Below are 140,550 nucleotides of genomic sequence, written 5' to 3' on the forward strand. Positions count from 1 at the left end.
GAGGTTCCGAGTTGGGATCTAATAAAGATATGTTCAAGAAAACATTTTCTGAGAAGTGCTGCAATTGTGACGGTCCAGATCACAAGGCTTCTGAATGCAAAAGGCTGGATAAAAAATCATGAGGTTAATATTGTAGAGGACATATCTAAGGATCTTTCAAATATGAACATATGCATTGCTATTTCTAAAGTGAATTTGGTAGGGTCGAATCCAAGGGAGCTGTGTATCTATACTGGTACCACCCATCACATTTTCTCCGATACGAGCATATTTGCATCTCTTGATGAATGAGAGAATAATGAAAAAAATTTAATGGGAAATTTTCATACTTTAGATATCAAGGGACAAGAGAAAGTAATCTTGAAGATGACGTAGATAAAAAACTGACTCTCAACAATATGATGTATGTGCCGGAGGTTCGAAAGAATTTAGTGTCTGGTTCGCTTTTAAACAAGTATGAATTTTGCATTGTCTTCAGATAAGGTTTTTTTTGTCTAAGTATGGAATATTCGTCGGTAAAAATTATGTAATCAATGGTCTGTTCAAACTCAATGTAATGACTATTAAATCAGTTATTAATGAAATTAATTTATCTTCTTACTAGCTTGATCTTTCAATTTGTGACATGGTAGATGTAAGGTCCAAAATACGATGACGTAATCCAACTGCATGCAAATCTAGGAAAAAAGAAAAATGACTAATTGAATTGTTTTAATTGCATTTATTGAATGTGATAGGCATGTTTACATGTTTAAAATATGGTTTTATATTAGAATGCGTAAAACTATGTTTTAAAGATATTCGAGACACGATCGAGAAACGAAGACCGGAGACCATAAAGGAAGAATATTTTTATTAAATGTTATTTTTAATTATTTAATATATAGTATATTCTATAGGTTATTTTCGAAAATGGTGCTTTTTTGATATGTTTTTACGCATCGAGTCGTATTTTAAAACGATAATCGATTTTTGAAGAAAACATGGACTTTTTAAATGCTCAGTTAATATTTTCGAAAATTTTTTTAAACAAAATATTTTATCTACACTGTAATGGACCTAATGAGCATATTATATTAATGTTATTGAGGCTAAATTCGTAACTAATTATTTATATCAAATTAGATGTTTTGAATAATACTGATTATTTATGGGCAATATTATTTTTAATTGATTTGTAATATACACCGGGTAAAATGAGAATTTAAATATAATTGAGATAAATTATTTTTTAAAACAATTATTATGCAAGCTAATATAAATCATTTGTTAATATAATAAATTAAATAACTTTTAGTTATGCTACCGACATTTATTTATTTTTTTAAAAAGGCGAAGCCCACTAGGTAACGCAACTCAAAATACATATTATCATTTCCCGTAAATTAACGAGATGCGAATGTATTGTTTGGATTAAAATATGTTGAATTTATGTTTAATTTTTTTTAATACGATAATCATCGTTAGATTTATTAAAATTTAAAATCCAATTATAATATTAAATATATGTCTCGGTGTTAAAAAGAATCATTATTAATAATATTATTATTTATATATTAATGAAGGAATTCCAGTAAAAAAAAGAAAAACAAAGTGAATGAAAGAATTGACCAAAAAGGACATAAATATTATGTCAGGCGTGACGTAAATCTACCTTGGGAGCCGCAATCACGTGATTATTTTTTATTCGCAATAATTAATTATGATGTAATGTATTTTTTATGGTCCACACGCTAACAAAACTATCTCTTTATTTATTTTTTATATTGTATTAACAAAAAAAGAAGAAGCCTTTAATTGCATTTGATTTGATTTTAGGGTAATTATATATTTACAATATATATATATATATATATATTTGCAAATTATGCTCCTAAGTTTTAAATTTTTGTTTACCAATAAATAAATCGGCTAAATAGTATCTTTGATTTATTTGTTGTGAATAATATATATCGAGTGGAAAAGGCAACGCATGCGTTCCGTTTCCTGTTCTAGTTCAGTTCGAGACACAGAATCGGGATTTTCTTGATTTCAAAATCGCTATGGTGGTGGCTTGTGATTTTTGCAGCGACCGGGTCGCCATACTCTACTGCCGAGCTGACTCCGCCAAGCTCTGCTTGCCTTGCGACCACCAAGTTCACTCCGCCAACGCTCTGTCCAAGAAGCATCTCCGCTCCCAGATCTGCGACAACTGCGCTGCCGAACCATCCGCCGTCCGATGCGCCACCGACAACCTCGTGCTCTGCCAGGACTGCGATTGGGACGCTCATGCTGCATGCGCTGTCTCCGCCTCCCACCAGCGGGCTCCTGTCGAGGGCTTCTCGGGGTGCCCCTCGGTTTTTGATTTGGCGGCCGGTTGGGGTCTGGAGCTTCAGGACAAAAGAACGGTGTCATTTGGGTGGGGCGGTTTACTGGAGGAGCTCATGGTGCCTAACGCTAGTTATACGGTTTCTGCGTCGAAGAGGAAAACTCCTAGCTGTGGAAAGCAGAAGCAGGTGATTTTGACACAGTTATTGACGATGTTGGAAGACGGCGGCGACGTAGACGAGGTAGCACCGAGTACTCCGAGTGGAGGCGCGTGGGGCCACGAGCAATATTACGAGGAGCAGCCACAAGGTAGTAATAAGCAGCAAAATGCGGATGCGAGGGTGGAAGGGAACATGATGTGGAACACCGGCACACAGGTTTTTATTTAGTACAATTGCTTCCCTCCGCATTAAATAATGAACATATGAAACATGGAATTTAGAAGACACTGTCTTAAAATTGAGACTTGGACTATTTGAACCCAAAAGTTATCTCATTGAGAAAATCATCTAAATTTATGTATACAAATCTCAAATATTTAATCCGGTCAGTGTGAGTCATAACAACCATCTTCATGCTCGTGAATGAACAATTGGAACGTGATATTTACTTTGTCGGGATGTCTATAGGCACATGACCGTAGAGCTAGGCTCAGATATCATGTTAAGATTGAAATTATGACATAACCTTAGGTTTGATTAAGATTGAGACTTGGATGAAATTCATCCTCAAAACTAGCTCAAAGAAGTCTATATACAATTTTCAATAAGATATCTAACATAAACAAATGTTCATTAAAAGGAACAAGTTTTCCTTGGTTATTTTATTCTTAGTATTCCATCATAACCGTGAGATGATCACTTATATTTCTTCTTTTTGAATGTGTGTGTTGTATATTTTGCTTATGCTTCTTATTAGGGATGTAAACAAGTTGATCTGACCCGAACAATATCATGTTCTGTTCGAGCTCGACTTGTTCATGGTATATATAGGTTTGAGCTCGGTTCGATCTCGATTTGAGATTTTATCATGAGGCTCAAGTCGTTTTAAAATCATTAAGTTTGCGAATAGCTCGAGTTCGATTCGTTAATAGCTTGTTTATCATGTTTAACTAGTTTGGATCGAGTTTGGCTCGTTAAGTGGGCTCGTTCTCGTTAAACAAGATCATTTTCGACCTATTTAAACAAGCTCGTTTTTTATCTCGTCGAACATTTTTAGTCAGGAGATCTGCTAAGATATGAGCTCGAGCTCAGCTCGATAAAATTATTGAGCTCGGAATCGAGCTTGATAAGCTTAACGAATGATCTAGGAAGAGTTTTTTATCTAGTCGAACTACGAGTAATTTGCGAGCAGTTTGGTTCGTTTACATAATGAAGTACTCCGTCTTATTGCTTCTTTTGTGGATCTAAACAACAAACCATCTCATTAAGTGATGATATGCTTGTTCCTTCTCGAGAAACTTGTGTAGTTAAGTTGCATTTGATTTTACAGATATGGGACTTCAATCTGGGGCAGCTGAGGGGCCATGAGGATCAGGCAAATGCACTAGAATTAGAAGCTGGTGGAAGTGAAATGCTCTACACCGTTAAATGTTACGGTGAACTACTGAAAGGGGCCCCGAAAAGAGGCGTGGAGCAATCTGGAGTTGACTGCTTCATTGCACACGATGATATGATTCCACTTAGCGTAAGACAACTTCATGATTGGATGTTTCTTGAACTTGCAGCATAATTTATCACCCACTCTCTATTTTCATATCACTGTAAAATTGCGTTGAAACATAGATCTCTTCGAGAAATCCTACATCTAGCCGAGGGCCTGCAACATCCGAGAGCAACTTACCATTCTCGAAGCATACGTCTGGCTCATGTTTAAATAAACCCAAATGTTTTAGTGGTTCGAAAGATATACAGTTCACGGATCAATCTATTTTGATTAAGTGCGAAAGTGTGACTCCTGCAATAACCAAGGCCGATTTGGAGCTCCTGGTGAAGAACAGAGGCAATGCTATGCAACGATACAAGGAAAAGAAGAAAAATAGGAGGTAAGTTATCTCATCTCTTTTTTTTTCAACCCGAGATTCCAGTCCGATGTTTCTTATTATTTCATATGTTAATAGATTTGATAAGCATATCCGGTATGAATCAAGAAAAGCTAGAGCCGATACTAGGAAACGAGTCAAGGGTCGTTTTGTCAAGGCATTTGAAGCTTCGATGGGAGGGGTGAATGGTAATGATTACGGTTGAATATCGGATTTTATACTGCTTGTACATATTTGTTTCATCACTTGATATGCATAATTTCGTGAGCCACCTCGCTTACTTTAAAACAACTGCGTAATAATTTGTTCACGAATTCGAGGATGTTCCTGTGACACTAAATGTACGCATGATGTGAGGAATGAATGGTGGGATGTATCTGAGTTATATCGGCATAGTGAGGTCTATTCTTCAACCAGTTAGTGTTCCATTTGCCTCTGAAGCTGTTTCATTTCGAGAGCCAAAATAAGAAAGATCTGGTCAGTAAAAGTGGGGCTTTAAAATTAATTTTTTTTTTTAAAAAAAATGACCCCAGCAAACGATCAATGTTCAAAGAATGCAGATATATGAAGGGAAGACCGTTGATCACGAGGAAGGTGGTAGGCCTGGTCAAATTTTAATTGACTCAATAAATAAAAAATATTAATATTGCAAACCTCATATTGGATGAGTTTGTTTATGCCGCAGCCTCTTGTCTGGATTAGAAGGAGAATAAGTACACATGTGCATATTAATTATCGTTGGAGCGGCCAAATGAGACGGGGTGGCTAGCAAGTTCAAGCTGTCGCCGCTATTTCATTTCATGTGTGCTTAGGGATGTAAACAAACCAAACCGTTTGTGAGCTATTCGAAACTCGATTCGATAAAAGTTCGTTTGAGCTCGTTTAACGAGGCTCGTTAAGATAAACAAACCAAATTCAAGCTTTACAGTATTCGGCTCGTTAGCTCGTGAACATGTTCGTTGGTAAGTTCATTAGTAATCTTTTAGATGCAAAAAATAATAGTTTTGATATTTGATTTATTGATTTTGTATATTATTTATGAAATATATATAAAAATTTATTAAATTTATTTATTATAATAAATTTACAAATTTTAATAAGAATAATATATTTTTCTTCAAATATATAATTTAATTTTTAATTAATTTAATAAAAATTTAAATATATAATTCATATTTATTAAGTTTGTTTAGGTTCGATAAGGACTTGAATAAGCTCGTGAGCCATGCATATATTTGTTAAATAAAGCTCGAGCTTGGCTCGATTACAAACGAACCAAGCTCAAACATTCAAGAGTTCGGCTCGACTCGACTCGATGTGTGCTTATAAACAAAACGAAAACCACAGTGAACATAAAATGATAAAAATTATATTTTACCACGGCGAGTTCAAATAATTCTAAGTAGACAAAAATCAAAAAATAAAAGGGCTGGAAATTTTAAAAAATAAAAATTCAAAATGTCAAATAATGAAATTTTAATATTAAAATAAATTATTTATTTTTTTTAAAAAAGGAAAAGATCACGTTCCTCCCACTTCACACAGCCACCTGATCGCGAGCTCCCACTGTGGAAGTCCTCATGGTGGCATTAAAGGTCCATATAATGCAGGAGGGTAACGATCCCGATGAGGTAATGGGACTGCTGGCAGAAAGTTTTGGGTCGTTAATACTCGGTGTTGTTTGTTGACATGTGGACCGGTCTGTTTGAGCGAGGGAACTTCTAAGAATGGATGGGAAACCTACTGGTGGTTGTTGATATCTTTCAGCGCTGATTGTGCATAATTTCTCAGTCACCATGTTTTTGTTCTTACGAAGAGACGGATGTGACGAGTTCTGTGTCATTCTGTCTTGTTTGAGAAATTTCATCGTCTGTCTCGTCCGGAGTGGAAGTGAAATTGAGGGAACAATAATAACATGGAATATAAGCAGGCTAACAGCGAGACCTTGAGAATCACAAAAACAATTCAAGAAAACTACCATTTCAATTACAGGTTGATCATTATAAATAATAATAATAATATGCATATAAGAACATAAACAAAGGTTTCGTTTGTGTGAGCATTTTGCTAATGTTAGAACTGAATCTCTGTTGTGTTTTTTTCAAAAAGAATCTTCTATACTTCGGAATTTGATTCATCCATCGTTCTTCTGTTTACAAAAGAATATACGAAGATTGAAAATATCACAACATTGCATATATCCATCCATTCCTTGCAACTACTTGTGTCCATCGAAATTTCCCTGACCATTCTGTCGTCTCCAGTTTTCACCCCACATCTTAGCCTCAGCAACAGCTCGTTCCCTCTCCAAATCTCGGTTCAACATTTTTGTGTTCTCTCTCGGAGAATCTTCCCTCCCGAATCCTTCCAAGTTCCATTTGCGTCCTGATCCAGATCCCCCCTCTTCGTTTCTCACCAATGTCCCCCCTCTCTCGTCTTTGCCTCTGTTATCATCCTTCTCCGCTGCACTTCTGCTGCTAGGACCAAATGCTATGCTTGCATCATACGGCTGATTCGCCAAATACGAGAGGGCGGTGACCACATCCCGAATCAACGGACGACCAGCAGCCTGTTCTTGAATGCACATGGATGCCACTGCTAGCGCTTGGTAAAGCCCACGAATTGGAAACTTACCTTCAAGCCTTGGATCCGCCAGTTTAGTGAATCTTCTGCGGTCGTTGAACAGTGGCCGTGCCTGTATTACACCAAAAATGCAGACCAAAGTTGACCTACGCACATATTTTATATTCCCAAATATTGTTATTAAAAAAAAAACTAAGTTTCTACCCATGACACGAGATTCTGTTCCCCTGGTGGGCGGTTGCTATCGATGGCTTTGCGTCCGCTGATGAGTTCTAGAAAGACAACTCCAAAACTGTAAACGTCGGATTTCACTGTCAACTGTCCAGTCATGGCATACTCAGGAGCACAATATCCATAAGTTCCCATAACTCGTGTGGACACATGGGATTTGTCTCCTGTGGGACCTAATTTTGCCAGTCCAAAGTCGGATAGTTTCGGAAAATATCCCTCGTCAAGTAAAATGTTGGATGATTTGAAATCACGATAGATCACTGCTGGATTCGCCTTATCGTGGAGATACTCCAACCCTTTGGCAGCACCAGCTGCTATTTTCATCCTAGTGTTCCAATCCAATGGCTCTTTATCAAGAGGAAGATCTGGGAAAGATTCATTCAAGTCTAATCGATAGTTTGAATGGGCATACTAAAACCGAGAATGATGGTAACAAGGGCAAGAAATATGCCCAAAATTTTTGTGGAAAAAGACAAACTTAAGCACAATTCTGTAAACCAAAAGTTACCAAAGAGGTGATCTTCTAACGATCCCAAGGGCATAAATTCGTAGACAAGAAGCCTCTGCTCTCCTTCGGCACAGTAACCAATCAAATTCACTAAGTTAGGATCATGTAAAAGGCTAAGAATGAGAACTTCAACCAGAAATTCTCTATTGCCCTGAAGCCCATTCCTATCCAGCTGTTTGACAGCAACAACCTACACGAGCAATGAAAAAATGTTTTAGATTAGTGTGAGTTATCACTATTTCTCTGAAGCCCGTTCTCCATGTTATGCTTGCAATATAATTAACTAAACCTCCAAACTTTGCAAAGTCATAAAATCACTTCATATAACAATGTTGTGGAACCGTGATAAGGCTTCTGTGCCTATAATATCTTAAAGTACTAGTTACCTGAGAATTAAACCTTTTGGACAAAAAAAGCAAAATTCATAGCATTTCAACATCCATATCCATTCATTAGCATAAGTTGAAAACAATTTACCCGACCATTTGAAAGCCTCCCTTTGTACACACGTCCAAATCCTCCTTCCCCTAAGAAACATTCTGGCCTAAAGCTATTCGTAGCTGTCGCTAACTCGCGGAAAGTAAAAATCTGTGCAGCAATCTGGGCATCAGGAAAGTCCTTTGGCACCGATGGCTCGCTCCTGACCCCAATGTTACTCCTAGTTTTTAGTCTATCAGCACCTGCAAGTTGCAACCAAACCAAAGATAGATCCTTCAAGCACACTTTCTCCTCTCGCTGTGTTTTAAGTGCTAGTAAAAGCTAGCTAGACACCAGGATTTTCGGAAAAATATACTCATCGGGGATTTCTTACTGTCAAAACATAGGCCACTGAAATCTGAATTATCTACAGAACCAAAGTTTGTACTTTATTTTAAAAAGAGCATAATTATCAACAAATTCTCTATAGTCGTTTGTCAGGGCATATAAAATTCACGAGTTACCACACCACCAATTACATTGTTTGCTGGAGAGAGAGCAACGACAACAAAAAAAAAAGAGATAATAATCCAAAAACGAGAGGATCTCATATTGAGAGGGCCGATCGAACTTTGCGTCTAACATCATGGGATCTATACATCAAACTCAACACAGATAAATTTGGTGGACAAAAATCAAGCAAAAACCATACAGTTCATAGATGAAAACAGAGAAAAGCGCAAAAATTAAAACGACGGCGCTGACCAGACGATAATTTGGATAGATTTGAAGGGATCTTGGGAAAGATATCTTTGCGATCATCACTCTCCTCATGGGGATTGAGCTTTTCCTCTTCCTTCGAATCAAAGCAAGGAAAGCAACCCATTACCTCCCTGAAATATCAAATCTTGAAAAAATCTAAGTTGTTGGATTGGAAATTTGTCCAACAGGTAAGATTTCATATGTGTAAGAAAAACAAGAAGAATATTCAGGACGTCGTACAAGTTAAGGAGCTACAAACAGAAACAAAAACTGGAAAAAGGTTCGATTTTTGGTAGATTGGAGTATCCATAGACACGACAGACAGGAAGACACGGTTTTAGCCGGCTTTTCATAGTTTCGTTTGAAAAGAAAGTTGGAGTTAAATATAAATCAATGGAAAGTTCTGAGGAGGAAGAGATAATAATGTCATAAAACTCGAGGAGCTCATTTGATGTTAATGTCGTGTTTAGATTTTATTTGATAAAATTAAATTACACTTTTTTAGTGAGTGAGTGAGTTGATTCAAATTGTTCAGCTTCATGTATTATAGTATATAACAAACAAAATCATATATTGGAATTTTTATAAGTCAATCAAATTTGGGTTTGGTTTGGTTTGGTTTGGTTTGGTCTGATCTGAAATCTGAATGACTAGTTTCAACTTTAAATATTTTAATTTTCAAGTTTGGTTTTGCCCTGGTGGTGTTAATAAATGTTATTTACCCTAGATGAAATAAAACTTATTTCAAGCAACTCGCCAGGTCCACCAGTCTGGCCCAACAACAAAATTTGGGTTGGGCCTCTCCAAACATGGGTAGGCCCTGAGACAATAATATTATATATATATAATCATCATAAATGTTTGGTACAATTCAATTTCGAGTCGTCCTCGTTTTTATTTTCTGTAAAAAAAAAAAATTAATAAAAATATAAATTCATGTATTATTATTATTAGTTACCAAACATATGACGACCGATGCAAGGTTGGTGGTATAATTAAAGCAATATGATATCCCCGCTTCGATAATAAATATTATAGATAAATTATTAAAAAATTTAATATAAGAACTAAATTAGTTTCGAGCTAGCTAGATTCAAAAGTCATTAATACGCTCCTTTTCGTGAACGCAATTACAGATATGCGCACATAAGAAACTAATTTATTTTAATAAAATAATGGATGTACTTTGTTTCCTCATGTTGAGGGACTCAACTCAAACATAATAAATAGTAGTCAATTATGTGATGATGATTTACATATTAAATTTGACAAAAATATTTAAAAAGTCTTTGATAAAGCTACTGCTTGTGTTATGATAGGTATATGATCTGCTCATAACTGCTGTCAACTGGGAGAGGAACATGTTTGCAGTTGGGCCATGCAAAATTCACGACACTCAAGAATTTAGGAAAATACGATGTCGTGCGAGGTATGCCTAATCTAACCTCTGAAATACCATATGCGTGTAGAGCATTCATAAAGGTAAGCAAACTCGGGTACTGCACCAAGGGTTGCAACATTTTGGCCCAATACGCTATCTTTGAATTGTTGCATATGGTTCTTATAGGTCCAATGGAAGTGAAAAACCAAAGTGGTAAAAAGTATTCTTTTGTTTATATTGATAATTTTTCATGTTTTAAATGTGTAAGCTTTCTTAGAAAAAAAATATGATAATTTTGATGCATTTAAGAATTACTTGCTAGGAGAACCAATTTGAACAATTTAAGCATTGGTAAGATCAAAACTTATCATGGTAAATAATTTGAGAGCTCACATTTTACATCTTTGTGCGACGAAAAATGTATAAGACATGAGCTCTCCGCACAAAAGGCCCCTCAATAAAACAGCCGAACGAAGGAACCAAACTTTGCAAGAGATTGCCCGGGTCATGTTGAGTTCCAAAAATATTTCAAAACACTTTTGGGCTGAGACCTTAAACATAACATGTCATATTTCTAATCGTGTATATTTAAAGAGTGGTTTAACAATGATATCCTATGAGATCATCATGAGAAAGATGTCAAACTTAAAATGTTTTCATGTTTTTGGTTGTGTATGTTATGTGTTAAATGACCAAGATCACTTAGCAAAATTCGAATATAAGAGCGATAAATATTTGTTCCTTTGATATTCAACTAATAATCGTGCATATCTAATGTTTAATTTAAGAAATATGATGAATATGAAATCAATTAATGTTGTGTTTGATGATCTTGCAGATTTGGCAGGAAAGACTATCGAGGATGATGTAGATAGTTTGCTGGAAATATCTGAGTCACTGGTCAACACGGATGTTGTGCTCAATGTTGACACATGCGACAACGCCTCCACTAAGACTGACAGAATCCAAGATGATGTACAAAGCAACGAAACACTAGATAATGATGAGGTGTTAACAATGTTGTGAAAGATATTCCTAGCAAAATTCAGAAAGATCGCCCTCATCACAAATCACGAGTTATACATGTAGACATGCAAACTCGACGGAAGGAGAAAGTTGATTACCAAAAGATGATTGAGTTAGTATGCATGACTTCTGTATATTGTCATGTAAGACACTCATATTTCTCTCACACATTGACCCAAATAACATTAATTAAGCATTAAAGGATGAATTTTAGATAAATTATATGCATGATGAACTTGAACAATTTTTCCGAAATGATGTGTGAGATCTAATTCCAAGACCTAAACATTGTAATGTGATTGAAACTAAATGGATTTTTAAGAATAAAACGTATGAGTCAAGAAATTTGTTAGAAATAAAGTTTGGTTGGTTGCTCAAGGGTATACGTGGGTTGAGGAGGTTGATTTTGATGAATATTTCGCTCATGTAGCTCGCGTTGAGTCAATCCGACTGTTGGTTTTCGCTGCACGTCATATGATGATTAAAATTTATCGAATTGATGTGAAAAGTGAAATTTCAAACGGCATTTTGAATGAGGAATTTTATGTAAGTAAACCAAAATGATTTGAATATCCACGCCACGTGGACCATGTCTACAAGATATAGAAGACATTGTATGGATTGAAGCAGGCTCCACGTGTATGGTGTTGTAGGCTGACTGAATATTTGCTTAACATAGTAGGCTTCAAACGAGGTGAAGTTGATAAAACTGTTTTTATTCAAAGGTTGAAGGATTAGACACTCACATATCAAATTTATGTGAATGATATAATCTTTGGTAATTTTATCATAATCAATGAGTTATCAGACTTGAACTTGTGATATTTGAATGAAATCCTAATTTTCTTGATATGCAAAATGAAAAATTGGTTAGGAAATGAGCGGTTTTTTACTGGGTTAAATTTTGTTACCGTTGGACATGATATAAAAGTTTTGATTAGTGGATTATCTGATTTTGGAATTATTATCGTTGGATACAAGTGTATTTATTTTATCATTTTTCTATTCATTTTCTATTTGTGATCATTAATCTAACTTTTTCTCTTAAATATGTCTTTGCGCTCATCATCAGCATCGTAAATTTTATCTGAATATTTTGCGTTTATCCCATAAATTACAGGCTGTCAATATGATCCGCATGACATAAAAAGTTAAATGGATGCAAGCACTGTTGTTCCACCATGTGTGGCAACACCGTCTAATGATCCTCAATTTGGAGAACAGGTCAACCCCCTGCCGATGGTTGCAGTCACAGAAGAACAAGTACCTCTAGCATCAATTTCTTTTGGCCAGTTGGGAAATGAAATCAATGTCGAGAACTTGCCTGATTTTGAAGCACTCAATAGAGTTTTTCTTGCTCTGTCTCAATTGCACAGATCAAAGGGTACCGCCCTAATTTGGTTCCATAAAAAAGATTCAGACACAAAGGTGAATCTTCATCTACTCCCTCTCTACTCGACCTGGACTTAATCTCTGGTGATGATTCGGATGAAAAAGATTTTGAGTTGGTCGCTCGACTAAATAGCACTATAGGTCCGAAGGACATTGGTCTGAATGAGGATGGAAGATAGCTCTGACTCAGAGGAAGATGTTTCTATCGAGGGACCGAGCAGTGTTTCTGATGAAAAAGAGTCACTTGCCCAGTTTCTTCTCAATTTGAGAGAGGAGAAAGCTATAAAGAAAGTACATACTGAAATTGAATAACCTGATGTAGAGATGCAACAAGAATTTGATGACAATAGGCCAGGGAAGTCTGATACCTCTGGCTCTGACTCTTCGGAACATAATGCAGAAAATGATGATGAGTTAAGTGAAGACTTGGAGGATGCTGATGATGATATATATATGACATTGAGGATGACGACGACATCACCTCAGATAACATCAACACTTAAGAGTATGACTTGAGTAAGTCATTCTCTCAAAAATTTTACTCAAAATTTTCAGTTTCTATGTAGCCTATCTATGTCAATCGTGGGATTATTGGCGAGAAAAATGTGGATGTTGACGTCTATGGAAGGAAAAACTTTATTTTGTTTCTCAAGAATCAGGGGCTTCTGTCAATAGTTACTATCGTGTCTCCATACTGCCGGAAACCTATTCTAGAATTCTTTGTGAAACTCTCATCCATTGTGGGGGATGAAATGTCTGTTAATTATGGACGAGTGTATGTACGCAATCGTGTGTACCGATTTAATCCTACTGTGATTAATAAGTTCTATAACACTTCGACTGGTGAAGAAGAAGGTTTGCTCCCTGACATTCATGAAATAATTGATGTTCTCACTGGAGGATTGATTCGAAGCTTTCCTGATCATCCCAAGAGATTGTATGTGGCAAAGTTGGCTCTTTTTAATTTCGTGCTTCACAAAACAGTCATTCACAACTGGACACCATCAACCAATTCCGCTGTGATCACCAAGCCACAAGCTTTTGTACTGTGTCACTGGCCTTGCATCACTTTTAACTCTGGGAAGATGATTTTTAATATCGTACTACAGTTTGCTTATGGACGATTCAAGTCAACAAAGTTGTTTATTATATCTTTAGTCTATGGTATTCTGGAATCTAAAGCTTTAATAAGAGATATTGATGAAGATCTCTATGATGTTGGTGAAATGCTAAAGATTACCTCAACTTACTATAAAGGAAATAAAAAGTTGGACTTTCCCTGCTCTGTTCCTGGTGTTGCCCCGATGTTTGCTACACTGCCTCTTCATCTACCTTGAACCTTGCTGGTTTTATTTTGTTGTCCTCTCTATTCTACAAGCTCAAATTGAGTTTGGCTCCACTAGCACTGATTTTTTAAACTAACAAGTTTTTCTAGTGAATCTTTTGTCCCGATCGAGGCAACACACAAGTATGAATATTTGTGCATGATTAATTATGTCTTATTTTATTCATCAAAATTTAATTATGTGATAAATTATATTATTTCGGTGCATATTATGTTAAGATTTACAACACTACACACATCATTTATATTTTATTCACGCAATCTCCATCTATTTAGTACTTTTATGTCAAACAACTCTTTCAAACTTGTTATTAAGCATTAATGTGAATACTTATTAATCATTTAATTAGCTTCACCAATATAGATAGATAGATATAATGAAGTATCTGGCATTCACATATAGCAGTTGGGACTGGGAGATGGAGCAATAAGTGACATGGAGCGTTGGAAGCATTATACTAGCTAGCAAACAAGGAAATTAAATTAAATTCAATGCATATGCATATTTATTTATCGGTAATTTGGAGAAAAATACCTCTGTCAATGATTTAATTAAGATTCAGTAGCCAACAGTTTTTTTTTGTAATTTAATACCTGACAAAAGACCAACTTAGTTTTTACTACATGTTTTATGCATTTTTACATTTTTACCCTTTTTAATTAATAAAAAATTATATAAATCTCTAATTTTTGTTGGTCATCTTCTCTTTCCACTCATCATTCCCGATGTATTTTGATGACATGTACATTGAATTAAAATATTTTTTATTTAAAAAAATACAAATTCATAACTAAGCATTGAACTTTTTGAAATACTTAGTTTTACTTGCGAATACCTAATTTCAGTTTTAAAATACTTAAATTGGTAAATTAGATACTCAGAATGAGTATTAAAATACTAAATATTTGAATATGCAACGTAAGTTCACCAAGTGCTCGTATTTCCATCTAATATCCATTTGGATGACATGTTCATTTCATTTAATTATTTTTTTTTATTTTTTAAAAAAACAAATTCACAACTAAATATTGAACTTTTTCAAGTATTTAGTTTTACTTGCGAAATATCTAATTTCAGTTTTAAAATAATTGATTTGGTAAATGAGATACTCTGAATGAGTATTAAAATACTGGATATTCTAATATGCAACGCAAGTTCACCAAGTGCTCTTGGATGACTTGTTCATTTCATTTAATTTTTTTTATTTAAAAAAAAAAATTCACAACTAAGCATTGAACTTTTTCAAGTACTTAGTTTTACTTGTGAAATATCTAATTTTAGTTTTAAAAAACTTGATTTGGTAAATGAGATACTCAGAATGAGTATTAAAATACTGGATATTCGAATATGCAACGCAAGTTCACCAAGTGCTCGTATTTCCTATCCAAGATCCATTTGGATGACTTGTTCATTTCATTTAATTATTTTTTTATTTAAAAAAAAACAAATTCGCAACTAAGCATTGAACTTTTTCAATTACTTAGTTTTACTTGCGAAATACCTAATTTCAGTTTTAAAATACTTGATTTGATAATTGAGATACTCATAAAAGTTAATAAAATACTGGATATCCTAGTAGGCAATGTAAGTTCACTAAGTGCTCGCATTTCCATTCAAGATGCATTTGGATGACATGTACATTTCATTTAAATATTTTTTTTATTTTTAAAAGAAAAACAAATTCAAAACTAAACATTGAATTTTTTGAAGTACTTAGTTTTACTTGCGAAATACCTAATTTCAATTTTAAAATACTTGATTTGGTAAATAAAATACTCAGAATGAGTATTAAAATATTGGATATTAGAATATACAACGTAAGTTCACCAAATGCTCGTATTTCCATCTAAGATGCATTTGGATGATATATTCATTTCATTTAATTATTTTTTTTATTGTTAAAAAAAACAAATTCGTAACTAAGCATTGAACATTTTCAAGTACTTAGTTTTACTTGCGAAACACCTAATTTAAAGTACTTGATTTGGTAAATGAGATACTCATAATGGGTATTAAAATACTGGATATTCGAATATGCAACGTAAGTTCACCAAGTGTTGGTCTTTCTTTGGAAGATGCATTTGGACGACATATTCTTCTCATGTGATATCTATTTTGTAAAAAAAAAAATTCAAATTCTCAACTAAGCATGAAACTTTTAAAGTACTTAGTTTATTTGATAAGTACCTAATTTCAGTTTCAAAATACTTGATTTCATAAATGAGATACTCAGAATAGGTAATAAAATACTGAATATTTCTAATATGCATTATGATGCAATTTCAATGCAATTGAAATTTTAACAAATACATTGTTCATCACTCTCTATGAAATAAAAATAACAATTTATTTCGGTATACAAAGAAAGAACTTACTTTTACTCCGTGACAAGTATGCTACTATATTTTTGTTAAAAGTAAGTGCTTATTTTGATCTACAAACAACTTACTCTTACTTCACGATCAGTAATGAACTGTGTTCATTTCTATAAATGACATGAATAAGTATTCTAATGAATCTTAGTTGGAAAAACCAACCATGACTGAATTTACGTTGCATATTCGAATATCCAGTATTCTATCACATATTATGAGTATCTCATTTACCAAATCAAGTATTTTAAATTAAAATTAGGTATTTCGCAAGTAAAAGTAAGTACTTCAAAATGTTTCATGCTTAGTGATCGAGCAAAACCTTCATTGTAAAATTCTTAGTAAAAATAAATAATATTCAAGCTCGAAATAATCGCAAGTGCACGATGTCAAGTAATAATATAGTGTACAAGAGTACGAGTATCGTTCCTCTAAGGACTGTATTTCTCCATTATTATTCTCAGTTATTCAATTTTTAACAGTGATACTTCAGATGATTGTTTACTACTACGATTATTAAATAAAAACTCAATGAAATGGTTCAAGGATTAAATGATGAAATAAATAAAGCTAGAATGATTGATTAAAGTTCAATGAGAAATGAATTTGTTGAGAATCTCGGTTCACCTACCCCTCGCTAATCTTCTTAATTCGTTCGACAATGATCTATGCTTTCGACGAGATTTCCTATCAAGGGTGAATTGCATGTTGTTTTATTAAATCCCCTAGCTTTCGACCTACTGGACTATGACTATCGACATGTATCCGACTTCATATTTATATGTAAATTGTAAATCCATGAATTATGCTACTCGTTCCTATCACGGGCTATTATCTCGAAGAACATTGTCCGAAATTCTTCAAATCTTCGCTCCAAGCCTTTTTTCTCTTTCAAAGCCTTGTGGCTGTTAAAAAGTCCTTGAACATGTTATCCAAATGCATCTTGGATGGAAATGCAAGCAGTTGGTGAACTTACGTTGCATATTCGAATATCCAGTATTTTAATACTCATTACGAGTATCTCATTTACCAAATAAACTATTTTAAAACTGAAATTAGATATTTTGCAAGTAAAACTAAGAACTTGAAAAAGTTCAATGCTCAGTTGCGAATTTGTTTTTTTAACAATAAAAAAGTAATTAAGTGAAATGAACATGTCATCCAAATGTACCTTGAATAGAAATGCGAGCACTTGATGAACTTACGTTGCATATTCGAATATCCAGTATTTTAATACACATTCTGAGTATCTCATTTACCAAATCAAGTATTTTAAAATTGAAATTAGGTATTTCGCAAATAAAAGTAAGTACTTCAAAATGTTCTATGCTTGGTTGCGAATTTGTTTTTTTTAAATAAAGAAAATAATTAAATAAAATGAACATGTCATCCAAATGCATCTCGGATGGAAATGAGAGCACTTGGTGAACTTACGTTGCATATTCGAATATTCAGTATTTTAATAATCATTCTGAGTATTTCATTTACCAAATCAATTATTTTAAAATTGAAATTAGATATTTCGCAAATAAAACTAAGTACTTGAAAAAGTTCAATGCTTAGTTATGAATTTGTTTTTTTTTTAAAATAAAAAAATAATTAAATGAAATGATCAAGTCATCCAAATGGATCTTTGATGGAAATACGAGCACTTGGTGAACTTACGTTGCATATTCGAATATCCAATATTTTAATACCCATTCTGAGTATCTCATTTACCAAATCAAGTATTTTAAAATTGAAATTAGGTATTTCGCAATAAAAGTAAGTACTTCAAAATGTTCTATGCTTAGTTGCGAATTTATTTTTTTTTAAATAAAAAATAATTAAATGAAATGAACAAGTCATCCAAATGCATTTTGGATGGACATGCGAGCACTTGGTGAACTTACGTTGCATATTCGAATATCCAGTATTTTAATACCCATTCTGAGTATTTCATTACCAAGTCAAGTATTTTAAAATTGAAATTAGGTACTTCGCAAATAAAACTAATTACTTGAAAAACGTTCAATGCTTAGTTACAAATTTGTTTTTTTAACAATAAAAAAATAATTAAATGAAATGAACATGTCATCCAAATGCATCTTGGATGGAAATGCGAGCATTTGGTGAACTTACGTTGCCTATTCTTTTTTTTTTGAAAAGTACGTTGCATATTCTAATATCCTGTATTTTAATATTTATTCTGAGTATCTCATTTACCAAATCAAGTATTTTAAAACTGAAATTAGGTATTTCGCAAGTAAAACTAAGTACTTGAAAAAGTTCAATGCTTAGTTGCAAATTTGTTTTTTTTAAAAATAAAAAAAATTAAATGAAATGAACAAGTCTTCCAAATGGATCTTGGATGGAAATACGAGCACTTGGTGAATTTGCGTTGCATATTCGAATATCCAGTATTTTAATTCTCATTCTGAGTATCTCATTTACCAAATCAAGTATTTTAAAATTGAAATTAGGTATTTCGCAAGTAAAACTAATTACTTGAAAAGTTCAATGCTTAGTTGCGAATGTGTTTTTTTAAAAACAAAAAAATAATTAAATGAAATGAACATGTCATCCAAATGGATCTTGGATGGAAATACGAACACTTGGTGAAATTTCGTTACATATTCGAATATCCAGTGTTTTAATACATATTTTGAGTATGTTATTTACTGAATCAAGTATTTTAAAATTGAAATTAAGTATTTCGCAAGTAAAACTAAGTATTTCAAAGAGTTCAATGCTTAGTTGTGAATTTTTTTTAAATAAAAAATATTTAATTCAATGTACATGTCATCCAAATGCATCGAAAATGATGAGTGGAAAGAGAATAGACCAACAAAAATAGAGATTTATGTACTTTTTTATTTATTAAAAAGGGTAAAAAAGTAAAAATGCTTGAAACATGTAGTAAAAACTAAGTTGGTCACTTGTCAGGTATTAAAATACAAAAAAAAAATTGATAGGTACTGAATCTTAAAAAAATGATTGACAGATGTATTTTTCTACAAATTACCCTTTATTTATTGCATGAGGATATTAAATAAATATTAGTAAAAACTACCTAAGTAGACTTTTTAATTGCTAACACGTGTTGAGACAACATGAGACGAATTAAAGCTGGCGCCCCCCACACCATATACATAATCACATATCCTCGGACAAAAACTTTTACTACTCTGTACCTTTAATTCTTTGATTATCTGTTCTGATCACAAGCAATATAGTATTGTACGTAATAATGCTATATTACCACCATTCCAAGTCACCCAAGAAGATGGAGGGAAGACCTCCAAAAAAGTTGGTGTTAATAACACCGGGCCAAATCTCATTACCATGACCCCGGAAGAATTGAAAAAGATGATATCCGATGTAGTGAAGCAAGCTATGGCCAGGAAAGAAGTTTCTCAGCATGTTACACCGCTCGAAAATAGACAAGAGCGTGAGCAGGAGCAAGAGCAGGAGTTGAGGGAGGAGGAGGAGAGACATGATGCTGAGGAGTCCAGTGCCGGGTCCAAATCTCCAACCGTGGCGGAAGAGTTGCTGGAGCTGAGGCAGAAGATGAAGGTCCTGGAAGGACAATTGGAGAACCGGAGCACTTCCAGGACAATCACTAGAGGATGCCCATTTGCTGACATTATTGTCCGGGAACCCCTGCCTGGAAATTTCAAGTCTGCCAAAGTAAAAGACTATGATGGAAACGCAGACTCTGAGGAACACTTGGCCAGATTTGAGAACATGGCCATGCTGCACTGTTACACTGATAGAATAAAGTGTAAAGTGTTCCTAACAACATTGGTAGATTCGGCTCAGAGATGGTTTGAGGGTTTGGCCCCCCAGAGTATTAGTTCTTTCAACGATTTCCAGAAGTTGTTCTCGCACCATTTCAGCAGCAGCAAAAAGTACAAGAAGACTGCTTTCAGTCTTTTCGAAGTCAATCAGAGCCCAGAGGAAAGTTTAAGGGCTTATATTCGAAGATTCAACCGAGTGGCTCTGGATGTCCCCACTTGTGCCACTGAGACAAAGACTACCGCATTTACCCAGGGCTTAAGGGAAGGTGAGTTTTTCAAATCACTGACCAAGAAGGTGCCCGGCGATTTCGAGGACTTATTATCCCGGGCAGATAAGTACATCAATACGGAAGAGGCTCAGAAGCAGAAGAGGGAGGCTGTAAAAAAGGAGAGAGGAGACCGGGTATCTAAGCCCGAGGAGAGGGGGCAAAAGAGATGTAATCCAGGGCACTTTTCTCAGCACGTGCCTCTGGAGATGGCCCGGGAAAGGGAAGTACAAGAATGCAGTAGGGACCTGGCCCCGGACCATCAATTATCCTTGCCAGAGAAAAGAGGATTTTGCACTTTCCACAAAGTGTGTTATCATAACACCGAAGATTGCAAAACATTGAAGGAAAATTATGCCTTACCGTCCATCCCGGGACCCAGTCACAATAACCAGAGGCCTAGATTGCCACCTTGGACATCTCGGCAACCAGGATCCAGTGCCCGAGGAGGAGGTATGAGGAATAACCCGAGGAGTGAACCCGGGAGAAGAAGGGATCCAGAGCCCGAGAGGAAAAATAATTCGACCCCTACGACGGGGTTGATTAAAATGATATCAGGAGGCTCTACTGATGGAGACTCCAACCGGGCGAGAAAGTCGAGAAGTAGGAGAGAGTGTATGGAGGTAGAGGGAGCAAGGAGGAACGAGGCGGTCATCAGTTTTGGCCCAGAAGATTTGATAGGGGTGAATCTGCCCCACAATGATGCCCTGGTTATCCAAGCCCGTGTGGCAAATTATGACATTTTGAGGGTCTTTGTTGATTCAGGCAGTTCTGTAAATGTGATTTTTAAAGATGCCTTTGCGCAGATGGATTTGCAGGGTTTTCACTTGGAAGCTGTGGAAACTGCCCTCTTTGGCTTTGATGGCCACGTGGTCTACCCGGAAGGGGAGATTGTCCTACCACTAACCCTAGGCTCTCAGGATCTCAAGAAGACAGTGATGACCTCTTTCACTGTAGTGGACTCCCCATCTTCATACAATATCATTTTGGGGAGGCCGGGTATGAATGAATTAAGGGCTGTGGCATCCACTTACCATCAAAAGATAAAGTTTCCCGTGGGAGCCCGGGTAGGAGAAGTTAGGGGAGATCAACCTTCTTCCCGAAAAATGTTATGTGGAGGCAGTCCGGGTTGATCAGAGCAAAACCAAGAGAGAAGGGAAGAAGGCAAGGATGGATGAAGTTGGAGGAGGAGTGGTGGAGAAAGGGGAAGTACATTTTGTAGCAGAGGAGGAGCAGGAGATGATAGAAATCGGACCAGGCCAGCAAATCCGAGTGGCTCGGGACCTCAATGCATCCACCCGGGTTAGTTTGATTAACTGTTTAAAAGCTAATATTAATGTATTTGCCTGGTCTCAGCAGGAGTTGACAGGGATTTCTCCCCTGATATCGGAGCACCAACTGAACATTCTCCCGAGATCTCACCCGGTGAAGCAGAAAAAGAGACACTTTGGTCCTGAAAAGGACAAAGTTATTGATGAGCAAGTGAAAAAGCTGCTGAAGGCCGGCCACATTCGAGAAATTCAATTCCCCAAATGGCTTTCGAATGTGGTGCTGGTACCTAAATCCACCGGGAAGTGGCGAATGTGTGTAGATTTCCGCGATCTCAACAAGGCTTTCCCTAAAGACCATTACCCCTTGCCCAGGATTGACCAGCTGGTGGACTCCATCTCGGGTTTTGAACTATTGAGCTTCATGGACGCATACCAGGGATATCATCAAATTCCCCTGGCCAAGAGTGACCAAGATAAAGCCAGCTCATCACCTCGGGAGGTACATTTTGTTATATTGTAATGCCTTTCGGGTTGAAGAATGCAGGGGCTACTTACCAGCGTCTAATGAACAAAGTCTTTGAGAAGCAGCTGGGACGAAATATGGAAGTCTATGTGGATGATATTCTGGGCAAGTCCAAGGAGGTTGCAAATTTCATCATTGATCTGGAAGAAATATTTGCCACTCTAATGCATTACGGGATCAAGCTTAACCCTGCCAAATGCATTTTTGGTTTCAAGAGTGGCAAATTCTTGGGATTCATAGTGACAGATCGAGGGATCGAGGTGAATCAAGAAAAAGTCAAGTCCGTGTTGTGTATGCCATCCCCCCGATCTGTCAAAGAAGTACAGAAGCTGACCGAGAGGATTGCTTCCCTGTCTCGATTTATATCCCGGTCAGCACACAGGAGTTATCCTTTTTTTCAGGTTCTAAGGAAGGCCCAGCAATTCGGGTGGGATGAAAAATGTGAGCAGGCCTTCCAGGACTTGAAGATTTACCTTGCAGAGCTCCCAGTGTTGGTAAAGCCGGAGCCCGGGGAAAAACTATTTGTTTATCTATCTACTACAGAGTATGCTGTCAGCTCAGTTCTGGTAAAAGAAGAAGGCTCTGATCAAAAGCCTGTCTACTAAGTCAGCCATGCTCTAAGTGGACCCGAGCTCCGGTACAGCGAAGTGGAGAAGATTTCTTTGGCCTTGATCATGACCGCCCGTAAGCTAAGACCCTACTTCCTGTCACATCAAATCATTTTTCTTACCAATAGTCCTCTCGGCAGGATTTTGACTCACTCTGAAGTATCCGAGCGAATGATCAAATGGACAGTAGAGTTGGGGGAGTATGACATTGAATACAAACCCCGGGTGGCCATCAAAGCACAAGCTCTATCAGATTTTTTATCCGAGATGGTCCAACCCAATGAGGAGGAAGTATGGAGAGTATTCGTGGATGGGGCGTCTAGCCTTGCTGGGTGTGGAGTAGGGGTTGTGATAATATCTCCCCTGGGAGAAAAGATTAAACTAGCGTTGAGGATTGACTCCCAGGGTAACTAACAATGAGGCCGAGTATGAGGCTGTCCTAGCTGGTGTCCAAGCTGCCCGGGAAGTCGGGGCTTCCCGGATTATTCTATATTCTGATTCGCAACTCATTACTCAGCAGATAAAGGGCGTGTATGAAGCTAAGGATGACCGGATGTTAAAGTATTTACGGCTCATCAAAACCCGAGCAGAAGTTTTTACGGATTGGGGTATTGAACAAATACCCCGGGAAGAGAATAGCGAGGCAGATACTCTGGCAAAAATGGCTGCTTCCTTGTCAGAAGTAAGCGCCCGGGAGGTCTTGCATGTTTCCCGATTGATCCTTTCTACCGAGGAAGAAATGTTACCAGAACCAGAGGACTCCTGGATGACACCTCTGATTAAGTTCATTGTAAGTAATGAACTGTCTAAGGACAAAGACCGAGCTCAGAAAACTAAAAGACAAGCTCCCAGGTTTGTTCTCTTAAACAATATTTTGTATAGGAGATCGTTCCAGGGACCTCTTTTGAAATGCTTGTCCGAGAAAGAGGTCGATTATGTCCTCCGAGAGATTCATAAAGGATGTTGTGCTGAGCACCTCGGAGGAATGTCTTTGGCCTGGAAAACAATGCTTGCCGGTTTCTGGTGGCCAACTCTCAGTCAAGATTCTGCTCGGGTGGTCCAATCTTGTGAGGGCTGTCAACATCACTCGAATTTTAAACACAGCCCGGCTACTCTCATGAAGCCTATCTGGGCATCTTGCTCCTTTGATCAATGGGGCATGGATATCGTGGGTCATTTCCCAATTGCCCGAGCTCAGAAAAAATTCTTGTTAGTAGCCGTGGATTACTTTTTCAAGTGGGTAGAAGCTGAGCCCTTGGCAAAAATTACTGAGCAGGAAGTATTGAAATTTTTGTGGAAAAACATTGTGTGCCGGTTTGGGGATGCCCAGGAGACTAATCTCAGATAATGGGAAACAATTTCAGGGCAAATGAATTACATCATGGTGCCAGGAAATGAAGATCACTCAATCTTTTACCTCTGTGGCGTATCCTCAAGCTAATGGTCAAACAGAAGTTGTCAATAGAATTATTGTGCAAGCACTGAAAACGAGACGACAAGGCAAAGGAAGGGATTGGGTGGAAGAATTACCCAGTCTCTCTGGGCTTACAGAACTACTCCCCGGGCACCTACCCAAGAAACTCCTTTCAACTTGGTATATGGTTCTGAAGCAGTCCTCCCAGTTGAAATCGGGCAAACCTCTTCCCGGGTAGAATCTTACCCGGACAACAATGATCAGTCCCGAGCTATGGAGTTGGATTTGGTGGAAGAAAAAAGAGATCGAGATTTCATTCGAATGGAAGCATATCGAAGCCGGGTTATGAAGTCATATAACAAAAGGGTCCGGATACGAGATTTCCAAGTGGGTGATCTAGTTATGAAGAAGGTCAACCAGGCTGGGGACGTTGGGAAGTTGGAAGCACGATTGGAAGTACCTTATAAAATCACCCGAAAAGTCAGCTCGGGATCCTTTTATTTAGAAGATGCTCAAGGACATCTCCTCAAAAGGCCTTGGAATGTATTTAATTTAAAGAAGTACTATGCATGACAGATGTAATTATTTGATGGAAGAAATAAACGAAAGATATATTTTCTCAAAGAATGATATGAATGTTTCTGTTATCTTATAACGGGAAGTACTAGGCCCCGGTTATTGAAGAAAAGCCCAGGGCACTACACCCTGGCTCGGGGCACCACACCTCGACCATTCCCAAGTCCCGGGACATGATCCCCGGCCCAAGGCTCCGTACCTTGGTTCTTAAAAGCCCAGGGCACTACACCCTGGCTCGGGGCACCACACCTCGACCATTCCCAAGTCCCGGGACATGATCCCCAGCCCAAGGCTCCGTACCTTGGTTCTTAAAAGCCCAGGGCACTACACCCTGGCTCGGGGCACCACACCTCGACCATTCCCAAGTTCCGGGACATGATCCCCGGCCCAAGGCTCCGTACCTTGGTTCTTAAAAGCCCAGGGCACTACACCCTGGCTCGGGGCACCACACCTCGACCATTCCCAAGTCCCGGGACATGATCCCCGGCCCAAGGTACCGTGCCTTGGTTCTTAAAAGCCCAGGGCACTACACCCAAGCTCGGGGCACCACACCTCGACCATTCCCAAGTCCCGGGCCATGATCCCCGGCCCAAGGCTCCGTACCTTGGTTCTTAAAAGCCCAGGGCACTACACCCTGGCTCGGGGCACCACACCTCAACCATTCCCAAGTCCCGGGACATGATCCCCGGCCCAAGGCTCCGTACCTTGGTTCTTAAAAGCCCAGGGCACTACACCCTGGCTCGGGGCACCACACCTCGACCATTCCCAAGTCCCGGGACATGATCCCCGGCCCAAGGTTCCGTACCTTGGTTCTTAAAAGCCCAGGGCACTACACCCTCGCTCGGGGCACCGCACCTCGACCAGTCTAAACCCCGAAATATGCTCTCTTGGCCAACTTTTCTAGTTGGTATACGTGCCGAGATTTATATCCGGGTTTTAGGTTGCTTATATCTGAGTCACTTGCGGAGTATGAGGCATTTTATGCATTACGAGGATCAAGATCCCGGGTACTTATTTGAAGTTACCGGTTAATTCGCAACACTTAGAAAATTTTCTGGTTATTTTCATGCAAGAAGTTATATCACCCTAGTTATTGAAAGACTTATCAAGATATGATTGCAGAGAGGATAAAGGGAAAATGAAATTTGCATTAATAAGAGCCCGAGGGCCAAAAAGTTACAGAACAGGAAAAGGTAAGAAAATACAAATATTAGTCTATATCTACGTGTTCAGGCTCGGGCTGCTCTTCTTGGGCCGCCTCCTTCTCCTCCTCACCATCCTTGGGAAGGGATGCAATGGCCAGACCAAAATCAAGAAAATTTTCCTTATCTTGGGGCAAGAGTCTAGCTTTCTCAAATTGTTCCCGGCATTTTTCAAAACCGGTCTGAAAAAGAGGGTAGGCCTTGTCCACCACGACCTTCTTGAACTCAGGAGATTGGAGGAAGGAAGCCTGCCACTTGTCCTTATCGTATTCAGCCCGGGCCAGGGCACTCTCAGCTCTCTCAGCCCGATGCAACTGCAACTCTGCCTGTTCGGAAACGGCACGGAGACTCGATTCCGAGACAGATAGAGAGCCCTGCAGACGTTCCTCTCGGATAAGGCCTTCAGTAATATCCTCTTGAGCCTTGTTCAGAGCTGAGCGCAGCTTAGCCACTTCTTCCTCATAGGTGGCTCGAGCCCTGGCTAGCTCTTCTTGCAGCCTCTCCTGAGCATCTTGGAAAGACTGGGCTCGCTTGCCAGAGATAGTGGCAGCCCTTCCAACCCCCTCAAAAGCCGAGATCAGCAGGTGAGCGGCCTGTCCAAAAACAAGGTCGATAAGAATCAACAGTGATCGGAGCAAGAAAAGGTTATGGGGACTAATAAAAACTTACCGACAAGAGCTTATTCGAGCCCTCAAAAATTTTAGCAGAAGCACTAGCATCCTTCAAACGAGCCTCCTCGTCAGGAGTGAGAAGATGTTTGAAAATCTTCATTCCCCGTGGCGAAGGCCCATCCTCAAGAATATTTATTCGGGGAGGCTGCTCGAGGAGAGGAGGTTGTTGAGTGGTTTGTAGCTCGAACCCGAGGAGAGGAGGCTGTTGGTTAGATCGTTGGAGGGGAGGGGTGGTTGTCCGGGTCACAGGAGAGGAGCTTTGACCCACCTCCCAGCTGTCCTCGGCCAAAGTCTGCTCCGGGCTTGTGATAGCCTTTCGCTTCCTCTGGGTCAGAGGGACGTGGTCTTCAGGGTCTTCCTGGGAGGAATCCCGGGTCACCCCTTCTTGCTGGGCCTCTGCCCGGTTCAACTCAGCTTGCCGAGCTGCCTGCTCCTCGGCCTGCTTCTTCTCGAGGGCAGCTTTCTGGGCTACCTTTTTCTTCTCTTTGGCTGCCTTTTCAGCCGCCCATTTTTTGGCGAAGGCCTCCTGCATTTTTGAGTTATCTGCACAAGAGTAAGAAGAAATTTCAGCACAAATAGTAAGCATAAAACTCTAAAAACAAGACTAGGATATCACAAATTACCGGGTTGAGCGCCCAAGACAGCAACCTCGTCAATCACCCTGTCCAAAGGGTCCTCAGCACGGGCACTCAACCCGTAGGTAATTAGGTTCTCATCTGAGATAAGAATAGAAGAGGAGTACTTTCGCCCCTCCACCAAGGTTTGACTAACAAGGAAAGGCTCCTCGAATTTGTAGGACTGGGAAAGGGTAGGTTTTTGGGGAAGGGAAGGGAGAAACCCGGTCAGGCAGGGAAGAGGACTCGGGAGTTGAATATAGAAAAATTTTCCTTTCCATCCCTTTTGAGAGGAAGGGATGTCGTCAAGGAATCGGGCATTTAGCCGGGTAGTCAGGGAAAATGCATTGTCCCCAAGCCGGCAAGAAAAGAAATAGTGGAGAATAAGGGGAGTGATGAGATAATTATTCATCTTGAAAAGGATATAGGCCGAGGCCATAATCCTGAAAGAATTATGATGGAATTGATTAACTGGTACGCCAAAGAACTTGGCAACCTCAATATAAAAAGGGTGGACGGGAAATCGGAGACCATTCTGGACTTGGTCCCGAAAGAAAGTAGTATACCCGGTAGGAGGGTTATTAGCCCTATCAGAAGGCACGGGTACTAAAATGGAGAAAGAAGAAGGAATAGACCCCAAAGATCGGAGTTCCTCGTCCGCCCCTGAGCGCAAAGTGCTGCTCATTGAGGAGAACCACGGAGCCCTCGGGATCTCAGTGGAAGGATGGTCAGAGGCCCGAGCTTTTCCCTTACCTTTGTCTTTTCCAGGAGCTCGGGAAGTGCCCGAGGATGAGGGTTTTGAAGAAGAGGGTTTGGTTGGGAGGGATTTTAAGGTAATAGAACGGCGGGAGGGGGGGGGGGGGGGGGGAAGTCAGAGCGCAGTGCGGCGGACTCATCGCTAGGAGATCCTCGCACATTAGCTCCAGAGGTAGAAGAGGTAGAATTGGACATAGCTCGAAAGAGAAACTTACAAGTTTTGAGGAAGAAAGTGGTAGAAGATCGCCGGAAGTAGGTTGTTGGCACGAAGGAGCTTCGAGGAAAAATTTTGCAAGAGCTTCGCCAAAGATTTGATTTTGAAAGTGATATTTGAAAAATAGGGCAGCCAATGCTTATAGAGGGAGGGAATCAATCTGCGCCGTTGATTTGAATCAAATCGGACGGTTGAACTAAACTTGGGAAATTGTGCGGGTATATGAAGGGACGCGCAATTATTAAAGTGTCAGACCTATTGGCTCCTCGGAATGCGAGACGTTCCTGATCGTTGGAATGAAAAGGCACGCGTAATTATGACCCCACATAATAGCCCGGGAGATTTAAGGCCCCGGCATCTTTATTTTATATCCCGAGAGATTTAAGGCCCCGGCATCTTTATTCATAGCCCGGGAGATTTAAGGCCCCGACATCTTTATTCATAGCCTGGGAGATTTAAGGCCCCGACATCTTATTTAATATCCCGGGAGATTTGAGGCCCCGGCATCTTATTTTATATCCCGGGAGATTTGAGGCCCCGACACTTTATTCAAAGCCCGGGAGACACGAGGCCCCGGCACTTCATTCTACGTTCATGATACATTAGGTCCTGGCATTTTGATTTCATTCGTTGGTTATATATTATTCAGTTTACATCGATTTATTTGCAGAAGATTAAAGGAACAGAGTATAATAATTAAGATTTTATTAAAGAAATTATCGATGTCGTATTACATCTGCCATTCTTGAGGCACACGTGGACGATCAGGATGCACCTCGTAAATTATACTAGGCAGACGAAAGGATGTGTACGGTTATCGAAGCGTCCATCTTACCCATCTCGAAATATGAAACGTTTTTCGGCGGGAATTTAATGCTGATTCGTGCATCATTATGATACCACATCATATCCCGGGAGATTTGAGGCCCCGGCATCTTTATTTTATATCCCTGGAGATTTAAGGCCCCGACATCTTATTTAAGGCCCCGACATCTTATTTAATATCCCGGGAGGTTTAAGGCCCCGGTTATTTACTTTAAGCACGGGGAATTTTAGGTCCCGATATTTCAGTTATGGTCATTTATTTTATTCAGTTCGTGATACATATATATCATATGATGGAATTAAACTCTTGCAACAAAGTAAAAACAAAAATAAATTGGATGAACATTTTATTTATAGGAATTTTTGCGGACTACATTAAAATATTCTTCCTCTACAAAAGCCCTCCACAGGGTCATCCACTTTTTTATTTCTCCAGTGGACGTCTTGATGAAGCTGTTGGAGTCGGTGATGTTTGTCAAAAGCTTCCTCTCCTTGTGAAGCATCAGCTGGAAGACGTAGTCATCTTCGAATAGATTCACTGTATCGGCAACGTACAAGCGTTCCCGATATTTCTCCAGCTTTGCTACCAGTCGAGGAGTGGTAGCTTCTCCGCACTCGTAGAGAAACTGCAGTCCTTGCAGCTCCTCCCAAAATCGAAGTACTTTATGGAAGACTTCATCCTCCAGCTCTATCTTTCGTCTTTCCAGAGTTGTTTTCATGAACTCTTCTGCCGTATTGGGAGCCTTCGAACTACTTGAACCTGCCATTGCGCTTCTCGGATAATAAATTGCTGGAGTGATGGAAAATAGGTAGGTGGGCTACTATATATAGGGGAAGAAATTAATCTCCACCGTGGATCCGAATCTAATCGGACGATCAGAAGGAGTCTTGGAAATTGTGCATGCAGGTGAAAAGACATGTACGGATATCGAGGAAGCATGCTCATTATTACCTAGGAATACGAACGATTTTCGGCGGTATCAATACTAACGCATGCGCCATTATGACACTACATTAATTTCTCGAAAATACTAAACGACACAATATCTAAAGCCCGGGAGATAGGAGGCCCCGGCATCCCAGTAAAGGCCCGGGTTGTATCAGACCCCGGTATCCCATTTCTTATATGGGATATTTAAAGCCCCCGATGCTCTTACACATACCGAGTTGTGTTTCAACAGAAGAACAAGTACGACTGATTGAGACAGCGAGTCAAGCTCTAGCCCGACTATTTTAGGGATGGGTGGTGATACCCCCATAAGGATCCGGGTCCTCGTCAACCCGGTTTGTTATTTGGATAGCCCAAAACAGAGCCAATAGCTAGTCATTTTCCTGAGGACCCGGGCAGATCTCCTCATCCCGAGCACTTCTCCTCTCCCCGGGCAGTCATCATAGCCCGGGCTCTATACCAACGAGCCGGGAACTCTACTACCCGGGTTACCTCGAGAATTGAACCACACTCGAGTATGATTGATACAGGCCGTCTAATCTGTCAGAACAACTTGGGCTTGGAGTGTCCTAGAAGCCATCAGAAGCTAGAGTATGGGCAACCGACTTGCCATACTTAGTAGCTGGCACTGGAATCGAGGTACCTACCCCATTTCCTCTACTATAAATAGTAGGTATTAATGTCATTAAAGGATCCTGAAAAATCTTTGAACTCTAAGCATTATACATATTTTCTTTAAAATATTGTTTGTGATCATCTTCAACCTGCTGACTTAAGCATCGGAGTGGCCACGCCGGACACCCCTCCTGCGCCCATTCACGAGTTACTTTCTTGTTTGCAGGTGTTAATCTCAGCCATTATCTTCAGTCAAAATTCCCAAACACTATAAATTGTTGGTTTGATCCGTCGGAGCTCCTTACCCGACTCACTCATTTCAGAGGGATCACATCAGGAGTGAATCCTACTGTTTATGAGCTCGACCAAGATCCTTGGCATAAAGAAATTGAGAAGGCTTTCACAGGCCTGCTAGGCAGTGCTCCGCTGTGCCCGTCGCTTTTGTCGGCGGAAAACTCATCGGTGTTATGGATAAGGTTATGGCTTCGCATATTAGAGGCAATTTGGTTCCACTTCTCAAGGCAGCCGGAGCATTATGGCTTTAATTCAATTCAAAAAGGAAAAAAATTGTATATACCTAATGATGAGACTTTACTTTCTTGCGTTAGAAAATTAGTTCAAATTAAGGAGACACCAAAATTAATTATGAAATCATGTAGTTTAGTGTGATTTTCGATATTTATAGTGATCTATATAAATGTTGATTTTATTGTCAATTAGTTGGAGAAGCATGCATGAAACCATGCACGAAGAAAAAACAGTAATATATTTAAGATACACTATCTATCTATTCGTTGTTGGTCCCACGTGCGGAATTTGAGATAATAAAACCCGAAAATAAAGAATAAAATGGACACCGAGATTTACGTGGAAAACCCATAAAAATCACGGGCAAGATGAAAAGAATTTCCACTATAATATTTTGTAGTGTACAACTCACTCACTGTGTTTCCAAAGAGAACACATACTCTCTTAATACAGGAGAACAAAACACCTCACAAATATTATAGAACTAAGCACTCAAATGCTTATAAGATGAGAGAAAACTCGAAGAAGGGATGATTTCAGAATGAAAGGGGAGCTCTATTTATATAGCCTCTTGACCGTGTGAATACGCGTTAAAAACGCGTATGAACATTTCTCGGCAAATTTGATTCAAATTTGCCAACTGTCCCTTTCATTCATTTAATTATGTCTCTGACTATTCTTGCCGACATTTCTCCCACTTGGAGATTTGATTGAGAATCAAACACATCTCCACACATCCTTTCAATCTTGCCAGTTCCCTGCTGCTTACGTTTCCGCTAGGCCACTTGAGGATCTACACCACTCAAACTTATTAGTGTTCACTGGATTGGTCAGAAAATCAGCTATGTTGTTGTGGGGACCCGGACGCTAATTCATATCTTAATCATTATTAATATCAAATATAACAATTAAGAAAAGTGCTGAATCCTATTCTGCTTCTGGGCCCGGATCTCCACGCTAACTAACATCTCTCATCCTCTTCCTGATCCTGATCCTGTCCCACCTATTGTCATGCACACATACAAACAAGACAACAGCCGGATAACTCCGGTGAGAATTACATTCCCAGTATAAATCATGCATACATGCATTTCATATAAACAGATATAACAGCATGAAACAGATATTCATAACATGTATCAAAATCAGAACATGAATCAATATAAACTCCGAATCACACTATGTGATTCTTAGACTCTGACTCGACTCATCCTAATCTAGGGATCCCGATCTGAATAAGAACGTAACAATCTCTCACCTACTCCCTCGGTCGTGGTGACGGTACGTTCTTATTACGGACTTTGGTCCTAGCTATACCGAATATCGGAAATAGAAGTCGCTCTTCTTCTAAGTCACATCAATATGACCAAACGTCCGGTGTCTTAGCGGTTCTGTCCAAGACTAGGCACATCCGCCCTGGCATATCTTGCCGAACCTCTGTGACAATATGCAATGGCCCAGTGACGATTCTATCACTATTTGGTACCTCTGTCACGAGATCAATAGTCTACGACTAGGCGATCCGCCTATGACTCAAGACATAACTCAATAGATCAAAGATATCAATCACATCAATTGCAAATATCAGTGCAATAAAGTAAAGTATGTGATTTTGGGAAACTCAAGTCAAGTCTAACTCGAGTTGTGCCATCCCGCATCAACATCAATTTATACCTTTCTCTTCTCGGTCTGACGAAGTCGAAGTCTCGAATTCAAACCTGTCCATATCAAATCTGAAATGACAATATCGCATAGGCACAATATCAATATGCAACTCGATTCAAAACCTGTTCTGATCAATACTCAAATCAAACATAATCTGATCCATATCAACGATATCATGATACAATCTCAATCAATACTGAATCTGATCACAATCAATCTACCGATGTTTCGATGGCATAATAATACAGTTTTGATCGTCCCGTCAATCTCAACATCACATAAATAATATCATAACTCATAATCATCACAAATATGTTCCATAATCTCAAAATCCATATAACTCAACTCAAGACATGCTGGAATTTGAACAAAATTCGCATATCATATCCGTGCTTCGATCCGATTACGAATATAGGTATCTCGTAATCTCAAGAACATAATTTAGAGTTCAAATTATACTTCCTCCCATATATCAATTTCGAAACATGCTGAAATGGAGTAAAACTTACATCCTTTTAGTAGCTTGTAACAAGAAGAGCAAGAATCTCAACTCGGATCGATAATCGGACGGTTAGATTCTTCACAATCAAATGTCTAAGTTGGAATGAAGTTTGGAGGAATTTCTGAATTTGCTCTCGGTCCTTGGCTGCTGAAATGTAGGAGATGAAGAAAATTCATATATATATCTTGCATGGTGAAAACACATGTTTCATTCTTTATTCTGCACGTCACACCGCGGGTGCGGTCACTCTGCACCGCGGGTGCGCTAAGCGTACTGGATCACTTCCATAATTTCAGAAGGCAAGACCGCGGGTGCGGTGCATTTTTGACCGCGGGTGCGGTGACTCTACTGTACCAACATCGCGGGTGCGGTCACTTTTATGGCGCGGGTGCACTGACTCTACTGTACCACCTCCAAAATTTCAGAAGAACCACCGCGGGTGCGCTGACTCTTTTACCGCGGATGCGCTGGTCTTTCTACTCCAACACTATACTTTGCAACTAAACTCAAATTGCAACGTCGCTTCTCCGTGTCTGTTCTTCCATTCCCTTATTCATAATACATAGTAACTCAAACGTATTACACTAAAATCTTGGGCGTTACAGTTGTCCTTCGTATGGATCTTCTGCATATCCACGCTTCCTTCCTCTACTACTTCTCGCACAAAGTGAAATTGAACTCCAATGTGTTTCGTCCTGGAATGAAAGGCTGGATTTTTTGCAATGTGCAAGGTACTCTGATTGTCACAAAACAAAGGAACATTCTCTTGTTTGTGCCCGATGTCCTCCAATAACCTTTTAATCCATATTGCCTCCTTGCAAGCTTGAGTAACTGCCATGTATTCTGCCTCTGTTGTAGATAACGCCACAACTGTCTGTAGTTTCGAAACCCAGCTTACTGCTACCCCTGCAAGTGTAAACACATAACCAGTAGTAGATTTTTTCTTATCAGGATCACCTGCATAATCTGAATCGACATAGCCCCTGAGTGTAAAATCCGATCCTCCATAACATAATGCAGCATTCGAGGTACCCTTAATGTATCTAAGGATCCTCATAACAGTGCTCCAATGCTCTCTTCCAGGATTCGCCATATACCGACTAAATGCTCCCACTGCTTGAGCAATGTCCGGTCTTGTACAGATCATAGCGAACATCAAACTTCCCACTGCTGATGCATACGGTACTCGAGACATCTCCATCCTCTCTGCTTCACTGCTAGGGCACATCTCGGAGGATAACTTGAAGTTAACAGGAAGAGGGGTCGAAATTGGCTTACTATCTTGCATGTTGAAGCGTTGCAAGATTTTTTTCAAATAATTTTTCTGAGAAAGCCAAATCTTTCTGTTACTTCTGTCTCGGTGAACTTGCATCCCTAGAATCTTGTTTGCTGGTCCCAAGTTCTTCATATCAAATTCCATAGCCAACTGTGCCTTCAATCCTTGGACCTGATCTTTGTTGGGGCCTGCTACCAACATGTCGTCCACATACAAAAGCAAAATGATATAATCATCACCAGACCTGTTGAAATACGTACAAGGGTCTGCAATCAATCTGTTGTATCCAAGGCTCATGATATAGGAATCAAATCTCTTATACCAACACCTCGGCGCCTGTTTGATACTGTACAGAGATTTGTTCAACCTGCAAACCAAGTTCTTTTTGCCTTTTTCCGCAAAACCTTCTGGCTGGAGCATATAGATTTCTTCTTCAAGATCTCCATGAAGAAATGCCGTTTTTACATCTAGCTATTTTAGATGTAGGTCAAACACCGCACACAATGCCAGCACCACTCTGACTGTTGTAAGCCGAACCACAGGAGAAAATATCTCATTGAAGTCAATGCCTTCTTTCTGAGCATACCCTTTTACCACCAACCTAGCACGATACCGCTCCACTTGGTTATTGCCATCACGCTTGATCTTATAGATCCATCTGTTTCCAATGGGTTTCCTCCCTCGTGGTAGTGTAACAAGATCCCAAGTTTTATTCATATCTAATGCCTCCAACTCTTCTTACATTGCTATCATCCACAAGGATACATCCGAGCTTTGAGTAGCCTCGTGGAAACTCGATGGCTCACCATCCTCTGATAATAGACAATATGCAATGTTGCTTTCAGTGACATAATCTGAAAGCCAATCTGGTGGTCTTCTGTCTCAAGTTGACTGCCTCACATTTGAAACCTCAGACTCAACATGTTCTTGTTCTTCGTGCTCTGGTACTGCTTCACAAGAAACTTGACCTTCGTCCGTCTTATTTTCCACCTAAAAAATAGTAGTTTCTGAATTAGGTGTGCCTTTGTCTCCCTTTACTTTATCTTCCTCGAAGATAACATCCCTGCTGATGACAAGCTTGTGAACAGTAGGATCCCACAAGCGAAACCCCTTTACTCCATCAACATAACCCAAGAAGATACATTTTCTGGATTTCGAATCCAACTTTGATATTTTTGTTCATTGTACAAAACGTACACCGGACTTCCAAATGTATGCAAATGAGAATAATCTGTCGGCTTCCCAGTCCACATCTCCATCGGAGTTTTCAGATCAATCGCCACTGAAGGAGAACGATTGATAATATAACAAGCGGTTTTGACTGCTTCTGCCCAAAATGACTTTTCTAGACCTACAGTTCTCAACATAGCTCTTGTTCTGTACAACAAGGTTCTGTTCATCCGCTCCGTCACTCCATTCTGTTGAGGTGTGTAAGCCATCGTAAACTGTCTTTTGATATCCTCATGTTGACAATATGCATCAAATTCGTCACTGGTATATTCTCCTCCATTGTTAGTCCTCAGACACTTGATTTTCTTTTCTGAATCAAGTTCAACCCGCGCGTTGAAATCTTTGAAGACTTGGAAAACATCTGATTTCTTCTTGATCGGATACACCCAACATCTCCTAGAGAAATCATCAATGAACGAGACAAAGTATCTCGCTCCTCCTAGGGATAAAACCGGTGCTTGCCAAACATCCGAATGAATCAGCTCCAATATGCTTTTGCTCCTGGCAGTTGAAGTGCCAAACTTTAATCTGTGTTGTTTACTGGTAACACAGTGCTCACAAAAGGGTAGTGAAACTTTTGTAAGTCCCGGCAGCAGCTTCCGTTCTGAGAGAATTTTCAACCCTCGTTTTGACATATGCCCGAGCTTTCTATGCCATAACACTGTTAATTTTTCTCCTGAACCAATTGATGCAACAGCTAGTTCTGCCTCTTTGTGTGTTTTCCCCAAAAGTACATACAGATTTGCAACAACCTTTTCCGCCTTCATAACCACAAGCGCTCCCTTCACAATTTTCATGATCCCGTTCTCGATCCGAGTTTTGCACCCGATATCATCCAATTGCCCCAAAAACAAAAGATTCTTCGTAAGTCCTTTCACATGTCGTACATCCTGTATGGTGCAAATGGTTCCATCAAACATTTTAATTTTGATAGTACCGATCCCAGCGATTTCCAAGGCATGATCATTTCCCATGAATACAGATCCTCCTGAGACTGGTTCATAATGATCAAACCATTCTCTCCGAGACGTCATATGCCACGTCGCTCCTGAATCCATAATCCATGTGTCACAAAATTTTTGCCTGTCTTCTGCAGCAGTTGCTGCTTCGCTGAATAATATTTCACCACTGCCTGAAGTACTGGCCATATTTTTTTTGAGAGCTTTTATCGATACTCGTACACTCTTTCTTGAAGTGCCATTTACCGCCACATTTAAAGCAGTAAATATTTTTCTTCTTACTTCTCGACTTTGATCTATCTCGCCTTTGGCTCCCACTGGAGTCACGGTCCATAAACCTTCCTCTTATCATCGGCAAAGCCTCTGCCTGCTTCGATGTTACCAATCTATTTTCCTTATTCTTGCGCCGGCTTTCTTCTCCGAGAACCGCATTTAAGACATCGTCGAATCTTAGAAAGCCCATAAGAATATTGTTGGTTATGTTGATGATAAGTTGATCATATGAATCTGGTAGACTTTGAAGTAGAAGCTCTGGACGTTCATTTTCCCCTATTTTATGCCCCATGGAAGTGAGTTGGGCAAATAGAGTATTGAGTGTGTTGATATGGTCGGTCATCGATGAGGATTCCGCCATCCGAAGAGTATAAAGCCTTTTCTTTAGAAATGTCATGTTGTGTAGCGACTTGACCTCGTACATCTTTGTCAGAGTATCCCAGATAACTTTGGCTGTTTTTATCTCAGAGATACTTGACAGAACTTCGTCTGCTATAGCCAAGTGTAAATTGACAACAACATTATCATTCATCTCATTCCTCTTTCCATCATCCGTAATTTCCATCGGTCTATCTCCAATAGCTGCCAAACAATTCTCCTTTCTTAAAACTGCTTGTATCTTTATTTTCCATAGCATAAAATTGCTTCCGTTGAATTTTGCTATCTCGTACCTTCCCGCCATTATGCCTACAACAATTTTAGTAGACTGGACAAAATAATCCCACCTTAAATAAAAAATCTCAAAAAATCTTTTCTGATGTGGAAGATCAGTCTAGGCTGCAACCACAGAGGATACTCAGAATTTTAAGAAATTTTAAACCAAGGCTCTGATACCAATTGTTGGTCCCACGTGCGGAATTTGAGATAATAAAACCTGAAAATAAAGAATAAAATGGACACCGAGATTTACGTGGAAAACCCCTAAAAATTATTAGGGTAAAAACCACGGGCAAGATGAAAAGAATTTCCACTAAAATATTTTGTGGTGTACAACTCACTCACTGTGTTTCCAAAGAGAACACACACTCTCTTAATACAGGAGAACAAAACACCTCACAAATATTATAGAACTAAGCACTCAAATGCTTATAAGATGAGAGAAAACTCGAAGAAGGGATGATTTCAGAATGAAAGGGGGAGCTCTATTTATAGAGCCTCTTAACCGTGTGAATACGCGTTAAAAACACATATGAACATTCCTCGGCAAATTTGATTCAAATTTGTCAACTGTCATGTCTCTGACTATTCTCGCCGACATTGGTTTGGATGTGTTTTGTTGTCAAACTCATGAGTTGAATATATAAAACATATTGTATTGGGAAAATAAATATGAAATCAAATTATAAAAGTATCCATTTAAAACAGGCCAAGAATTGGGCTTATAAGCAATATCGGGTGTTTCGTGGGCCTAGGTGGAGTAAATGATTCATCCTCCATTTCATGGGGATCAGGAGAGGTACCAGTACCATTGAACTTGTTCACAGGCACTTGCTTTTTTGCATGGTTACTACCAACTAACTATTCACGGATTCATTCCTCCGCCTCATTCTATAAAGTAAAATCAATCAAGCTAACCCGGAAATCATTGCCGCTTTCCCAATGTTTTCTTCAATTCCAATCATTCAGCTCATCGTCATTTTTATTATTGCGCATTCGGTTGCAACTCAGCCCAATTCACATATCACCATACTAGGTTCTGTATACTGTGATGTATGTCACGACCACACTCTCTCTAAACACTCCCATTTCTTGCAAGGTACCAAAATGCATTTATCTATGTCAACTGTTCATATGCCTAAAAATGCATGGTTTTTTTGTTTTTGTTTTTGATTTCATTAATTTTTTGTTCTTTTTATCAGGGGTGGATGTCAATATAGAATGCAAATTCAAGACCATTTCGACAAGGCCCGGGAAACATGTTACTTTCTCGGTCAATAAAACAACAGATACGTGTGGGATTTACAGGCTAGACACAGCATCTGTGGAGGGCATCCATTGCTCCGAATATCCAACCATCCAGTCATTCTGTCGAGCAAGATTAATCAGACAGAATTCAGTTTCAGAATGTAATGTTGGAAGCACAAAGCATACATCCAATGAGATTACGCTTAACTCTAAACAAAACAATGTTTGCATCTACACGCTGGGAGCCTTAAGTTATAAGCCACTCGCAAGAAATGCTACCTTGTGTGGCAATCAAAGTATGGGATTGGATTATTCATTCAATTCCTCCAAATTCTTCTTTCCTCCATTTGTATTCGTCTGGCCTCCTTTTCCTCAGCTGCCACCGCTGCCTCAACTGCCACCGTTTCCATCTTTACCACCTTTTCCATCATTCCCAGTCCCTTGGCCGTATCCATACCAATGGAGTCCAAACCCACCATCTCTGCCTTTTCCCTTCCCACCTCTTCCACCTTTCAGCGCACCACCAGCCCTGAATTTTCCCAACCCTCCACCAGTTAATTTGGGCGATCCAAGGACTTGGATACCAAACATTCCATTTTCGCCGCCCCCGCCACTACCAGGGACCAACTGGGATCCAAGAACATGGATACCTTATCCTCCCCCGATGAATCATAGTAGTCAGAATCCTTAGTGTCGGTCCCTCTTTCACATGTAGCATATCACGGAATATCTTATTTCAAATGCAGGTAAGAGAAGGGCTGTACAGGGTTCCGGAATATTCAATCAAAGCATGAATCATAAATTTTTTTTTTCTCATATGTTTTGCTGCACTGGTCGATGGAAACTAACATAAAACATGAAATCAAAGTTTAAGAAATATATACATGCACAATGGATTCTCTTGACGTCGAGCATATTTGTTCCAGGATTATTTTAAAGCAGAATAAATGCATGAATGGAAACACTGGAAACAGATTTGTTTCCAAAGCATGCAGTAACAAAGACGCGGCATGCTTACACGCTTTTAATTTACAGAGTTAGCAATGTAATTATATCAATTTGCTAGAACGAATTCTCTATGAATAAAAGTAGGATAAGGAATTAAGATGGCATAAAATAAGTTAACCAATCGGTCTTTCCACATCATAAGGATCTTAACCAAATAACAACACAACATCCTTTTTCTGGTTTTCTTCGTATAAAACATCACGGGCCATGATCTCGCCACAATTTAAGACTCATCTACTCTCTAGCAGCTTCACTTTGTCGAGCAATGCTTGAATAGTTCCAGAGGCATCCTACGGTGACAATTTTGCGAACTAAATAAAACAAAATAATTCACACTAAAAAGTCTTTCGAATACCTTTAAACTTTTTTTCAGATTTTCTTCCACTATATTGCGCAAGCTTCTTTCTTAGAAGGAACTGACAAACACCTCTTGTTCCTCGTCCATTTTCTGCATCTTTGCCTCACTTCTTGAAGCTTTTTTCTTAAAAGAAATAAGAAAAGTGCATCAATTGGTTTGGATAGATTTAAGTTCAAGCTTAAACAATTAAATCCAAAATCTCTATGCAGTCTCAACTACACCACAAAAAATCTCAGGTTGCGGAACAGAACTCACCCGACTTTGTAGTGACTTCTTCTCGTCCTTTTCAAATTGCAAATCAGTTAGGACATTCTTCAAACTGCCAATAGAAATTTGAGACAAGGGTCCAAGTTCCTACAAAATACTATGTACAAATTTTACACCTTTCTCTTAAACAAATATTCTCTTCTTTCGACTGAAGCACCACACCAATCATCGAAGGAAAAGCACCGGGTCCTGCTCCACTGCTCACAGCTTCTTTATGTATTTGTTTTCGACGGTGCGAGGGCTGAACCAAGACTTGGACCAGGCTCTGCTGGGTCTGAGACACGGTTTAGAGAGGCTTGACTGCTGCTGGAACAGTCCTCAAGGCCGTTTGATCGAGTGCAAGTGCGAGGGGCTAGGACTCGGATGATGGGTTGTGTTGTTTCTAGGCTTTCAGCAGGTTGCAGCCTGCATGTAGCTGGGGCCGTGAGTCTAGTGCGTACATCAAGGTCCTAGGGTGGTCTAGGTAAGGTGGAGTCGAGGCTTGAACCGTCGGTGGTGAGCTAGAACGTGACCTTGGAGGTTAGTGCACAAGGGTCATTTAAGTGGGTAGGACCGAGAGATTCATTCAAATGCTGGACCATCAGCCGTGGATATAAGGGTTTGAAATTAAGATTTTAGGACCATTATAATGTTTTTAAGATATGACAAAAAGTTGGGAAAAATTCGGTTAAGTTTCGAGTCGATTCGGGTTAAAACCGGGACCTCGGTGCAAGTTTTAAAACGAATCGGTTAAGTTTTGATTTTGGCTCGAGTTTACGTCTAGGGATACTTTTAAATATGTTTTGGGACATTTTTAGGAGTTTGGTAAGTTTTGGATCAAAATGATGAGTTTTGGATTTATCCGGGATTTAATCGTCATACGAAACGTTAAGTAAAGAATTAATTGGAACGCCTAGATTTAAGCTTAATAAAATTATGAAAAATTATATTTAAGCTCAAATAATTATTAGAAGTTTAAGTTTTTAATTTGGGAATTTTATACTAAGGTTTGGTTTAATTCGGGATTAAAGCGCATTAATATGTTATAGTTAAAGATTAATTTAAAAGTCATCGATTTAAGCCAAATAAAAATATGGAAAAATTCATGTAAGCTTAAATAATTATTACATGTTAGAGTCGATGGAATTAAGAAAATGTCAAAAACGTGAAATTTTACGTCTAGGGGCAAAATGGTAATTTTTGGGTTTCCAGGGGCAAAATGGTCATTTTGCACCCGTGGTGAGATTTTGGTCAAGGCAGCGCCCTGAGCACAAATTCATGTTATTTTAAATGTTCACGAATCACTATTCACGATTTTTAAGATTTTATAAAAATATACGTTGCATACTTGAATTTAAAGGAAATTGCATTTATACATGAATTTTATAAGTGATGAAATGATAATGTTTTGAATGACGGGAATTAGTTGTGGCTATCGAAGTATATGTAAATGTTTAAGATGTATATGTAAATGCTGATGATGAGGCCTAGACACAGTGGATGGGTGATCCTGTCACTGATGTCCGACAGCCGCCGGGTACCGCGGTTCTATGTATGATGGATCCATCCTAAATGATGATGTACGATAGTCACCTCTAATGAACTGAATTCACAAATGATAAATGATGAACGATAAAGGATGAATGATAGATGATGAACGATAAAGGATGAATGATGAACGATAAATGATAAACGATGAACGATGAATGATGATTAACGATGAGCTGTTTTGACACGTCATGATTTTACACGACACGTTTATGTTCATGTTTTTAAGTTCATGAAAGGTATGTTGAGTATGATATTTTTCACTACTGTGTGCTATGTATATGTACTTGTTATTCTTGGTACAGGCATGTTGAGTCTTTAGACTCACTAGGAGTGTGTGATGCAGGTGAGCTTAATGTTGAGGAGACTGGAGGTGCCGAACTCTGAGTAGGCAGACCTGGTGCGGAGACACAACCCGATGACCACATGTTTTCCGCATTACGAATTATGAGATTGAGAGGAGATGAGTATTTTCATACGTTGATGATTTTAAGATTTTTACTCGTTTATGCTTACGTATGCTTTTAGATGAGTTTGGTTAATTCAAACTGCACTATTTTTACGGTAAGATAATTACGATTAATTTAAATGTTATTTCGAAAATGCGAGCTTTTATTTTTTTTAAAAAAATATCCAGTAGAATTTTAAAAATGAGTGAGACGTTACATATAACATGTGCCTCACATTGACATGTTCCTACGATTTTGCTTGGAGACGGTCCACTGTCATTCCTAATGCTTGCCTTTTCTGTATAAGCACCATTATTGGAGAAGTTCTCCACCGGTTCATTACCATCTTTTGATGCACCACTATTTGGGGCATTCCCACTTACTTTAGACCTTTCAATTTTGTGGCTTTTCAAAGCAGCTTTCTCAGGAAGAAAGAGAGTTCTTTGGTAGGAGCATAGCCAATTTTATGGCAGTTTAAAGAGCTATTACCAATTCTAATTATCCCAAGGAGACATTAAAGTTTAAGGATGTTTAAAGAATATGAAAGATGACACGAACCAGTAAGCCTTTTGTACTTGTATTAGTCTAGGAACGAGGAACGAAGACAACGAAGAATATGAACGAAGTAACCAGTAAGACAACGAGGACATCCGAGCACCCCTTGGTCTTTCGCGGAAGAGCCCCTAGTCTTCCTCTGAGCACACCTTGGTTTTCCCCGAAAGAGTTTCCGATCTTCAATGGAATAACCTTTGGTCTTCCTCTGAACAGCTCATAAGAGCGCATTCTGGTCTTACTCGGAAGAGCGCATTCTGGTCTTACTCGGAAGAGCGTATCCTGGTTTTCCCAGGAAGAGCACATCCTTGTCTTCTTAGGAAGAGCACATCATGGTATTCCTCCGAACAGCTCATTCTACCCTTCCATGCAAGATAACGTTTTGGTCTTCCTCGCAGAAGCACATCCTGAAGGGCTCATCACGGTCTCTCTTGGAAGAGCCGATCCTGATCATACTTGGAAGAGCTAATTTTGGTCGTCCTTGAAAGAGCTCACTGTGGCCACCCTCGGAAGAGCCAACCATTGTCACTCTCAAAAGGGCCAATCCTTATCTTTTTCAAAAGATGCTACTCCTTGAGTGTTCTCTCATCAATACACTTTATTACATTGGTCATACAGTTATCTTTAAACATCTGATGTGGTACAATCATTCAACATAATAAAATGTAAGCCTGACACTTGTTGGCCATCTTACAAGGACGTCTCTGGACAGAAAAACTCGAAAAGCCCGACCAGCTCGATACCATGTAAGCTCACAAATGTGGCATTCATAAAAAGTCCGACCAGTTCGGCATTTTGTAAGTCCATGAAAGTGGCGACATCCACATAAGTCCGACCAGCTCGGCACCATATAAGTCCACGAATGTGACATTCACAAAAGCACGACCAGATCGGCACCATGTGTAAGCCTACGAATGTGGCATTAACAAAAGTCCGACCAGCTCGACACCATGTAAGCCCACAAATGTGACATTCACGAAAAACCGATCAGCTCGGCACCATGTAAGCCCACGAATGTGGTATTCAGAAAAGCCCGACCAGCTCGGCAACATGTAACCTTGTAAGCCCACGAATGTGGTATTCAGAAAAGCCCGACCAGCTCGGCAACATGTAAACCCATGAATGTGGCATTAAAAAAAGCCCGACCAGCTCGGCAACATGTAAACCCGCGAATGTGACATTCAAAAAAGTCCGAATAGCTCGGAACAATGTAAGCTCACGAATGTAGCATTCATATAGGCCCGACCAGCCCGACACCATATAAGTCCACAAATGTGGCATTCACAGAAACCAAATCCACGGATGTGGCATTCACAGAAACAAAGCCCGCGAATGTAGCATTCATCTAAAAGCCGACTACCATCACGGCACTATTTAAGTCCAGGAATGTGACATTTATAAAAACAAAGCCCCACGAGTATGGCATTCATCCGAAAGCCTGACGAAAAGCTTGTCACTATGTAAGTCCACGAATGTGGCATTCATAAAAACAAAGCCCACGAATGTAACATTCATCCGAAAGCCCGACCCTCAACACGACACTATATAAGTCCACGAATGTGGCATTCATAAAAACGAAGCCCATGAATGTAGCATGCATCCAAAAGCCCGACCCTCTGCTCGGCACAATGTCAGACTACGAATGTGGCGGTTGTAATGCCCGAGATTTTATTCTTTTAATCCTAGATTATTTATTCATGAATTGATGTAATTATAGAAGGACCACTTCGAGGCACGATTTGAGATAGCATGTGATATTATGTTGTGCGAGGACAGAAGGTCTCACGCATATGCGCAAAACGAGCCGCGCATATGCGCGAGTAAGGCAGAAGACCTCGCGCATATGAGCGAGAAGAGGCGCGTATATGCGCGAGCATATGAAATGAAGAAGTGCCGAGACAGTAGGTCTCGCGCATATGCGCAGGTACAGGGCGCGCATATGTGCGAGCTGATGAATCCAGAATTGCCTAGACAGAGAGTCTCGCGCATATGCGCCGGTGATGGTCGCGCATATGCGCGAGACGTGCAGTACAAAGATTGAGCCACATGTCTTTGCCATGCATATATTATGTAAAACAAGTTGCATTCCTTCAATTTTGGCAAGAAGAAAGGACCTAGAATCCTCCAGGAATCCTCATTATGTGTTCCTGAGATTGTGATAATCGTATAATTGAAATCGGATTGAAGAACGGATACAATATGAAATTGTTATTATTTTCCAAATGTGATTTCATTGAGAATATCCAGATTTGGTATTGGAATTGTGTTAATCGATCGATTATGAGTTGTTGAGATTGGTATATATTGATATGGTATTGCCGGCATCTTGAGATTGTACCGTTATGCCGTCGAAACAGAATTAGATTGAGATTGATCAATTCATGTCTTGAATTGAGTTGTATATTGATGTTGTACTTCTTGAATGTCATTCCAGATTAGTATTGAAGATTTCAAAGACAGAACAAAGCCAAACCCCGAGAAAAGAAAGGTATAAATCAATGTTAAACCGGGAAGATACGACTCGCGTCAGAGATAGCTTGAGTTTCCCAAAACCACATACTTTATTGTAATTGCTTTGATGTTTGCAATTCATGAGATTGATATGCTTAGTCTATTGATTTATAGCAAAGTATGTATAGAGTCTTTTGGCAGAGGTGCCATGTCTTTGGCAGAAGTGCCAAGTTACTGGACATTTGGTTTATATTGATGTTGCTTAGGAGTAGATTGACTCCTATTGTAGATATTCGATATAGAAGGCCAAAGTCTGGGAATAAGAACGTACAACCATCTAGCTGGGAAGAGTAGGTGGGAGACTGCTGCGTTCTTATTCGAACCGGGATCCCTAGATAAGAGTCCATTCAAGATTAAAAGTCAAAGAGTTTGATTTATAGTTCTATATCGATTCATGTTTTTCAGATTATGATACATGCTATTGATAACTGTTCTATGCTTTTATATATGTTTATATGAAATGCATGTATACGTTGTTTATACTGGGAATCTATTTCACACCGGAGTTATCCGGCTGTTATTGTGTTTGTATGTGTGCATGACAACAGGTGGGACATGATCAGGGTCGAGAAGAGGATGAGAGATTGAGTTTAGAGTGGAGATTCGGACCCAGAAGTAGAGTTGATTTTCATCACTTGATATGTAGTGAATGAACATTAGTTTGTTATGATCTTCTTTTGTACAAGACTTGTACTTTGGATCTTGTTGCAGATATTAAACTGGATCTTGTAATTTGAATGAGATGGGACCTAACTTATTGTAGATTTTGTACACTTGTTTATAAAGTGTTCAACTTTTAAAAAAATTTTTATGACCCACTTTATTTAATTGATCCATTAAATCCTAATGACGATTGAAAAGAATGAGTTAGAGTCCGGGTCCCCACACCAGGTGGTATCAGAGCTGTAGTTGTATGTCCCTTAGACTGAGATAGAAGCGAGTGAGCGGGGTAGATTGAGTTTTTTTTCCTGCTTTTGTAATGCTGTCATGCTACCGCATGTTCTATTACTTTGAAAATACATGTTTACCTGGTTATCTGATATGATTGGAAATGTGTATTATTGAGAAATGAATCAGAACCGATTCTTGATCAGAGGAATGATGATCAGAGGAGGACTGAAACAGATTTGTTATATTTGGTTGCTAACCATTTTGATAATCAGATATGCTTCCTCGAAGAATCCCAGAACAGGGTAGTACCTCTACAAATCTGATGGATGTTACAGCAACACCCATGGAAACACAGCTGAAGAGATTTCGGTCATTTAAACCGCCGACTTTGAAGGGCACCGAGAATTCTATTGACTGTGAAAGTTGGCTTGATGACATTGAAATTCTGTTTGATTCACTTGATTATACAGATGAACGAAGAGGTAGACTGATTGGGCACCAATTGAATGACATTGCAAAGAATTGGTGGCTCACAACCAAGAGGGCTTTGGAGCATCGAGGTACAGTTATTACTTGGAAGATCTTTAAAACAGAATTCTATCAACGATTCTTTCCAGTATCGTACAGAAAAGACAAGGGTGCAGAGTTTGCTAATTTGAGACAGGGTCATCTGAATATTGAAGAATATGTGGCCAAATTCTCTACCTTGTTACGATTTGCTCTTCACATTGCTGAAAATGATGAAGCAGTGGCTGATCAGTTCATCAATGGGTTGATTCCCGAGATCTTTACACTGGTGAATGCAGGACGACCGAATAATTTTGCTGATGCCTTGAACCGAGCAAAAGGAGCAGAAGCGGGCCCGATTAGGCAAAAAAGAGCTTCGTATGTTGCTGCAGCACTGAAACAACAACAACCTCCCACTCAGTTCCACCAACCCCCTCCCAGATTTGATAGTGGTGGTAGCAGCAGTGGAAAGAAAGATCACTTGAAAGCTCGAGGAAAACAGTTTAAGAAGTCTGGTAGTAGTTCATCTAGCTCCAGTGGTTCACGACAGAGCCAGAGTTATACAGGGGTCTATTGCAGAACTTGTGGAGGAAGACATCCCATAGAGCAATGCCAATGAGTGTTTGGTAGTTGCAATATCTATCGACAGCAAGGACATTTTGCTAGAGTCTGTCCACAGAGAAGTTCTCAACGATCCCAGGGAGCAGAATCATCTAGATCAGTGGCTCAGACTGATAGACGATCATATGCTGTTCACTCTTTCCAGCCACTATCTACTCAATCACAGCCGAGGCCAGGAGGAACCCAGACTGTTAGCCAGCCATCAAGACAGCAGGCCAGAGTGTTTGCATTGACTAAAGAACAGGCCCAGGAAGCACCTGATGATGTTGTTGCAGGTAACTGTTCTCTTTGTGGTTACTCTGCTTATGTATTGATTGATACGGTGCATCCCATACTTTTATATCTGAGCGATTTGCATTGATACATGATTTGCCTGTTGAGTCATTATCTGCTGTAGTATCTGTCTCTTCACCTTTGGGGAGAGGTCTTATATCAGTGAAGTCTGTTAAACGTTGTATATTGCAGTATGATGGGAATGAGATTGAGATAGATTGTATTGTACTCAGTTTATCTGATTTTGACTGCATTATCGGTATTGATATGCTGACCAAGTACAGAGCTACCAAAGATTGTTTCCAGAAAATTGTGAGATTCAGACTTGAGATGGCTGATGAGTGGAAACTTTATGGTAAGGGTTCTAGAGCTAGAATTCCTTTGATATCTGTTTTGTCTATGACTCGATTATTACAGAAAGGAGCAGAGGGGTTCCTTGTATATTAAGTAGATGTACTGAAATCGACCACATCATTGGCAGATTTGCCAGTGGTATGTGAGTTTGCTGATGTCTTTCCAGATGAGATTCCGGGTTTGTCTCCAATCCGAGAAATAGACTTCAGCATTGAATTGATACCAGGTATTGTTCCTATATCTAAAACTCCATACAGAATGGCACCGATTGAACTGAAAGAATTGAAAGAGCAGCTTGAAGATTTGCTAGCCAAGGGTTACATCAGACCTAGTGTTTCTCCTTGGGGTACTCCAGTATTATTTGTCAGAAAGAAAGATGGTTCAATGAGACTCTGCATTGACTATCGACAACTGAACAAGGCTACGATAAAGAATAAATATCCTTTGCCCCATATCGATGATTTATTTGATCAGTTGCAGGGTTTTTCTGTTTATTCCAAGATCGATCTGAGATCTGGATATCATCAGCTGAGAGTCAGAGATTCTGATATATCGAAGACAGCTTTCAGAACCAGGTATGGCCATTATGAGTTTATCGTCATGCCATTTGGTTTAACGAATGATCCAGCGGTATTTATGGGTTTGATGAACCGTATATTTCAGAGATATCTTGATGATTTTGTGATTATATTTATTGATGATATTCTGATTTATTCAAAGAATTTGAATGATCATGCTGAGCATTTGAGAACTGTATTGAAGATTCTGAGAAATAAGAAATTGTATGCCAAAATGTCTAAATGTGAGTTTTGGCTGAAGCAAGTGATATTTTTGGGACACATTATATCTGGAGATGGTATTTCTGTTGATCCTAGCAAAGTCGAGGCTGTGATCAGTTGGCCTAGACCGACATCAGTCCCAGAGATATGCAGTTTTATGGGTTTAGCAGGATACTATCGTCGATTCATTAAAGATTTTTCCAGTATTGCGAAGCCGATTACTCAGTTGACTCAAAAGAATGCCCCTTTTGTTTGGTCAGAAGCATGTGAATCCAGTTTTCTGGAATTGAAGAAGAGATTAATCAGCGCTCTTGTATTGACTATTCCGTCAGGTACTGGTGATTTTGTTGTTTATTGTGATGCTTCTCACAGAGGAATATGTTGTGTTTTGATGCAGCGAGGACATGTTATTGCCTATGCCTCGAGACAATTGAAACCACATGAGTCTCGCTATCCGATTCATGATCTTGAATTGGCTGCTATTGTATTTGCATTGAAGATTTGGCGACACTACCTATATGGTGAGAAATTTGAGATTTATTCTGATCACAAGAATCTGAAATATCTATTTTCACAGTTAGAATTGAATATGAGACAAAGAAGATGGCTTGATTTATTGAAAGATTTTGATTGTGAAATCAAATATTATCCGGGAAAATTAAATGCAACAGCTGATGCAGTGATTCGAAAGGTATGTTCTTTATCCATATCGACGATTGGTGTTTTGAATTTGATTGAAGATTGCTGTCTTTCTGGATTAGTATTTGAGACAGATTATCAACCTCTGTGACTTTATGCTATTGAAGTTGAACCAGAGATGATTTTTCGAATTAAAGAAGCACAGAAAGTTGATCAGAATGTTCAGAACTCGATATTGATGGTCAGATCAGGGCATCAATCAGAATATCAGGTTCGTGATGATGTGTTATATGTGAATAATCGAATTGTTGTGCCAAATGTTTCAAACTTGAAACAGCAGATTTTGACAGAAGCGCACTGTAGTCGTTTGAGTATTCATCCTGGTGGCAGAAAGATGTACAATGATATGAAAAAACAGTTTTGGTGGAAACAAATTAAAGCAGACATTGCAGAGTTTGTATCCAAATGGTGTGAATTGCCAACAGGTGAAAGCAGAAAGGAAGAAACCAGGAGGTCTGTTGCATAGCTTATCTATTCCAGAATGGAAATGAGATCACATTTCCATGGATTCTGTTACGAAGATACCACGATCCTCCTGAGGTTGTGATACGATTTGGGTCTTTATTGACAGATTGACCAAATCAGCATGCTTTATTCCTTACAGAATGACGAATAGACATGACCAGATGACAGAGATTTATGTCAGGGAAGTGGTCAGATTACATGGTGTGCCGAAATCTATCGTATCAGATCGTGATCCTCGATTTACTTCGCACTTTTGGCACAGTCTGCAACAAGCTCTAGGTACGAAATTACATTTAAGTACCGCATATCATCCTCAGACAGATGGACAGTCAGAGCGGACTATCCAGACATTGGAGGATATGCTGAGAGCTGTAGTGCTAGACTTTGGCACTAATTGGCAAGATTCTTTGCCACTTTGTGAATTTTCGTACAACAACAGCTATCAAACGAGTATAGAGATGGCTCCGTTTGAAGCGTTGTACGGCAAAAAGTGCTGATCCCCTCTCTATTGGGATGAGATATCTGAGGTACCTGAACTTGGGCCTGATATGATTCGAGATATGACTGAGAAAGTGAAGCTGATTCATCAGAGAATGAAGACAGCTCAAGATAGACAGGCCAAATATGCAGATATACGACGTCGACCGTTAGAGTTTGAACAAGGAGACAGAATATTTTTGAAGATTTATCCTTTCAGAGGCATTGTCAGATTTGGCAAGAAAGGGAAATTATCTCCACGTTATATCGGTCCGTATGAGATCCTTGAGAAAATAGGTACTCGTGCATATCGACTTGCTATTCCGCCTTCTCTATCTGGGATACATGACGTCTTTCATGTATCTATGTTGAGGAAATATCTTCCTGATGCTTCTCATGTTCTTCAGCCAGACGAGACAGAACTTGATGAAACTCTGAGTTATTTTGAGAAACCGATCCAGATTCTAGATCGTAAAGAAAAGCAGCTCAAAACGAAGACTATTCCGCTTGTGAAAGTTCAGTGGAGTTGTCATGGCATAGAAGAAGCTACCTAGGAAACTGAATCAGATATGAGACAAAAATTTACAGAGTTATTTCATTGATGTGAGTTTCTTATTTAGCTTTTGCTATATCTCCTTCTTGTATGTGATTTGATTGCCTGTGATTTCGGGGACGAAATCAGATCTTAGAGGGGGATAATTGTAATGCTCGAGATTTTATTATGTTAATCCGAGATTATTTATTCATGAATTGATGTAATTATAGAAGGACCACTCCGAGGCACGATTTGAGATAGCATGTGATATTATGTTGTGCGAGGACAGAAGGTCTTGCGCATATGCGCGAAACGAGCCACGCATATGCACGAGAAGAGGCGCGCATATGCGCGAGCATATTAAATGAAGAAATGCCGAGACAGTAGGTCTCGCGCATATGCACGGGGACAGGGCGCGCATATGCGCGAGCTGATGAATCCAGAATTGCCGAGACAGAGAGTGTTGCGCGCGAGACGTGCAGTACAAAGATTGAGCCACATGTCTTTGCCATGCATATATTATGTAAAACAAGTTGCATTCCTTCAGTTTTGGCAAGAAGAAAGGACCGAGAAACCTCCAGGAATCCTCAAGCTCTTCATCTTGTAGAATTTTGATTTTGTGCTAGATCCGTCCGTCAGAATTTTAATCCGAGAATAGTTCCGTGCTCCTTTCCTCAAAGGCTTCAAAAATATGTAAGTTTGATCTCTTTTTAGCATGGTTTGAAAATATGTTGTTGGGGGAATCATAATTTGATCTTTATTATGTGTTCCTGAGATTGTGATAATCGTATAATTGAAATCGGATTGAAGAACGGATACCGTATGAAATTGTTATTATTTTCCAGATGTGATTTGATTGAGAATATCCAGATTTGGTATTGGAATTGTGTTTATCGATCGATTATGACTTGTTGAGATTGGTATCTATTGATATGGTATTGCCGGTATCTTGAGGTTGTACCGTTATGCCGTCGAAACAGAATTAGATTGAGATTGATCAATTTATGTCTTGAATTTAGTTGTATATTGATGTTGTACTTCTCGAATATCATTCCAGATTGGTATTGAAGATTTCAGAGACAGAACAAAGCCAAACCCCGAGAAAAAAAAGGTATAAATCAATGTTAAACCGGGAAGACACGACTCGAGTCAGAGATAGCTTGAGTTTCCCAAAACCACATACTTTATTGTAATTGCTTTGATGTTTGCGATTCATGAGATTGATATACTTAGTCTATTGATTTATAGCAAAGTATGTATAGAGTCTTTTGGCAGAGGTGCCATGTCTTTGGCAGAAGTGCCAAGTTACTGGACATTTGGTTTATATTGATGTTGCTTAGGAGTAGATCAAATCCTATTGTAGAGATTCGATATAGAAGGCCAAAGTCTGGGAATAAGAACGTACAACCATCTAGGTCGGAAGAGTAGGTGGGAGACTGCTGCGTTCTTATTCGAACCGGGATCCCTAGATAAGAGTCGAGTCAAGATTAAGAGTCAAAGAGTTTGATTTATAGTTTTATATCGATTCATGTTTTTCAGATTATGATACATGCTATTGATAACTGTTCTATGCTTTTATATATGTTTATATGAAATGCATGTATACATTGTTTATACTGGGAATCTATTTCTCATCGGAGTTATCCGGCTGTTGTTGTGTTTGTATGTGTGCATGAGAACAGGTGAGACAGGATCAGGGTCGAGAAGAGGATGAGAGATTGAGTTTAGAGTGGAGATTCGGACCCAGAAGTAGAGTTGATTTTCATCACTTGATATGTAGTGAATGAACATTAGTTTGTTATGATCTTCTTTTGTACAAGACTTGTACTTTGGATCTTGTTGTAGATATTAAACTTGATCTTGTAATTTGAATGAGATGAGACCTAAATTATTGTAGATTTTGTACACTTGTTTATAAAGTGTTCAACTTTTAAAAAAAATTTTATGACCCAGTTTATTTAATTGATCCATTAAATCCTAATGACGATTGAAAAGAATGCGTTAGCGTCCGGGTCCCCACACTGATCATCATAGTAAGACCACGAATGTGGCCTTCATAAAAGAAAGACCACAAATTTGGCATACAAGAATGTACCAATCACTAAAAGCCTGATATGATTGACATAAAATAAGCCCGTAAATGTGGCATTCCAAAAGCAAGCCCACGAATGTGGCATTCACCATAAGCCCGACCACATGCTCGGCAACGTTAATGGGATTCTTAGTCTATGGCTCTTTATTTGAGCTCGAACACTCTTAGGATTTGGTGTCATTGATAATCTATTTTAAGTCTGTCTTCCGACCAGCTCGGATAATCGGCATATAAGTTTATTACTTAACCGATCTTGGTTTCAATTCAAAAGAGCCGGACAGTTATCCAACTCGAGTTCTTATCTCATTACTTATCCAAATAAAGTTTCGAGTTTATATAGGCACAGACATCCATCCCGTTTGGGTTTCATACATATTACTTAGCCAGTTTTGATTTCAAGTCAAAAGGGCCCGGACGGCCATCCAGCTCGGGTTCTTATCTTTCTACTTACCCAAATTTCAAATTTTTACGAGCCCGGACAGCCATCGAGCTCGGGTTTCTTATGCCATTATTTAACCAAAAATGGCTTCAAGTTTAGAAGTGCTCGGAATGACAATCTTGCCCGGGTTTTTATGTATTTACTTGGCCAAATTATTGGTTTTAAGTCGCATATACTAGAGTTCTTACCTTCTTACTTTATTGAATTCTCGGTTGTATATTATAAGTGTTCGGGTGGCAGTCCCGATTAAGATTAGGGAAAACTACCTAGCAATGTTAATAAGATAGGGACAATATTACAATCAAAAAACGATATCACAATCACAAAACGAGTGGCCATTTATAAAATCAAAATGGTTATTATAATTCCGAATCCAAAATGCCGAACAAGGCATGCAATTAAAAGGAAAATTAAACCAAGGGGCTCTGAGGGTTGGGGTTGGCCTCATCTTGGTCTGCCTGCCCAGATGATAAGTGCAAGATTTGCACTTAATTTATATTAGAATCCATTTCGAATTATGCTTGTTTCGAACTGAATTATGCGTTTTTGTTTTGCTTTTGTTGTCATTTCAAGAATGGAGAAAATAGTGGGAACGAAACCAAGGGGACTAAGGAAACAGAGTAGTGCGCAGCCGAGAGCACACCACGGACAGAGGTGCGCGCGCGGTCCGCGCCACTTCACGCGCAACCGCGCGCGCAGACATGCAAGATGATCGACAGAGGTGCGCGCGCAGCCGTGCCACTTCACGTGCAGCCACGCGCGCATAGATACAGCTTGAAGACCAGAGGCGCGCGCGGCCACGCCACTTCACGCGCAGCCGTGCGCGCGCAACAACAAGCTATACGGCAGAATGGTGCACGCGGCCACGCCACTTCTCGCGCCACCGCGCGCACGCCGTCCCAGAAAGTTATATAAAGCCGCATCCTAGGTCAGAAAAAGGAGGCCGTCATTGGAGAAAGAAGACGCACAGGCAGCCGTCTTGGGAGAAAGAAAGGACACGAGAGCCGCAGAGCACATGCACAAAATGGAAAGAGACACAAAGAGAGATCACGAAGAGAAAGAACAACGATTCTGGGGACAGAGACGCTACTTCTGATTTGTCATCTCTTCTTTCGCTTTCTATATTTTAGTGTGTTGCGATGTCTAAAATGTTGAACATGTCTTGTTTTTGCTTGGATTTTGTGATGAACTAATTCTGCAGTCTAGAGAATGATGTAACTTTGTGGATACGATAATTTGACGTGGTTATTTCATATGATTGAATTCCATTTTAGATTTAATTGTGTTTCTCTGTGTTTATTTCACTGCAATTTACTGGCCTTAAATTGTTTGTTGTTTGATAAATTCTATAACTCGGGAGAGGTACTAGGATTAAATATCATTAGAGACACATCGTTGAATGTTTATAGCGTTCGGAAGGCGTATGACTTTAGCGAGGCTTAGGTAAGAACATTGTTTGCATTTATCAATTAAACATAATTGAATCGAAGTTTGATTGATACAATTTATTCGTCACTTGGGAAAGGGGGAATAAAATAATTAAGTGTTCTTGGTCATTAAATAATTGGAATTCGTGAATATAAGTTTAACTGGGAATAATTATCGTGGAAACTTAGTGAAATCATCTCTCTAGATATTTTCTCTCATTGTTATTCATCAACTCAGTGATTTGATTATTTCTTTGTTATCAATTAATTCGATTAAGTAAACCAATTTTTTTTTATTCTTCTAAATAAAGTTGAGACTATTTTAATTGCAAGCATTGATATAATTTTAGTTTACACTCCTCGTGGGATCGACACTCGTACTCAAAAATACGTTTTACTATAACTTGACGTCGTGCGCTTGCGAACAATCACGAAAACACGCAACAAGTTTTTGGCGCCGTTGCCGGGGAGTGTCAAAATTTGAATTTATATCAGTATTGTTACCAATTAGTCTAGATTTTAGTTTAGATCTTTTTATTTTATTTCATTTTTTATTTATTCACTTTCTCTGTTTCACAGTGCATGCTAAGATCGCACAGTGTTGCATGTTTTCTTAAATGCTCGCAAGCGCACGATGTCAAATTATAGTAAAATGCAATTTTGAGTGCAAGTGTCGATCCCACGAGGAGTGTGTATAAAAAATATATCAATGCTTGTAATTAAAATAGTCCAGACTTTATCTAGAAAATTCGTAAGAGAATTGGTTTGTTTAAAACAATTAAAATGCGAATAAACAATAAATCGAATTACCGACTGGAGAAATATCAGTGATAGAAATTATCTAGAGGACTGATTTCACTAAGTTTCTACAATAATTCTCCTAGTTGCATTTAAATTCCTGAATTCCTATTATTTAATGGCCAAGAACACTTATGTATTTTATTCCCCCTTTCCCAAGTGACGAATAAATGTATCAATCAAACTTCGATTCAATTATTCCTAATAAAAATCTAAGTTTAATTAATAAATGCAATCAATGTTCTTACCTAAGCCTCGCAAAAGTTATACGCCTTCCGAACGATATAAACATTCCACGATGTGCCTCTAGTGATCTATAATCCTAGTCTCTCTCCCGAGTTGTAGAATTAATCACCACATACAATTTATGGCCAGTAAGTTGCAATGAAATAAGAGTAGAGAACACAATTAAATAAAACAGAATCCAATCATAAAAATATCCACGTCAAATCATCGTATAGACAAAGCTACGTCAACCTCTAGAATGGAAATTTAGTTCATCACGAAATCCAAGAGAAAACAAGACATGTTTGTGATTCTAGACATCGCTACGCAATAAAATAAAGAAACAAAAGAAAAGATAACAAATCCGAAGTGTCGTCTCTGTCCCCATATCCGTCGTTCTTCGTATTTGTGGCTGTTCTTCACACTCTGAATCTTCGTCTCGTGTATGCTCTCCGTTTCTCGCTTCTTTTCCTTCCCAAGATGGTGAATTTTCGTGTAATTTCTCTACACGGCGGCTAATCCCTTTCTGACCTAGACGATCGCGCTTTTATACTTTTTCTGGACGCGGCGCGCGCGGTGGCGCGATAGGTGCTGCTCCTCTAGCCATGAATGTGTGCGCGCGGTCGTGCATGTTGTCGCGCGGCCGCGCGCACCTCTCGGTTCATCTTCTGCTTCTGTGCGCGTGCTGGTGCGCGAGATGTCGCGACCGCGCGCAAGCTTCTGCCCTTGTGCATTACCTGTGTGCGCGCGGCTGCGCGTGAAGTGGCGCGACCGCGCGCGCCCTTCTGGTCTTGGCAATATTTATACTCGCGGCTCGGTTCTGTTTTCTTGGTCCACTTGGTTTCGTGTCCACTATTTTCTCCATTCCTGAAATGACAACAAAAACAAACCAAAAACGCGTAATTCTGTTCGAAACAAGCATAATTCAAAATGGATTTAAATGTAACTTAAGTGCAAATCTTGCACTTATCAAACCCCCCAAACTTGAACTGTTCCTAGTCCCGAGCAAAATAAAATAAAAACAGGAAGTCAATTAACAAGTAATGAAACTCTTAACAGTCATGGATTCGCAAAAAGTGATATTGGCCTCAGATTTATCTATTTTAATGTAATTCATGATTTCCCAAGAGTCACGTGTGTGTGTGATATGTCAATGTTCGTTTACCCCATCGAGTGCTCAAATAGAGTCATAATGCCCATTCACCTTACAGAATCAAGAAATCCTCAGTTTAGTTCAACCCACACTTCATCAAAATACAAATTCACATTCATAGATCACATAGGACTTTATTGGTGATTAATTGGCTCAATGAATATTCAACGAAATTATACCAAATATGAAATCACACAATGAGATGCTTGCAAGCAAGTGATTAAAGTCTATACTTGATGACTATGTTTTTCAGGTATCCATAGGCTTGACTTGAACAACTTTTCTCCACTAGTATATTGGATAAATGTGACAAGGTTAATAGGTCTTGTAGGCTTGTAACGTTAGGCCACGGCTCACGGCTACAATAAAGGTATGGAAATCAAAATTTGAGAGAAGTAATCAATTCTTCATCATTTTCACTATCCTTTCATTCAACATCACTTCATTGTTTTCTTCCTCATCATATCCTCCATTTCCCATATTTTCTTTCTTGCTCACCACTTTTGATTCATTCTTTTCATTGTTTTCATTGACGTACACCACTTGATTTTTTTCAGTAGGCTCAAAATGGGACACTAGAGATATTTCATTTTCGTATGGTAGGCTCGAAGGCTTAAAACGGCTCCAAAGATCGCCTAAATCATTCCTATGTCACATATTATCCGTATTTCGCCTCGAAAAGTGTTCAAACAAGTTCTAGACTTCCGTCAATCCAGTAGTCAACTCATACAAACCAACCACATGCAATTTTCAATCAAAATGATATATGAGGTAGGTATAAAAGAAATTTTAAGCATCTCAATCACTTCGAGGCTCAAAGGGCTACAATTGACAGTTAGACAAAGAACACATGCCCAAAGATATTGTGAAAAATTGCCTAGATCATTTCTATGTCTGCAAAAGTGTCAATCAATGTCATGCAAGATTTACCAAGAATCGGATCTCCATCGTCTATTTAGCATCACAGGCATGCAACTTGTCTCTAAGCAATGATAGTATCAACTAACACGACAGTGCAGAATAATTGTGACTCCTAAGTTATCATGAACACATATATTTCAGGATCGCAATTCAATTTTTCATCATCGGCCACACATTTTACTTATCCATGACTCTACCTAACAAGTTCTATCATGCAATAAAAAAAAAATCAAATTAACTAATACTACGCAATAAAAAGAAAACTAACGAACAAAGCAATTGCACCCCCCAAACTTAAAGTATGCATTGTCCTCAATGTATAGAAATGAAGAACATGACAACACATACCTCGCTCCCAAGTGTCAGAACTCGGGGCTCGAGTCATCGTTCGAAGCCTCTTCATCATCATCATCCATGGGCTGCGGTGGTGATAGAACTGGTGGTGGGTACTGTGGTGGCCAGACTGGATGTGGTGGATAGGGAACATCCGCGGGTCCAGTAGGTGGGAAACGCTGGGCGAGCACTGATGGGAAGTCCATCATAAAAGACATGAAGGTACTAGAAGTGTGTCGGTGTTCAGCTTGCTCTTGTCGTTCGACCCGCATATCCTGTTCCATTCGGAACATCCTGTCTCGCAAACTGGATCGAGGGATCGATGGTGGTGGTGGTGGATTGCGTGCTCTGGCCCTCTGGTTGTACTCTGCCCTGGCCTCTTGTCGTTATATTTCGTCTCCAAAGCGCGAACGGGTGACTTCATATGCCGTGATTGAGCCCTTGGGTTTCAAAACCTGTTCGTCTGCGCCCCATTGCACACCGGCATGAAGACATAGTGCAGTGATAGTATGTGGACAAGGCAGGCTGACAGTCATAAGCCCCGTACCAGCACGCATGATAAAACTGTGAATGAGCTTCCCAAGATCCACGGTCTTCCCGGTCATTATTGCGTAAATCAACGCCACTTTATCCTTTGTAATTTCTGTTTGATGTGATGAGGGCATGATTCGTGATAGAATGAAAGATACCCAATGGCGTGGGTTACGGCGTAAGTCAGACTTCTTCATAGTGACCGGGGAGCCCTGATTCAAGCGCCACTCTGCACCCTCGATGCATAGGGTCCTGATAATCGCATCGTAATCCATAGCCCCAGTAATCAAATCAGTATACTCGTCATTTTCATAGCCCGGCAGATTATAGATTGCATTAATGGTTGCCGAATCGAAATATACCAATTGTCCTCTGACCAAAACTCCGTAATCCTCGTGTTTGATTCGCAGATTCGCATAAAATTCCCGGACTACAGAGATAACCGCATCTGGCAGTGACTGGGCTATGTCGACCCACCTTCTTCGCACCATTTCCGCATTTACAGCGCAGTTCAGGTATGTCAAATCTATCCCTCTTTCGTTAATAATCGACCGAGACAAAGTGCTTTCGTAAACTTGGAATGCTCCCTCATTCCAAAATTTATGAGCATCATAGGAACAAGAAGAGGAAGCCCCAGCCTTCGATTTCTTTCTAGGCGGCATGATTATGAGCACTATCCACACTTATAATCAACAATATAGACACAAATCCACCAACAATTGCTTGAAATCTGAAAAGTAGCCCAAATGATAACACGTAAAAGAAACTGTACCCTTGAGTGTAGATAATTAACCGGAGATGACGCTCGGCGGTAACAAGTGGCGGCGGTGAGGGGCGCTGACGGCGGCGGCGTGCTGCTGGATGTGCGGCGGCGACAGCGGTGGTGGTTGATGCTTGCAGGTGGTTGTAGGAGATGAGTTGTGTGAAGGTTGTTTGTGTGAGAAGGATTTGGATGGAAGTTGTGGAGGAGAGGAATAGTTGAGAGGAGAGTTTGTGTGGAGAGGATTTGAGGGAGGCGGCTGTTTTGTGGGGAGGAGGTGTGTGTGTGTGTAAATCGTGAGATAGGGTTTTAAATGGGGGGTAGGGACGCGGCGCGCGCGGTCGCGCGAGAAGTGGCGCGGCCGCGCGCGAGCTTCTGGATACCTGCCAATAATTGAGTAATATGGCGCAGTCGCGTGCGCGTCTCGGGTTTCCTTCGTTAATGATGTGCGCGCGGTCGCGCGAGAACTCGCGCTGGGGCGCGAGGGCTTCTGTTTTTTTATGGTCGATGGAGTGCGCGCGGTGGCGCGAGATTTTGCGCGCTGACGCGCATGCTGCTGTCCCTTCGCCCCCTTTTTTTTTATTTAATAAATAACAAATTGAAATTGAAATACTTAATATTCAATGTAATACTTAATTTTCACTATTTAAGTATTACATTGAATAGTGAAAATTAAAAATATTAACTAAGAAATTGAAATAAAATAATGAAGCAGAACGAATGCGAAAATAAATAAATGCGGGTTGCCTCCCACACAGCGCTTTGTTTAACGTCATCAGCCCGACTACCAGTCCTGTTCAATTGGGTTCACCCAGACTAAGATTGTCAATATTCCTCACTTCAGTTCCATAGTATGCCTTAACCCGCTGTCCATTGACCTTGAAAGTTCGTCCATCACTGCACTTCAACGCGATGGCCCCATGAGGATTTACTGTTTCCACTACAAATGGCCCTGACCAACGTGATTTCAGCTTACCAGGAAACAACTTCAGACGAGAGTTGAACAGTAGTACTTGTTGTCCTGGTTTGAGTTCCCTTCAGACAATGATTTTGTCATGCCACTTCTTAGTTTGCTCTTTGTAGATTTTGGCATTTTCATAAGCGTCATTTCGGAATTCATCCATCTCACTTAACTGCAGTTTTCTGACATCGCCAGAAGCTTTCAGGTCGAAGTTCAACTTTTTAACTGCCCAAAATGCTCGGTGCTCCAGTTCTAGTGGCAAGTGGCATGCTTTCCCAAATACTAGCCTATAGGAAGACATCCCAGTAGGCGTCTTGAATGCGGTCCGATAAGCCCATAACGCATCATCCAACTTCATAGCCCAATCCCTCCGGTTGGTGTTGACAGTCTTTTCCAGTATTTGCTTAATTTCTCGGTTGGATACTTCAGCTTGTCCATCGACTGAGGATGATATGCTAGTGCCAATTTGTGCTTCACATTGTATTTAGCCAAAAGTGAGTTGAAAATTCTATTGCAAAAATGCGTACCTTCGTCACTTATGATGGCTCTCGGCGTTCCAAACCTGGTGAAGATGTTTTTATCCACAAATTTCACTACAACATGAGAGTCATTAGTATTGGTGGCGATTGCTTCCACCCATTTCGACACATAATCAACAGCTAATAGAATGTAAGAATTACCAAAAGAAGGAGGAAAAGGTCCCATGAAGTCTATACCCCAAACGTCAAAAAGTTCCACTTCCAAAACATTAGTCAGTGGTAATTCGTGACGCCTAGATATGTTTCCTAACCTCTGGCATCTATCACATGATTTTACTAAGGTATAACTATCTTTAAACAAACTAGGCCAATAGAAACCAAATTGCAATACCTTAGCTGCTGTTCGTGACGCTCCAAAGTGTCCACCATATGGTGAAGAATGACACTTCTCCAAAATTTGTTGGGCTTCAAGACCCTCCACGCATCTCCTAATCACTTGGTCAGCACACCTCTTGTACACAAATGGGTCATCCCAATAATAAAACTTGATATCATGGACAAACTTCTTCTTCTGATGATAGCTCAAATCTGGAGGAAGGGTACCACAGGACAAAAAATTTGCAATATCAGCAAACCAAGGAATTACAGTGTTTACCTCAAAGAGTTGCTCATCCGGAAAAGTTTCCTGTATAGCTTCCTCTTCTTTCTTCTCCTCCAGCTCAAGCCTCGACAAATGATCAGCTACCTGATTCTCACTACTTTTTTTATCCTTGACCTCAAAGTCAAATTCTTGTAATAGCAAAATCCACCTTATCAAGCGTGGTTTTGCATCTTTCTTGGAGAAAAGGTAGCTAATAGCTGCATGGTCAGTGAAAACGATTACCTTTGTGCCAATCAAATAAGGCCTGAATTTGTCGAAGGCAAATACTACTGCAAGCATCTCCTTCTCGGTCGTAGTGTAATTCTGCTGAGCAGCATCCATCGTGCGGCTTGTGTAGTAAATCGCCCTAACCATCTTGTCCCTTCTTTGGCCTAAGACAGCGCCCACTGCATAATCACTTGCATCACACATTAGCTCAAAGGGCTCCTTTCAGTCCGGCACTATCATGATCGGTGCGGTCACCAATGCCATTTTGATCTTCTCAAATGCCTGCAAACAATCATCATCAAATATAAAAGTCGATTCTTTTTCAAGTAAATTACATAGGGGTTTAGTGATCTTAGAAAAATCTTTAATAAATCTACGATAAAACCCCGCATGTCCTAAGAAGCTCATTATTCCCTTGATGCTCTTTGGTGGAGGAAGTTTTTCAATGGTAACCACCTTGGCTCTGTCTATCTCTAATCCCCGAGAAGACACTTTATGTCCAAGAACAATGCCCTCTTGGACCATAAAATGACACTTCTCCCAATTAAGAACTAAGTTCTTATCCTGGCATCTCTGCAAAACAAGGGATATGTTATGTAAATAATGATCAAACGACGAACCGAATACCGAAAATTTGTCCATGAAGACTTCCATTATTTCCTCCACCATATCTGCAAAAATGGCCATCATGCACCTCTGGAAAGTGGCAGGTGCATTGCATAGCCCAAACGGCATTCTACGAAAAGCAAACGTGTCATAGGGACACGTGAAAGTAGTCTTCTCCTGATCTTCCGGCGCTATAGCAATTTGGTTATAACCTGAATAACCATCTAAAAAACAATAATGACAATAGCCAGCAAGTCTATCAAGCATTTGATCAATAAAAGGCAGTGGAAAATGATCTTTACGTGTGGCATTGTTTAACTTTCGATAATCAATACATACTCGTCAGCCAGTTACAGTGCGAGTAGATATCAGTTCATCATTTTCGTTTTTCACCACAGTTACTCCACCCTTTTTTGGTACAACTTGTACAGGAGATACCCAACTACTGTCAGAAATAGCATAAATCACACCAGCATTTAGTAATTTCAGTACCTCGTTTTTCACAACCTCTTTCATAGCTGGGTTCAACCTCCTCTGGTGATCCACATAAGGAGTATACGACTCCTCCATCAAAATTTTATGCATGCATATAATGGGGCTAATTCCCCTAATATCAGAAATCGACCATCCTAAAGCAGTTTTAAATTTCCTCAATACTCTTAATAACTTATCTTTTTCAGTACAAGTAAGTGAGGAAGAGATGATTACCGGATACGTCGACTTTTCACCTAAAAATGCATAGCAAAGGTGACTTGGCAGCTCCTTCAATTCAGGGGAAGGAGGTATTACCTTTGTTTGCTCATTTACCTCCAATTCTTCAAGCGGTGTATCTTTTCTCCTTTCTTTCTGCAGTGCCTCGAGGGCCACCCGTTGCTCTTTTACTTCCCAATTTTCTTCATCAATAGCTCCAGCAGCACCTATCAAGCAGCTCTCCAAAGGATCTCTAGTTCCTGCACAATCAAGGGACATACATGAGTCTAAAATATCAATGCTTTTACAAGTGCTTACCTCATTTGACTCTTTCATGGCGTGATAGATATTAAAAACGACAGCTTCTCCGCCAACTCTCAAGGTGAGTTCACCCTTATGCACATCTATCAATGCCCTTCCAGTTGCCAGAAACGGTCTCCCAAAGATTAGTGGAGCATCGTGATCTTCCTCCATATCTAAAATCACAAAATCAGCAGGAAAAATAAATTTATCTACTTTTACCAGTACATCCTCGACTATCCCACGTGGATACGTGAGACTTCTGTCTGCAAGTTGTAAGGTGATAGTAGTTGGTTTAACCTCTCCAAGCTCCAGATCCCTGTAAATAGAAAATGGCATCAAATTAATACTTGGTCCTAAATCACATAAAGCTTTACTACATTTAGAACCACCAATAAAGCAGGGACTCCCTGGATCTTTTAATTTCTGTGGTAGCTTCTTCTGCAGTATGGCGCTACACTCTTCGGTAAGGTTCACAGTCTCAAACTCCTGTAGCTTCCTCTTCTTAGACATCGCATCTTTAATAAACTTTGCATAATTCAGCATTTGCTCCAAAGCATCAGAAAATGGTATGTTGATGTGTATCTTCTTAAAAATCTCCAAAAATTTTGCAAACTGATCATCCAATTTCTTCTTTTTGAATCTCTGAGGGTATGGTAGGGTCGGCTTATATACTGGATGTCGTTTTACTTCAACTTCTATCTTGGATTCATCAGCTTTACCTTCTTCAACTATCTTTTCACTTTCCACTCTCTCTTTAGGAATCTGTACATCCAATTCCTTTCCACTCCTCAAAGTGACTGCCTTGCACTGCTCTTTTGGGTTAACCTCGGTGTTACTAGGAAATTGACCCCTATTATGATCTCTCAATGCGATAGCCAACTGTCCAATTTGAGTTTCCAAAGATTTCATTGTGGCACCCATATTTCCCATGTGAGTCTCCATATTGTCAAGGCGAGATTCAGTCCGTGCCATCCTCTTGCCGGACTCAGCAACAAATGTTCCTACTAAATCCTCAAACGAAGGCTTTCCCTCTCCCTTTGATGTATTGAACCCCGGTGGAGGATTCAACACATTTTTGTTATTTGCATAAGAAAAATTTTCATGATTTCTTAATTCTGGGTGATAAGTATTAGGGGGAGGGTGTAGAACCCGTAAATCAGTAGACGTATAAGCCATGCATAATTCTAGGTTTTCTTAAATTTAATTGACTTCATTGCATGATACATTTATTTGAAGTTAATTATTTATTATTTCAGTTCAGTAGATTGATTTTTAGCATTTCAGTATTTTCAGTGAGGCCGGACCGGAGTTGGAGTTTTGAGATAGAATTTAAGATTTCGAGAAATATTTCCAGAAGTTAATTTAGCCAGCAACCAAGTTCATTTAAGTTAGAAAGGGAGGTTTGAGGATTTAATATAATTATTTAAGGTGATTAAGAAATGAACTCATTTAAGTTATTAAATTAAGGGGTTAGCTCACTAAATTATTTAAAAGATTAGTAAGGCTTTCAAGGATTATTAGTTGACTAGATAATCAACATTCCCCTTTATTTCATTATGCATTTTTCGGCCACCCTTAGTGCTAGAAGATTCATTTTCCAACTCATCAACTTTGACCAATTCTTTGCATGTAATTAGTAGGATAATTCTAGGATTTTTGGGAGCACAATTTAATTAAATAAATGGACATATCCTAGTCTAGAACAAGAGAAATTTTGGCCACTACCTCCTAGAAGCATCCACCAACTCATTTGATATCAATTCAAAATTTAAAATTCAAAGGGGAGTGGACTTGGTCTTGATTCTTCCTTATATTGTGCACCCTTCTCCTCACCCCTCATAACCATTTTCTCCCCCCTCTCCTTTTCGAAAATTCAAAGTGAATTCACACTCATTTTCAGTAGAAAAATCGTGAGGTACCTAGCCAAAAAGAAGAGAGAAAAATCGAGAACAAGGTAAGGTAGAAAAGAGAAGCGCTCCATCTCCTCCGTGCCGCGTCGTCGTCGTTTCGTTCGTTTTCTTTCGAAACGAAACCAGGCATGTCTAGATTTCTTTCAAACCTCAATCAAGTCATATTATCATTTATTTTTCAGTACATGATCATGTTTATTCAAGCAAAAACTGAGATACATGTCAAAACATTTTGGAACAACACATGCAGAATTTTCGATTTCCTTGGCAAGCTTCACGATTTCTTTTGGTTTGTGAGTTTCAGGTATTGGATCGACTCCAGGCTCCCAAGGCGGCTTGTATACATGTAGTAGGATGCATTAGGACCATGTTGGTCCATTCAAACCAGCCCCATGCTTGCTGGAAATTCAGAATGACAGCAAGTCCCCATAGGTGCAGAAATGTTGTTTGAAAAATTCAGTTTGTTGTCATGGAGGAAGGATCTGATCTTGGCTGCCCCAAGGGCCTATAGCCATGGTTGGATCACTTCCCTAGCATGTCTAAGACGTGACTAAGTTGCCCTTTTGGTGGCTTGGTCCATGGTTCATCGGTTTTTAATCAAAACGTCACAACAGCCCCTATACCCCTTCGGCTTCTTCATTTGTTCAGCTTTTGGTTCGTTCTTTTGTTGCTTGGTATGGATCTTGGTTGGCCTATGGCCCTTAGCCACGGTTCATATCATGTTCCTAGATGTCTAGATCGTGCCATGGTCAATCAAATGGCCACTGGAACGACGCAAGACATCGATCATAGCATAAACACTACACACGCATGCAGGTTGCTCTCGGTTGGACCCTTCGGTTAAGATTTGGTGTGATGCGGATTTTGGCTGGCCTATGGCCCTTAGCCATGGTTCAAATCATTCCTTGGGATGTTGGTAAGAGTCTCTGGTCGGTGGTTCACTTCCCTAATGGCCGATAGCCTCGAAACCAACGCAAGTCTTGTAGTTGCGCAGCTGCTGGAAATTACAGCAAGTTGCTGTGTCGGTTCAGAGGCTCGTTCAAGTTCTTGGTTGGCTTTTAGCCTATGGCCTTGGACTGGACAGTGCCTCATTGAGTTAGTAAGGTCATGTTTTTGACCGTTCGTCATTTGGATAATTTTTGAGGTCGTACGAGAATTTACGGTGCAATGTGCCAAATTGACTCTCGAAAGAGCGTTTCGTGTTTTGGCCTCCATTCCACCTAGATTTCGACCCTATCATTTTAGGAACATTATTTTATGATTTTTCAGCGTATTTTAATCATGACTATATGTCGGTTCAGTGTCGGTTCAGGTTGGCTCGGAGTCATGATTAAACGCGAAGTCATTAGGCGTCATAGTCGCATCTTTTGAACGTAAATTGCATAGTTGGTCATGTTTAAGCTATTGCATATTTTTCATGGCACAGTTAGGTTGCAGCGAGCCTGGGAACGATCTAATCCAATCCAGTTGGTAAAATTACAGGAATTTTCATTATGCAGTTAATTATTTTACGTGCATTAAATAGAAAATGATTATTTTTGAGATTTATGCGATATGGCTTGTGGTTCATTCACTATGTGGGAGTGTTATTTTATACGGTCGCCAGTGACCAATCAGTTCAGTATGGTACCACCCGGTCGCCAGTGACCGGCCAGCTCAGTTCAGTTTCAGCCTCCCCGGTAGCCAGTTACCGATCAGTTCAGCTTAGTGCAGTGGCCACAGGCGTAAAACATAATCTCAACAGAAAATTTTACCAGATATTTCAGTACAGGCTCCAAGGAGCATATATTTGTACAGTACTTTCCAGTTCAGTTATGCACGTATTATAATTGCTCAGTACAGATTATTTTCAGTACGCCTCAGGACTAGGATATGTTAACTCATGCATATTTTAAATTCAGATTTTTCTCGTTACCTGCGATATATGCATGCTGAGTCTTTAGGCTCACTAGACTTGATTGTTGTAGGTACTGATGAGGCCAGGGCCGAGGGCGGGGACCAGTGAGCCAGCTTAGGTCGGCAGTAGTGGCACCCGAGGACCTCAGAGCAGCAGTTGTTATTTTTTTTCGCAAACAATTTTATCAGTCGTTGGATATTTTTTTAAATCGTTGTTGTTGGCAAAACTTTAATTTTCTTCCGCTGCAATATTTTGAAATATTGAACTTGATTCACCAGTGATTTTATGAATGAGGCCATTTAAGTTCTTTTAAAAAGAAAATTTTTAATTTTCCGCAAATTTTCAAGAAAGGAGTTTTAGGCCTTTCGCAATTGGTATCAGAGCGGTGGTTCTGTATAGGGTTTCACTACTACTGACCGCGAGAAGCTCACGAAGCCACGCCTTTGGTCTGTAAGTTTTTCAGTTCAGCATTTTGTTCAGCATTTTAGTTAAAGCATGAATTAGTTTGTCAGCATGCTTCCAGATTTTCAGTATTTCAGAGTTCATTTAAAATAAATTATGGAATTATGCATGTTAGTTACGTATGGGTTATGTTGGAACAGTATGCCCCCTAGACGCATTTTAGAGCGCAACAGAGAGGAGGAGCCTCGCCGAGAAGACAGGGAGGAGCGTAGACCAGAGGGAGACCTACCACCTCCTCCACCGCCCCCACCGGACATGAGTGCCCAGATGTTAGCTGGGATGTCACAGTTCTTCGCACAGTTTGCGGGGGGCAATGCCGCAGCCGTAGCCGCAGCCGCAGCCAGGCCGACAGGGCCCGAGGCTGTGTATGAGCGATTCATGAAGATGCGCCCGAAGGAGTTCTCTGGGGCATCTGATCCCATGCTTGCCGAGGGATGGATCAAATCCCTCGAGGTTATCTTCGATTTTATGGAGCTGGGGGACGCAGACCGAGTCCGATGTGCCACCTACTTGTTCACTGGAGACGCCCGCTTATGGTGGGAAGGAGCTTCGGTAGCCCTGACATTGGCTACACTTTCTTGGACCCGCTTTACAGAGGTTTTCTACTCCAAGTATTTTGCTGAGGAGGTTCGCACCAGGCTGACCACCGAGTTCATAAGTCTGAGACAGGGGGATATGTCGGTTACGGAGTTTATCCGTAAGTTCGAGAGGGGCTGTCACTTTGTGCCCCTGATAGCGAATGATGCCAGAGCCAAGCTGATGCACTTCTTGGTGGGTTTACGGCCGATCTTGCGCCGGGATGTTAGGGTATCTGACCCTGCTACTTATGAGATTGCCGTCTCCAAGGCCTTAGCCGCAGAGCAGGATCTGCGGGATATCGAGAGGGATCGCCAGGGCAAGCGCCCAGTCCAGGCACCGCACCGCCCTCCTCCTCATCAGCATCAGCAGCAGAATAAGAGGCCTTTTCATGGACCGCCCAGGAACCGAGGCCAGCAGCAGCAGCAGCGGGGACGCCCAGCCCCGAGGACTCAGGAGCACCCAGTCTGTCCCAGGTGCTCACGTCGCCATCCTGGAGCATGTATGGCTGGCTCAGGAAAGTGTTTTAAGTGTGGCAGTCCAGACCACATGTTGCTGCAGTGCCCTCAGAGGAATCTGCCTACCCAAGGCAGAGTTTTTGCTCTCCATGCCGCGGAAACCAACCCGGAGACTATGTTGTTGACAGGGAGAATTTTTATATCTGGTTCCGCTACCAAGGCCTTGATAGATTCAGGGGCCACTCACTCATTTATTTCGGAGGTCTTTGCTAACTTCCTCAAGATCCAGACCATTGGGCTAGATACAGCCTTTTCAGTAGTGTTGCCGTCAGGCGAGGAGATGGCAGCTACCGATGTTATCCGAGATATAGACCTTGAGCTGCACGGTAATCTTGTTTATGCGGATCTGATCGTGTTACCGATGCCGGAATTTGACATCATCCTAGGGATGGACTGGCTATTGAGGAACAGAGTGTTGATAGACTTCCAGCGGAGATCCGTTCTTGTCCGACCGCCTGGAATGGAGCAGTTCTTATTTGAGCCGGACAGGTACTTTTCTTTACCGCGCATTATTCCATATGTTCAGGCTAGGAAGCTCATGCATAGAGGGTGTCGGGCATTTCTAGCAACCTTTTTATCTGTCCCCGAGGAACCCAGCCAGTCAGCCTCAGATGTTCCGATAGTTAGAGATTTCTTAGACGTTTTTCCCGAAGACGTCTCTGGTATGCCACCAGAGAGAGAGGTGGAGTTTTCCATTGAGCTTATGCCAGGTACGGCTCCGATATCCAAAGCGCCGTACCGTCTAGCACCGACAGAGATGGCAGAGCTTAAGAAGCAGATCCAGGAACTTCTCGACAAGGAGTTCATTCGCCCGAGCTTTTCTCCATGGGGCGCGCCAGTCTTATTTGTGAAAAAGAAGGATGGCTCGATGAGGCTTTGCATTGACTACCGGGAGTTGAACAGGGTTACAGTGAAGAATAAATACCCACTGCCGAGTATTGAGGATCTGTTTGACCAGTTGCAGGGAGCTTCGATTTTCTCCAAGATAGATCTGCGTTCGGGTTATCACCAGTTGAGGGTGAGAGGTGCTGATGTTTCGAAGACAGCTTTCAGGACTCGTTATGGTCACTACGAGTTCCTTGTGATGCCGTTCGGTCTGACGAATGCGCCAGCGATCTTCATGGATCTCATGAATCGCGTATTTCAGCCGAACCTCGACCAGTTTGTGATAGTGTTCATAGATGACATTCTCGTCTACTCCAAGAATCGGGAGGAGCACAGCCGACATCTGACCACAGTGTTGCAGACATTGCAGAAGCACAAATTATTCGCAAAGTTCAGTAAGTGCGAATTCTGGTTAGAGAAGGTGGCGTTCTTGGGCCACATTGTTTCTAGCAGTGGTATTGAGGTAGACCCCGCCAAAGTTGTAGCAGTTAGAGATTGGGTTGTGCCTCAGAATGCATCCGAGATCCGCAGTTTCCTTGGGCTAGCAGGATATTACAGAAAATTCATCCAGGGATTCTCCTCTATCGCCGTTCCACTCACAGCACTGACAAAGAAAAATGTGAAGTTTGTGTGGAGCGAGGAGTGTCAGAAGAGCTTCGATACTTTGAAGCAAGCTCTTATTTCAGCACCAGTTTTGGCCATGCCATCAGGGCCCGGCGAGTTTGTCCTTTATACCGATGCTTCGAAGCTTGGTTTAGGTGCAGTTTTGATGCAGCATGGGAGAGTGATAGCGTATGCTTCTCGACAGCTGAAAATCCACGAGAAGAATTACCCTACCCATGATCTGGAGTTAGCGGCCGTAGTTTTTGCTTTGAAGATTTGGAGGCACTATCTGTATGGGGAGAAGTGTCAGATCTTTACCGACCATAAGAGCCTCAAGTATTTCTTTACGCAGAAGGAGCTGAACATGCGTCAGAGGCGTTGGTTGGAGCTTGTGAAAGACTACGATTGTGACATTAGCTACCACCCGGGTAAAGCTAATGTAGTTGCGGATGCTTTGAGCAGGAAAGTCGCAGTGATGGCTCATTTGACGATGCAGAAACCTCTTCAGATTGAGATGCAGAGGTTTGATCTTGAGACTTACCCTCGAGGTAGAGTTCCTCGTGTATCTACCTTGACTATCCAGTCCTCTCTTATTGATCGTATTCGCAGCGGTCAGGCAGCAGATGAGCAGTTGGCACAGTGGAAGAAGAGAGATGAAGCCAAGGGCAGTGTTTTGTATTCAGTCAGCGACGGTATTGTGAGATACCGAGATAGGATATGGGTTCCCAGCAGTGATTCTATCCGAGCAGACATCTTATCAGAGGCCCATACGTCCCCGTACTCCATTCACCCTGGGAGTACGAAGATGTACAAAGATCTGCAGCTATTGTATTGGTGGCCAGGGATGAAGAAGGACATCAGGCGTTTTGTATCCGAGTGCCTGACTTGCCAGTTAGTGAAGGCCGAGCATCAGAGACCAGCAGGTTTGCTCAAGCCTCTTCCTATTCCCGAGTGGAAGTGGGAGAACATTACCATGGACTTTGTGACCGGATTGCCGAGGTCAGCCAGAGGATCGAATGCTATCTGGGTGATTGTAGATCGTCTTACCAAATCAGCGTACTTCTTGCCTATTAAGACGACTTTCACCATGGTTCAGTATGCAGAGCTGTATATCCGAGAGATAGTCCGACTCCATGGTATTCCAGTTTCTATCGTATCCGACAGAGATCCCAGATTCACTTCCTCGTTTTGGAAGAGTTTGCATTCGACTATGGGTACGAAGTTGCTGTTTAGCACAGCTTTCCATCCGCAGACAGATGGACAGTCGGAGCGAGTTATTCAGATCTTAGAGGATCTTCTCCGTGCTTGCGTCATTGATTTCTCTGGGAGTTGGGAGTCGAACTTACCATTGGTAGAGTTCACCTATAACAACAGTTTCCAGTCGTCTATAGGTATGGCTCTGTATGAAGCGCTGTATGGCCGCAAGTGTAGATCTCCTGTTCATTGGGATGAAGTAGGAGAGAGAGCAGAGTTGGGTCCAGAGATTGTTCAGCAGGCAGCAGATGTAGTAGTCAAGATCCGTGATAGAATGAGGACTGCTCAGAGCCGACAGAAGAGTTATGCCGATCAGCGGAGGAGAGAGTTAGAGTTTGCAGTGGGCGATCATGTCTTCGTGAAAGTGGCACCTATGAAGGGTGTCATGAGATTTGGCAAGAAAGGGAAGCTCAGTCCGAGATACATTGGACCGTTTGAGATCCTTGACAGAGTTGGGACGCTAGCGTATCGTGTGGCTCTTCCGCCGAATCTGGCCGGAGTACACAATGTCTTTCACGTCTCCATGCTGAGGAAGTATATGGCAAATCCTTCGCATGTGCTGAATTTAGAGCCGTTGCAGCTTACTCCGAACTTATCTTATGAGGAGAGACCCGTGCAGATCCTAGACAGACAGGAGAAGAAACTTCGGAACAAGTTGGTTAAGCGAGTCAAAGTCAAATGGCTCAACCATTCAGAGGAGGAAGCTACGTGGGAGTCTGAGCCGGAGATGAGAAGTCGATACCCTGAGTTATTCGGTGAGTTCTAATTTCGAGGACGAAATTTATTTAAGGGGGGGGGGGAGGATTGTAGAACCCGTAAATCAGTAGACGTATAAGCCATGCATAATTCTAGGTTTTCTTAAATTTAATTGACTTCATTGCATGATGCATTTATTTGAAGTTAATTATTTATTATTTCAGTTCAGTAGATTGATTTTTAGCATTTCAGTATTTTCAGTGAGGCCGGACCGGAGTTGGAGTTTTGAGATAGAATTTAAGATTTCGAGACGTCACAACAGCCCCTATACCCCTTCGGCTTCTTCATTTGTTCAGCTTTTGGTTCGTTCTTTTGTTGCTTGGTATGGATCTTGGTTGGCCTATGGCCCTTAGCCACGGTTCATATCATGCTCCTAGATGTCTAGATCGTGCCATGGTCCATGGTTCATCGGTTTTTAATCAAAACGTCACAACAGCCCCTATACCCCTTCGGCTTCTTCATTTGTTCAGCTTTTGGTTCGTTCTTTTGTTGCTTGGTATGGATCTTGGTTGGCCTATGGCCCTTAGCCACGGTTCATATCATGCTCCTAGATGTCTAGATCGTGCCATGGTCAATCAAATGGCCACTGGAACGACGCAAGACATCGATCATAGCATAAACACTACACACGCATGCAGGTTGCTCTCGGTTGGACCCTTCGGTTAAGATTTGGTGTGATGGGGATTGTGGCTGGCCTATGGCCCTTAGCCATGGTTCAAATCATTCCTTGGGATGTTGGTAAGAGTCTCTGGTCGGTGGTTCACTTCCCTAATGGCCGATAGCCTCAAAACCAACGCAAGTCTTGTAGTTGCGCAGCTGCTGGAAATTACAGCAAGTTGCTGTGTCGGTTCAGAGGCTCGTTCGAGTTTTTGGTTGGCTTTTAGCCCATGGCCTTGGACTGGACAGTGCCTCATTGAGTTAGAAAGGTCATGTTTTTGACCGTTCATCATTTGGATCATTTTTGAGGTCGTACGAGAATTTACGGTGCAATGTGCCAAATTGACTCTCGAAAGAGCGTTTCGTGTTTTGGCCTCCATTCCACCTAGATTTCGACCCTATCATTTTAGGAACATTATTTTATGATTTTTCAGCGTATTTTAATCATGACTATACGTCGGTTCAGTGTCGGTTCAGGTTGGCTCGGAGTCATGATTAAATGTGAAGTCATTAGGCGTCATAGTCGCATCTTTTGAACGTAAATTGCATAGTTGGTCATGTTTAAGCTATTGCATATTTTTCATGGCACAGTTAGGTTGCAGCGAGCCTGGGAACGATCTAATCCAATCCAGTTGGTAAAATTACAGGAATTTTCATTATGCCAGTTAATTATTTTACGTGCATTAAATAGAAAATGATTATTTTTGAGATTTATGCGATATGACTTGTGGTTCATTCACTATGTGGGAGTGTTATTTTATACGGTCACCAGTGACCAATCAGTTCAGTATGGTACCACCCGGTCGCCAGTGACCGGCCAGCTCAGTTCAGTTTCAGCCTCCCCGGTAGCCAGTTACCGATCAGTTCAGCTTAGTGCAGTGGCCACAGGCGTAAAACATAATCTCAACAGAAAATTTTACCAGATATTTCAGTACAGGCTCCAAGGAGCAAATATTTTTACAGTACTTTCCAGTTCAGTTATGCACGTATTATAATTGCTCAGTACAGATTATTTTCAGTACGCCTCAGGACAGGATATGTTAACTCATGCATATTTTAAATTCAGATTTTTCTCGTTACCTGCGATATATGCATGCTGAGTCTTTAGGCTCACTAGACTTGATTGTTGTAGGTACTGATGAGGCCAGGGCCGAGGGCGGGGACCAGTGAGCCAGCTTAGGTCGGCAGTAGTGGCACCCGAGGACCTCAGAGCAGCAGTTGTTATTTTTTTTCGCAAACAATTTTATCAGTCGTTGGATATTTTTTTAAATCGTTGTTGTTGGAAAAACTTTAATTTTCTTCCGCTGCAATATTTTGAAATATTGAACTTGATTCACCAGTGATTTTATGAATGAGGCCATTTAAGTTCTTTTAAAAAGAAAATTTTTAATTTTCCGCAAATTTTCAAGAAAGGAGTTTTAGGCCCTTCATAGAGGGTTACCTAGATATCCTCCAAATCCTCCAAAATTTTTGTTGTTGACGTACTGAGCTTCTTCAGGAATAGATTGTTCTTCAGCAACAGTCGATGGACTATCAGTTTCTGATATGCTCACTTTGTTCATAGCTGCGAGTTGTGTGGTCAGTGCTGATACCTGTGCAGTGAGTGACGTAATAGGATCCACAGCATAAACTCCAGCTGTCCTTTTTACTCCTGCCCTTTCAGACGGCCACTGGTAGCTATTTATTGTCATCTGTTCAAGCAAGTCATAAGCTTGCTCGGGAGATTTAGCAAAGATCGTGCCACCAGCTGCAGCATCCACTGTTCCTCTTGTTTGCCCATTTAGACCGTTGTAGAATAATTCGATTTGCACCCAGTCTTCGAAGCCATGGTTTGGTCACTTTCTCAACAGCTCCTTGTATCTTTCCCATGACTCATACAATTGTTCAAAATCAGTCTGCCTGAACGTGCTAATCTCAATCTTCAACTGTGCAGACTTTGCAGGGGGAAAGTATTTTGCCAGAAATTTTGTCGCCAGCTCCTGCCATGTCGTGATACTTCCCAAGGGAAGTGATTGGAGCCATCCTCTAGCTTGATCCCTAAGAGAAAACGAAAACAAACTTAGTCTAATAATATCATCAGGAACATTATTAATCTTTACCGTATCCGTTATCTCCAAGAAGGTCCTCAAATGAACATGAGGATCAGAGGTGGCTGTTCCAGCAAACTGGTTTTGCCGAACCATATTGATTAGAGCAGGCTTCAATTCAAAATTATTGGCGTTGATTGTCCCTCTTGCAATACCAGAGTAATGATTGTTGATCACTGGTCGGAAGTGATCTCTTATAGGAATTGCCTCTAGCTGGGCGTGTCTGTCATTCTCTCTGTTTTCAGCCATTTCTTGGATCTCTTCTCTTCTTGCTTTTCTTAATCTTCTTGCAGTTCTTTCGATCTCCGGATCAAAAATAAGCAAGTCAGGGCTTTGCGATCTTAGCATACACTGTCAAGCAGAAAAAATGAAAAACTCAATCAATATAAAATAAAAGCTCTAAATTAAAATCTAGACTAATTGGTAACAATACTGATATAAATTCAAAACAGACACTCCCCGGCAACGGCGCCAAAAACTTGTTGCATGTTTTCTTAAATGCTCGCAAGCGCACGATGTCAAATTATAGTAAAATGCAATTTTGAGTGCAAGTGTCGATCCCACGAGGAGTGTGTATAAAAAATATATCAATGCTTGTAATTAAAATAGTCCAGACTTTATCTAGAAAATTCTAAGAGAATTGGTTTGTTAAAAACAATTAAAATGCGAATAAACAATAAATCGAATTACCGACTGGAGAAATATCAGTGATAGAAATTATATAGAGGACGGATTTCAATAAGTTTCTACAATAATTCTCCTGGTTGCATTTAAATTCCTGAATTCCTATTATTTAATGGCCAAGAACACTTACGTATTTTATTCCCCCTTTCCCAAGTGACGAATAAATGTATCAATCAAACTTCGATTCAATTATTCATAATAAAAATCTAAGTTTAATTAATAAATGCAATCAATGTTCTTACCTAAACCTCGCAAAAGTTATACGCCTTCCGAACGATATAAACATTCCACGATGTGCCTCTAGTGATCTATAATCCTAGTCCCTCTCCCGAGTTGTAGAATTAATCACCACATACAATTTATGGCCAGTAAGTTGCAATGAAATAAGAGTAGAGAACACAATTAAATAAAACAGAATCCAATCATAAAAATATCCACGTCAAATCATCGTATAGACAAAGCTACGTCAACCTCTAGAATGGAAATTTAGTTCATCACGAAATCCAAGAGAAAACAAGACATGTTTGTGATTCTAGACATCGCTACGCAATAAAATAAAGAAACAAAAGAAAAGATAACAAATCCGAAGTGTCGTCTCTGTCCCCAGATCCGTCGTTCTTCGTATTTGTGGCTGTTCTTCACACTCTGAATCTTCGTCTCATGTATGCGCTCCGTTTCTCGCTTCTTTTCCATCCCAAGATGATGAATTTTCGTGTAATTTCTTTCCACGGCGGCTAACCCCTTTCTGACCTAGACGATCGCGCTTTTATACTTTTGCTGGACGCAGGCGCACGCGGTGGCGCGAGAATTGGCGCGGTGGCGCGCTAGGTGCTGCTCCTCTGGCCATGCATGTGTGTGCGCGGTCGCGCATGTTTTCGCGCGGCCGCGCGCACCTCTCAGGTCATCTTCTGCTTCTGTGCGCGTGCTGGTGCGCGACCGCGCGCAAGCTTCTACCCTTGTGCATTTTCTGTGCGCACGCGGCTGCGCGTGAAGTGGCGCGACCGCGCGCGCCCTTCTGGTCTTGGCAATATTTATACTCGCGGCTCGGTTCTGTTTTCTTGGTCCACTTGGTTTCGTGTCCACTATTTTCTCCATTCCTGAAATGACAACAAAAACAAACCAAAAACGCGTTATTCTGTTCGAAACAAGCATAATTCAAAATGGATTTAAATGTAATTTAAGTGCAAATCTTGCACTTATCACACAGCCCTGATTTGCTTATTTTTGAACCGGAGATCGAAAGAACTGCGAGAAGACTAAGAAAAACGAGAAGGGAAGAAATCCAAGCAATGACTGAAAACAGAGAGGACGCGAGATATAACCCGCCAGACGCTATACCTATTAGAGATCACTTCAGACCAGTGATCAACACACATTATTCTGGCATTGCTCGAGGGACCATAAACGCCAACAATTTCGAGTTGAAGCCTGCACTGATAAATATGGTTCAACAGAACCAATTTGCAGGAACTGCCACTGCTGATCCTCACGTTCATTTAAGGACTTTCCTGGAGATCACGGACACGGTAAAAATTAATAATGTTCCTGATTATATTATTAGACTCCGTTTGTTTCCATTTTCTCTCAGGGACCAAGCAAGAGGATGGCTCCAATCATTGCCGCTGGGGAGCATCACAACGTGGCAAGAGTTGGCAACGAAATTTCTGTCTAAATATTTTCCCCCTGCAAAGTCTGCACAATTGAAGATTGAGATCAGTACCTTCAGGAAAACTGACTTTGAGCAGCTTTATGAGGCATGGGAGAGGTACAAGGAGTTGTTGCGGAGGTGCACAAATCATGGTTTTGAAGACTGGGTGCAGATTGAGCTATTCTATAACGGGTTGAATGGTCAAACACGGACAACAGTAGATGCAGCGGCAGGCGCCACAATCTTCGCCAAATCTCATGCTCAAGCCTATGACTTGCTTGAGCATATGACTATTAATAGCTACCAATGGTCGTCTGAGAGGTCAGGAGTACCGAGGACAGCTGGAGTTTATGCTGTGGATCCTATCACATCATTCACTGCACAAGTATCAGCATTGACTACACAAATAGCAACTATGAACAAGGTGAGCACAACTGAGAATGAAAGTGCACCGGTTGTTGTTGAAGAATCACATTTTCCGGAAGAAGTCTAATACATTAACAACAAGAACTTTGGAGGCTATGGAGGATATCGAGGTAACCCTCCCCCTAATACTTATCATCCTGGGTTGAGAAACTATGAAAATTTTTCTTATGCAAACAATAAGAATGTGTTGAATCCTCCACCGGGGGTCAATACATCAAATGGGGAAGGGAAGCCATCATTTGAAGATTTAGTTGGGACATTTGTTTCTTAATCTGGCAAGAGGATGGCTAGGACTGAGTCTAGGCTTGACAACCTAGAGACACACATGGCAAATATTGGTGCTTCCTTGAAAATCCTCGAGTCGCAAGTGGGGCAGATAACGAAGCAACTCACGTATCAACCATCAGGCGCAATACAAAAGACTGCAGACCCAAATCTGAGGGAAGTGAATGCTATCTTTATACATCATGAGAAGATTGGGATGATAGAAGGAGAAGAGAAAAAAATTGATCGCACACCCAGCCGGGAAGATAAGCCGACTCTAAGCAAAGGAAACCGAGTTAAGAAAGGTATGAGTTATGATTTTGATCAATGTATTGATATTTCTTTGCTCCCCTATCCCCAGAGATTTTTACAATTACAAGCTGAATTTCACAAGAAAAAAGGTCTTGAAGAGCTCAAGACCCTACACTCTAATATTCAGTCTGCAGAGCAGGAAGAGGTGGCATTTACTGGAGGAGATAATAAGGGGAAGCAAGTAAATCTTCCTCAGAAGCTACAAGACCCCGGAGAATTTGTAGTACCATGTGAAATAGGGGGTAAATTTGGGGAAAAAGCTATCTGTGATTCAGGAGCGAGCGTGAATATAATGTCAAGTTCTCTTTACGAGAAACTTGGATTGGGCAGAATAAAGCCCACAGGACTAAGCTTGCAGATGGCAGATAAATCGGTCAGGACACCGCTGGGTATTGTGGAAGATGTTGAACTTAAGATTGATAAAATAATGCTTCTAGCAGATTTTGTGGTGCTTGACATGGGGAACAGTCAGAATGTTCTTGCTATTTTAGGACGACCATTTTTGGCTACTGCTAGAGCCATCATTGATTTGAGACAAGGAAAACTGACCATGGAGATTGATGGTCAAAACGTAGAACTCAAGGCTTCCAAGATATCATACGACCCACCATGAACAGGATTGGTATAGTCGGGCTGATGATGTTAAACCAAGCGCGGTGTGGGAGGCAACCCACAATTATTTTTAGCATTCATTTTATTATTTTATTTCAATTTTTATTTATTCATTTTAATTTTCTCTATTCAAGTATTAATTTGAATCTTTTTATTTTTGCAAGAATTAAAAAAAAAAGAAAAAAATGGAACAGAAGCATGCGCGCCGCCGCGCTCCTCTGGTCTTGTCTCTCGATCTGAGCGCGCCGCCGCGCGATATCACGTGCAGCAGCCCGCTCAGATCGAGAGACAAGACCAGAGGAGCGCGCGCGATAGCGCCACATCACGCGCATCCACGCGCACTCAATCATGTTGCCGGAAGACAGAGCATCGCACGTGGCCGCGCAACATCTTGCGCGACCGCGCGTCCTCAATTATTGAAGACAACCAGAATGGCGCGCACGGTCGAGCCACATCTCGCGCGACCGCGCGCGCCGCGTAAAGGCCCCCACTTTTTTTTAACCTACCTCTCGATTTTTTTCATCCAACACTCCTCTCCCTCAGAAAAACAGCCGCCTCCCCCAACACTCTCCTCTCCAAAATTCCTCTCCTTCACAATTCCTCTCCAAATTTCCCCAATCCACAAACCCCCATCCCCAAAACAACTCACAACCTCCTCTCACTCACCTCAACACCACAAGCCATCATCCCCACACCATCACACCACCACCCACCGCCAGCAGCAGAGCCGCCGTCGCCGGTACCAAACCTCCACCGTCGCGCCGCTGTCAACTAGCCGCCGTCACTACCGCCGCCGACGCTCCTGCAACAGCCGTCGAGTGTCACCTTCAAGTTATTTTTCTTCGCTCAAGGTTACCGTTTCTTCTACATTGTTATTGTTTGGGGATAATTTTCAGAATTCAAGCAACTGAATTGTGGGATAAAAATAATTTCTTTTTGGAAACTCTATGCCTCCTAGAAAGAGATCGAAAGATGTGGCTTCCTCTTCTCGTTCCTACGATACTAATAAATTTTGGAACGAGGAAGCATTCCGAGTTTACGAGAGCACCCTGTCTAGGTCAATTATTAAAGAAAGAGGGATATATATGACCTACCTTAACTGTGATGTAATTGAGGAAGTTGTGCAAAGGGGGTGGGTAGATATAGCCCAGTCACCGTCAGATGCAATTATATCTATAGTCCGGAAATTTTATGCTAATATGAGAATCAAACACGAGGACTACGGAGTTTTGGTACGAGGGCAACTAGTCTATTTCGATTCGGCAACCATTAATGCTATCTATAATCTTCCGAGTTTTGAAAATGACGAGTATACTGCTTTGATTATTGGCACTGTGGATTACAATGCGATTATCAGGAATTTATGCATCGAGGGTGCAGAGTGGCGCTTGAATCAAGGCTCCCCAGTCACTCTGAAGAAATATGACTTACGCCGTGACCCATGCAGTTGGGCATCTTTCATTCTATCACGAATCATGCCCTCATCACATCAAACAGAAATTACAAAGGATAAAGTGGCGTTGATTTACGCCATAATGACTGGGAAGACCGTGGATCTTGGGAAGCTCAATAACAGTTTTATCATGCGTGCTAGTACGGGACTCATGACCGTCAGCCTCCCTTGTCCACATACTATCACTGCACTATGTCTTCATGCCGGTGTGCAATGGGGCGCAGATGAACAGGTTTTGAAAGCAAAGGGCCCAATCACGGTATATACTCCAGACCGCTTGCGCTTTGAAAGCGAGTTGGAAAGACAAGCTGCTAGGGCAGCTTACAATCAGAGGGCCAGAGAACGCCAGTCGCCGCCACCACCGTCGATCCCTCGAGTCAGCCTACGAGACAGGGTATTAAGGATGGAGCAAGACTTGGCAGAACACCGACACACCACTAATACTTTCATGTCATTTATGATGGATTTCACGTCGGTGCTCGCCCAGTGTTTCCCACCTACTGGATCCGAGGATGCCCACTTTCCACCACATCCAGCCTGGCCACCACAGTACCCACCACCAGATCTATCACCGCCGCAGCCCATGGACGATGATGATGAAGATGATGCGAACGATGACTCGAGCCCCGAGTTCTGACACTCGTGCGCGAGGTATGTGTTGTCGTGTTCTTTATTTCTATACATTGAGGACAATGCATACTTTAAGTTTGGGGGGGTGAATTTGCTTGCTTGTTAAAATTACTATTATTATTATTTTTTATTACTCAGTAGTTAAATTGTTTTTTTTTTAGTTCTTCTTTAGCTTTTTTATTTATTTTTTGCATGCTATATTTGTTAGGAAGAGTCATGGATAAGTAAAATATGTGACCGATGATGAAAATTGAATTGCGGTCCTGAAGTATATATGTGTTCATGATAACTTAGGAGTCACAATTATTTTACACTGTCATGTTTGTTGATACTATCGTTGCTTAGAGACATGTTGCATGCTTGTGATGCTAAATAGACGATGGAGATCTGACTTTTGGTAATTCTTGCATGTCATTGATTGACACTTTTGCAAATATAGAAATGATCTAGGCAAATTTTTCACAATATCTTTGGGCCTATGTTCTTTGTTTACTGTCAATTGTAGCCCTTTGAGCTTCAAGTTAATTGAGATGCTTAAAATTTCTTTTGTACCTACCTCGTATATCATTTTTTTTGGTTGAACAAATGCATGTGATTAGTTTGTATGAGTTGACTAATGGATTGACGGAAATCTAGAACTTGCTTGAACACTTTTCGAGGCGAAATACGGATAATATGTGACATAGGAATGATTTAGGCGATCTTTGGAGCCGTTTTGAGCCTTCGAGCCTACCAAATGAACATGAAATATCCCTAGTGTCCTATTTTGAGCCTACTAAAAATGAAGTGGTGTATGTCAATGACATATAATTAGCCCCCACTTGTATCTATTCTACATCCCACAACAACTATCTAATGAAGCTTATACACTTATTGTCCTACCTAATTTTGAGATAAATAAGTTCATGGGTGTTGTAATGATTCAAATACTCCTTGAAAAGAAAAGAAAAAGTTAAATGTGCTAAAAGAAGTTGAAAAGAGACAAAAAGAAAAAAAATATGAATCAAAAGTTGTGAAAAAGAAAGGAAAGTATGAGAGATAAAGGATATGATTGGGAAGAAAACAATAAAGTGATGGTGAATGAAATGAGGATGAGAATTATGAAAATTCAATTATTTCTCTCAAATCTTGATCTCCATACCTTTATTGTAGCCATGAACCGTAGCCTAACGTTACAAGCCTACAAAACATATTAACCTTGTCACATTTATCCAATATACTAGTGGAGAAAAGTTGTTCAAGTCAAGCCTATGGATACCTGAAAAACATTGTTATCAAATATAGACTTTAATCACTTGCGTGCAAGCATCTCATTGTGTGATTTCATCTGTGGCGTACTTATGTTAACTATCTTTCTAGCCAAATAATCATCGATAAAGTCCTATGTGATCTGTGAATGCAAATTTATATTTTGATGAAGTGTGAGTTGAACTGAACTGAGGATTTCTTAATTCTATAAGGCGAATGGGTATTACAACTCTATTTGAGCATTCGATTGGGTAAATGAACATTGACATATCACACACGCAAGTGACTCTTGGGAAATCGTGAATTACATGAAATTAGATACGTCGGAGGCCAATATAACTTTTTGCATATCCATGACTGTAGTCGTTAGTGTTATTTTTTTTCCTTGATTAGTTGCTTTTATTTTATTTTGCTCGGGACTAGCAAAAGTTCAAGTTTGGAGGGTTTGATAAGTGCAAGATTTGCACTTAATTTATATTAGAATCCATTTTGAATTATGCTTGTTTCGAACAGAATTATGCGTTTTTGGTTTGTTTTTGTTGTCATTTCAGGAATGGAGAAAATAGTAGGCACGAAACCAAGTGGACTAAGGAAACAGAGTAGTGCGCAGCCGAGAGCACACCACGGAAAGAGGTGCGCGCGCGGCCGCTCCACTTCACACGCAACTGCGCGCGCAGACATGCAAGATGATCGATAGAGGTGCGCGCGCAGCCGTGCACTTCACACGCAGCCGCGCGCGCATAGATACAGCTTGAAGACCAGAGGCTCGCGCGCGGCCGCGTCACTTCACGCGCAGCCGCGCGCGCACAGCAACAAGCCATATGGCAGAATGGTGCGCACGGCCGCGCCACTTCTCGCGCCACCGCGCGCACGGCGTCCCAGAAAGTTATATAAAGCCGCATCCTAGGTTAGAAAAAGGAGGCCGTCATTGGAGAAAAAAGACGCACAAGCAGCCGTCTTGGGAGAAAGAAAGGACACGAGAGCCTCAGAGCACAGGCACAAAACGGAAAGAGACACAAAGAGAGATCACGAAGACGAAGAACAACGAATCTGGGGACAGAGACGCTACTTCTGATTTGTCATCTCTTCTTTCGCTTTCTATATTTTTGTGTGTTGCAATGTCTAAAATGTTGAACATGTCTTGTTTTCGCTTGGATTTCGTGATGAACTAATTCTGCAGTCTAGAGAATGATGTAGCTTTGTGGATACGATAATTTGACGTCGTTATTTCATATGATTGAATTCCATTTTAGATTTAATTGTGTTTCTCTGTGTTTATTTCACTGCAATTTACTGGCCTTAAATTGTTTGTTGTTTGATAAATTCTATAACTCGGGAGAGGTACTAGGATTAAAGATCATTAGAGACACATCGTTGAATGTTTATAGCGTTCGGAAGGCGTATGACTTTAGCGAGGCTTAGGTAAGAACATTGTTTGCATTTATCAATTAAACTTAGATTTTATTAGGAATAATTGAATCGAAGTTTGATTGATACAATTTATTCGTCACTTGGGAAAGGGGGAATAAAATAATTAAGTGTTCTTGGTCATTAAATAATTGAAATTCGTGAATATAAATTTAACTGGGAATAATTATCGTGGAAACTTGGTGAAATCATTTCTCTAGATATTTTCTCTCATTGTTATTCCTCAACTCAGTGATTTGATTATTTCTTTGTTATCAATTAATTCGATTAAGTAAACCAAATCTCTTTTGATTCTTCGAAATAAATTTGAGACTATTTTAATTACAAGCATTGATATAATTTTAGTTTACACTCCTCGTGGGATCGACACTCGTACTCAAAAATATATTTTACTATAACTTGACGTCGTGCGCTTGCGAGCAATCACGAAAACACGCAACACCAGATACCTCACTCTTCTCGGGCATATCGTCAAGGGCATTCTTTGAATCCAGAAATGAGGTCGGGTGCTCGGCCTCAGAATAGCCATTAGCTCGGAATTGGGCCTAGCAACCCTTGAACCCCTCTTAAAAGAAGACCACAACCCTTCCGGCACACAGTCTCTCAAAATCCGAGGATTGAATGAACTCCTTCTTTTTCCGAGCCCATGAAGCATCGGCCTCCTCTTCACGCTTCAGGGCCTCATCCATCAAGCATTGAATAAGCTCGGCCTTCTTCAAGTTGTCTTGAGCACTCCCTAGCTCACACTGGAGGGTATGAAGTTCATCATCATGCTCCGACTTGATGTCCCGTATCCGCCTGCTCACCTCCCATGCCGGGCCAAGATATCTTCCATGCTCTTGGCATTGACCCGAGCTGCAATTCAGGATTTTTGGTCTTGGAGTGTGTACTCCCCGGCCCAAGCAATGGTCCGACAAAAAGATATATAAGTTTGCTTTAGAAGACCACGAAGGGGAACAACATAAATAGTAATTAAGGGTAGAGGGTTACCTGCATAAGCTCGAGGGCCATTGACTCTTCAACCAAGGAGTCGGGGCTGATTGAAGGATCTCCAGGTCCACATACGAGACTAAATTTTGGAGCAAACCCAAAGCCTCGGGCCATCGGGTTTGGCCAGAAAGGATATGTTCGGCCTGCGGGGGTTGTCGGCTCCTCCAGATTCACAAGCTCGGGCGTGGAAGAAACCTCACCCATTTTGCCTTTGCCCTTGGAAGGATGGACAGCTCGGGACCCTTCTGGCTCAAAGATTTGGGGCCCGAGCCCGACCCCTCCTTATTGGAGGACGTTTTCTTGGAAGGATGGGGAGGGGTGGGCTCAGCCGCAACATCATCGGTAGAGGGCTCGGCCCTTTTCCTCTTTAGTTTGACCATTTCTGCCTTCATCTCAAGCTTCATCACACGGTTGTCGGCATGCAGAACACATAAGATTAAGGGTTGGGAGAGTAAACGAAATGAAAATAAAGGGGTAAGAGGACCCTACCTATATCCCCTTTCAGCCCCACTTTTTTTTTTTTTTTTTCAAAACTTGTATTTACCGAGCAAGTCATCCTCCACCAGACTTCAATGTTAAAAACTCAACGCTCATGGTCACTAAAAATTTCTTGAAATCAAGGGTCAGCTCGGATAATTTTTCGGGGAGGGCGAAGTTCACAACCTAGCCCATTTCACAGCGCCATGGCTTGGTGGACTTTACAAAAAAATACGTATTGTGCCACCCCTTATGTGAATTCGGCTTCCCCTTCAAGAATTTATATTCGGGGTGTATGGATAAGTAAAAACGACCAAGGACGGTCTTCTTTATCTGAATAAACTCAAGGAGGTTCTCAATACCAAACTTAAGGAGGTTCTCAATACCCATGGGATCTAAAAAAATGAAAATAAAACTCCCAAGGCTAAAAGACAGCTAAAAGATTTCGAACTTATTTGGCTCAGACATATTTGAAAGTATTTACAAATAGTTTGGATAATTTTGGCCACATGAAACTAAGATCCATTTCTATTTGGTCAACATAGAAGGTATGATATCCCTCGGGGGTTGATGGGCTCGGTCTGTCCGACCAGGGATACGTACACTTATGGGGCATGTCTGATCCCTCTCTGATAGCTAGCCTTAGGTCGGGATCTAAGAGGAAAGCCAAGACCACATACTAGGGTCGGCCTTCTTCTCTCAATCGGACTTCATTGGCTTTCCATTGCCTCAGTCTTTTTTATTTTTCCACTCCGGTCTCAAGGGGACAGGGTTCGGGACTCTTCTTCCCACTCTCCTGTCTATTTGCCAATAAGTGTTCAAAAGGCCCAGGCTCAGATACAAAGGGGCCACGCTCGACTGCGGAGGGTCCAGGCTCACTTACTTGAGACAATGGATCATCTAGATAGTATATCAATTCTTGAATGGCAGACTCATCAGGAGAAGTCCCTACCCTTAGACTTAATTGAAATAAACACACTTACTGAAAGGGGTTGGATGGTAAGATGTTTGGCATACGATATGCTGGTCGGGAAAGCTCTCGAAAATTTGGCAGGATAACAGCTTGGAAAGAAATAAGGATGAAAATGGAAAGGTGGAAGCTCCTATTTGTAGTCGAAATAGGGTCGTGTCAACCGTCCGATCATGATGTAATCAAGGGTCCAGATCTTGTTGAGAATTCGTCCTAGCCCAATAAGAACCAGGCCTCATCAAGTATCAAGAGCCCGAATACCGAGCCCATATGTCCGGGCCCAAGAATTTCTAGTAGCCGTCAATCTCCTCAGCATTGTTTACTAGAGGTCCGATCCCACTAATGTGACTGGGAAGTCTGAGCTCTAACGCAGTTGGCGAGTATGGAGACATATTTGTTGATAAATGAGAAGCTCTGATAAATACGGGATCCGATCAAATCTCATCGAGATAAGGCAAGAGTCTTAACCGTCATCAAGAGTCCTAGCTGTTGTGGTTAGTTAGTCCTACTGCATGGTTTTTTTTTATCTTAGGTTGAGTCTTATCTTAACAACAATTCTACTTATATTGGGTAACTAACTTCTACTGCCTCTATAAAATCAGGTATTGGTTACGATTTTACTCACTGACATTCTCTTGCTCACTTAGCACTACTATATCTCACTTTTAAGTTTGCTCTCCGGACTGACTTAAGCATCGGAGGGATCATGCCGGAAAACTCTCCGACGTCTCCTAACCCTCATTTTGTATGTACAGAACCCATAGCACCGATCTGATCCAGTTAGCGGCGAAAATTTGAAGACCCACTCTCGAGATCAAACTCAATGAAAAATTTTGGTATCATCACCCTGCTTTCAAAAACAGCTTACAATTCTAACATATAGAAAGTGCGTCATTGGACAAAGGAAGAGAATTAGGATGGATTTTCTGCTTCTGCTGAATATCATTGCCCATAGCTAGGGATTTTGAGACATGAAATATGGGGAGGGTTCCCACGTGGGAATATGGATGGTGTGGTGCCACTACTTTTTTTTGTAATATTATTATCAAAATCTCTTTTATAATTATCTTGAATTACTTACGTTTTATATGAATCAATTCATGCAGATTACATTTTCATCGAATTAGTGCACTGGAAGCATTTTTCATAGAATTTAATGGATTAAACAAAAAATAAAATCATTTTATTTAATAAGTCTTTTGTAAGACAGATCTACCATATCCATATATTTACAATAATAAGTATTACTTTTGACATAAAAAGTAATTTTTTTCATGAGTAACTTAAATAAGAGATTTGTTTCACAAAATTGACTCGTGAGGCCGTGTCACATAAGTTTTGTGTTTATTTTATTATAATGATATTCTGACCAACACAAGCTATTTCAAATTCTCAACCACATGAATGATTTCAATCACCAATTACCACCATACCTACCAACACAAATCAACCAGTCCTAGAAAAACATGTACATATATTAAACTTTGGTGTGACAACCACCTTTGGATTCCCATCGTGAGAGTGGTCCAATAAATCTCAAATGCAGCAAGCATACTGTTAGTCCGCCCCGTTCCAGCAACAGCTTCACCACCATACTAGGAGAAAGGAAGTTAGGGTGAAAATGAATGGTATTCACAGTTCCCTCTAGAATTCAATATTCAATATAGCTTCACCACTATACTATACTACACTATGTACAATAACAAACATCAGGAGCACGATTTTATTAGGCCTAGATTGTACAGGAACTTTTCTGATCTAGAGCGGAACAAACTACCTAAAGAGAATCGCGGGTTCTGCTGCTGTGGCGGTGAAGTTGAGTGCGTGTCATCCTTTACACGAAGTATAGTGAGCCCTATTTCTTTTCGAATAGCTTCAATTGTTTCGCTTTTCACCGGATCGCCTGATGCATCTGTCACGTAGAAAGCATTTAGTGCCTGCGATTCCCTCGTCATCACCTCTGCTTGGGTAACAGACAGACCATTCTCTCGAAATATACGAGTAACATCAGATAGCAGACCAATCCTGTCCTCGCTACATAATTCAAGCCTTACACCCTGAGAAAACAAGAAATGTGTAAGGAAGACAAGAGATGAAACTTGAAGGGAACTCGTGCGGTTGAGGTACCTCGGATGCTCTCCTCCTTATCCCTGCTTCCAAGCAATGAATAACACGTTGTCTCTCTGCTTCTGAGCTAATGGGACGCCCGTCCATATGCCTGATGTAATATTCCTAGCAAAGAAAGAACACGAAGACAGATGATAACAGTTAAATTGATGTTGCTTATGCGGTAATTTTCAAGAAACTGATAGTAAATTAAATGGTTTCCTAGTGCTAAGATTTTGAAATCGAGTTTTAAACAAGAATTGGACTGAATCCGAGAATACCTGTTGAGCTTCTGGTCCTTCAGCAATAATTGTACCATGAAATACGACATACTGCATATCTGTTAGGGTGCATACAGTATCAAACAGCAGCTTAGGCCGGTCCCGACAGATCAAATTCACGACAGTGTATCCCTTCTCCAAGCAGTTCTCCACCGTCACAAGAGGTCTCACCACCTCAGGAGTCGCACCATTCCCCTCATGACTGTCATAATCTCGATCGGCATACATCATTTGGTGCAGTCTTCTCTGCGTATGCGTAGAACCGACAGAAACCACAGTATTAGCACTTCGCTTATCCCTGTCTCCTTTCAGAACAGAAAGTAGAAGCTGTTTAATATTTGCAAGTCGATCAGGGTCATCTATGGCCAATCCATTTGCTTCATCGGTTATGTAAACTACCGATGCCATTCTTGAATTATGTGTCCATACTTCAGCAGCAACTATATTGCACTTGAGATCAGTAAGAACAGCGAAAATCTCGGAGAGCAGTCCGGGTCTGTCTCGGCCTGAAAGCTCTATAGTTGTATGCTCTGCGGTGGGTTGCACACCAACAGATCTTGTCAAGGAACGGAGGCTCTTTCCTTTTGTAACAAGTGACTGAAATACAAGTACACCATAAATGTTTAAACTCTAATGTAGTTCGACAAAGATATATAGTGTGATACAAATAGTCAGATCAAAAACATAAAATGGTCAGCAATACGCTGATATCTAAATGGGCTAGTATTTCTTGAAGGCCATCAACTACGGAAGGAACACCCGTTTGTAGAAAAAAGCCTAAATCAGAAACAGATCACGCTCTCTTCGTCTATTTCCATCTTACCCTCCTTGAAAGTTAAGAGCGTATATGTTTGTTTCCCTTTTGGTCCAGAGGCAGAAGAGAAATATAAAATCCGAATTTAAGCAAATAAACAAATGAACAACAAAAATCAATTCCCAGTGACAACACAACTAATACCCATGGACAAAAATAGCCACCAATTAAGCAATGGATCCTTTCCTAACAGTGAACATGAAAGCCAAAGTTAGAGATTTAACATCTTGCAGGCATTTAATAGTTAGATAGATTCTCGACAGACTGCCAAATAATACCTGCTGGATTCGTTCTGAGATGATGTCCTCGAAGACTTTATTTCCATGCTCATCGGTAACATGGAAAACTGCATACCACAGTTAAACACAAGAGAATTTAATCAAGTCTGAAAGAATTTCAACAGAATCAAATCCGATGAGCCTAAGAAAAAGAAAAAAATTCAAGCCACCATCCATAAACCATTCCCCATCTGAAGAAATGTAAGCCCTTCTTATTACAAGGTTCAGATCGATAAGAACTTGCGCCACCTCTAACAAACTCCCTCTCTTATTTGCACTGTCAACCTGAAAAATTCAGCATTAAACTAATGTTCTTAAACAGATCATGCATACAATTATTTTCTTGATTCAATCCAGTGGAAGACATCTAAAGATATTAAATTATTTTTTTTCCAAAAATTATGAATTTCGTTATTTACATGCATGAATCGCGTCTCTGGGTCTCTGTCCTGATTCAATGGAATTAAAATTGGAAAAATTAACATATCTCAGAAAAAATTATCATACCTTGATCAAAGTTGCTTTCTTGTTTGATGCATTGTCAACAGTAACCCTACAGAATTCCATATGAAGAATTATAAGATTCGCGCATCAAACCTTTTTCGTAATCTCAACAAAAATTAAATTGAAGCTACAAAGCTTGATATTGGCACATGTATAAAACACAAAAGCATCTCGGTCAAATCCCAGGAACCCAAAATTCAAACGCAATTCGCAGGGTAACCAACCTTGGCGGGTTCATTCTAAGAACAAGCTTTTCATACGCATCATCAACGGCGAGAGATGAAGACCAGTAATCCATTTTCAAGAAATAATTTTGACACAAAAACAGAGCTATAATTCGGACAGAAAACAAGAAAAGATCCGGGTTTCTACTTTGTGTGATAAAAATTTTCTGGTGGGTTACGATCAGAGTAAGGAGCTGAGTGGTGATAGAAAAAGGTTGAATTAATCTGGTAGGTGCTTTCGTTATAATATATATATATATATATATATGAAAGTGGCTCCTGTACTGTACCAAGAGTTTTTTGTTTTCGGAGGAATTCTTCTTTCTTTTCTTTTTTTTAAGGACTTCTTCTTCTTTTTAAGAGAAAAATGAAATGATAATTCACGTTTATATTTATCAAAAGCCTCTTGAATTAACTATATCGGATCATTATTATTAGATTACAAAAAATTAAGAAGGAATATTTGATAATAATAAATTATGCATGTCCAAAATGAAGCTAGTTGGTCAACGCCACTCACCCAAAAGTCAAACCAAAATCATTTGCCCCACACACACACACACACACATATATATATATATATAATATTCCATTTATCAAAAATATACTATGAAAATCGGCACACCTTTTCAGCCTCATCTATCTAGTAACACATGGACATTGGAATCTCATCTTTTTGTTTGCTCGTTTATTATTTATTTTATTATCGAAGTAAGAATCGAATTCAATCTTCTTATTCAAAATATATACTCCCGTTATCTTGGGAAAATTAATCTCATATTTGCACATATTAAAATACTTTGGACAGATGATCCTGAACCAATTTTTTTAATGGAATCAAATCAAACCCATCAAAAATATAATTGTGTATCAAATACACAATGAAAATGGGTGAGATAATTAACTAAGCTTGGAAGCGAAATCATTCTGATGGTTAAGTCAATAAATTATTTGGGAGAAAAGGTATTGAAATTGTATGTAAATAGCGTATGAAATAAGTATAAAAGATATACGAAAGACATACATTAATAAAAATTATATGCTCTTTATTTATATGTAGAGTCCTAGTAAATATGAATTTTTGTAATCTATGACAACTACGATTTGTCCACGTCCATGTAAAATTTTGTAATATATCTGATGTGATCCAGGTGAAATGAGTGAGCCGGGTCGGATGCTCCACCGGATCAAATCAATAATTTATAGTGTTGTTTAGGAAAATGAGCAAAGTAGATGACTTCGATCGTGACCTGCACACAATGAAAGGAACTCGTGAATGGGCGCCGGAGGGGTGTCCGGCGTGGCCACTCCGATGCTTAAGTCAGCAGGTGAAGATGATAACCAGTGTAGCTTAAATAAAAGTAAAGGCTACTGATGTAAATATGTGTGTTAACATGTGTTGGTGAATGAATCATTCTCCAGAACTAGAGAAGAAGAGGAAGCCAAAGTCTCTCAAATGAATTACATACCTGCTATTTATAGGAAGAAAAATCAAGGATTACCTCGATTTGCGCGTACACCTACCACTCATAGCCTTTGATGTTGACTTTCTGTCAAGCCACCCTACCTCTGATAGCTTCTCTGACACGCCAAACCTTCTGTAGTTCTGACAGATAAGACTGCCTATACCGATACACTTGAGTATGGTGCGCTTCTTGAGGTAGCCCGAGTAGAAAGTTCCCGGGAGCTTGCATGAGAGCCCGGGCTATGATGATGGCCCGGGAAGAAATGGAATGCCCGGGAAGCTGGCTATGATCTGGGCTTCCCAATTAATAAACCGGGTTAAAGACTCCCCGGCCCAAGGCTCCGCACCTTGGTTATTCATAAGTCCAGGGCACTACACCCTGGCTCGGGGCTCCGCACCTCGACCACTCCCAAGTCCCGGGACATGCTCCCCGGCCCAAGGCTCCGCACCTTGGTTATTCATAAGCCCAGGGCACTACACCCTGGCTCGGGGCTCCGCACCTCGATCACTCCCAAGTCCCGGGACATGCTCCCCGGCCCAAGGCTCCGCACCTTGGTTATTCATAAGCCCAGGGCACTACACCCTGCCTCGGGGCTCCGCACCTCGACCACTCCCAAGTCCCGGGACATGCTCCCCGGCCCAAGGCTCCGCACCTTGGTTATTCAAAAGCCCAGGGCACTACACCCTGGCTCGGGGCACCGCACCTCGACCACTCCCAAGTCCCGGGACATGCTCCCCGGCCCAAGGCTACGCACCTTATTATTCATAAGCCCAGGGCACTACACCCTGGCTCGGGGCTCCGCACCTCGACCACTCCCAAGTCCCGGGACATGCTCCCCGGCCCAAGGCTCCGCACCTTGGTTATTCATAAGGCCAGGGCACTACACCCTGGCTCGGGGCTCCGCACCTCGACCACTCCCAAGTCCCGGGACATGCTCCCCGGCCCAAGGCTCCGCACCTTGGTTATTCATAAGCCCAGGGCACTACACCCTGGCTCGGGGCTCCGCACCTCGACCACTCCCAAGTCCCGGGACATGCTCCCCGGCCCAAGGCTCCGCACCTTGGTTATTCATAAGCCCAGGGCACTACACCCTGGCTCGGGGCTCCGCACCTCGACCATTCTCAAGTCCCGGGACATGCTCCCCGGCCCAAGGCTCCGCACCTTGGTTATTCAAAAGCCCAGGGCACTACACCCTGGCTCGGGGCTCCGTACCTCGACCACTCCCAAGTCCCGGGACATGCTCCCCGGCCCAAGGCTCCGCACCTTGGTTATTCATAAGCCCAGGGCACTACACCCTGGCTCGGGGCTCTGCACCTCGACCACTCCCAAGTCCCGGGACATGCTCCCCGGCCCAAGGCTCCGCACCTTGGTTATTCATAAGCACAGGGCACTACACCTTGGCTCGGGGCTCCGCACCTCGACCACTCCCAAGTCCCGGGACATGCTCCCCGGCCCAAGTCTCCGCACCTTGGTTATTCATAAGCCCAGGGCACTACACCCTGGCTCGGGGCTCCGCACCTCGACCACTCCCAAGTCCCGGGACATGCTCCCCGGCCCAAGGCTCCGGGAAGCTGAGAGGAAAATTTGCAAGAGCTTCGCCGCAAATTTGAATTTGAAATTAATTTTTGAAAATGAGGAGGGCTAATATATATGGGCGATGGGAGATCTCTGTCGCTAATCTAGATACACGTGGACGATCAAAATGTCCCTCGTAAATTGTACCGGGCATATGAAAGGACGTGCACGAATGTCAATATGTCAGACTTATCGGATCCTCGGAATATGAAACGATTTTCGGCGGCATAAATGCTAAAGCATGGGTAATAATGACACTCTTTGGACTACACGATAATACTAAAGACACTATATTCAAAGCCCGGGAGATATGAGGCCCCGACACCATTTATTAAGCCCATGAAAAATAAGGTCCCGGCGCCTCATTCAAAACCCGGGTTGTATCAGGCCCCGGTACCCCATTTCATCTATGGAACATTTGAAGCATCCGATGCTCTTACACTCTAAATTATGTTTCAACAAAAGTACAAAGTATGACTGATCGGGACAGCGAGTCAAGCTCTAGCCCGACTATTTTAGGGATGGGTGGTGATACCCCCATAAGGATCCGGGTCGTCTTTAACCCGGTTTATTAATTGGGAAGCCCAGATCATAACCAGCTTCCCGGGCATTCCATTTCTTCCCGGGCCATCATCATAGCCCGGGCTCTCATGCAAGCTCCCGGGAACTTTCTACTCGGGCTACCTCGAGAAGCGCACCATACTCAAGTGTATCGATATAGGCAGTCTTATCCGTCAGAACTACAGAGGGTTTGGCGTGTCAGAGAAGCTATCAGAGGTAGGGTGGCTTGACAGGAAGTCAAGAATGGGCGCCGGAGGGGTGTCCGGCGTGGCCACTCCGATGCTTAAGTCAGCAGGTGAAGATGATAACCAGTGTAGCTTAAATAAAAGTAAAGGCTACTGGTGTAAATATGTGTGTTAACATGTGTTGGTGAATGAATCATTCTCCAGAACTAGAGAAGAAGAGGAAGCCCAAGTCCTTCAAATGAATTACATACCTGCTATTTATAGGATGGAAAATCAAGGATTACCTCGATTTGCGCGTACACCTACCACTCACAGCCTTTGATGTTGACTTCCTGTCAAGCCACCCTACCTCTGATAGCTTCTCTGACACGCCAAACCCTCTGTAGTTCCGACAGATAAGACTGCTCATACCGATACACTTGAGTATGGTGTGCTTCTCGAGGTAGCCCGAGTAGAAAGCTCCCGGGAACTTTCTACTCGGGCTACCTCGAGAAGCGCACCATACTGGAGTGTATCGGTATGAGCATTCTTATCTGTCAGAAATACAGGGGTTTGGCGTGTCAGAGAAGCTATCAGAGGTAGGGTGGCTTGACAGGAAGTCAACATCAAAGGCTATGAGTGGTAGGTGTACGCGCAAATCGAGGTAATTCTTGATTTTCCTTACTATAAATAGCAGGTATGTAATTCATTTGAAGGACTTAGGCTTCCTCTTCTTCTCTAGTTCTGGAGAATGATTCATTCACCAACACATGTTAACACACATATTTACACCAGTAGCCTTTACTTTTATTTAAGCTACACTGGTTATCATCTTCACCTGCTGACTTAAGCATCGGAGTGGCCACGCCGGACACCCCTCCGGCGCCCATTCACGAGTTCCTTTTATTGTGTGCAGGTCATGATCGAAGTCATCTACTTTGCTCATTTTCCTAAACAACACTATAAATTATTGATTTGGTCCGTTGGAGCCCCGTACCCGGCTCACCCATTTTAACGGGATCACATCAATATCTAAAATATAATCGATCATATCATCGTCCTCCAATTCACTGAGGCCTTCAATGGCATCCGGAAGAGAGGTCTCCTCTCATATGCATCCGGTATCTCCTACACAATATGTTCCACATCGAGACAGTTTTTGAGATGTTGTGTTTACTCTTACTCAATACTTAAAGTTTCACCATGATGATTTGTAGCGATGAGTAGAAATTCTGCAAGTACCTTGATTTATACAGAAGATTAAGATTACTGCGGTCCAATCTCATTCCTAATCCAGGCACTTTGCAATCTATCTTCAGATAAATTGCTTCATCAGGCTGAACGCAGATCACAAGCTCATTTGTAGCACGATCAAGATCAGTACCAAAGTTTCGGTTATAATTATAACCAGGAACATGTCTAAATTAAATTGTATCAGCCCTGAAAACTTTTACAAAACTGGCACTTAGAAAAGAAGTTTGCGAAAGTTAAAGAAAGGAAAAAAAAAGAAAAAATTCATGTTCGTCGATTTCTAAAGTTAGCTTATGTAAAGCCTTTCCAGCTTTCATTAGAAAAGGATCTCCGTCACATCTTGCATTATCTATGAAAAGTGCTCCTTCGGCAAAAGTTGGGGTAAACTGTCTTTGGGTACAGTTTTGTCATCCGTATATCCTGGATATAAGACACCTATGACCATATCATCGACACGTAAAGTTCTCGTCGAGCGTAAAACTTTCACATGTTATCCATCAAGAATTCATTATTATGTAAGAAAAACGTGACACATAGCGTGTACAAATTGAAATTGGCGACGGCCAAGAAAATTAAGTTACGTACACGAATCTTCTTTTGAAATTCATGCTCCCAAATTTTCTCTTTGATGGTATGAGATGCCTATAAATAGCAACGATTGAGGTCCCTAAGCACATACATCTCATAAGAAATATACACCATCTACGGAGAATGTGAAGTGCTTAGAAGGCTTCAACCATAAGGAACTCAGAGAAATCAAAAATTTTCAATGGCCGGAGGTAATTCTCGATCCGCTTCCGCATATTATATATCATGTTTATATACGTGCAAAACATGATTTTTGAGAAAAATTTCTAACATTTGATATCAGAGTCAGTGATACCTCTACCTTGAAAATTTGTTTTCTGAAAAATACGCGATATCATAAAATTTCTTTTGAAGTTTTTGTATATGAAACTTACCTGGAATTTGTTCTCGGCTGCATCTTGAAGATGAAAATATTACGTTTTCTGATTTCTGAAAATTTTTTGAGAAAATAAATTTTCAGACGAAGGTAAAATTTTATTCCTGAGAGAATGAAGATGATCGATATAATGAAGATGCCTTTGTGATTGAATCATTATAAAATGCATGCGTGATTGAACCGTTATTAAATGCCTTTGTGATTGAATCCAACATGCCACGTGAAGTCATCAGAAAAATTAAATGCATGCAAATTTTATATTATTTTAATTTTTTTAAAAAAAATTAAATTAAATGTGGGACCCACGAAAATTGAAAAAATTGTCAATTCTCGGTAATGTTTTTTAATTATTATTATTATTATTTTAATAATAATAATTAATAAATAAATAATGAATAATGTGTTATTAGGTTATATGTTTAATTCGGTATACATATAACCTTTGGTTAAATAATTTGTACACATTAAAATAATTTGAAGTTCGATGCAATTTTCAATACATTTTAAGAAATTATTTTTGCATGTTAGATATTGTGTCAAATATTATGGATATTTATTTGATATGGACCTGCAAATTTAATATTATATTTGCATTTATTTTGAAGTTTTTTTTTTAAATGCAAATTGTATTGAAAATTTTTTTTTGGTAAATCAAAATTCACATTATGTTCGTATTAAATTATATTGAGTTGTTTATAATTTGAAATGAACATATCAAGTAAGATGTGAATATAAAATTTTAAAATATTTCAGATGTTCACAAATGAACAAATAATTCTCACTTTATCACTACTCTGATAAAAGAGAAAAACTGATGAGGATCCCACATTTCCACGTAAATGTGATCCTCACTTTATCACTACTCTGATTGAAGAGAAAAACTGATGGGAAACATATTTGTTCATATTAAGTAAAAATGTGAATATAAAGTTATTTAATGAAAAATTTTGGCTTATAAATATTCACATAAATGTGGATAATTAAGTTGAATAATAATTATAAGGTGACGTAAGAAAACATGATCCGATGGAGTTCTTCATAGATCGGTTTAAATTGCCTTGACTAGCCACTGGTCTCCCTGCGGAATGTTGCTCTGTCTAGGAGTCAGGTATTTAAAGGGCCTTAGCCCTACCTATCTTTCCTGTGAGCACTCTTGGAAAGTGTTGATTGCGAAATAATTATTATATAAAGCATTAAATAAAGCCAAAATTTTGTCCGGTGAACGGTATAATTTTAAATAATTGAGAAATAGCCACAGCATCCTTAATTATGAAAAATTATACATTAAGAGGATTTGGATCACATAATGGACAACAATTGTAATTAATTATATAGACATAATAAATTTTTCCCTACAGGGATTTTTATTATATTTATATAACTAATTAGGTTAAAATATCAAATTATATTTTTCTTAATTTACCCACAGGAGTTAAGGAAAATACATTTTGATAGTTTTATCATAAAGTTACAGAAAAATCTTATTGAATTAAAATTTTAGCTCATAGGCAAATTTTATGTCACTAGATTTTTTAAAAAAACATGAATTACATTGGTAAAACATGATATTGTCTCAAAATTTTAAGCATATTATATTTTGTGCAGTTATGCAACCTGCGAGTTTTTCTGATATAAAATGTGACATTCCCGATCTAAAGGGCGATAATTATAAAATTCGGAAAGAAAGAATTCTTCTTCAATTGGGGTGGATGGATATTGATTATGCTATACGAAAAGACGAACCATCTGCTATTACTGAAAACAGCATTCCGGATGATGTTGATCTTTATGAAAAATGGGAGCGATCTAAACGACTCTGCGTAATGTTCATAAAGACCAAAATCTCTGCTGGTATGCGTGGTTCTGTCGATCAGCATAATAATGTCAGAGAATTACTGAAGGCTATTGATTAACAGTCTCAGTCTTCAGATAAAGCACTTGCCAGTACCCTAATTATGGAATTCTCTTCATTAAGGCTCACCAGTGTGAGAGGTGTGCGAGAACACATCATGAAAATGCGGGACATAGCGGCTCGGTTCAAAACACTTGAAGTGGAAATGTCTGAGACTTTTCTTGTGCACTACATTCTATGCACTCTTCCACAACAATATGGACCTTTCAAAATTTCCTACAACACACATAAGGATAAATGGTCAATTAATGGATTCATGACCATGTGTGTTCAAGAGGAAGGAAGGTTGTTAATGGAAACGAGTGATAATATTTTTATGACTACACAAGGAAAGTACAAGAAGCAAGTCAAAGTCAAGGGAAAAGGGAAAGGAATAATACCACCCCAAGCTGACATCAAGAAAGAATCCAAGTGTTTCTTCTGTAAAAAGACGGGACACATAAAGAAGGATTGCAATAAATTTAAAGACTGACTTGAAAAGAAAGGTATTCCTACTTCATTTGTCTGTTATGAATCTAATATGGTTAATATGATTTATAACACATGGTGGATTGATTCTGGTTCTACAATCCATGTTACAAATACCTTGCAGGGTATGCAAAACCTAAGAAAGCCAATAGAAAATGAGCGAAGCATCTATTCAGGAAACAAGATGTCTTTGCATGTGGAGGCTATTGGGACTTGCTGCCTAGTGTTGAATAGTGGTTATATTTTAAAATTGGAAAAGACTTTTAATGTTCCCAGTTTTTCTAGGAATTTAATTTCAGTTTCAAAACTTGTACCCCTTGATTATTCATTTCAGTTTTTGAATAAATCAATAAATTTGTTTTATAAATCAAATCTTATTGAAAATGGTACAATGATTGATGGTTTTTTCTCTATTTCTTTACAAAATAATAACACCACTATGCATGTTCAAGGAGGTATTAAAAGATGTGTTATAAATGAAGATTCCTCCATATTGTGGCATCGGAGATTGGGACACATCTCCATAGAGAGAATTAAAAGATTAGTAAATGATGGAGTACTCAGTACTTTAGATTTTACTGATTTTGAGACTTGTGTGTACTGCATTAAGGGAAAGCAGACCAATAAGTCTAAAAAGGGTGCCAAGAGGAGTACAGAAATATTAGAAATCATACATTCAGATATATGTTGTCCAGATATGGACATGCAAAGTTCAAAATACTTTATCTCTTTCATTGATGATTATTCACGATACATGTATATCTACATGCTTCATAATAAAAACGAAACACCTGAACCCTTTAAGGTTTTTAAGGCTGAAGTGGAGAAGCAATGTGGAAAACATATTAAGATCGTGAGAACTGATAGAGGTGGAGAATATTACGGTAGATACACTGAGAATGGACAGGCACCTGGTCCGTTTGCGAAGTTTCTCCAAGAACATGGGATTGTTGCCCAATATACTATGTCTGGTTCTCCGGACCAAAATGGCGTAGCTGAGAGGAGAAACCGAACATTATTGGACATGGTGAGGAGCATGTTTAGTAGCACTAAACTTCCTAAATCCTTGTGGACTGAAGCTCTTAAGACAGCTGTGTATATATTAAACCGAGTTCCAACTAAGGCTGTTCCAAAGACGCCATTTGAGTTATTTAAAGGTTGGAAACCGAGTTTGCAACATATACACATTTGAGGTTGTCCTTCTGAAATAAGAGTTTACAACCCACATGAAAAGAAACTAGACCCAAGAACTATAAGTGGATATTTCATTGGGTATGCCGAAAAATCCAAAGGGTACAGATTCTATTGTCCATCTCACAATACTAGAATTGTGGAATCAAGAAATGCGAAATTTCTTGAAAATGAATTAATTAGTGGGAGTGATCATGACATAGTTTTTGAGAATGATCACATTAATGCACAACCCTCTTATTCAAATGACAGATTGGTCGTTATTCACATCCCTCAAGACCAAATGGGTGTTAGACAACCAGTTACTGAAATTCCACAAATTGCTGATGAAAATCCAGTAGATCGAGTTGTTAATGAAGAACAACAAGAAATTGTTGATCAACCAAACAACCTAAGGAGATCTACTAGAATTAGAAGATCAGCTATATCTAGTGATTATGTTGTTTATTTACAAGAATCGGATTTTAACATCGGAGCCGAAAATGATCCTGAAACGTTTTCACAAGCCATGAGTTGTAATGAGTCAAAACTATGGTTTAATGCTATGAAAGAAGAGATGAATTCTATGACAGTTAATGGAGTCTGGGATCTAGTTCAATTGCCTGATGGTGTAAAAGCCATTGGATGTAAATGGGTCTTCAAAACAAAGAAAGACTCATTAGGCAACATTGAAAGGTATAAAGCAAGACTCGTAGCTAAAGGATTCACTCAGCAGGAAGGAATCGACTACAAGGAGACTTTTTCTCCTGTATCTAAGAAAGATTCTCTTCGTATCATTCTAGCATTAGTTGCACATTTTGACTTGGATTTACAACAAATGGATGTGAAAACAGCTTTTCTCAATGGAGAACTAGAGGAAGAGGTTTATATGAAGCAACCTGAAGGATTTTCTCTAGTAATGGTGAGCAATTGGTATGTAAGCTTAAGAAATCTATATACGGATTGAAACAAGCTTCCCGTCAATGGTATTTAAAGTTTCATGATGTTATCTCTTCATTTGGATTCGTTGAGAACCCCATGGATCAATGTATATACCAGAAGGTCAGTGGAGCAAGATTTGTTTCCTTATTCTATATGTGGATGATATATTACTTGCAACCAATGATAAGGGTCTGTTATATGAGGTGAAACAATTCCTCTCTAAGAACTTTGATATGAAGGATATGGGTGATGCATCTTATGTCATTGGCATTAAGATACATAGAGACAGAATTCGAGGTATTCTAGGTCTGTCTCAAGAAACTTATATAAACAAAGTGTTAGAGAGATATCGGATGAAAGAATGTTCACCAAGTATAGCTCCTGTTGTGAAAGGTGATAAATTCAATTTGAGCCAATGCCCAAAGAATGATCTAGAGCGGGAACAAATGAAAAACATTCCTTATGCTTCGGTTGTTGGAAGCTTGATGTATGCTCAGGTTTGCACTAGACCTGACATTGCATTTATTGTTGGGATGTTGGGAAGATATCAGAGTAATCCAGGTTTAGATCACTGGAAAGCTGCAAAGAAAGTCATGAGGTACCTTCAAGGGACCAAAGATTATATGCTTATGTTCAGACGAACTGAGAATTTGGAAGTAATAGTACTCTGATTCAGACTACGCTGGCTGCATTGATTCAAGAAAATCCACTTCAGGATATATTTTCATGCTAGCTGGTGGAGCTGTATCTTGGAGGAGTGCAAAACAGACATTGACTGCTACTTCCACTATGGAAGCTGAGTTCGTAGCTTGTTTTGAGGCAACCTCACATGGTGTATGGTTGAAGAGTTTCATTTCAGGGCTTAGAATTATGGACTCTATATCTAGGCCATTAAGAATATATTGTGACAATTCATCTGCTGTTTTTATGGCTAAAAATAACAAAAGTGGTAGTCAAAGCAAGCACATCGACATTAAGTATTTAGCCATAAGAGAACGTGTTCAAGATAAGAAGTTACTTATCGAGCACATTAGCACTGAATTGATGATTGCAGATCATTTGACTAAAGGCATGCCACCATTGAAATTTAAGGATCATACAGAAAGAATGGGACTTGGTTCCTTTATGTAATTTTGTTGTAAGAACAAATTTAATGAAACTATGATGTGATATTTTCTCATATTTGTTGTGCACACATTCAGTTATTCGAGAAATATCGATAAAGTTGGACCTCGAATAAACATAGGGTTTATTCATTAAGTTATTTAAGAGATATAATACATTGTGATACATGGAAGATAATAATCGCTTTTAGATAACCTATCGCCATGATTCATGTATTTTATTTTCTCCTATGGTAAATGAGATATATGTGTCAAGTGGGAGAATGTAAGAAAAACGTGACACATAGCGTGTACAAATTGAAATTGGCAACGGCCAAGAAAATTAAGTTACGTACACGAATCTTCTTTTGAAATTCATGCTCCCAAATTTTTTCGTTGATGGTATGAGATGCCTATAAATAGCAACGATTGAGGTCCCTAAGCAAACACATCTCATAAGAAATATACACCATCTACGGAGAACGTGAAGTGCTTAGAAGGCTTCAACCATAAGGAACTCAGAGAAATCAAAAATTTTCAATGGCCGGAGGTAATTCTCGATCCGCTTCCGCATATTATATATCATGTTTATATACGTGCAAAACATGATTTTTGAGAAAAATTTCTAACATATTATCCTTCAATAGAAGGATCAAATTTTAAAAGATAATATACAAGTTTTCAAAGCGATCGAAAACCTTTTAGTTTCTGATATCTTCTGCATCCAAACTGACTGGTGTTTCCATGCAAAGAGGGCCAGTATTTATTTTGCATAATTATTCCGTAAATATTTATCAGTGTAAAGTTCCAAAGACATGAAAAAATTTGTTTAATCTCAATCATACAGGAAAAATTTGTTAGAGTAGGTGGTAAGCAAGTCAACTTGTGGCTTGGGCTTTTATTGACTCTAATGTAAATAATATTTATTTTTATAATATTTTACGATTTTATTCAATTATGACATTATGTTTTATTAGTAAGCTCATGCAAGCTGCATAGATAAAGTCATTGAATATACAATATGTACCATGATGTATGTCTCTCAACGTAAGATCATGAAACTCATTAGAAAGTGTACCGTATATTATAAACGAATTTCTAGTCGAATAAGCCGTTTAAAATAAGGATAAAAGTCGCTTGAGTTTGAAACTAGCATATGTGATATAAACGTCATGTTTCATTGGCAAATGTATGAAGGTATCCATTCATACAGATGGGTGATCATATGATGATGCACGGAACAACCCTCCATCGGACTATTCAAGTGGTTCTCACTTATCGAGTAGAATAGTCTGCGGTTATGGTTTTACATCATTAGTCCTTTGACCCGGGACAATGTAGGGACTATACGTGCTAACATGTACTTTGATCCGTTTACCGACTCTATTGATGGTCATGAGGTGACGAGGTTGGGTGTAGTTTCGAAATACGTAGGAGCAAATGCATTGTAGTCGGGGATTCGTCATTTGTCTATGGGTAAAGATATCCTATGCGGTCTGATGATTTAATAGTGCAAGAAATCTGTGACCAGAGTAAAACATGTGCGGTTTGGAAAGGTGTTTCCTCAGTTGCACATACCGTGACAATATTACTCAAAGATAAATCACATCGCTATCGGATTTATATGCAACTCTCGATATACTAATGGTTGCAGATTTGATCGAGATATATGGGTTGAAGGGATCGTACTGTACGCTAACTATGGCTTAAGGTTCTTGCAGGCAGTATCAGTGATACCTAAAAGATCGTGAGGCGATGTTACTATACGCTCTTATCATGATCTGATGGGTGCAATCACAATTGAGTTCCGACATTCTTGATCAAGAAGTTGATGAAAAGAATGAGGTTAACTAGGATAAGCTCGAATAAGAATAAATGTTACTCTGGATCATATGGAGATGTAAAATCCACAACTAGTTATATCCCTGAACCATTGAGGGTCGCACAAGTATCAGATTCTGTGTTAACCGTTGAGAGAGTCAAAATTCAAAGAGTTGAATTTAGCGACTATAGTTTGATGGAGATCAAACGGGACGCTTATAAAGGAGTTTATAAGTTGATTTTATAGGATGAAAAAAATGGAAGTTAGCTTAATTGCTAATTAAGGAAGGAGACTGGAACTACCTATTTTAGTGAAGGAGTTCACTAAACTGGCAGTTGCCCAATATGGTAAATGAAAATTTTGATCTTCGAATTTTTTTTTTTAAATTTATTATATGAACAAGAGTTGTATCTTTGATACATCGGCGCTCTCGGATCGACGATCGGGGATATAATGAGTTCGAAATCATTTATTTAGTGGATGAAGAATTTCTTGATTAAATAATCGTACTAGTAATGATGACTACTAATATGTACAAATTCTCATGAATGTTCTAGAGAATTGTAGAATTGAATTAATTAATGAGTTAATTACATAAATTAAATAATGGTTATTTAAAATAAATTAATATATCTATGTATGTATTAAAAGTGCATGTGTAGATATATTAATATTTATATATATATTTTATATGGTGATATAAAATATGTGTATATACGGTATTAATATATCGTATATTATCAAAATTTGATAAATGCATTCTATATATTAATAATATGAGAATTTTAATATAATGAAATTATAGAGTCATAGTGGGAAAATGATTAGAAATTTTTGTGGGAGAGGGACTCCTGATGGGATCAGGAGCCACACTCTATAAATATACCATAAGGGATCATAATACATACCGGATTTTTTGTGCACAACACAAGCATAAAAATTCACAAAACTCTTTGTTTCCCAATAAAAGTTTCGGCCACTTCAATTGTGATTGAAAAAGAATTTTCGGTCATCTTTGTCTCCACCCACGCCGCACCTCTAACGCTGCACCGACTCTGGATTTTGAAAATTCAAGGGCCACAGTCTCAACTCTCAAATCGCTTGCGATTTCTAGTGCAATCTAAGCGAGGAACATTTTTTCTGATCGTGGATCTAATTAGACGATCAAATTCGAAGATCCGTTCGTAGAAAATTACAAGAATATCTATTTCTACTTAAAAATCGGAATATTTTGGTGTCAAGCGTAATATACATGCAGGTATAACAATCCTAACACCTTATGATTGATTTTAAACATACGACGCCCAGTGACCATTACGAATGTCGAAACATAAAATTTTAAATTTTCGCAGCGCCTTGGATCTGAGAAAACGGTGCCACAAAAAAATTACTCCCCTCTTCCTTCAATGCCAAAGTTGTCGAAAAATTCTCAACAAGATCTTTTCCAAGATAGTGGTCTATCGTGTAGTAAGAGGAGCATCTCAAATCAACATCAATCATCATATTTGTTATATTGTTATTGCAATAGGACATAATTGTTAGATTCATCTACCGGAAAATTTGATCCTTGGCCAATTATTGCTTCACAGATATTGTCAATGCAGCCGAGGACTCTGAATCCTGGCCAAATGTTTTCTCAACGATGATCCTAATCCAACCATCAGCAGCGGAAGCAGAGAGACTTGCAGATTTTTGGGCATCTACAGATATGTTTGGTGGGTTGATAAGTAAAAAAGTCAATTTGATATCCATGTAGCCTAAAGAAACCAATAACCATTAGAAATAAATCATAAATAGGAGTCAATTAGACCACATAAAACGTCTAGTGTCACCTATAACTTGCCACACATAAGAGAGTTACGTTTTGAAAAGAAATTCTACTTGATTCAAAAATCAAAAGGCCAGCAAATTGGGGCAATAAATTTGCGTGAAATATTGAAACAACTAATTAGGTTATATCTAAGCCAGCCATGAAGAATACACGATCTCACTTATTCATGGTTCCGAGCAGCAGTATCCAAATACATCATTGAGATTTATTTTAAAGTTTTGGACATTATTTGGTTCCAAATCTGGAAAAAAAAATTTTGTTTGAAAATTTTTGAAATGGCTTTAGATCTGGAGAACTTTGGTTGAAAACAAATTTTTTAAAGATTCAATTTCCGTATAAAAGAATTTGATTGAAAATTTTGAGGATTCGGTAAAGAGATTTTGGTCGAAACTTTTGCGTTTTTGGTATGGTATTTTTGAGACTTTCATCCAGTTTTTTAAATCAAAAAGATAGAGAACAATTTGAATAACAGTTTAAAATTTTTGCAAAAATTCGTTTTCAGGCTTCAATTCGCGTAGGGCACGTCCCCAACACACAAGTGCACGATTTCGGGGCGCCGCACATGCTCAAGATTGTCCTGCAGTCACAGGCTGCCATGGGCGTGATTTCGGGGTGCCCTCCTGCACCGTAGTGAATTTCTGGGATTTTTTTTATGATTCAGGTTTATTCGGTTTAAAATTAAATTTTCAATTATTCAAATAATGATAAGGTTATATATATTTTAAAATAGATTGATTGAAATAAAATGTCGCCAAGTTGATCTCTTTTATAGAGATTAATTATATTTTGAAATACCAAAGAATTTTGACATATGTTATTTATATGAATATTGGAAGATTAAGATTTAATGCAATTTCATATGCAATTGTGGTAGTAAACATGTACAAATTGTTTGGTTTTTCATGTGAATAATAAACCGGCCCAAAAGAATGTTATTTGACATGATATTTATCATCAATATTTGATTGTTGCGTCAGGATATCACTTGCGAGTTAATCTTTTGTCCAAAGATGAAACATTAATAGAGTGATCGATATCTTTTTTTATGAGGTTTACATTATTTGAATTTATTGATTATTTTATTGGGATATTTTGTTAAGCATGTATATTTGGTTTTTTTGTTTTCTATTCAGATTTGACTTGTGCATATATATTCAACATAAATTCTATTCTTATGTTAAATGGCTCGAAATCTAAATCGTGCAAAGCAAATTTAGTGATCGTTCTCGGAGTCCTGTATTTGGAGCTTATGATAATGGTTGACTCTCTTCCTGACATTACTGATGAGAGTACCTCTGATGAAAACATAGAGTTTGAAAGGTGAGAAAGGTCGAATCTCATGTGTATGATGATCGTGAAAGAGGGTCATTCTAGAAACATTCAAGGACACAATGTCTAGTGACATTGCTACGGCTAAGGCTTTCCTTCAGGACCTTGAAAAGAGATTTGCTAAGAGTTAAAATTTTGAAATTGGTACGCTCTTGGCAAGCCCCAATTCAATGAGGCACATGGGTAAAGGCAACATGAAATAATATATCATGGAGATGTCTCATCTTGTTTCAAGGTTGAAAGCATTAAAGCACGACCTCTCCGAGAAACTTGCTGGTGCATTTGGTTTAGATATTTCGTCTCCATAGTTCAATCAATTTAAGGTGAGCTATAACTGTCAGAAAGAGACTTGGTTTCTGAATGAACTCATCTCACACTATGTTCAGGAAGAAGAAATATTGAAGCAATACAACTCAAAAAGTCCACGTTATGCCTTGAAAGATAAAAAAAAAAAAAAAAAGAAATTTTAAGGAAGCTGCAGATACACAACCTCCGAAGAAACAACATAAGAATCATAGTGATTCTCAAAGTGCTGATTGTTTCTTTTGTGGCAGTGATGGCCATATAAAGAAGCAATGCGCAAATTATCATGCTTGGCGTGCTAAGAAATGTATGCTTCTGAATATTGTTTGTTCTGAGATTAATTTAACTTCAATGTCTATACACACACGGTAGATAGATTCTGGTGCAACAACTCACATCAGTACGTCTATGAAGGATTGCTTATATTGCCGAAAACCAAATAAAGCTGAAAGATTCATCTGCGTTGGTGATGAAAACAAAGTTCAAGTTGAGGCAATAAGAAAATTCATATTATTGTTAAAGACTTTAACATATTTGGATCCTTTTAAAACATTTGTTGTACCATTTTCTAGACAGAATTTTTTTTCTATTCTGCATTGGATAAATTCGATTATTCTTGTTAATTTGAAAATAGAATATTCAGTTTGTTTCCTAAATCAAAATTTGTTCGTTTTGGTTCTTTATCAGGATACAATATTTTTATTCTTTGGATACTATTGTTTCATTTAACGAATCTCTTAAAACAAGTATAGAAACTAAAAGAAAATTAACCAGTGAGACTTCATATGTGTTATGGCACAAGAGATTGGGTCATATCTTTGAAAAGAAAATAAGGAGACTAGTGTAAGACGAAATTCTCGAACATTTAGATTACACGGATTTTAATAATTGTGTTAATTATATAAAGAGAAAACAAACCCACAAAAAAAAGATTTGAATCCTACTAGAGTTCAGGCATCTTAGAACTTATACATATGAATATTTGTGATAATTCCCTTTGACTTCTTGAATTGGTCAATAATATTTTATAATGTTCACATATGATTTTTTTCATTCATCTCATTCATAAAAAGACACAATTATTGGATGTGTTAAAAAATAATAAAGCTGAAGTTGAAAATAAACTTGATTTAAAGATTAAAAGCTTTATATCTTACTATGGTGGTAAATACTATGATAGATACAATGGTTCATGTGAACAACGTCCGAGACCTTTTTTTAGGTTCATAGAAGAATGAGGTATTGCCCCCACAATACACCATGTCGGGTTCGCCCACTGTGAATGGTGTTGCTGAAATACAAAACAGAATGCTTAAGGACGTGGTGATTAGTATGATTAATCATTATACTTTACCAGAATCACTATAGGGAGAAGCACTAAAGACCGAAATGTATATCCTTAACAGGGTTGCAACTAAAGCAGCGACCAAAACCCCTTATGAACTTTGGACTGGCAAAAAGCAAAGTCTTAAGCATTTGCACGTTTGGGGATGTCCAGTTGAGGCACGGCCTTACAAGCTTATGAAAAGAAACTGGATTCAAGGACGGTAAGTTGTTATTTTATTGGATACTCTGAAAGATCTATGGGGTAGAAGTTTTACGTTCCCACAATTAAATCGATTTTTGAGTCGGGAAATGCACGATTCTTTGAGATTGCTGAGTTTGGGGGGAAGATAAAGTGAGTGATATTGTCTTTGAAAAAGAATATTCTCACTAGTGTCTTGGGCATTGATCAAGATTATATTCCTCACATTGATCAAGATACAATACAACAAGACAATATTGGAGATCTCATTCCAGATGAACAAACTCAAGCACCTCCATAATATGTTATTAAGGTGATCCACTAGAGAGTGAAGAAATGCAATACCAGATTATTACATTGTATTTTTTCAAGAACATGAGACAGACATTAGAATGAAGGAAGATGATTATATCAACTTCCGCCAAGCCATGAAAAGTTCTAACTCTCAAAACTGGAATGAAGTCATGAATTAGGAGATAAAGGCATGAAGCATATTTGTTGAAAATGGATATTTAAAATCAAGAGGGATTCAAAAGACAATGTGAGAATATATATAAAACTCATCTTACCGTTAAAGGCTTTACACAAAAATAAGAAATTGATTATAAAGAGAATTTTTCTCCTATTTCTTTGAAAGTCTCTTTAAGGATTATAATGGTTTTGGTGACGCATTTCTATCTTGAGCTTAATCAGATGGACTTAAAACTGTGTTTCTAAATGGCGACATTGGTAAAATGATTTATATAGTGCAACCATAAAAGTTTGTGTCCAAAGACACAAATAATATGGTTTTCAAATTTAAGAATTTCAAATTTCATCAAGTGATCATCTCGTCTGATTTTGAGATTAATTTGGTCGATGATTGTGTGTATCATAAGTTTAGTGGGAGTAATCATATTTTTTTTGGTTTTATATGTTGATTATATACTACTTGCTAGCAACGATATAGCGTTGTTGCATGACACCAAGAGATTTATAGCTAAGAACTTCGAGATGAAAGATCTCGGTGATGCATATTTTGTACTGGTTATCAAGATATATCGGAATTGCTCTCGATGTATTTTTGAATTATCTTGGAAATGCTATATCGAGAAAATTCTCCAGCGATATGGGATGCAAGATTGTAAACCAACGGATATTTTGTGGCTATTGGAGACAATTTTAGTCTCAAACAATACCCTAAGAATGATTTTGAGGAAAAGGAAATTAAGAAAAATCCCTATGCATCTGCAGTAGGGAGTCTGATGTATGCTCAGATTTGTACGCGTCCATATTGCATATTTGACATGAATGTTGAGAAGATATCTAAGTAGTCTAAGCTTGGAATATTGGAAGACAGTCAAAAGAGTTTTATGGTACCTACAGATAACAAAAGATTACATGCTCATATATTGGAGGTTGGATCAGCTTGAGGTCATTGGGTATACTGACTCCGATTTTTATGGATGCAAGATAGTATGAAATCTACATCGGACTACATTTATCTTGTTGCTGGAGGTGTCATTTCCTAAGAGAGTGTTAAACAGTCTCTTATAGTCTCTTACACCATGACAACTGAATTTGTAGCATGTTATGATGTATTCTATCATGGAATGTGACAGTAAAATTTTTGTCATGAGACTGCACATTGTTGATGGCAGTGAAAGACCATTAAGATTACATTATGACAATAAATTAGCAATTATGCATTTCAATAACAACAAGATCTAGACGAAGTCAAAACATATTGACATTAAATTGTTAAAAAATGAATTTAGAGTAGCAAATTGTCTAATGAGTGTATTGGTACAAAATTCATGGCTGCGGATCCGCTTCCTAAAGGGCAGCCACCAAAATAGTTTCATGAGCACACTGCTCGTATGGGTGATATGTCAATTGAGGATATACAGTTTTGTTGCGAATTTGTAATTTTTAAATGTTTTTCAGTTGTAGATATTTTCATTTACGATTTTTTAAATTTATTTTCTACATAAATAAATTTCAAGTTAAGTCACACTCTAATTATGTTTTAAAGTTTGATATCAATAAAGATTAAGGATGACCAGTTGGAAATAAAAATGTTATGATTACATTGCAAGAAATTTTCATGCTACACATCCACTTCATAATCCATATCATTTCAGTTGTGTTGGCATATGTGACCATTGATGAGTCTAGTTACCTTGAGTGTAATGAAGAATGCTTCGATCCTATACCAGATTGGTTATGGATACATTTTGGAATGACAACATTTTTAGCTCATAAGATTAAGTTTCGAGTTGATTCGGATTAAAACCAGGACGTAGGTTTAAGTTTTAAAAACGAATGACGAAATTAGTCGATGAGCTTAACTTTACGTCTAAGAAATGTTTATGAGGGTATTTTAAGGTGTTATGTTAAGTTTGTATGGATTCAGGGTGTCGTTTTAAGGTATAGGGAAAGTTAGAGTTTCAGAGGCGAAACGGTCATTTACACCTGAAAAATATTAGACGTCCTGGCAGTGCCCTGAAGGCTGTAATGAATGCTAAAATGTTTATTTTGAAAGGTTGTGGGATTTCACGATGAAAAACGATAATGCTAAAAGATGTATTGCATAGAGCTGGGAAAAAATACCGAAATTTCAATATACTGTGCATACCATATCGAAATATACCGCATATACCGATATTAACGGGATACCGAAATTTTCGGTATCGATATCTGTATATGTTTTTGAAATGTTCGATAATTCGGTATATAACGAAATACCGAAAAATTATTATAATAAAATTATTTTGTTGTGATTGTGATGAGATTAACAATTTTTAAAAAAAAAATTTCGGTATAGACGGTATTATATCAATATCGTACCGAAATTGCGGTATACCGAATTTTTTTGATAAGAACGGTATGTAATTTATGTCATACCAAAATTTTGCTATACCGACATGATGGTATACCGAAATTTCGATATGGTATCGATATTCATTTTTTGGTATCGAAAAATTTCGGTACGATATACGGTATTATTAAAAAAAATCGGTATACCGTACCGAACCAGGCCTAGTGTTGCATGCTTGGTTTAAAAGATATATATGCATGGAATTTTAATAAGTGATGGATATGATGAAAAGTTTTGAAGGAGGTGATTTGATTGTGAATAATATGAATATGAATAGAAAGGATATGACGACATGTAAGGCCAAGGCTCAGTTGACGAGTGAGAGTGTCGTCGATGTCCCCGCCGCTCGGTACCATAGTAATATGTAAGCTTGATCAATCGACCAACAGCTGATACGAAAGTCACAATTAATGATCTGAATCAATAAAGGGAAATGTATATGTATATAATGAAAAGGAAAAGATTACGATGAAAGAAAGGTTTAAAATTATGTATGTTAATGAAAAGCTATTTTATTAAAAGTATTTTCACTGTTGCATGTGAATGTATGCGTACTACTTGTTATTACAGTTAAGGTTTACTGAGTCAATAGACTCACTAGGTGTGAATGATGCAGGTGAGGATGTTTATAATGATATTGGAGGACTTGATGGTTGAACTGGCTGGACTGATGATGTACATAACCCGAGGACCATTGCTAGTTTTTCCGCACTATTATGACTTTACAGTACTTTAAAGATTTTCATGACCTTTATGACCTTTATGCTTTTGAGTGGTTTTTGAGAGGATTTAAGAGTTTATGTTATTTTTGAAAAATACTAGTTTTAGGTTTTGGTTTGATGATTTTATGTTTTCACTGCGTTTTGGATTTTCAAAAAATTATTTGGTGAGTTTAATTTAAGTGGTTCAAAAATATTTATATATAATTATAAACATATTTCGGCCGAAGCTTATAGGAGGAAAATAAAAACTTTCCTAGTATATTTTGAAGAAAAACGAATAGTAGACGTTTAGATGTTGTTCAACTGAATGCTCGATATCTAGATGAGCGTTAAGAGCCACATATCAACAATTTGTGGAATTTAATATGATTGGTTCCACATCACACACTTTAACTTGATGGATGTTGTTAATGATAATCAATATAAATAACTTGTGTGGACGAATGAGCATCATAATAATCAATATTTTTTTATTTGATCGCTCCTAATAATCAATTCATTCTTAAGAAATTATGCATGAATCAAATCTTTTAAACCTTTGGTATATCCAATTAAATGCCCATTAATGTTACTTAAGTGTAACTTCATTTCTTGTGTATTACCGTCTACCGAATACTCCAAAAATATATATGTCCCAACTTCGGTTTTCAACCTTTCCATCATTCAAACTTTGTCTTATGGATAATCTCAGTTGGAATCCGATTTAACATATGCAAAATTATCCTAAGAGTTTTTGTTCACGATAAATTAAGAAGTTTGGAGCTATTACTCACGCTCCACGCACTCTCCATCTTCAATGTATCTATCATTGTATTTTTTACACTATCTAAACTCACAACATTACTTGTCTATTTCCATCACATATGTTTTGTCAAACATCCAATACTTCATAGTTATTATGAAGCAAGTAGAAAAATACATGTCGTGATTAATCATAAATAAATGCAACAAAGTATTTTGACCATATAAATCTGTAAATATATGTATGAATGATCTTCAATATGTTTAAATCTATCTTAACATATTGGTCCACTTTCTCTTAATGTAGTCCAAATAAGTGTCAAAACTAGTAAAAACTATTATGTCAAATAATAGAGTAATATTAATTCATAATACATTTCTTAATTCTAATATTTTAACATACAATAGTGGATATACTTTTGTAAACTAGTGAGAAATCCATCGGAAAAAGTATCACTTTCAAAAATATCATATATATATAATAAACTAAATGATAAATCTGATAAATTAAATGAATATCTATTTGATACTAATTTTGAAACTGAAATCAAATTTCAAGATAAATTTGAAATAAAAGGTCTTTTCCAACTACCAATATAAAACAAAAATGCAAGTCTCGATAGCCTCTACATATGAGTTCATCTAGTTTACTAAACAGATGATATATGAATCACTTCATAATGAGAACCCTTGCATGGTATTTGTAACATAGATTGTAAAATCACAGTTGAGTAGTCATATTTAAACCTTATCTCCTCCATAACAGTCCACCTTCGTTTTAAACACATATGGTCAAAAATTCATTTATTGACAATTTAATTTTATGTGTGTTTTAGAAGATCTTAAATGGGTAATAACGTTGAGCGAGATTGTTGAAAATATGTGAACTGAAAATATCTCAAATATTTCAACCTCAATAGATTTAAACCGAGTCTTTATATCTTCTTATGTGCATGATATAGTCGTGCACTTGAATATTGATGAGCTTTTAAAAGAAAAATTATATAATTAAGGTACTTGTGATTGTATAGACACTATAATACTGTTCGGTTGAACCCTTGACCCCACAAGAAATATTGATCTTAATGAAACTACATGAGAAACTATTAAATATCTCCAACTTTTCATAAAGATCATCGCATTTGTGGGGCATTTAACTCCTAATCGTTATTATGATGTAATTTGATTAGAGTTAATTAATTACAACATAAAAAGAGTAAAAAAATTCTTTACAATGACCCAAAATGTGACACTATGATTATATTGTGATGTGTTTAGACGAGACTTTATTATATACTCTCATATCCCTGGACATGCCTCGGTATATAGATATGTATATATATACTGAGATAGACTACTTGTAAGACCCGAGATTATATCATTTTAATCCGAGATTATTTAATTTACGAATCTTGGAATAATGAATTAAATTCCACGATTTTTTTAATTAATTGGGATTGAAATGGAATTAAAAAGAGTTTTGAGGACCAAATTGCAAATAGGGAAGAGTTCAGGGGCTAAAGTGCAATTATGACTTGAGTGACACTTGTCACACATGCAATTGATATACATATAATGTTTATTACTTCATTCCCTTCGAGAACAAGCAGCAAGAATCGATATTTCTTCAGAAAATTTCCCTCAAGCCTCGGGTGATCTCAACATTGTGATTTTGGAAGATCCGTTTATCAGATTTTTAATCCGGACATAGTTCTGTGATCCTTGCATCGACAGCTACTACTGGACGTAAGTTTTACTGAGTGCTGGTATCATTTGAAAATATGATGTCGTAGGAATTTGATATGGTTCATATATGGTATTCTTGACATGCTAGACATCGTAGAATCGAAGTTAGATCAAAGAACAGACTGATTATGGAATTGTTATGATTTTCTGATTATATTGATTTGAAATCGGACAGATTTGGATTATGAATGAATAATAGATTGTATCGGATATGAGTTATGGTTTGTAATTGATGTCTGTTGATTTGGTATTGACGGGGATACTGAGATTGTGCCGTTATGCCGTTGATTTTACTTAAATCCAGATTAAACAGATTCAGTGTTGAATTAAGAATGGAATATTGATATTATGATTCTCGATATGTCGTTTCAGATTTACAGAGACAGTCTTGAGTTCAGAACTGATATTGCTTCAGACCAAGACTACAGACGAAAGGTATAAGTCAATGTGGTATTGGGAGATCGACTCAAGTAGGATATACTTGAATTTCCCTAAATCACATACCTATTGTTGTTATATGCATTGATTTGATTTTATATGCTGTTCTATGGATTTATAGGAAGCATGTATTAGACGAATATTAGACGAGTGATCTTGTGACAGAAGTGCCTGATAGTGGTGGGATCGCCACGGGCACATTGCACGATGTCACAAGATAGTATATTGGCGATAGGGCCACAATCTGTGACGGATAGGTCAAGACACTGGATGTTTGGTTATATCGACGTGGATAGAATCGGAGTTTCTTCTATTACTGTTGGTCGATATAGGAATACCAACGTCTGGAAACCGGGATCCCTAGACTAGGATCGAGTCTAGTCTGAGTCGTGGAGTCACGAGTATGATTGATAGTTTGATATTAATTGTGTTTCAGACTTTGATATATATCTGATATCTGATTCATGCTTTATATTGATTATATGATTGCATGTTCGTTGATTTATACTGGGATTATATTCTCACCGGAATTATCCGGCTGTTGTCTTGTTTGTATGTGTACATGACAACAGGTGGGACATGATCAGGGACCAGGAGATGAGGAGAGATCGTGATAGAGTGGAGACTGCGGACTTCGATGTAAATAGGGTTTTGACACTTGATATTTAGATGTTGAACCTTAGTTTTTACTGATTTGTAGACGGTACAGGACTTGTACTTTATTTTATACTGAGTTGTATGTTAGATTGATTTCACTACATTCCGCATTAAAAAGAAAAAAAAAATTATGACCCTAATTACTTGATTAGTAAATTGATCCTGATGACGATTAAGAATTGATTAGCGTCCGGGTCCCCACACTACTCAAATTCAACTCATATGCGACTCCCTCCAGAAGTATCCTCTCTAGCTCCCGATAACCTGGAGCACCTGTCATTGTCCACACACAAAGACAACAACAGTCTCCTATTGGGGGTGAGCAAACGCTCCGTATGAAACAACCATAATAAATACAACATGTATCTACACAATGATATATGATATGCAATACATGCATGTCGTAGTGATATCAGGTCAAATGCACATTCATTGAGCATGTATCAGAATCAATCGAATCGCTATCAAATAAATGTCCTAGCTGACTCATCGGCCTAGGTCAAGTATAAAGGAATATCAATATGATAGCATCAACAAAATGCCATCAAATCTCAAATCTCAACTAATCAATCATAGAGGCCACGAATGACTATATTTTTACGGGTCACATAATGAAAAACATAGTATCGTGCCCAAAACTCCAGAATCAAAATCCAATTATATCAGGGTATCCAAGCATAATAGCTCAACGTGCATGTCATGTATCGATGTATGCATAAAATGACGTGTGTTAACAAAATATTTATTTTACACACTGATATACCAATAATGAATGTTATGTATGTCACATCAACTCAACAAATAAGGCATATAGACACATGTACTTTCAGTTTAATCAATCAATCATATATCATATGACACTGATACATGTCGTATATTACTCAGTCGCAACATATCTCAATTCTTCGTCCCTATTTTAATGTAGCTCTATTCAATATAATGATTTCAATATAGAAAAATCAATCTGCATAATCAAAATATTCATTTCAAACAATGAATTCGTTCAGAGACAACTATAATGACGTATTTGAATGTATCAATTCGTTATACGCTATTCAGTTTAACATTTACATTATTAAGATAATTATATCGCATTATAAATACTAACAACTCATTGTTGTAAAATCATTACTATACATCTAATCATTTACAATCAAAATTTCAAGTTTCAAAATTGTTTTGAAACTTTGAAAATTCATATAAAATGGAAATAATAATAAAATTCAGTTCCGACTTTGAAAGTTAGTTTCTTGTCGGTTATTGTATCGCATATATTGATTTCAAATTCACATACATAATATTCCAGCAAGTCAATAAATAAAGGTGCTGAATCCAAGAGAATATTACCTCGAAAGAATGTTTTCAATGATAATTTGTTTTGAGTTCCGACAACGTTTCGACGTAGATTCGGACGATATAACATGGATTCCTTGTTTTCCTTCGCAGTTGGAGAGAAAAGGAAAGGAAAATTAAGAGAAAAACCATGCTTATCGACCTTAAATCTTGTGCATGTAAGGTGGCAGGCGCGGGTGTGCAATATCTCATGCGGACGCGTGCCCGTTGCTGCTCGGAAGGAGTTTGGCAGAGTTTGGTGCGCGGACGCGCGTCTTTCTGCACGGCTGCACATCTTGTTATATCTGAAACTCTATTTTACACTTCAAATTAGCAAAGGTGGTCAACATGAAAGTTGTAGAAAGTTGTAGATATATGTCTTTACTTTCATTTGTTGTTGGTGCACTCATTTTGAACACCAAACACGAAATTTATGCTCATTTTTCTAAAATGTGTCAGTGCAGGAACTTCAATGCACACGACACACTTTCGGGTGAATATGCCTCTATTTTCAAATAGATTTGGACAAAACTCAAAACATAAAATATTTAGTGCTATGTATTTTCTTTCTAATGAAATTGGTTTAATCTCATTTGAAATATTACTCAGATTATAATACTGGAAACCGTAACATGTGTCACTTATCTATTTCGATTCAACATACTTTTCAAACATAAATCAAATTACTAATACAATATTTCATTATCACAACATATTTTTTCACTTTGTCAATTATATACTTCATACACTCAATAATATGACAAATATCATGAATTATTGAGAATCAAAATATGATTTACGATAATACGATGCAAGGGCTTTACAGCATTAATGACTAGTTTTATTAATGGCAGATGTTTCATATTCCCTAATAGTATAATCAGTGTTCGTTAAGCTCAATTAAAAAATCATCTTCGTTTTCATAGCTTATAATTATAAGCTTGAATATCGGGAATTGTAAAATTAATATGAGAGTAATTAACAGGACAAAGTGCCGCAAAATAGATAAAATACATGCTAATGTCACCAAATGGAACAATAAATCATATGTCATATTTTATCCATGTAAAGCATGCAATGAATATGAATCACTATCATGAAAATTGTCTGTGAGTTATATTTTTTATTCAATTAGATTCAAACAAATTAATGATATAACTATTGAATTATATTTTATTCTTAATCTATGTGTGTAAATTAAGAAAATAATTCAATGTCATATTCTAATTAATTCTATTTAACACAATAAAATTCACGTGGGATAAATTTTACTACTCGAATGTAATTAATTCCAATTTATATCATTTATGATCAAATGTGATTTACAATAATTTATATATAATTTTAATTCAATTGATAATGTTGTGACTACTTTCTATTAATTAAAATCATACGAGTCACTAGGATATTGAATTATTTATAGCCAAAAAAAAAAATTTATTCTCCATAATTATTCATCTCAAAATATTATCAAATGATGAATATTTTATGTAATTTACGTTTGCTACAACTAAATGTGATTTAAAAATTAATGTATAATTTTAATTTGACTACATGTTGTGACTATTTTTTAATAAATTAAAACTATGCGAATCACTAAGATTTTAAATCACAAACGTATAAATATTTTGCATAATCAAGGATGTTGCTAAATTTTAACTATTTAAAATTATATAGTTCACTGGACATAATTTTGAATTTACTTAATTCTTTAGATAACAATTATTTAATGACATAATTAGCATTTGCAATAGTGCTCCCATGAAAGATAAGTAGGACTAAGACTCTTTAAACTCCTAGCCATAACAATGTTCTTCAGGGAGATCAGTTGCAAGTCAAGAAAATTTGAATTGGTCCATGAAGAACTTCCCCAAATTATGTTTTCTTTTCTTGTATATTTCATAATTATTATTATTTAATTACTCATATTATGGATCTTTATAAGCCAAAATTTTGCTTATTTGGTAACTTTATTATTCACATTTTTAACTTAATTTGCTCATAAAAATTTATATGGAACCAAATAAATAATTAAATATGAACAATATATCTCTCCATGACAATTCTTAAATTTTATTTACATGAATGATTATGACAATAAATATAATCATAATAATAAATATTGCATAATATCCAAACAATAATTAATTACACATAATATATATTTAATTGCATGCAATACGAGGAAACAAATCACCATGTTTTTCATATCTTATCTATTACTATTATTAATAATCTTTATAATAGAAACAAAAATAGTGTCTTGATCTGTTGTTGGCTATTTCAATTTTGCCTTTATCTGATACAAATATTATACTTTTGCTTTTTTTCACTTTTTAATTTCAACAAACACTTTTTTTTTTATTTTTTTTTAATTACAACAATTCAAATAGTAATTTAATCCCTCGATAATTTGTATATATCAAAATTACATTGTAGTCCTTCACTATTTCTTATAATTACATTTTGATCCCTATTTAATTATAAACAAAATAAATTATAAAAAATATTGTACATTGCGTGCGTCGGTGCACTAGTCTAAATTATTTTTGAAACTTTAATAAAAGAACCTAACAATAAATTGATTAATATTTATTAAAAAAATACTAGCCTTTTTTTGTTCCTTATATTTTCTAAAACACGAAGGTTATTATACATTTTAATTCGTTAGACTTTAACTTCCGTGCAATAACCGATGAAATATCATATATTTTTTACGAAATTATCCTGAGATGTCCAATTTCCATATAAAGATGAGAGATGTCTGAAAACAGCGAACGACCTCAAAGAAGAAAAAAAAGAACCACTAAAACGTGCCGGCCTAACTTACCAAACTACTCAGAATCAAGCATCCTCTATGTTGGACGACAAAAAAATATGAATGACTCCACAAATCTAAGAAAAGAATCGACCATGGCATGAGCATATCACAGTTTCATCTCTCCGAAAATTTTGAATAACCAACACTCCAATCCTACAACACCTCTAAACTCAAAACCCGCAAAACTGAATCGGCCTAAAGAATTTAGGCAGCTTCTCAAACCGTAGAAGAAGTTGATAATCCTCAGATGGTCTAAAGAACCAACGTAACTTTTTCTTGAGATGCAGCCACCAAACGTTGAGCTATAAGTGGTTCATAATGATCAGCCCCGGCTCCACACCATCCTGTGAGAAAAAGAACAAGGGGTTTTTATGATCTCGAGTGCAATTTAAACGTTATAGCTAGTAATAAATTGTATGCTTCAAGCTTTATGTTTTCAAATTGTGCACTAGGTCGTTAGAAATGATAAATATGTAGTCACAAAGAATAACCACTTACCAGTTCCTTTCATGAACAAAAATAAAGGAGGCTCGCAGATTTCGCTTCTCGGATGATGAGGTAGGAAGAAAACACAATTTTCCTCGTCAACCATGGCATCAGATCCATGTGCTTGCACCTGTCAGTTATGAACCAACACTTAAATTCGACATCTACAAGTTACTGAAATTCTCTAATATGAATCTGAAAATAAAGCCAAGGTATAAAACAGAAACTTGCACAAACAAATTTGTTGCTAGTTCTATAGGGAAGAGGTCCCAACCATGAAGTGATGCATCATCATCAAGATACCACAAAAAAAGAAATCCGCTCACCACAAAAATCTCCCTTTTGTACTCCGTTGCAAGACATTCTATTGCAATGTCGTCGCCGAAGGCAGCCGCATGGCCGTATCTATTCTCATCTACAGTTAATAAACCATCCTCGGTATATTGCATATTGATGATATCATATTCGTCATGGGATGAACCAGATATTGACATGTACTTGGCCCAACTCGGACCATCTTCCACAGCTACACATCTTTCTTTGTAAATAGATTCGGCAGCCAATTCTCTTCAATAATCAATCACAAGAGCAAAAATCAAATAATGAAACCACCGGAACCACGTATATATTAATGCATGCTAAAAAATGAAAAACTCCACTCTTCCAAAAGCAGACAAAAAGCAACATAAAAACGCGTCATGGCATCATGTCTCGGAATGGATCCACAAATTTGGATGGCAGGCATGTGCAACACTCCTATCTAGCAATAGCTAAGATATTACGCAAGAAACATGACAAAAGCCCTAATTTCTTTCCCAAAAAATAACAACCTAAAAAATTGATTCACACATTCCATGACACTTTAACAAAAAGATTTCCACCAGATGAGAATTGAAAGTACAGTACATTCATAGGTGACAAACTGAATTCAAAATGATTAATTTTAATCCACAGCTAAAAATGAATCAAAGCTTGAGAGCTTGATGTAGCATTGCCTCAAAATCTACATAGAACAAAATCTTCAAAATTATTTTCTTCAAAAGACCCTGATAACTTGAACATGCATTGACCTTGCCCCTTTCCTGTGAACCAAACACCACCTCAAGAAAATGAGAAAGAACACAAAACGTGGCCAGCATTTTCTTTTTCTCTACCGTAAATCAAGAAATTTAAACGGGTGCGGAATCAGCACTTTCCGCCACCGGAGTCTAACCACAGTAACAGATCCGAAGAGAATAGCAGCCACAGAGATTACAAAAAAATAAAAGAAAAAAACAGATCAGGGAAAATTTAGATCTTTACCTCGGCATACCGATCTGGACGAGCTCATCAATGGCCGAATCCATACCCACGCGATCTTGTTTCTTCGCCAGAAACTTCAGCTCCTGCAGGACATGAACTCCCCAACCGGACTTCAGATCCGGCGAGTACATGTGCCGAATCGCCAAGTCAATGGATCCTTTGGTTCCGTCGTCCGCAGATCCAAGATCCTCAAGGAACCTCCTGACGGTCTTCATTCTGAGTTCACGCGGCAACACATCTACGCACATGGACTTCCGCACGGCCGTAAAAAGGCAGTTTCCATCCCCGTCCACCTCGCCCCCATGCATCAGCCTGAACACGATGTTCAGGTTCTTATCCTTAGGGTGCTTCCACAGGACCCCCTTGCTGGAGAGACGAGTGAGATGTTTCTTCTGCTGGTCTCCCAATCCAGGGACATTCTCCCAGGACGAATCAGGACAGGTAATCCCCGTCGGCGGCGGCAGCTGGTTTACCACACGGTCAACAAGATCAGAAGACGGTTCTGCAGTGGGGTCACGCCATGGTATTACCGTCGACGACGCCGTCGAATCACGTATCAGCTTCCCCATTCTTTATTTATTTTTGTAATTTTTAATGTCAACTCGTCGATTCGATTCGATGGAGGAAAGAAGACGAAGAAAGAGAAAGGTAACGGATAGATGTTGACAAAGCAGGGGAAGGGTTAGAGAACACGTGGGGCTATCGTAGTGGACCATCTATAAATCGTGGGAACCAGCTATGTCATTTCACACGTATCCCCGTTTATTCCGATCGGTGATCCCACGGTCAAGTCCTCGTCGGATCCCATATTCTATTTTTATCCAGTTAGTATGAAAATAATTATTTTTAATTTTGCAGACATTAAATCTCCATATCATGATCGCTTCAAATAATATAAAATAATATTAAGATGGGTCGGATTTGTTATTATCATCCTCGACCTAACATAAATTAAATCATTTTCTCGATCACCACATTATTAACATGAGATGACGAGTTGGATCATCAACGAAATTTGAATATTATGAATTTGAGTTTTTTTGTTAATTATTTGGAAATGTAATTATTATTAGTAATAATGATATTATTTTTGGGGGTCTTGGGACTAGTTCGAGGATGAGATAACATTTTCATATCAGTCTCCCGTTTGCTTCGGAGATTCGAAAAATCCTCAAACTCTCTTCATTTCGAGTTTTTCCAACAAGTTCCTAAATCCATAGGGAAAATTTTCATCTCTAACCATACGTGATGCAAATATCTTCATCCATTCAACAACAATTTTAATAATAATATAAAAATTGGTTTAGGACTATAAACAGATTTTTTTGTCATATTATTTATTAATATTAATGTATTCACCTAAATATTTGAAACAAATAAAAAATAAATGTGTAACTAAATGTGAAGTCTTTTTCATTTTTTTTAAATTCAAATTTGAATTTAATGCTACTTAAAAATATAAATTATATTTAAGTGTTTACATTAGTTATATCATTTAATTTCGGTTATAATTTTGATTTTGTCTTATTTTTATTTATTTAGTTATCAATACTCTATCATATTCAAATTAAATGAAAATATAAATTTTTTATATATAATATTACATTTTCCAATTTTAAAAATAGTGTCAGGATTTTGGTATATTGGTTGCTTGTAAAGTGCTATTTATTATTATTATGTATTTTAATTAAAATTTTAATATAAATATTTTTAACATGTTCTAAAAATTAATTAAAATTTTGAGTCAAAATCTATTCATCTAATAAATAAAAAAATTGATTTTTGAGAAATATTTATTTATTGTTTAGATAAAATATGACATTTTAGATTTATTTTATATTTTTATTAATAACAATTCCACTCAACCAAAATAAAAATATCAATTTAGCGGCGGAAAATTGTTATCTTTATTCAAGTGTTATTTCAAATAACATAAACAAGTTTTATATAATAATATTTATAAAAATATTTATAATTTATAGATATTCATTATATCATATCCATAATTTTAATAGATTTTCAAAACGCTAAAACTTAATTTTAATAATTAATTACATAAAAAAAATTATGTGCTTCAAGCAATTAGTTTGAATATTTTTTTTTTTGCTAAACTATGGAGTGGAAAGAGCTTAGACTCGAACCACTAATACGGAGAAAGAGGGTGAGACCACTTAGGCCAAAGCGCGGTCTCATTTATTTTGAATAATTTGATACGTATAAAATATTTATATATAAATCCACGGTACTTTTTATCTTTAGTAGCTATTAGTATACAAATTTAAAGATTTGATTAAAATTTAAAAAAAAAATTCAGTCACAAAAAATATTTTTAAAAATTAAAGACCGAATGATTTCACGGAGACCGCAGTTTGAAATTGGTAGCAAAAAGTAAAATATATGAGTTTCAAAAAAACAAACGAAGAAAAAAAACGTTTTATGTGCATCTTTTTTAGGAAAAAAAATGTGCTATGCATGTTCGAGTAATATATAGACGATATTACGGTTCAACAATTATACGAACAACAATGTGAATGACATCATATGTATATAGCATGAAATTTTAGGATTAAATTAAGAATACGAGGAACCGAGAGAAAGCATGAAAAGATTGGAACTAGCACGAGGTGTCCATAAAATCCACCAACAAATCTTTAACCATAGCTCTATCTGGCATTTTTCCGGCAGCACCATATATTGGAGCCAACCCTCCATCGAGTGGACCTGGATTGGCTTTCACCTGATGGGATGACAAAAGAGTTAATGGTCATGAAAAACATACTCTCGTATCAATTTGCACAGGAGACTCTGTATGGACGTAAAACTGGGAGCAAGAGGGGGTGGTCATACCTTGAAACGCACAAAATTTAAGTAAAATAAAAATTGTATGCATTATATTTCATTACAGAAATGAAAGTTATGCCCCAAGCATGACCCTGCAATCATCTCTAAGTCTATGGTCAGACCTAGCAGTGGAGAACAAAGGTGCTCGCACTTACTGTTTGCACGGAATCTTTCAGATCCTTCAGCAACTCTTCCACGACATGTACGTGTTGAAGAGTCACGCAAATATGAATGCTGGGAAGAGGTTTTCCAAAATGATCAAGCAGGAAGAATGAATCAAATGAAATCAATAATTAGAATCAAGACACATCTAAACATTAAAAACCATAACTTGGCATGCCCTGTGTTTCTCCAGTTTTTGTTTTACTGGTTACCTGTTAGGTCTTTGCAATGCATTTAAGTGCCAGCCTTTTGAAGACATAATATCATTAACTTCAAAGATGTCCAAAATGTCTGAGCCAAAAGCCACAATTGTCATATCAGGCTTTCCAACGACAAACAAATCATGAATCTCCCGGACTCTACAATTAAAAAAATAATAATACATATGGACCCAGTATGATAATCAATATGTTCAAAGTTGTGACGGTATATAATACCCCCTCTCAATTTTCTTTGAAGTTTCCATAATCTTCCTTGTGTTCTCCAGATAACCTGTTTGTTATATCCACAAATCAGTATAAATGACACACATTTGTTTTGAGAATCTGAAAAGCAATGGTCTAAATAAATGGCTAGCCTTCTAGCCCGAGAGACATCATTGCAGCCCATGCACCAGCAATAAGACCTCCAGGTCTGCTTCCAGCAATTGTTGGAGAAACGTAAAGCCCACCAGTCCATTCAGTGACTAAATGTTGATGAAGCAATACATGAGTACATATTAGGAGATATGCTGATGGAACACAACTGTCACTTGATGAAAAAACTGAAGTTCTGTACGAAATTAACTTACCAGCAACAAATTGATGCTTTACAGGAAATCCAAATTGCCAAGCGATCACCCCGACAGGAACCAATATATATCAAATAATCCAACAGAAAAATGAAATATATTTTGCTCACAAAAACCTCAATGGACACATACATATAGACATATTCATGTTAGTGTGGATCAGTGAATGGCTAAGATTTCTCCTTTTCCTAATTTACAGTACAAAAACTACTATATTCTGTTGAGTAGTAAGTTTGAATCAAGTTTGGCCTGAACAAATTATGGATAAGGTGAGTAAGAAACTTTAGATAGGTTGTATAGCATTTAGTTATCTGGGCTAAAAAAGTCTCGCCTGGATTCAGGAACCTACCAGTTGATTAGAAAAAGCAGCACACAAGAAGAACAAAGTATAGATGGAGAACAAAATAGTTTTGGCATTACATGGTTAACTCCATAGGACATCAATAACATCATAATTAAACGGAGCAAAAATGAGCAAAATGCTTGCGTTCACACATAAGATAAATGGAAGTAGAATGCTTTTCCCAATAGACAACGAGAGGCAAGTTTTACAGCCCTTTCAAATTATGGTAAAAAAGCAAGTGATAGAATGTATTACCTTCCGTATGTCATGATTCCTATATAAAATCACACTTGTCCCTTTAGGAGCCAGTCCATATTTATGTACATCAACAGACATAGAGGTTACTCCTTGGACGGAGAAATCAAATGGAGGTATAGGATACCTACGAGGCAAGGGCCAACAATTATAAGGAAGATTGAGGAAAGAAGAAAAATAGAAACCAGAAGAAAGGTGATAAATCATTTCTTATAATCGATTGGTTTCATAATGAACCAAATTGGCAGCAAAATGCTAACAGCAACAATACTCAAGGAATGCCAAGTTAGCGTAATTAGAACCAAACATACCCAAGCTTACGAGCAAAAGGCAATACAAAACCACCAAGGCAAAGGTCAACATGCAAACATATCCCGAAAGTAGAAGCTAGTTCACCGAGCTCCTACAACGGCAACTGTCACTTTAGCAATTGTTAAAAGAGAAAGGATTGCATAAAATAGCGAACATTCGGTTGTTTTTGCATGCCTCAATTGGGTCAATTATTCCATGAGGGAAGCCGGGTGCCGATCCAACAACCTGCGAGAGATGAATTTGGGATATAATCCGGAGTAGATAAAACAAGGTGTAGTAAGAAGGAGAGTGATCTCGTATCTCAGATTAGAAGGCATACGTTAAAGTTCATTGGAACTAAATTGCAATGGACTTGAACATATGAAGTTGCTATCGGCTTCGCCAAAGAAAATAGCATAGTCAACCATTCAAAATTTTAAACTTTAGGTTGTGTTTGCCATGAAGTTCAACAAGAAGCTCCAGAATAACCAATGCAATAAATTAAGCACCCCATAATAATTATCGCATAAAAGTCTTACCAAAATGGTGTTTCGGTTAATACACCGTTTGATTGCTTTAACATCAGCTCGAAAATCTTCGTCAACAGGAACACGCAACAATTTGATATTAAAATATTGTGCAGCCTTGTCATAAGCCGAATGTGCAGAAACTGGTATAACCCTATTTTCAGGTTAAAAAGAAAAATTATTGGTATAAATTCGAAGATCTCTAAATAGAATATGACAAAAGATAGGAAAATAAACCAACATTTCCGGTTTAGTTATGCCCTTCTTAACTTTCATGTAGTCACGTGAGGTTTTCATAGCCAACAATATACTTTCTGTTCCACCTGATGTCATATTTCCACAAACTTGTCCTCCAGAGGACTTTTCCTTACTTCCTAGTATTGCAGCAGTCATTGCAACAACTTCCGTTTCAAATCTTACGACACTTTGGAATACATCTAGATGCAGCGGATTTGTATGCGCAAACCTGAAAGAAAATTTAAATTTACTGAGAGACCAATCATGTTCGTGTGTTACAATCAAGGACATCATAAGAACTGACTGGTTCAAATTTTTTGGCTATTTATGGCAAATGATGTCTCAACTCTTAGGGAAAGGAATCATACATTGATTATTGCCAGGTTTATGGTTTTCCTCAGGCCAAACACACACCAACTGAAGTGAAGATAAATTCTATGATGGGGTAACAGGTGAACCGTTCTTTAGTTTATTTAACCAAAAAAATTTGATGAAGGCAAGAAAAGAATGTAAAAACTGGATTTATCTTACTAACATTGAGCACGCCTCGTTTATCAAAGAAAAGTGTCCTTCCTGTTCATTTCCAGCAATATAGCTACAGAAAATACATGAAGTTAGTAACTAAGTTGATGAAAATGCAGCATGGAGGATAAAAAAAATATGACCTGATACATACACTGTACCAGAACATTTGCCCTGCCAAACCACATCCTTTTGTTTCTCATCTTTCATTTTGTCGATGACCCCACCTCCTAAACCAGCCAGGGGCAACCCAGTCCTCCAACCATCTCTTTTCGATTTGCCAGAACTTTGTAACTTGTTCACAACCTCCATGCATAGAGAACCAATGTAGCAGGTGAGGGTGTGTATAATCAATAAAATGATAAAAAAAAATGTGGCAGACAGATACTTAATAAACTCAGGGACGTAATTAAACTGCAAAATTTATAATTATGCATTTAATACTTCGATTCAATATGAGGATGCAACAGATAGATACAGAAGTTAATTTGCTGAATTGAACCAGAGAAGGCAAGATGACATTAGTGAGACTTCACCAGAGCATAGGTTTTTCAAGCACAAGTTTCAAGTGAGTCTAGCTCAACCACAAATGCAAAAGCTCTTCAACTTTGCAAGCAGGTAAGTGAGCTTGTAGATATGATGTTTATTTCATTTTGATATGTTACTAGTCTAGGAATGAATTTATATAAAATTGTATTATTTTCTAACACAGGAGCATTAACTGCATTGATGAGCTGGAGCTCAAGATCATGAAGATGATCAAGATGGAGTGCATAAATTTTCAGAGGAACAAATGCAACACAAGAATTATACCAGTGTGGTGACTATAAAGAAAACATCCTACGCACATCCATATTAAATGCTCCCCAAACAAAATCTTGCAAAATCACCTGTATTTTGTCCTACTAAAAATTTCACATAAATCCTGGATATTTTAATCATGCACATTAAATGCTCCCCAAACAAAAATCTTGCAAATCACCTGTATTTATTTCTCGAAAAAAAACTGTATTTTGTCCAATTAAAAATTCCAGTACGTGTATGCCACATTAATACTGAATCGATAAAAAAAACGCCTCATCAAATGAAACAAACCTCAGAATCATAAAAAATAGTACTGCATAAAAAACTTCTCGATAATCATCATAAACTCCAAAAAAAAAAAAAACAAAACAAGAAAAGAAAGGAAAAAGAAAGCTGAGGCATACACGTACCTTTTGCTTTTCAGCATCGATGTACTTCTTGACACCAGGAATCGACCTCATAAAATAGAAATAAGTATAGTCAACATATACCATAACGCACCCAAAAAAATCACATAATAAGAAAAATTACTTGACAGCAATCGTGACGAACTCGAAGATGGCGGATTTTAGTCCTCTGTCGGAAATCACAGCAAGAATGGACCGAAGAACACGAGCGACGAACAGTGTAAAAATAAGAAAAAATATCAGCGCAAGAGGCTCGAATTGAGACAGAAATGAATTCACCGAAGCTCTAAACTGATTCAGAGGAAATAATAAAAACTCATCAAAGTCCATGGTTGCCACCAACGGAAGTCTGAAGCTTCCTAATCTGAAACTTGAATATGCTCAACGTGTGAAATTATTATCTGTTAATGAAATTTTTCGATAAAAAAATAATAAAAATTAATTACATGTGTCTCAATTGCTAAATTTTCGTTCCTTTTTTACATATCATTTTATGCATCTTACTAGATTTCAAAAAAAAAAATTTTTTTTTGTGGAATGGGTGATATTATCAAATATTTTTTTGACATTCTTTTTGTCTTTTAGCTTTGGGGTTAGACTCCATTATCTCAACGGAGACTAGTGTTTTTATTAATGCGTTGGGCCAACTTTTATGAGATTAGTACATCATACTAAGACATAATCATAAAACTTAATTAAATCAGATATATTTATTATCGGAATAGAAACCCATAAATAAATAACACAAATCATAATGTCCTAACAAACTGATAAACCTCCTCAGAAAGCACGATCTCCACTAGCCAATGCCCGATCCGCATGGCTCATCCAAAATGAGACATGTCTCGTGGAAAAAGGATGTCCAAGATAAAAATCAAAGACACGAGCGATCTAATCGTCCAACTTGTAATGTATGTATATATAAACCTATATGTGTAATTGTGCATGCATGAATTATGAACCGCTAATCAAGAATCAAACTGCAACTCAAGCTCGATCTGTGTCTGGGCGTCAGAGTGTGTAGCAAGCACGCTAGTCCGTCGAGTCATTTGGTGTCTCTCACACTCTTGTCGAGATCTTAGACATGCAATGTCCCAGGTAATTGGAGCATGTTGGTCCATATAGTCAGTGGGTGGCTCATGATACTCGATCTTTCATGTAAACAGAGTTGAGCCTCCAAAGTGATGCATACATTTAGCTCGTGCTTTGGTGAGGATCTGATTTGAGACAAAAACTTGTGCGCGACTGGTCTCACGGGTCGTATTTTGTGAGATTGATCTCTTATTTGGGTCATCCATGAAAAGTATTACTTTTTATGCTAAGAGTATTACTTTTTATTGTGAATATCAATATGGTTGACCCGTCTCACATATAAAGATTCGTGAGACCGTCTCACAAGATACATACACCTGATTTGAAGGATGAATTTGATTTGGAGATTGATTTGAATGATGGATTTGAAATGATACTCATGTTGGGTGTATTTCAAAATCATTATAATTAACATTGCATATACATAGACTAGCAAGAGGTGAATTTGAAATCCACCCAACATAAATTAATCCAAGTAATCAAATGGTTTTAAAATCCATGGATTTGAAGTCTATGGCTTCAAATCCTTTTATTCAAGCGCGAAGTTAATGATTTAACAAATAATTTCTACAAAAACATTAATTCGTCTTTCTCCATCTCCCTCTCTATAACATATCATTTTCTATTTAGATCTAGAGTTATTTTAATTATTAATTAAATGCAGTCCACTTTTGTGGTTCTTTTATATTGTAGTGATATAAAGAGCTGCAAGCAATAGAAAATCATTGGCTTCTCTATTCTCCATAAATTATTTTTAATAACTGTAGTGTCCTTACCCGAGCCACTACAAAATAGACTAATAAAATGCACAATCAAACTTGATAATAACAGTTAAACAACAAAAACCAAATAACTTAATCATCTTATAACCCAAATGAAAACGTAATAATAATAATATCAGTTTTAAACGTTAATACAACCATATCGAATTCATAATCCTACATGAGAATACGATAAACTAAATAAAAACCTCAACTGGATCACCACTGAAAACTCAACTTCTCTGGCCACTGACTTGGGCATCCGGACCGTCAAACCTAAGACATGTCCCTTTAAATATCTGAACTACAGGCCCCACCCCGTCCCCACTGGATCTGTTGAGTACCCTCAAAAAAGAAACATTTCCTCTTCCCTATCTATTTCGGGTTAAGAAGATGTGAAAGAGTGTTTATCTCTATAAGAACGTGCATTCCGAGGTGTGATGTGTCAGAGAAGGGATGTCATAATTTGGGTTTTTAATGGGGCATCCAAGATTGAAAACAAGGACGTGAGCGACAATCGCCCAATATAAGAATGTACAGTATACAAACCGATACGATGCATTCAAAAATGTGTTCGGATATCAAGGATCAAATCTAGAATATCTTGCTCAGTCTAAAGACGCATGAATGCATAGTCTACGATATGCCATAGGATTGTTTTGGCTCCCGCACTCATCATCAAGACGTGAACCTACAATGTTCAGATTCATCAGAGCCTGCGGGTCCCGTCAGACACTGTAGCTCTCAATATCCAACAGTCCACAATACAGAACATGGCTAAGCGGTCCAAACAAATGAGGTATATCTCAAAAGATATCAAGTCCAACGTGATATGTCATGCATAATATGTCATAGCAGTAAAACAATCCGATTCACGACCCCTCCTCGAGTCGAAACTAGCTTCATAGTTTCTCGACACTAAACTGCCTAGAAACTGGCTAAAAAATCAAGGTATACATCTATAACACGAGAGAGAAACTGGGGGAAAGCATTGTAAGAAACAAATTAAATTAGTTTCTATTTATAGACTACATCTGGACTAGTTAAAAAGATCTGAATTCAATCTTATTAGTCACGTATCAAAATCTCAATCGTCTATTTGGATTTCTCGGGATAAGGTAATCTGAAGTAGATTGAGTGGTACATTCTAAATTCGGTGGATCTCAACATGTTGATAGTCAATTAATCACTTCCTTAATAATACTTAATTAATAAATTTTAATCATGTCTTAATTAACACTTCATTCAAATAAGTATTTGAGTCATTACATCATCTCCTTCTTGCAAAAATTTTGTCCTCGAAATCAGAACTGAAGTACAAATACAACTCAGGATTACAACGATACAACTCAAAACAAATGCAGATAATCTGAGCGCATACAGCTTACTAACTCTCATGTCGCATCTGCGGTACTTTGGTGTTGCCATTGCACTAGAATAAATGGGATGTGCTTTAAATGTGGGGAGCCATACCACCCACTGCATCGATGTGTGAATAAGAGTTTAAGGGTGACCATTCTGGCCGATCAGAGGATGGGGAAGAAGGTGAGATAGAGCAGTGGAAACTGGGGAAGAAATTGGCCGTCAGGATAGTGAGGTTGAAGTTTGGCAAGAAGCCCATGTTACTGAGTACAATAAATTGGAGCTACCAATGTATTTTGTCAGCGGAACTAATCAACCACAGACGTTGAAAATGAAGGCGAAGGTGGCAGGACGAGAAGTGGTGGCAATGATTGACACAACTTCATCTCGAGAAGCTAGATCGCTGATTTAGGAATTAAGGTGGATGATGAGGTGTGATTTGGTGTGTGTCTGGGCGATGGGGTGTTGCGTAGCATGTCAAGGGTTTTGTAAAGATGTGGTAGTCGATTTGGGTCTTTCCAGATACAAATCAATGGGTATTTGTTTGAATTGGGTGAACTTGATCTCATTTTAGAAGTCGTCTGGCTCCGAACATTAGACGATGTAATGCTAAATTGGGCCAATATGGACATGAGATTTACGTGGAAAGAGTATATTGTGGTTCTATGGAGGGATCCAATGCTCAGTAGATCTGTGTTATCTCTCAAGTAAATTGCTAAACTACATGAGGTGGATTTCGGTGGGGGCAGTACTAGTAAACTGGAATGACAGTGGGATGAGCAAACTGGAGGTAGAGAGAGGAAATTTAACTGGGACAATTGACAGTTTCCTCACTAAATATGGAGGAATATTTCGAGAGCCTACCGAATTGCCCCCTCATCGTTTTCAAGATCATGTTATTAACATCAAGGAAGGATGTGGGTCGGTGTCGGTGTGTCCATATCACTACGCTCACCACCAAAAAAATGAGATAGAACGTATGGTGCGAGACATGCTAAACTCTGGTGTCGTACAACCCAGTGGCAGCCCGTACTTCAGCCCCATTATTTTGGTTAAAAAAAAAGATGGTAGCTAGAGATTCTGTATTGATTACAGGGCCCTAAACGAAATTACCATCTCAGACGAGTATCCCATTCCGGTGGTTGAGGAATTGTTCGATGAATTGCATGGAGTTAAGTACTTTTCGAAGTTTGATCTCAGGTTGGGGTATCATCATATTCGGGTTCAACACAAGGACAGTCCAAAAACAGTGTTTAAAATGCACGATGGGCATTATAATTTGTGTTAATGCCCTTTGGCTTAAAAAAATGCCCCAGAAACATTCCAAACCACGATGAACGAGGTATTTCGGCTTTATTTGAGGAAATTTGTTCTTGTATTTTTTGATGACATATTCATTTATAGTAAAGGATGGGAGGAACACTTGATGCATGTGAGAACGGTGCTTGATGTGCTGCTGCATACCGGTCTAGTTTTGAATAAAAAGAAGTGTCAATTTGGGCTGAGTCAAGTTGGATATTTGGGGTGTTGGTGGATCTGGACAAGATAGAAAGTGTTAGTCTTTGGCCGAGACCGAAAAACACAAAGGCCTTGAGGGGATTTCTTGGATTGACTGATTACTATAGGAAGTTCATTCGAGACTATGAGAAGATTGCAAGACCGCTGACAGACCAGCTGAAAAAAACAATTTCTGTTGGAATGACATGGCAGAAAAGGCGTTTGTTAAGCTTAATAAGGCTCTTAATACTGCTCCCGTTCTGAGAATGCTAAATTTTAGTCAGGAGTTTGTGGTGGAGTGTGATGCATCAGGAGTTGGTCTAGGAGTGGTGTTAGTCTAAGATGGCAGGCCCATTGCCTACTACAGCAAGGCGTTGGGCAATAGAGCATTAACAAAGTCGACATATGAAAGAGAGTTAATGGCTTTGGTGTCAGTTGTTCAACATTGGCGCAATTATATTTTGGGGCTAAAATTTACGGTGATCACAGATCATAAACTATTAAGAAGCCTCCTGGAGCAACAAATTACCACTCCAGACGAACAATATTGGTTGGCCAAACTACTCGACTATGATTTTAAAATCAAGCATAAGGTAGGGTCGGATAATGGGAGCAACAAATGATTTTTCACGAAGAGAGGACATAAGTGATTTGATTGTTTTAACAAAAACAGAATGGGTTGAAATAAATGAGATTAAAAAAGCAGTATGGGAAGATCAAGATGTGAGAAAAATTATTGATAAGCTTCGAGGGAAGGATGGTGGCATCACACATTATACCTTAGTCAATGATTGTTTGTTGCACGAAGGCAGATTTGTAGTTCCGCGATCTTCGCAGTGGGTCTCCAAGTTGTTAAATGAGTTCTCATAACACCCCATTTGGGGGTCATTCCGAAGCGTTACGAACATATAAAAGGGTGGCGAGTAATTTTTATTGGAAGTCAGCAACAAAAGTATGAAGCCACCAAGCCTGCATGGTTGCTACAGCCGTTGGCTCTTGTGGAGGTGATTTTGGAGGATTTAGTCATAGATTTTATTACCAGAATTCCAAATAAAAAGGATATGATGTTATATTAGTTGTGACTGACATGTTCTCCAAGTATGGACACTTCCTTCTGTTGAAACATCCCTACAAAGCAAGTACAGTGGCTGAGGTGTTTATATAAAATGTGGTGAAATTACATGGGGATCCAAAGACGATTGTGATTGATAAAGATGCTCTGTTTATGGGTCTTTTTTGGTTAGAACTTTCAGGCTTCAAAGGACTCGACTTAAAATGAGTACATCGTATACCCCGGAAATCGATGGACAAAGTGAGGCTTTGAATAAGTGCGTTGAGATTTATTTACGTTGCTTCTGTTCGGAGCAATCCAAAAATTGGGCTCAGTGGCTACATTGGGCAGAGTATTGGTACAATACTAACTATCAAACATCGACGGGGATGATTTCGTTCGAAGTAGTATATGGACGCAAACCACCGAGCATGATTCGATTTCTTCTTGGAGAGACGGTGGTAGCAGCGGTATTTGCAAGCGTTGTGGGATAGGGATGAGCTCTTAAGGTAGCTAAAATTTGATATTGAAAGGGCTCAACAACATATGACAAAGCATGCTAACAAAAATCGGATGGAGGCTCATTTTCAGGAATGGGACATGGTATATTTGAAGTTACGACCACATCGGGAGAACTCAGTTTGCACCCGAGTTGTTCAGAAATTAGCTAGGAGGTTCTATGGGCCTTTTAAGATAGAAAAAAGTTGAGGACAGTCGCCTACAAGTTGCAGTTACCTGAGGGTTCTAGGGTACATCCAGTTTGTCATGTTTCATGCTTGAAACAAGCAGTGGGTAACACTGATGCTGAGATCAAATTACCTGAGGAATTGGACACCGATTTACTCATGACTTTTGAACCTGATATGATTTTAGCAGGGAGGATTAAACCCTTAACAGGGCATCCATGTCGTCAACTCCTGGTACGATGGAAAAGACGGCCAGATGAGGAAGCAACATGGGAGAACCTGGAAGACTTCCAAAGACAATTTCCTGGATTTCGCCTTGAGGACAAGGCGATTTTTGATGAGGCCGGTATTGTTATGAATCCATATCCAAATGTGAGAGTCTTTGATCCATTGGGCCCAGGAACATCAAATTCAGAGGTCCCAAGCATGATTGACAATGAGAAGCCCAAGATAGTAAAAATGTATGCTATGATAAATAAAGAAAAAACACGTGAAGAGTGGGAGGGATAAAATAGCAGTTAGAGGTATGAGAGAGTATTCAGTTACATTCTTGTTGAGCGAGCACTAGCATCTTGCTAGGGAGAGGGGGAACTGTACATAACAATTATTCTCTTGGTTCTTTGTTTTCAGTTAATGCAATATTATTTTTCCTGATTGATCTTTCTTCGATATTTGAGTTGCATATAGCCAAGTGAGACATCACAAAATCTTGGGGCTAACATTCCTTTAAGTCCAAATCTCATCACCCTTCTTAATGGCAAAACTTTAAAGAATATTTTTTCCCCTGACTGAAACTATAGAGCTCTATTTTTTTAAATGAAAATGCTTCCATTAAAAGATAAATATAGTTTGTTACAAATATACAGGGCATACCCAAGGGAAAGTGGTTAAACTAACCCACGATGTCAACTAAATGACCAAATTCGAAATTTACAATATAATGCATAAAATAAGAACGTAGCTGCAAATAACCATTACAACATGTCATACTTCTTATGTCTTTGGAGTTTCCCTAGTGCTTTTCAACATCCATGGCAAACCTCTTGGAGCATGGCAGCCAGCGCATAATTCGCACATAAGATCTCTTCAACAATGAAGATCCAAACCTACATCACCGCAATTTCTATGCTTGGTGTTCGCGTAACTCGCTTGACGATCTTATGCAGTTTTAATTCTGTTCTTGATAAGTTCCACTTGGTCAATCGTTTATTGCACTAATCCGGGTCAATTCACTTATCGTTATTCTATTTCGTCCCAAAACAATAGAGTAAGATGTCTACCATACAATGCTTTGAATGGAGCCATACCAATGCTGCTATGGTAGCTATTGTTATACACAAACTCCACAAACGACAGATGATCATGCCATGCTGGTCCAAAATCCATAGCAGAAGCACGTAGCATGTCCTTGAGTGTATAAATAGTCTTCTTAGACTGATCACCAGTCTTTGGATGATAGATATTACTCAGACTCAATGTCATTCACAACGTTTACTGGAACTTCCCCAGAATCTTGAGGTAAAGCACGAGTCTCTATTATCGACTATACTTGTTGGCATATCATGATATTTAAGAATATTTTGGATGTACAGTCTTGTCATGCGATTAAAACTATATTCCTGACTATTCGGAATGAAATGTGCTGATTTAGTCAGTCGATCCAGAACTATCCAAGTCGCATTACAATTCTTGGAAGACAACGGCAAGTGGGTGACAAAATCTATTGTCACATGATCTCACTTTCATTCAAGGATAAGAAGATTTTCAAGTAATCTTCCTGGTTGTCGATGTTCAGCTTTCACTCCCTAAAAAAACAAACATTTGACTATAAAATGGTAAACACTTCTCTTCATAAATTTTCACCAAAACCCGACCTTCAAATCCTTATAAATTTTAATGCTTTCAGGGTCAGAAACCGAGCTTCTCTGATTCTGACATACAACACCAATCCAGATAAAATGCTCGTTACTTGAATGCTTTCCATTTATTTCTTACTACGAAAGTTAAAACTCATATAACAACAATCTTGGATTACACTTGAGATAAGACTTGTCTGAAATGCAAATAATCTCACCTTGCGACTAAGACCGTCAGCTATGAGATTTGCCGATCCATGATGGTACTTGATTTTGCCATCATAATCCTTTGACAAATCCATCCATTTTCTTTGAAACTATGCTTGAGTGAATATATACTTCAAACTATTGTGATATGTAAAAATCTCAAATCTATCTCTGTAGAGATAATGTCCCCAAATCTTCAAAGCAAACACAATCGCTGCAAATCCAGATCATGAACCGGATAATTATCTTCGTACTTCTTTGACTTTCTGGATGCATATGCAATCACATGATCATTCTCAGTTAAAATACACCCTAGTACTTGAAGTGATACATCAGTTTAAATAATGTGTCCTCCGATCTAGATGAAAAATCTAAAACTGGTGCAGTTGTCAAACGTTGGCGCGGTTCAGTGAAACTGTTTTCACAATCATGTTTCCACTCGAATTGCACATTCTTACACGTTAGATGTGTCAATGGATTGAAAATCTAAGAAAATTCAGAGATGAATATCTAGAAATAACCTGTCAAACCTAGAAAACTTCTTATTTCTTGAGCTGATTCTAGACATGTCCAACTCAACACTGCTTCAATATTGCTAGGATCCACCGATATCCCCTATTTGGATATGACATGTCCCAAGAAGACAACTATGTCGAGCCAAAACTCACATCTACTCAACTTAGCATACAATTGGTGATTCAACAATGTTTGCAAAACAATCCTTAAATGTTGTGCATACTTTTAAAAGCTACGAGAGTATACCAGTATGTCGTCAATAAAGATAATGAAGAACTTGTCAAGATGCTCATGGAATACTTGCGTCATCAAATCCATAAACACTGCTGGAGCATTTGTCAAACCAAACGGCATCAATAAAAACTCATAATGCCCATACCTTGTTCAAAATGCAGTATTAGGGATATCATGTTGATGAACTCGAAGCTGATGATATCCAGATACATAAATCGATATTTGAGTACACTGAAGTCCCTTGCAGTTGATTAAAAAGTCATATATCCATGGTAACAGATATTTATTCTTGACTTTTACTCGGTTCAATTGTCGATAATCTATGCAAAATTCCCAAACATTATAAATTGTTGATCTGATTCGTTGGAGCTTCTTACCCGGCTCACCCATTTCAGCGATTCTTATTTCTTGAGCTGATTCTAGACATGTCCAACTCAACACTGCTTCAATATTGCTAGGATCCACCGATATCCCCTATTTGGATATGACATGTCCCAAGAAGACAACTATGTCGAGCCAAAACTCACATCTACTCAACTTAGCATACAATTGGTGATTCAACAATGTTTGCAAAACAATCCTTAAATGTTGTGCATACTTTTAAAAGCTACGAGAGTATACCAGTATGTCGTCAATAAAGATAATGAAGAACTTGTCAAGATGCTCATGGAATACTTGCGTCATCAAATCCATAAACACTGCTGGAGCATTTGTCAAACCAAACGGCATCAATAAAAACTCATAATGCCCATACCTTGTTCAAAATGCAGTATTAGGGATATCATGTTGATGAACTCGAAGCTGATGATATCCAGATACATAAATCGATATTTGAGTACACTGAAGTCCCTTGCAGTTGATTAAAAAGTCATATATCCATGGTAACAGATATTTATTCTTGACTTTTACTCGGTTCAATTGTCGATAATCTATGCAAAATTCCCAAACATTATAAATTGTTGATCTGATTCGTTGGAGCTTCTTACCCGGCTCACCCATTTCAGCGAGATTACATCATTGGCGCCGTCTGTGGGAATCTTGAGTTCAAGACGTTGATATGGCCCGTACGAGAAGAACCAACCAAGATAATTCTCGTGCCCAGGATGATGGAGGGCAGACTTCAAGACACGTTGGTGTTAATAACACCGGACCAAATCTCATTACTTTGACCCTGGAAGAGTTGCAAAAGATTGTATCCGACGCCATAAAGCAATCTATGGCCAGGAAAGAAGTTTCTCATCATGTTACACCACCCGGGGATAGACATGAGCTTGAGCAGGAGCAGGAGCATGAGATGAGGGAGGAGGAGATGAGAGAAGAAGAGGAGGAATCCAGAGCCAGGTCCAAATCTCCTACCGTGGCGGAAGAGTTGTTAGAATTGAGACAGAAGATGAAGGTGCTGGAAGGACAGTTGGAGAATCAGGGCTCTTCCCGGGCAGTCACCAGGGGATGCCCGTTTGCTGAGATCATTTTCCGGGAACCTCTTCCCGGGAATTTTAAATCGGCCAAAATAAAGGATTATGATGGCAACGCAGACCCTGAGGAACACTTGGCCAGATTTGAGAACATGGCCATGTTGCACTGTTACACTGAAGAATCAAGTGTAAGGTGTTCCTGACAACATTGGTGGATTCGGCTCAAAGGTGGTTTGAGGGTTTGGCTCCTCAAAGTATTAGTTCTTTCAAAGACTTCCAAAAGGTGTTCTCACATCATTTCAGTAGCAGTAAAAAGTACAAGAAGACTGCTTTTAGTCTTTTCGAAGTCAAGCAGAGCACGGAGGAGAGTCTGAGGGCTTATATCCGAAGATTCAACAGAGTG

At 38.8% G+C, this 140,550-nt stretch overlaps 7 protein-coding genes, 1 long non-coding RNA gene and 1 pseudogene across 11 annotated transcripts; 2 read left to right on the forward strand and 7 right to left on the reverse strand.

The window, feature by feature from the left end:
* Positions 1-1,937: 1,937 nt before the first annotated feature.
* On the forward strand, positions 1,938-4,856 carry LOC142542117 (zinc finger protein CONSTANS-LIKE 14). The gene is made up of 4 exons (XM_075648565.1): positions 1,938-2,684; positions 3,799-3,993; positions 4,092-4,351; positions 4,427-4,856. Exons 1-4 carry the CDS (start codon positions 2,043-2,045, stop codon positions 4,551-4,553), a joined length of 1,224 nt encoding a protein of 407 aa, XP_075504680.1. The 5' UTR covers positions 1,938-2,042; the 3' UTR covers positions 4,554-4,856.
* Positions 4,857-6,350: 1,494 nt separating this feature from the next.
* Positions 6,351-9,240, reverse strand: LOC142542118 (serine/threonine-protein kinase PBS1-like). Of its 3 annotated transcripts, none has more exons than XM_075648566.1 (5): positions 8,853-9,240; positions 8,148-8,350; positions 7,671-7,860; positions 7,136-7,548; positions 6,351-7,043 (listed from the first exon to the last, which is right to left on the reverse strand). In XM_075648566.1, the coding sequence occupies exons 1-5, from the start codon at positions 8,971-8,973 to the stop codon at positions 6,567-6,569; spliced, it is 1,404 nt and encodes a 467-aa protein (XP_075504681.1). In that variant the 5' UTR covers positions 8,974-9,240; the 3' UTR covers positions 6,351-6,566. The 3 variants fall into 3 exon arrangements, with proteins under 3 accessions (XP_075504681.1, XP_075504682.1, XP_075504683.1); XM_075648567.1 differs by having other exon boundaries at positions 7,136-7,527; positions 8,853-9,239; XM_075648568.1 differs by having other exon boundaries at positions 7,136-7,527; positions 8,153-9,240.
* A 10,450-nt stretch (positions 9,241-19,690) lies between these two features.
* Positions 19,691-21,544, forward strand: LOC142541295 (uncharacterized). Its single transcript, XM_075647852.1, has one exon. It carries the CDS (start codon positions 19,691-19,693, stop codon positions 21,542-21,544), a length of 1,854 nt encoding a protein of 617 aa, XP_075503967.1.
* Positions 21,545-39,982: 18,438 nt separating this feature from the next.
* On the reverse strand, positions 39,983-41,719 carry LOC142541366 (uncharacterized). The gene is made up of 2 exons (XR_012819319.1): positions 40,609-41,719; positions 39,983-40,476 (listed from the first exon to the last, which is right to left on the reverse strand). It is a non-coding gene; the product is annotated as an uncharacterized LOC142541366 (long non-coding RNA).
* Positions 41,720-60,976: 19,257 nt separating this feature from the next.
* On the reverse strand, positions 60,977-62,451 carry LOC142541296 (uncharacterized). Its single transcript, XM_075647853.1, has 3 exons — positions 62,263-62,451; positions 61,771-62,148; positions 60,977-61,288 (listed from the first exon to the last, which is right to left on the reverse strand). The coding sequence occupies exons 1-3, from the start codon at positions 62,449-62,451 to the stop codon at positions 60,977-60,979; spliced, it is 879 nt and encodes a 292-aa protein (XP_075503968.1).
* Positions 62,452-87,973: 25,522 nt separating this feature from the next.
* On the reverse strand, positions 87,974-91,035 carry LOC142542119 (ACT domain-containing protein ACR4-like). Its single transcript, XM_075648570.1, has 7 exons — positions 90,801-91,035; positions 90,580-90,625; positions 90,243-90,357; positions 90,073-90,140; positions 88,981-89,577; positions 88,721-88,825; positions 87,974-88,650 (listed from the first exon to the last, which is right to left on the reverse strand). Exons 1-7 carry the CDS (start codon positions 90,872-90,874, stop codon positions 88,303-88,305), a joined length of 1,353 nt encoding a protein of 450 aa, XP_075504685.1. The 5' UTR covers positions 90,875-91,035; the 3' UTR covers positions 87,974-88,302.
* Positions 91,036-95,756: 4,721 nt separating this feature from the next.
* Positions 95,757-103,139, reverse strand: LOC142541297 (glucose-6-phosphate 1-dehydrogenase, chloroplastic-like; annotated as a pseudogene).
* Positions 103,140-120,364: 17,225 nt separating this feature from the next.
* Positions 120,365-122,989, reverse strand: LOC142542120 (uncharacterized). Its single transcript, XM_075648571.1, has 4 exons — positions 122,292-122,989; positions 121,316-121,556; positions 121,002-121,119; positions 120,365-120,847 (listed from the first exon to the last, which is right to left on the reverse strand). Exons 1-4 carry the CDS (start codon positions 122,858-122,860, stop codon positions 120,756-120,758), a joined length of 1,020 nt encoding a protein of 339 aa, XP_075504686.1. The 5' UTR covers positions 122,861-122,989; the 3' UTR covers positions 120,365-120,755.
* A 1,777-nt stretch (positions 122,990-124,766) lies between these two features.
* Positions 124,767-129,900, reverse strand: LOC142542121 (sphingosine-1-phosphate lyase). Of its 2 annotated transcripts, XM_075648573.1 has the most exons (15): positions 129,595-129,898; positions 129,474-129,519; positions 128,414-128,565; positions 128,273-128,332; positions 127,742-127,966; positions 127,513-127,654; positions 127,169-127,219; positions 126,994-127,085; positions 126,683-126,809; positions 126,085-126,100; positions 125,872-125,979; positions 125,732-125,786; positions 125,507-125,653; positions 125,288-125,366; positions 124,767-125,028 (listed from the first exon to the last, which is right to left on the reverse strand). In XM_075648573.1, exons 1-15 carry the CDS (start codon positions 129,798-129,800, stop codon positions 124,906-124,908), a joined length of 1,629 nt encoding a protein of 542 aa, XP_075504688.1. In that variant the 5' UTR covers positions 129,801-129,898; the 3' UTR covers positions 124,767-124,905. The 2 variants fall into 2 exon arrangements, with proteins under 2 accessions (XP_075504688.1, XP_075504687.1); XM_075648572.1 differs by having other exon boundaries at positions 125,872-126,100; positions 129,595-129,900.
* Positions 129,901-140,550: the final 10,650 nt, after the last annotated feature.

This window comes from Primulina tabacum, chromosome 4 (genome assembly GCF_025594145.1).
Source record: "Primulina tabacum isolate GXHZ01 chromosome 4, ASM2559414v2, whole genome shotgun sequence".
In the NCBI taxonomy this organism is placed as follows: domain Eukaryota; kingdom Viridiplantae; phylum Streptophyta; class Magnoliopsida; order Lamiales; family Gesneriaceae; genus Primulina; species Primulina tabacum.

What these genes read in the sequence shown, in the direction of transcription:
- LOC142542117 (XM_075648565.1), top strand. Translation starts at nt 2,043, where the DNA reads ATGGTGGTGGCTTGTGATTTTTGCAGCGACCGGGTCGCCATACTCTAC. An exon ending in ATGATATGATTCCACTTAGC is followed by an intron (nt 3,994 to 4,091) that starts GTAAGACAACTT and finishes GTTGAAACATAG; the next exon opens with ATCTCTTCGAGAAATCCTAC. An exon ending in GAAAAGAAGAAAAATAGGAG is followed by an intron (nt 4,352 to 4,426) that starts GTAAGTTATCTC and finishes ATATGTTAATAG; the next exon opens with ATTTGATAAGCATATCCGGT.
- LOC142542118 (XM_075648566.1), bottom strand. Translation starts at nt 8,973, where the DNA reads ATGGGTTGCTTTCCTTGCTTTGATTCGAAGGAAGAGGAAAAGCTCAAT. An exon ending in GGAGGCTTTCAAATGGTCGG is followed by an intron (nt 7,861 to 8,147) that starts GTAAATTGTTTT and finishes TTGCTCGTGTAG; the next exon opens with GTTGTTGCTGTCAAACAGCT. An exon ending in GTTAGAAGATCACCTCTTTG is followed by an intron (nt 7,549 to 7,670) that starts GTAACTTTTGGT and finishes ACTATCGATTAG; the next exon opens with ACTTGAATGAATCTTTCCCA.
- LOC142541295 (XM_075647852.1), top strand. Translation starts at nt 19,691, where the DNA reads ATGACCCCGGAAGAATTGAAAAAGATGATATCCGATGTAGTGAAGCAA.
- LOC142541296 (XM_075647853.1), bottom strand. Translation starts at nt 62,451, where the DNA reads ATGTGTGATGCAAGTGATTATGCAGTGGGCGCTGTCTTAGGCCAAAGA. An exon ending in CTTATTTGATTGGCACAAAG is followed by an intron (nt 62,149 to 62,262) that starts GTAATCGTTTTC and finishes TTTGAGGTCAAG; the next exon opens with GATAAAAAAAGTAGTGAGAA. An exon ending in CGTCACGAACAGCAGCTAAG is followed by an intron (nt 61,289 to 61,770) that starts GTATTGCAATTT and finishes ATACTGGAAAAG; the next exon opens with ACTGTCAACACCAACCGGAG.
- LOC142542119 (XM_075648570.1), bottom strand. Translation starts at nt 90,874, where the DNA reads ATGGATTACTGGTCTTCATCTCTCGCCGTTGATGATGCGTATGAAAAG. An exon ending in AAGGACCAGAAGCTCAACAG is followed by an intron (nt 88,826 to 88,980) that starts GTATTCTCGGAT and finishes TTTCTTTGCTAG; the next exon opens with GAATATTACATCAGGCATAT. An exon ending in TAAGGAGGAGAGCATCCGAG is followed by an intron (nt 88,651 to 88,720) that starts GTACCTCAACCG and finishes TTGTTTTCTCAG; the next exon opens with GGTGTAAGGCTTGAATTATG.
- LOC142542120 (XM_075648571.1), bottom strand. Translation starts at nt 122,860, where the DNA reads ATGGGGAAGCTGATACGTGATTCGACGGCGTCGTCGACGGTAATACCA. An exon ending in GTCCAGATCGGTATGCCGAG is followed by an intron (nt 121,557 to 122,291) that starts GTAAAGATCTAA and finishes TGATTATTGAAG; the next exon opens with AGAATTGGCTGCCGAATCTA. An exon ending in TTTGTTCATGAAAGGAACTG is followed by an intron (nt 120,848 to 121,001) that starts GTAAGTGGTTAT and finishes TTTTTCTCACAG; the next exon opens with GATGGTGTGGAGCCGGGGCT.
- LOC142542121 (XM_075648572.1), bottom strand. Translation starts at nt 129,800, where the DNA reads ATGGACTTTGATGAGTTTTTATTATTTCCTCTGAATCAGTTTAGAGCT. An exon ending in GGCAAATGTTCTGGTACAGT is followed by an intron (nt 128,333 to 128,413) that starts GTATGTATCAGG and finishes TATTTTCTGTAG; the next exon opens with CTATATTGCTGGAAATGAAC. An exon ending in ATAAACGAGGCGTGCTCAAT is followed by an intron (nt 127,967 to 128,272) that starts GTTAGTAAGATA and finishes ATTTTCTTTCAG; the next exon opens with GTTTGCGCATACAAATCCGC.